Genomic DNA, 104,381 nt, shown 5'->3' on the forward strand with positions numbered 1-104,381 from the left:
GCTCCAGAAGAGACTTCAACTGCATGAGTTCTGCCAGTCAGAATAAAAGGGCAAAAGGAGAAGAAATAAACGCGTGAACACGTCCTTTGGGGAGCTGATATGAGAGGCAGCAACCTGCATTTCCTGGTCCATCTGCTCGCTTCCTTCCTTGGGCAGGTTGCTGGGCTGAATTTGATGTTGATGTTTAAAGATTAAACATACTTGAGATAATATGCCCTGCAGAGCAAGCCGTGATTAGGGCGGCTCAGGGGGGACAACCTGAGGCTCCATTCTGCTCTGGGATGAAAACCCCCAGAGTTGATTTTATTAAATGACACAGAGGGAAGAAGGCCACGTGACAACACAGGCAGAGACTGGAGTGCTGAAGTGCTAGGCCAAGGATCACTGGCAGCACCAGAAGCTGCAGAGAGGCCTGAAATAGATGCTCCCTCAGAACATCTGCTTGTCACAGCAGCCTTAGGAAGCTCATACAGCTACTAGGCAGGTTGTTTCTTGCCTAGAACAGGAGAATGAGATTACTCAGATGCACAAATTTGGTTCAAGGGCTTTTACCTGACCCTTCCCCATCCCCACTCCTGCCCAGGGGACAGCCCTGCCAGGCACCCGTCCAACTCTCTACCCGCTGCCCCCAGCCCCTTCCCATTTTCCCTCTCGCTTCTCAGAGAACCTGATGAGATACTCTCATCTCTTAGATTCAACGGTTCTCAAGATTTCATCTTGTTTGCTTCACTTACTACTTTATCCTTCCTGTTGTTTTTTTCTTTTTTTTTTGGCCTTAAATATTTTTCAAGCAAATCCCATACATCCTGTCATTTCACCTGGATATATTTCAGCACATGTTAGTCGTTCACTAGTGCTCAAGTCTTTGTGACCCCATGGACTGCAGCCCAATGGGATCCTCTGTCCATGGAATTCTCCAGGCAGGAATACTGGAGTGGATAGCCATTCTGTGCTCCAGGGTATTTTCCCGACTCAGAGATCAAACTCAGGTCTTCTGCATTGCAGGCAGATTCTTTACCATCTGAGCCACCAGGGAAGCCCATATCTCAGCAACATCCCTTGAAACAAAAGTGGGGTTTTCTAGAACAGCCCCAGTTCCACTAGCACACCCAATATATTTGTTGGCAGTTAATTCCTTGGTCTCTAGGCCTTACGCACACTACTAGATTGTCTCAAAGATGTCTTTTTGTATGAAATAATTCCATTTTCAGCAACATGGATGGACCTAGAGATGATCACACTAAGGGAAGTTAGAAAGGGAAAGAAACATTATATAATACTGCTTTTATGTGGAATCTGAAATATGATACAAATCACCTTATCTACAAAACAGAAACAGACCCACAGACATAGAGAACAGGCTGTGGTTGCCAAGGGGCAGGGCAGTGGGGGAGGGGTAATTGGTGGTTTGGGATTAGGAGATACAAGCTAGTGTATAGAGAATTGATAAATAACGGGGTCCTATTATAGAGCACAGGGAGCTATATTCAGCATCCTGAATCAACCACAATGGGAAAGAATATGAAAAAGAATCTGCTATATGTATAGCTGAATCCCTCTGCTGTATAGCAGAAATTATCACAACATTTAAAATCAATTATACTTCAATAAAATAAATTTTTTTTTTATTTTATTTATTTATTTTTTCCAATTAGCAATAATCGCGCCTCGGATAAACCTCATTGGCTACGATACTGCCCCTGCGCAAAGCTAATTTTTTTTTTTAATAAAATTTTTAAAAAGAAAGAGAGAGAGGGGGAAAGAAAGGATTTCCCTGGTGGTCTAGTGGTCAACATTCCATACTTCTGCTGCAAGGGGCACAGATTCAATCCCTGGTCAGGGAAGTTCTGTGTGCCACATGGTGGGACCAAAAAAAAAAAAAAAAAAGTAAGAGTGTCTTTATGGTTTGACCCAATTTCCAAATCAGATCCCAAGCAGGCCTTTGGCAAACCTTAGTAGTGATTTGAAAAAAAAAAAAAAAGAAGAAGAAGTGGTGGTTTGGGCTTCCCTGGTGGTCCAGTGGTTAAGAATCTGCCTGCAAATGAAGAGGACATGGGTTCAATCCCTGGTCCAGGAAGATGTCATATGCCACAGAGCAACTAAGCTCATGTGACAACTACTGAGCCCAAAGGCTGTAGAGCTCTTTCACTGAAACGCAGAATAGCCCCTCTTGCCGCAACTAGAGAAAGTCTGCCTGTAGCAATGAAGACCCAGTGCCACCATAAATCAATCAATCTTAAAAAGCAAAACTATAGTTCTATCTTGTGAAACTGCTTAAAAAACAAAGTGATGGCTTGACTTCTTTCAGCTTTCAATACTGTAGTGGGTAGCCTATCCCTTCTCCAGTGGCTCTTCCTGACCCAGGAATCAAACTGGGGCCTCCTGCATTGCAGGTGGATTCCTTACAACTGAGCTATCAGGGAAGCCCCTCTTTCAGCTTCCTCAGCCCCCAAATGGGGAAACCAATAGTCTTCACCTCACTGGGCTTTCTGAGAATTAAAAATGGTCACTAGTTCATTCATTCATTCAAAAAAAATCTATTGAAAGGCTGCCAAATATCTGGAACAGTTCAGTTCAGTTCAGTTCAGTCACTCAGTCATGTCCAACTCTTTTCGACCCCATGGACTGCAGTACACCAAGCCTCCCTGTCCATCACCAACTCCCGCCGGAGTTTACTCAAACTCATGACCATCGAGTCGGTGATGCCATCCAGCCATCTCATCCTCTGTTATCCCCTTCTCCTCCTGCCTCCAATCCCTCCCAGCATCAGGGTCTTTTCAAATGAGTCAGCTCTTTGCATGAGGTGACCAAAGTATTGGAGTTTCAACTTCAGCATTAGTTCTTCCAATGAACACCCAGGAGTGATCTCTTTTAGGATGGACTAGTTGGATCTCCTTGCAGTCCAAGGGACTCTCAAGAGTCTTTTCCAACATCACAGTTCAAAAGCATCAATTCTTCGGCACTCAGCTTTCTTCACAGTCCAACTCTCACATCCATACATGACCACTGGAAAAACCATAGCCTTGAGTAGATGGACCTTTGTTGGCAAAGTCATGTCTCTGCTTGTTACAGGTGTGTAAAAATATCAGGGAATAAAGGTAAGCTTCCTGGAGCTTAGAGTCTAGTGGAGGAGATGGATAATCCACACTGAAAATAAATATTCTGCACACTGTCATTCAGTGAGAAGTGCTGTGGAGGGGAAAAACAAAAACAGAACAGGAGAGACCATGGTTGGGCAGAGAAGAGTTCCTTTGAGAAAAGTCCTTTTGGAGCTGGTGGCCATAAGAAACCAGAGATCTGAGGGAGTAAGGGGAAAAAGTTCCAGGCAGGCAGAGCGGCACATTCAAAGTGAAGTGGGGGACCTGCCTGGTGCCAAGGTGTCCTTCTCAAAATTCTTAGTGTTTGTTTTTTTCTGGCTGCATTGGTTCTTCACTGTTTTTTTGAGGGCTTTCTCTAGTTGTAGTGAGCAGGGGCTACTCTTTGTTGTGGTGTGAAGCCTTCTTACTGTGGTGACTTCTGTTGTGGAGCACGGGCTGTAGGTAATCGGGCTTCAGTAGTTGCAGCATGAGGCTCAGTAGCTTGGCTCATGGGTTCTAGAGCAGAGGCTGGATACTGTGATGCCTGGGCTTACTTTGCTCCAGATCATGTAGAATCTTCCCGAACCCAGGATTGAACCTGTGTTCCCCTGCATTGGCAGACAGATTCTTATCCCCCGTGCCATCAGGGAAGTCCTCAGATTTCTTTTCATTTTACAAAATTATTGCTGATCCCCAAAACTTTTGTTTTTGTGAATTCTATCTGATCACCATTTACCAGTTAGGAATGAAAACCAAAATATTCATAAAAATGTGTGACAATTTATTTCTCATAAATTCATTGTGTATCAGTGTAAAACATAAAATATTTTTAATGAAATATAACTTTTCAAAACAATGGCAAAATGGTGTTGAGAAGAGTAGCATTGTTTTATATTTTGCAGCTGCATTCTCTTATTGCTTGTGACTTTAGTTGCTTGTGATATGTCGCTTTGATTCAAGTGTGAAGAAAATCCAGCCTCACACAGGGCATGCAGCTGGGAAGGCAGAGAGGAGTATTTTCCTAAAAAGTATAGTTCTCAAAAAGGAATGGACTTTTTTTTTTAAGAAGAAAATTAGGAAGGGCCTTTTCCAGTAATTGTGTATATTTTTATTTGTTGCTTATGAAAAGCAGTTTTCTTAAAGGAAAACTGCAAAGTGGAATGTGAAATCATCTCAATGAATTTTTCAATCTCTGTTAGATTAAAATCCACTGGTCTATCTTAGTATTTTGAATGGATCTTTTATTCATGCATGATTTTATAACATCCTACATGGGTCATTTGGAAAACACTGATTCAGTGAATTATGCACACCTTCCAAATATGAAATATTCCATTAGCATTAAAAAACAACAACAACACTCATTTGTTACTATCACCATCAATCTCATCAGAAAAGTCTTTAAATGTTGGGAAGCTGCTCAGCTCACAATGGTGGATATGTCTCCCCAATTTCCAATTTTTCTTAGAAAACTTGAAATTTATTACTGGCAATATCCTGTCAAACACACCGTGCCCTTGCAAACATTATCTCCCTTTCCAAAAAATCTGGGAATCATAACAATAATTTCCATCATTTATGGAGCTCTTGCTCTATGCTGAACATCTTACTAAGTAATTTACATACATTTTCTTGTTATTGTATTCATTTCCACTACATTCCTGAAAGGTATCATTCCTCCCGTTTTACAGAGGAGGAAACTGAGGTCCAGAGAGGTAGGTACTTGCCCAAGGTCACATAGCTATCGGTACTCTTCTAGACTATCAGAGTTTCAGGAAAGAATTTTCCATGTAGGATAGGTCTAACTGAAAAAGTCTAAACCCTTGGACCCAAGAATTAACTCCTGCTTGTCAGACCATATAGCCATTGGTTTAGATGGGAAAATATGGGGCCCCTGTCAAGAGGTAGTTATCAAGGCTTAGCTCAGATGTTACCTCCTTGGAGAAAACTTATAGCTTCCCTGGGATATAATAAAAAGTCCCTTATCATTAATTGATTGGTAGTTAAAAAGTGCTAGGTACCATATTCCATGAGCTAGATATATTAGTTTCCTCCTGGCAACATGCTTGCAAAGTAGATTGTATTATTCCCCTGTGTTAATTTCCTGTTGCTGCTGTAACAAGTGGCCACAAATTTACTGGTTTACAAATAATTTTGCAGTTCTGTAGGTCAGAAGATTCACTGGGCTGAAGACAAGTCGTAGGCAAGGCTGTCTTCTTTCTGGAGGTTTTAGGAGAAAATCTGTGTCTTTTCTAGTTTCTAGAACGGCATTCCTCCATCTTCAAAGCCAGCAGCCTAGCATCTTGAAATCTCTCTCACTCTGTCTTCCCTCCCCACTTAGTTGTTAATTTCTCTGATTGTCTGATTCTCTGGCTTCTTCCCTCTTTCTTTTTTAAAGGATCTTCATGTTTACATGGGTCCCACCCATTTAATCCAGAATAATCTCTTTATCTCAAAGTCTTCAATTTAACCCCATCTGCAAAGTCCCTTTGCAATGTAAAGTCACATCTGTACAGGTTCTGGAGATTGGGAAGTGGACATTTTGGGGATGGGATGACTCTGCTTACCACACCTCCTTTTACAAAAAATTAACAGAAAGTTTAAGAAAGTTTACCTGCTGAAATTCATGCAGCCCAGTGAATGGGGGTGTTGGGATTTTATTTTAGGCTTCCTTTGGGGGGGGGGGGGCTGTGGTAGGAGTTTGTTCCAGTGTGCAGGCTTTCTGGCTCTCTAGTTGTGGGGTAGAGGCCCACAGCATGTGGAGGTCTTAGTTTCCCAACCAGGGATTGAACCTATGTCCCTGCATTGGAAGGTGGCTTCTTAACCACTGGACCACCAGGGAAGTCCCTTTCAGGTCTTTCTTGACTGTGCTTTCCTCCCCTGGTTCTCATTGCAAGTATAAGGGCCTGCTAAGGACTGTAGGGCCTACAAGGAAGTGTGTTAGTTAGTTAGTTGCTCAGTCATGTCTGACTCTGCAATCCCATGGACTGTAGCCCACCAGGCACCAATGTCCATGAAGTTCTCCAGGCAAGAATACTGGAGTGGGTTGCCATTTCCTACTCCACAGGATCTTCCCAACCCAGGGGTCGAATCTGGGTCTCTTGCATTGCAGGCAGATGCTTTACCATCTGAGCCACCAGGGAAGCCCGGCACCCCCAGTGCTTGCTCGTATTTCCCTTTTCACATGTATCTCCTTGTATTGAAATCAAGTGGTGCCACCATTAAAAAAAAACAAACAAAACATGCTGTTGAAATTCTCTGGCAGGCCAGTGGTAAATAAAAAGAAAAAAAAAAAAAGGAAGAAAATAACGTGTTATCCTGGTACTGTCTCTGCACTGATTTGAAAATTAGAACTGGGTCTCACTGATCATAATTTAGATTTTTTGTTCAAGCACCGTTACAATAAAAACCAGATGTAAACCACCATCAGTCATCAGTGGGTTTTCATATCCCTCCCTGCCTTTATATATAGGTAGGTTTTTTTCCTGTGGTTTTAATCACAGCATGGATACAATATTATTGTTTCCCTAGCTTTTAAAAGTTGTTTCTTTTTTTTTTTTTTTTTGCCAGTGTGTTCACACTCATTTAATCTGCTCCTCACAGAAATCTTATGAGTTAAGAAATTTTATTAACCTTATTCACGGGTGACGAACCCAAAGACTCAGCTGGAGGGGCCGAAGCAGGTGGTACCCTGCATGGTCAGGTGGGGCTCACTGTTTCTGGAACCAATGACCCGAAAACTGGTCTGTCCGCACACTTGCATGTAGGTGTGTGATAGGTAACACTTACTGGATGTTTACCATTTGCCAGGCCCCAATCCTAAACGCTTTACGGGTGCGTTTTTATTTTTTAAAAATATTCTCCGATGCCTAGTTAAAGGCGTGGCACAATGCAGGCGCTCAGTGTGTTTGTGGAATGAATGAAAAGTGAACAAATGAATGAATGGGTGGATGCGACATCCATAAACGCGACTGCTCTGAGATCTTCAGCCAAGGGTTCGGCGGAGCGGGACGACCTCAGGCCGCAGCTCCCGGCCCGTACTTCCCGAGTCTCGCCCAGCACCGCCCAGGTGACCTCCCAGAAGCCCAGGCCGAGTAGGCGCTCTGGCGTTATCACCTCTGTTCCCCGCGCTTTCCCCTCCGGGCCCGGGAGCTCTGGTCTGCTGCAGGCGGGCCCGCATCCGCCTAGGGGTGCGGGCTCAGGGTCCACCCCGGGCCGGCTCCCGCCGCGCACGCCCACCTGTCGGCCGCGCATGCGCAGCGCACGCCTGGCGCGCCCGGCCTCCCCGCGCCCCGCGGCGCGCGGCCAGCGCGCAGGCGCGGCGGCCGATGCGAGTGTGTATGTGCGGGCGAGAAGATGGCGGCGGCGGGGGAAGCAGCGTGAGGAGCCGGACGAGCGCCGAGGCTCATTGAAACGGGCCGCCATGGCCCTCCGCAGCCCGCAGGTAGCCGCCAGCCGGCGCCCTCGGCGGGAAGGGGCCCCAGGCCGCGAGCGGGCGGGCGCCGGGGCGGACGGGCGGGCGGGCGCACCCCGGCCCTGAGCGAGCGTGTGGGAGTGGGGGAGGGCGCCGGGACACGCTGCCCGGGACTAGGCCCCGAGCCTCCCGCCGCCTCCGCGCCTCGGCCGCCCTCAGCCCGGCCCGCCCCGCGCCCGAGCCCGCCGGGCCCCACCTCGTGGGGGCGGCGGAGAAGGGGCGCCCGGGCCGGCCTGGAGAGGGTATGGGGGGCCGCGAAGGGGTTAACCTCAGGGCTGGACCGCGGGGCGAGCCGGCGGTAAGGATGGGGCCCTGGCCGTCCCGGGAGGCTGCCGGGGGGCTTCGGGAGGCCCGGGAGCGGCAGAGCCTTCCACGCCCTCCGGTTGCCTCTCTGCCCGCAGCGAACCACGAAGATTTGGGGGTTCACCGTTTTCCCCTTGACACTAAAGGTTGCTTTCGCAGTTTGATTGACCCCGTGGCGGGGGTTTGGTGGGAGTGAGGGGGATTGCTGGTTTCCTGGCTTTTAGATTGAAGTGACTGAGGAGCAGCTTAAGGTTACTGTTGCAAAGGGGACTCGAAATAACTCGCCCGGACCGTACTTTTATTAATACCTGCCTTTGAGTGACATCCTTTGCATGAATCCGTCTCAGCCCGGCTGACACTATACTAACGCACACTGTCAGAGCGGTCTCTCAGGCTTAGGGGCCACTTAATCCCGTAGTGGAAAGAAAGAGGAACGAGCACGCTTTTAGGGAGATAGTGTAGAGTTGAACTCAGTCCTCCCCACTCCCCCAAATACAGTTGCTCGGTTTGAAAATCAGCATGTGGTCTTATTTGTCGGGCTTTCTGTGTAGACCACTAATTTGTCGACTTCCAATCCATAGAAGTTGTTGCACTTTTTTGTTTCAACTCAGTGTGTTGTAGTGTTAACTTTGTATTAAATATAGGGAAGTGGAACAAAGTAGCTATTGGAAAACTGGTGGCCGGTAAATCATAACCCTTTCTAAGCATTTGGTTTTTGTTGCCCTTTTGGGAATGGAGTAGGTTTTAATAATTTGTAATTAACGCGTGTCGCGGAATTTAAGAGGCGATAACTTAAAAATGAGATCTTACAGGAAGCTGCAATTTTTTAAAATTTTTGGCGCTTTGGTTTACTTTATAACTGTCCGCCTTTAACTTTTTGTTCACTAGTACCTCTGCTTTTGAAAGTAACTCAGTAAAGTTCTATGCACAAAAAAAAGGGCTTAGTGGTTGAGTAAGTTTTACAAGTGTGTAATTCAAAGATTTCTTTCCTTAAGAGATTTAGTATTTGCCTTTTTCTCAACTTAAATTTTAAGATAGATAGCTACAAAATAGGTACAAGGTTCATTGTGAACGAATGGGTCGTAGTTGTAGTGATTTTGAACAGAAAGAAGCATGTTTAGGCATAATTCACTTCATTATCATAAGCACCAGTCACAGGGCAAAATTGAAATGTTAATGAGCAGTGATAATATGTAAACATGATTGTAATTTCGTTTTCTTTCTTTGTCCTAGTATTTGTTTTATACAGCATTATTGCCTGCATGTTGTACATCTTTGGAAAATTAAGGTGGCAACAGTTGGCTGAACATAAATGTTAGCAACACTTTGGGTTTATTCTTTTAAAGTATGATTGAAATGCTTTTAAGTTCTAGCATAGACAAGGTAGGAAAGGAAATGGTATGATTTCTCATACTTTTCATAATTTTCTTTTTAGAAGTGTAGTATGAAAACAGGTAGTGAAATCATGTATGTGACAGGATTTAATGGTTGGATCCTGCTTAAGTCAGGCTGAACATTTTATTTTATTTTTTTTTAAATTTATTTATTTTTAAATTTTTTTTTTCAGGTTGAACATTTTAATAATTTAGTTTTATTCAGTTACCTCCTGTCCTAAGGGTACTGCCTTGGTCATTGCCATTCATTAATTCAACAAATACCGATTGAGCGATCAGCCTGTGCTAAGCACTATGATGCATATAACGTGTTTACCGTGGTGGTTCACAACTGCAGATTAGCAGTAAGGGCTCTATTTTGTTATGTTTTTTCCTTAGGTTTTCTTAAGGGTCCTATTTTAAAATTGGATTTTTAAGGTTACAGTTTAAAACATTTATAGATTATATCCTATTTCCATAGTATTGATTTGAACCCTTTTCCCTAGATTGATGTGAAACAGTGAAAAACTTGGAAACCTTTCTAATGTGGATAGCTTTCAACACATTTTAACAAACCCAAATAATGAACTTTGGCAATTGAGGTGAAAGTACATCTCTGATTAATATTTGTCCTCACGAGGGAACTGATGAAATGATTTGGGATAATTAATTTGAACTGACCAGTGCTGTCTTAAACCAGAAGAAGCGTTTGTGATCATTGCAGTTGTTCTTAGAGAAATCTCTACAGTAACGCTTCTTACACCCTGTTTGAATATCATGTGGTTGCTCCTGTTCTGGTCCTCTGCAGCGGGCTCACGCCAGTCTTTTCCTTACCTCTGATAAAATAATGTGGCCCCTGATTTTACACTGGGGTTTCTTGGATCCAGTTTACAGCAGATGTTGAGTGTTACGGACGCATTGAGTATCTTTGTAGCTGACAGCTGTTAGTAGTTCTCCGAAGAGAAGCATTTTTACTGGCGTTTCATAGTGAGCAGCTGAAGCAAATACAGTTATTTGAAATATAGGATATTTGGAGATACCAGTGTTCGCTTGTAGAGTGACAGCAAGATCTTGAAACAGGTCCTCACACTAGATACACTGTTTAAAGTTTGAGGTGATGGTCTCCTCAGGGGTTCCTGCAGACAGCAGTGGAGGTGAGCCCCACCCAGGGCCTCCCCTCACGCTCCGGAGCCCACCTTGTGGGGACCAAGTGATGAAGTGATGGCAAGTAATAAGTGAACCCGCCTCACTCTAAATTCCTCTCCAGAGCAAAAGTTAGGATGTTTATTTCAGATTTTTTTGAATATCGAACTGACACGACTTGAATAGTGGGTCACATAGGAAAACTTAAGGAAGAAAAAGATTCCAAAGTGTAATGATTATTTAATGCCAGGCCTAGTGGCACATTTACTTTCTGCTGTGCTCAGACTGTAATATTCAAGTAATTGAGAAAAGTTGTGTCATCTCAACCTGAAGTAGTTACATCAAGTTTTTTTGTTTGTTTGTTTGTGTTTTTACAAATTTCAGACATGCAAGTACTTGCTGTTACGAGATCTGGCTTTACAAGTGGCACATTGAAGGAGGTTGCTGAGGACACTCTTACTGACAATACACTAAGTATGAAAGCCAGTGGGAAGTGCTTGCTTTTGAATCTGTAACCACGCTGTCACCGTTCTCTTTCCTGCCACACAGGCAGGAATCACTGTGGCACAGAACAGATAGATCTGTCTGCAGTGGAATTCCCTGGCCTTGGGCCCCTGGATTACTGTCGTTTGTCGTTTCGGTGCTGCTTCAGCAGTGTAGATGTTCAGTTCCAAAGACTTGTGTGTGCTTGGACTGCAGTTTTCCTGTTTTTGACGTGATCTCCCAATAGGTCTTTCTGTGATCTTTTCTGTCAGTGCCGGCTGGACGGAGAACTGAGTGTAGGCAAAATAAAGATAGCCCTTGGGGTAGGTTTATAGTACTATTTGTTTCAAGGATCAGACATTGTAGAATCTGTCATAAACCTCAAAGTGGAGTCTTCAGAGTGCAGACTTTTCATGAGTGCCACTTTCTGACTATTTGAAAGCTCCTCAGCCATGACCCCATTTTCAACAGAGGACCCGAGAAACCAATAGCTCTGTGCTGCTCCCCGTCTGGAAAGTCCCTGTGCTCGGGTTGCCCTCTCCCGGGAGTAGGCTTGGTGAGGTGTAGAGGTGGAAGTGTGGTTTGGGGTGGGGAGGACACAGCTGGTCTTCCTGGACATGCTCTCTCTGGCTGCCTTGAACGCTGAGAGATGACCAGGTGCCCGGACCACGTGCTAGCCCAGGGCTGCTCCTTTGCTTGCCCCCCTCCTGGGCTTCATCTGAAGCTTTTTTTGGTTGTCATCTTTCAGGTCAGTTCTCACTATATTTTTTTGGTTATCAGCTCAAGGACCATTTCACCATCTCATAAGCCTACACTCTGTGATATAAGAGTCTCACAAGTAGTGCATTGGAAATAAAAATACCTCCTAGTAGAAAGACTGGTACTCCACTCTTGTGCCTTTGGTATCCAAGTTTTACACCTAGCTGCCTGCCTTTCTCTCTCTCTCTCTGATGATGGTACAGTTTTGTTTCCCCACTTGTACTGTTTTATGGAGAAATGCTTCTTTTTATCTGTGTGTACTACATGCACACAGTTGGCATGCCAGTGCTCTTTTCTAGCAAAGAGGTCTTTAAAGTTTCAAAAGATTCAACGTGATAGTTGCAAACTTATTGCCATTGGAGCTACTGTGAAAAAAAAATTAAATGTAACTTGAATAATATTAGAGATCTCAAGTATGCTCTGCTGTAAGACACTGAATGTAGGGAAAAAACCTAGCATTTAAGACTGAACAAAATAGAGGACTTCATGTTACAGACCTGTTATTGTGGATGAGCTGGCCGGGGAGGGAAGGGAGGAGTCCCGTGAATAGCCCCCCCACACCCCCATCCTCACCTGTCTCCTGGAGCTGTAGTTCCATGAGAGCTTCCATGAGGAAGTGGTGGGGACTGTTTTTTGGACCATTTTCTCAATTTCCTTTCCTCACTGTTCAGAAAAATAGACATTTATCATTATTGTGAGTACAAGTTCAAAGTATTCTTTGTTTTAAAATATGTTGAATAAAGCTGGATCTCTATAAATTGTCTGCTGCAAGCCATGGACCTTGTGAACTACAAGAACATTTAATACATGGCTTTGTGTGGGGAATTTTGATTTGGCTTCTGGGCTAATGAGTTAGTCTGCATTGTTTAATTATTCTCACATAAAGATAGTATCCTTTTCTCTGGATATAAGCAATGTGTTTTAAATTTTATTATGCTCATTTAAATTTAGTCAGGGCCAGTCAACTTGTGAATTTATTTGGTATTCTGGTAACCGTCAAGAGCATTTCTAGTTTTCCTCTTCTTATGTGTCTCTCCTATTTTAGACAGTTTATAACTCCAGAGGAGTGAAGCAATGCCTCTTGAGAGACTTTCATCATTAAAATATGTACTCTTTCTGTTTTTTTCTGAAAATATCAGTCTTTTTACTTTTGATAGCACTTAGGAGGAAATAAAAGAGAATTTGAAAATGACGTTTAATTCTCAAGTGCTTGGAGATTCCTGCCTGATGTTGTAGAAAACTCCTGTCTCTTGATGTTTAAGTGGTAATTCTCCTTGGATGGTTACCAAGATGTGGTGTTTATTTGAGACCTGGAGAGTAGGGCTTCGGGGTAGATCTGCTGGTTGGACAAAGAGGAGCATATTTATTATGAAATGAGCATTGCAACAATCAGCATGTGGACCGTCTGTGTAGTTTATAAGCTGCATGGTTTGTGAAGTGCTGTGGCTGGCATGATCCTTAACAGCAACCCTGTAATGTATTCCTGTTATCACCATTTTACAGATGGGTAAAGTGAGGCTCAGGAGGTTGTGATTGAAGTCATGTGGCCGTGAAAGGCACTATCGGGGACTTAAGAGCAGGTTTGGACTTCTAGCCTCTGCCATTTATACTTGGCCAGACTGATAAAGGCCTGCTGTTTCACAGTGCAATTTCCTCATGATAGTTCTCAGAGAAGGTTTATGGAATGACCGAATGAATGGAATAAAGGTTTACATGTTTAAAGTAATTATTTAGGGCTGGAAAAGGAAGTGGCAAGCCACTCCAGTATTCTTGCTTGGAAAACCCCGTGGACAGAAGAGCCTGGCAACCTACAGTCCATGGGGTCACGAAGAGTCGGGCACAACTTAGCGACTAAACAGCAACAACCAGTCCGTTACTAATTGCTAGAGTCTGTGTAGAGTGCATTTTGGCAAAACTTGTTCTTTGATTTTATTTTTGAATACAAAATAAAAACTTGAATTTCTTTTCTTTTTTTTTTTAAAACTTGAATTTCTGAAACAGACATTTTTAAAGTAAAAAGTCACTCTCTCCCTCCCTGATCCTTGGTCCCATTTGTCTGTCTTGTGTGCCTTTCCTATTCAGACACTGTTTTTGTCCCCTTGTCTCATAATGCAGTCTTCTAACCAGATGGTTGGGCTTCCCTTGTGGCTCAGCTGGTAAAGAATCCACCTGTACTGCCGGAGACCTGGGTTTGATCCCTAGGTTGGGAAGATCCCCCAGAGAAGGAACAGCTACCCACTCCAGGATTCTGGCCTGGAGAAGTCCATGGACTGGATATGGTCAGTCCATGGGTCGCAGAGAGTCAGACACTGAGTGACTTGCGCACACACACGACCAGATAGTCAGTGAGCTGGACTTTTTGGAGCACCTCTTGTTTCTTAAAATTATTGAAACTGTTTATTCAAGTAGAATAGAATTTTTCTTCTTTTTATTGGATTTTGCCAAGGGATGGAGCAGATGTTCTGGAGGTTAAAGTGGTTCTCTGTGACCCAGTGTACTGAGAACTGTGGAAGTGCTGTAGAAATTTGTGACTATTAAAATGCCTGAACAATTTTTTTTTTTTAAGAAATGGTATTTTGAAGACATTCAACCCCTTGATTATAGCAGTCATGGTGTCCAGTTTCTATATTGCAAAAAAAAAAAAAGGCCTGATTCAGATTCAAATTCTTATCTGTTGGTCAACTCTGCTTTAAAGAAGACCCCTGAGAGGACAAACCTTTGGTTAGTTTGAGAGGTTAGTAGGTCATCAACCTTGGTGACTAGTGGGGAATTGGGTAATGAACCTGAGCTTTCTCCTGTCTTATTCAAAATCAGACTTTCCTCACTTCCCCCCTTTGTTTATTTCTTTCTTTATTTTTGGCCACTCCGCAATCTTAGTTCCCTGACCAGGGAGTAAACCTGTGCCCCCTGCAGTGACCTATGGAGTCCTAACCACTGGAGCACCAGGAAATTCTCTAAAAGATGAGCTTCTTTAATTCATTAGTTATTCGGAGGCAGAGTGGGAGATACATTTTGCTTAGTAACATTAAGAAAATAATTAGTGATAAATTAAAACATGAAGTTTTTTTTAATGCTAAAAAAACTAAAAACTTAAAACTACATACTAATTTGATCAAAAAGCAAATTAGACTGTGAAATATTTGAAAAAGATTGAGAAAGACTTTTTCATAAAATATTTGTCAATAAGCAGGTTCATGTTTGGTCTCCTCCCCTTGTATTTATTGAAATACTGCAGTGGCAAGAAAAGAAAAGCAAATCCTAAAGAACTGTCCCACTCCTCATGTCTGCTTCCTCTCCCCAGAAATCATATTCCATCACTTCTAATAAAATGCAAAGTCAGGTATTCCAAGGGTAGTATTCTGTGCCTTTGGAATTAATTTGTAGTATACCAGGCACTTTTATTCAGAACTGCATATAAAGGACTTTTTATCTTTTGTGATTGCTCAAAGAATTTTGGTGGCCAGGCGTTAGCAGGATAGAGCGGAAGAGAGATCTGTACTTTGGGGGTTGACAGGGTAGTAGGAGAGGGAAACCTGCTAATTGGTGAATCCCTTTTTTAGGGTGGTAATTACTGTAACAGAAGTGTGAACAATATAGTCAGAAACTTTCATTCATTCGTTCAGTAGGTAGTTATTGAGTGGCTACTGTGTACCAGGCACTGAGGATGGAATGATAAGCAGAGATGGGCATTGTCCCTCTTACCAGGGAGCTTACTGTCTAGAGAGAGCGACTAATCAGATAGTCACAGGAATGCAGAGGGCCATTCCACACTGAAGACCACGTCTGGAGGGAGGGCAGGGGAGGCAGGGGACCAGCTCCCAGAAGCAGGGCTTTGGCCGATACCCAGTCTGAGATGGCTCTGTGGCTGCAGGGCCTGGGGAGCCCCTGAGAACTCAGAACTGGGTGCCAAGGCGGTGGAGGGGTGGGGAGGCGGCCAGTCTTACCCTGGGGAGAGCGTGGAAGAGGGTGACGCACTCACACGCTGCCTGCCCCACAGAACCATCCTGCAGGCTCAAGGTGGCCTCGAGCTTGAGCTTGGGGAGGGTGCGGTGGAGGTGGGAGGAGTGGCAGCGCCATGTGGGTTGGAAAGCGAGCGTCAGGGGAAGCTGAGAAGAAGCATCAGGAGAAGCTGACTCTCCTAGAAAGATGACATTTGAGCAGAGAAGCTCAGGGATGGGGTGTGGGGGGAGCGCGTGCGGAAGAGCAGAGTCTTTAGGCCTGCTGCCTGTTTGGGCACCTGTGCCTGGTGTGTAGGGTGGGGTGCTGGGACGCTGTGGGGGGTTGGGGGATGAAGGACCTTGGTAGTCCAGCCTTGGTGGTGGTGTCTGTGGGAAAGCGCAGGCTCTGTGTGGGTTGCTGATGGAGGTGGTTGTTCTAGGCCCGGTTGGGATCCTCCCCAGGGTGGCAAGGGTGTCCTCTGCCGGCTCTCCTCTAGATCCCAGAATGTTCTCTCTGCTCACCTCAGCACCTTAAACCCTAAAACTTTGAGGGGGGAAAATGTAGGACATTTGTTTGGGAATATCTGAGGCAGATTAGTGCAAGGCAAATAGCCCTTGAGTGTCCTCAGTGATAATTGGATAGAGTCGTTAGGAAAGGTCATTTAGGGGCATCAGTTAGTTCAGTTCAGTCGCTCAGTCATATCTGACTTTATGACCCCAAGGACTGCAGCACCCCAGGCTTTCCTGTCCATCACCAACTTCTCAGAACTTGCTCAAACTCATGTCAATCGAGTCGGTGATGCCATCCAGCCATCTCATCCTCTGTTGTCCCCTTCTCCTCTTGCCTTCAGTCTTCTCCAGCATCAGAGTCTCTTCCAGTGAGTCTGTTCTTTGCATCAGGTGGCCAAAGTATTGGGGTTTCAGCTTCAGCATCAGTCCTTCCAATGAATTTTCAGGACTGATTTCCTTTAGAATGGACTGGTTGGATCTCCTTGCAGTCCAAGGGACTCTTCAAGAGTCTTCTCCAACACCACAGTTCAAAAGCATCAATTCTTCAGCCTTCAGCTTTCTTTATAGTCCAACTCTCACATCCATACATGACCACTGGAAAAACCATAGCTTTGACTAGATGGACCTTTATTGGCAAAGTTATGTCTCTGCTTTTTAATATGCTATAGGTTGGTCATAGCTTTTCTTCCAAGGAGCAAGCGTCTTTTAATTTCATGACTGCAGTCACCATCTGCAGTGATTTTGGAACCCAAGAAGATAACTTTTCTCACTGTTTCCATTGTTTTTCCATCTGTTTGCCATGGAGTGATGGGACCGGATGCCACAGTCTTAGTTTTTTGGATATTGAGTTTTAAGCCAACTTTTTCACTCTCTTCTTTCACCTTCATCAGGAAGCTCTTTAGTTCCTCGTCACTTTCTGCCCGTATTCTCTTTAATTTTTGGAGAGGGGGGCAAATTTAAAAACCAGCATTTATTCCTTGATTGTAAAGAAAATATATCACCCATATATCATGACTCTGAGATGACTTCTGTTAATATTTTCAAATGCTTCCCTTGAAATTTTAGACATTTGGGTTCATCTTACATAATGTGCTGTGCTGTGTTGCTTAGTTGTTCAGTTGTGTCCGACTCTTTGCGACCCCATGGACTATACAGTCCATGGAATTCTCCAGGCCAGGATTCTTTACCAGCTGAGCCACAAAGGAAGCCCAAGAATGCTGGAGTGGGTAGCCTATCCCTTCTCCAGCAGATCTTCCCAACCTAGGAATCAAACCAGGGTCTCCTGAGTTGCAGGCGGATTCTTTACCAACTGTGCTATCAGGGAAGCCCTATTTTATATAATAGTATTTCTTAAGTCACGGTCCTTGGTCATTGTCTTCTCAGTCGAACCACCTGGCATCCTGGTGGCCATCCAGACACACTGAATAGGGACCCCTAATTAGGCCCCCACTGTTTCCCTCAGCCCCCCAGGGCCTCAGCCTCACACGGGTGTCAGAGCCTCTGCATGCTTTTGTTTACCGCCTTTCCCCTTAACCTGCCGAGCCCTTTCCCATGAATAGAATTAACTGAGTCCTATTTTGGGCATTTAAAAACGTTTTCAGTCGAGGTTAGGTATGAACAACAACAAAAGACGCCAGCTGTGGCCCTCTGAGAGGTAATGTTAGTAATTTTAGCCCTGAATCGAGTGACTTGTGGAAACAGAACCGACTGAGGAGCCTGACATGTTGCCGCTTTGAAGACCTGCCACCCTGGGTCTTGAGCATGAGAGTTCAGTTTTGTTTGAAGTTCAGCAGCTAACTGACAAATTCCTTTCTGAAAACATTTATTCAACTGTTGCTCTATATTGTATTATATTCGCCAAAGCCATAAGAAACTGCTGGGTGCCATGTGATGAGATAGGACTCTCGTGTGAGGGGCAGCTCGGGCTCTGCCCCAGCTCCGTTTAACTGTGACTGTCTGCCGTCTTTGAGGATTGGGGCATAGCATTGAGCCAATTTGCCACTGGAAATTCTTGCAGCCTTTTTTGTTGTTGTTGCTGGTCATGGATTTGTCAGTTTAGTTCTTGTCTCCAGTTTTTCATAAATTGTTGCTAAAATAACACTCTTGATTCCATCTTGGTTCTTACTGAATTCTTGGCTTTTCCGTGCCATACTACACAGTGTGAGTTAGGTGCCAGGAGCACAAACTTTCTTTTTTATGTGTGACTGGTGTTCTGTTCCATGAAAAAGAGATAGAGATTGCTTTGGAAAAAAATCTTGAGCAGTCTCTTTAGTTTTGGCTGGAAGCTTCTCTGGCTGTAACTGAACTTCACTCCCAGTGACATTGTAGCAATATCCTAGCCATGACTGGGCTTGGATACAGAGTTGCTGCAGCTCGGTTTGGAAAGACTTGGCCTCTCACCCCCTGACACATGTTGAGCAAATGAGTCTCTTTTCTTTTTAAGATGGACAGAAAGTAAAATATGTTGCCATTTTGTTTCTTTGCCATTGATTTCTTTTTGTTGAAAGCATAGATCTGAGTTAGCTTCCTCTGTTCCCTGTGAAGAAGGGAAGGACTCCCAAGCGTGTCCTGCACGGGGAGCCTGGAGGGCCCTGTGGACTTTGGTGCTGGGGATGCCCTGCCCTTCCTCCTGGTCAGTCAGCTCTTCCCGGAGGCCTGCAGGCTGCTGGCCCCGGATGGGCCGAGTGCCTGAGCAGTGGAAGGAAGGCATGGCCCTGCCTGGCGGAGGGCACAGCACACAGACGTCGTCTGGCAGAGCCTACTTCCAGTCCTAGGAGTGAAGGTCAGGACCACAGGGTGCGGGAACCACAAGGCACAGATTTGCCCTCCCTAGACATACCTTTATAGTAACGAGAGCTGCTGCAGAAGAGGTGGGCTGCTCCTCAGGTTTTCAGATGGATTGCAGTTCTTGCGTTAAGAATGCATGTGACCTCTAGGCTTTCTTTAAGGGTTTCATGACTCTCATTATTCCTGTTGTGTAGTTTTTTGAATCCAGGCGACTCATCTGTATATCAGCTAATCTGTTTTGTTTCATTCTTTAGGCTGTTTCTCAGCAGGTTTAGCTGAGATCAGAGGACCGTTACTGATACAATAAATACCTTCATGATAGCTTTCCCCATGGTGGTCCAGAGCATTGATCCTTTGTTGACCTGGTCTGAGCAAATGCCATTATCTCCAAATTCCAGAGCCACAAAGCTGTCTACCTTCCCAGGTGGAGAGCCTGAGTATGTCACTGGTGAGTGTGGAAAGAGAGCTTTTCCATTGGCTTGCCGCCTCAGTTATGTTTGTGTTTCCTACCTTTGTCATCTTAGATATCTCAGCCAGTGTCATTGTTCGTCCACTGGTTATTTTTTGAACTCAGCTATTGCCAACAAAAATGAGCACAGATAAGTTGTCTCTGCTGCAGCACGCTACCTGCTCTGTCCACGCACTTGCTCCCTGGCCCTGGGCCACTTGGAGTGCACGAGTCTTCTCAGGCAGGCCTGCCTCCTTGCCCTCTTTATTTATTTTAGTTTTTCAAAGTGGACAGGTTGGTTTATTTTGCGTTTTTCCTAGGACCAGACCTTAGAGATGGCATTGTTGTTGTGTACTTGCTAAGTTGTGCCCAACTCTTTTGTGACCTTTGGACTGATGGGGTGCAAATGGTAATATTTTCAAGTTATTGTCTCTTTTCGATTGTGTATTATTTTTCAGTTGGCAGGATCATAATTGAAACTGAGAATATGCTCTAAAATGCCATACTTAGAAGTAACCTTAAAGTCGTTGTTCATTCACTAAAGTTAATGTTTGACTTTTTTCTTACCCCCACAGACTGCAGAACACCAGGCTCCCCCTGTCCTTCACTGTCTCCAGGAGTTGGCTAGAATTCAGGTCCATTGAGTCAGTGAAGTTAAATTGTTTTATGTCTGGCAATAGCAGATGATGTTCCACCATTTAATTCTGTTTATGTTCAGGGAAAAAGACTTTCTGACCTAATTGGAGATTTCCAGCTCTAATGCCTCCGTGGGTTAAGCTTCAGCTAATATAGTGAAAGAATGAAATGTTGGCTTCATTTTTTAATTTCTTTTCTGCCCTCTTTAAAATCGCAGCCTCCTGCATCCCCACTACCTTCTTGTCTTGCTTTCTCTTCAGAGCACTTAACACCTTCTGATCCCCTTCATCTGGTATCCTAACAGTTATTTGGTTCATTCTCTCTCTCCCTTTACTAGAGTGGAAGATTAGTGAGGGGAAGGAGTTCTCTTGTTCACTGTTACATTCCCTGAGCCTGGAATGTAATAAGTGCTCAAGATATATTTATTGATGAATAATTAATGGAAGATATAACACAGTCTGTACATTTAGGAAATCCCTGGTTGACTGTGGGAATGAGGCTAATCACCTGTTAAAATCCAGAGTAACTCAGGTTTGTTAGGAAAGCAGTTTGCAAAGAGGATACTCGAACTGAGTTCTGTGTGTCAGAAGCCAGCCGGGACAGGCGTGTTAGCTGCTGCTTGTAGCGGCTCTAGAAGGTGTCTAGTGTTCTTACCCTGTGTAGGGAGTGGGTGACTCAGTAGGTGACTGAGGCATAGGAAACCATTGGGGCAGGTTCTGAGATGTGCAGTGTGTTGAGCTCTGCAGACATGGCAGGTTCTGCAGGGGGAATTCAGGCAGTGAAGGAGGTGGGTAATGACTGGCCTTGAGAATGAATGGGATTTGGGCACATGGAGAGAAAGGAGGAGAGCATTTGATGTGGGCTGGTGCCTCCAGCGTGGGTGGTAAATGGTCACCCAGCCTGAGAGAGGAGTTGGGAGCCCTGCAGTGGTGTCCAGGATACAAGGCTCAGCTTGCCGTAAGGAGGACCCTGGGATGCTGTGCTACATCCCCTGTTTCTCAGGCTGATGCTACATTAAAAGTCAGTGGGGGATCCTGTTAATGGCATGTTTGGCTTCTGTAGGTCTGGACTGGGTGGGGGGTGGGGGGGGCGTCTGAGAGCTGCATAAACTCCCAGGTTGTGTCTCTGCTGCTGGGCTGGGAACCACACTGTGAGTAACAGGGTGGTATAAGACGTGAGGAGCGTGAGAGCGTCTGCATGTCCTGAAATCACGTGCCGAAATGTGTGCATGTGCATTCTTGAGGTGGTGGGCCTCATTTGCTTGCATCACTTCCTCACCACCGCCAAAAAGGTTAGGGGAATCAGTGTCTCACAGAAGTAATGTGCCAATTAAACAGGATCCTAGCTCCCTGACTGGGGATCACTTAATTGGCATGCTTATTTTAATTCATGCAGTTGCTGCTGTTTTTACCAAATGAAATCTTTTGAGCATTTTGATGTTTTGATGAGATTGTCCAGGAACTGGGGTATATATATAATTCAAGATAATCTTCCAAGTTTCTCATCCAAGAGTTTGGAAGAACAGTGAAGTTTGCTGTTGGCATAAGTGCAGGACCTGGTTTTGAGGAAATAGTGGACCTTTTGATTTTAAGGTTAAGCCAGAACATAACAGTGAATGAATCTGGGGGTTGGCAGCTTGAACTGTGGAACTGGAGTATAACTGAGCAGTCCAAGTTGAAAGTGTGAGTTTGGAATTCATCTGCTTAGTTGAAGCTGTGAGAGTAGGTGGACTGCTTAATGGGAGAATGAATATCCAGGTGTCAGCCCAGAGGAGAGAGAATGGTTAAGAGCCAGAACCAAGTCCTGAAAAAGGTACAGAGTTCCCTCCAGGAAAGATTATTATGAAAAGTGTGTGTGAGAGAGGTCTTATTACTAATCAAGTGCTTGATAGATTGATGAGCTTAAGGATGTAAAATGATTTGGTTTGAATCAGGTTATTTTTGGAAAACCAGAATGTTGGAGGCGAAATATTTCATTGAGTCAAAAGAGCAAATGGAAAATGAGTTCCATTACAAAGCAATGTCTCTGTCAAAAAGACATTTCTGAAAAGTTGCATTGGAGTGGAATGTTTCTATCAAATTATTTCTAGTTTAGTTGTGTTACAGTTTTTCTTCTGATTGTTGGGCTTTAACTTGTTAATGACCAATAAACCCTTAAAAGCACTAAGAGTTCCCATTTTACAAACATCTGCTCTAGAGAAAGTAAAAAGCATCTTCTCTGGATGTCCGTCGAGCAGTGGGTGCTCTTACGGAGTGAGCATTCGCCTCAGATTGTGTTATAGTTTCTTATGTCTGGTTTAGGGCTCCCCCTGAGTGTGGGGATAGTTACGCTACCCTCACCCCAGTTTCTGCTTCGTTTCTTCCACACCTCACTCCTTGGGTCTTGGCCGTGCCCCTGTGTTCAGTGATTCTGAACCCTGACTGCACATCACATTCACATAGGAGGCATTTGAAATGCTAAGTGAAGCCTTGCCTCCCACCATGGAACCCAGAATTGTGGCCTGAGGATGCTCAGTTGGTCCTCAGGTGTCTCAGGGCTGAGAAGCACCACCTGATGGCTTTGTCCTGTGCAGCTGACCCTGTTCCCCAGCTTGGTGAGCTCCACCTTTGTAGGAAAAACAGTATTGTGAGCTGACTGGGGTAAAATTTCTTTTCCAGAATTCTGAGCTCCACATGTTTACCGTACAAGAGACTTTCTGAAGTCTTGAGTTTCATTTTTCTAATAAAATACTTCTAATCATAACATAATTTACATATGTAATTCAAGAATGGAGTTCAGTCTATTGTTTTGGCTGGTCAGGTAAACTATATGTCCATAATTACAATCTTTGGAGGCTGTTTTTCAGCAGGTCATTAGGTGAAGGTTAAATTGAGAAAATAAAAAGTGGACTACTTCCTGAGTAGGTTGGCAGATCCTTAAGCTCTCAGTACCTGTTCTTGCATTCTTTTATTTTCAGCAGATAGTAACTTTGCAGCTTTTACTGTCTTGACCAACTCTTCTAACTTTGGTCTTCATTAACAACCAAAGCAGTTCATAAGAGGAAACATTCTATATACTTTCTCCTTAAAATTGGAAGGAGAGGAGTGTGTGTACCAGCTAAGACGAGTCCTGTTTCTTAGGCACCTCTCTGTTTTTCAGGGTGTTTGAAGACACCATTGGCAGTGACCAACAGAGGAAGATAATCTATGTAGTCACACCTCTTTTGTTCCAAAATGTCTTTTAACATGGAGCTCTGATTTAGTGATGCACTTTCCTTTCTGGCAGGTGGCCTTCAGTAGTCAGGCTTTCGTTGGTTTGGTTCCAGCATATTTCATTAAGTGAAAAATCCTGTAGAACAGATGGATTTACAAGTTTCTGCTCATGTAGCATTTTGTTTAATGCAGTCCTAGTTTTGATTCAGCGTTGTTGGCACTGATTGTCTGTGTGTAGTGTGGGGTTGGGTATGTCAGGGGATCTAGGCAGTTGTAAAGGCCAAGCCAGGCATGAACAGTCTGAGGTTGGAGGCTTAGAGAGGCCGGTTATAGTGATAACAGGCAGCGGAATACGGATGCATGCACTATAGTTTAGGTCGTGTTGTGTACCACTAGTTAGGGTCTTTGAGTTAAGGAACATGAAAATCTTAAAGAGCCCTCGTGTGTGAGTATTTATCAAGTGCTTAAGAATTCTACTTATGTAAACAGAAAATCAGTATCGTGGTCCTTGATCTTCAAGAGCTGTTTTTATAATACAACTGCCTCATCTATTTATTGATAGATGTGTGTCTAGTTAAAAACGTCAACCATATTGAGGTATAATTTAATACAATAAATGTGCCAATTATAAGCTAGCACTTTGAGTTTTGATAAATGTATATACCAGGGTAACTGCTCCCACAATCAAAATAGAGAACATTTTCATTGCCTGTAAGTTTCCCTCATGACCCTTCACCACGAATCCTCATCCCTCTCCCAGGCAATTACTGATCTGTTTTCTGTCACTATTATAGGCTAAGTTCCCGTTTGCTAGAATTTTCTTTATGTGGAATTTTATAGAGTACTCTGTGTGTTGCCTCCTTTCACTCAGCATAGCATTTTTGACATTTGCCTATGTGGTATAAGATTCCTTCCTTTTCAGTGCTGGGTACTAGTCCATTGTAGGGATGGACCACAGTTATCTCTTCACCTCTTGATGGGCATCTTGGTGATGCCCTAGATGGGCACCTCTTGTTCTAGCATTTGGCTGTTATGAATGAAGCTGTTGACCACATTCACGTGCAGGTCTTTGTGTGAATATACATTTTCATTTCTCATGGTTAAAATACCTAGAAGTAGAATTTTTCTATGTTATATGGTGGGTGTATGTTTGATTTTGTAAGAGGCTGCAAAGTTTTTAGAAAGCAGCGGTCACCTTTCACATCTGCAGCAGCAGTACCTCGTTCCCCTCTGTGTCCTCACCCACCCTTGATAGGGTTCCCAGGAACATGAGCCATATTTGTGACAGAAAAGTGAATCTGCCTGCGAGCAGGGGTTTCTTAAGGAAATAGGCTTTAATAAGGAAGTTTAAGTAGAAAAGAGCGAGGGGAAGAAAAACTGGGCAAATGCCCCCAACATGCTAGACACAGGGGACTTACATGGTGGTCAACGATGGAGGGCTGGGGAGAAAAAAATGTACTTTTACAGTTGATCTGACCTGATGCACATCCACGGTTTGTTTTGCCACTGCCCCCCATTTTTCCCCTTTAAGGTTTAACACTTTGGAGGTTGATTTTTCTCTAGTTCGGGAAACCATGTGATTATTGTGAATGATTTTCCTCTAGGTCAGAATATATTCTCTTATTAAAGTTTTCTATAAAGCTTTAATTCACTTTTCTTGATTATGGTTAAATGTTATGTTTAAAAATTGCATGTTATATCTTGACTATGTTAAAAGTTTATATTTAGAAGTGAAAATTGTGCCCCTGCTCGTCCACCTCTGGTGATAGTAAAAACAGGAGCATAAGAAACAATGAGAGCAGTTGAGTTGGAGTTCTTCAGCCTACCGGCCTCTGGAGTGGAACTGCTGCTGTAGAGAGGGCGTTGGTCCTCAGCCCTGGAACTTGGATTGGTTGTGGGCTTTGCTTTTCTTCCTCCTCTTCCTGAACTCATTTGTTCAGCAGAGCTCTTGAGCACCTGCTATATGCCAAGTACTGATGCACGCGATGGAAAAGATGAATTGACTTGGTGTCTGTTCCTTTTTAAAAAACAACTTTATGGAGATATAATATACATGCAGTGAATTTAATTCATTTAATGTATATAGTTTGATGAATTTTGACAGAAATGGTTCTTTTTCATTGGTGTTCACTTTCCTCTTCCCATCCCTTCCCTTTCCTTCCTAGATTAGCACCAAGGTGATTGAAATGAAAATAGGTGGAATTTTGAACTTCTTTCTCCTAGGAGTATCCCAGATAACAAGTACCAAATTGACTCCCTAATTTATCAGCTCTTTTCCATGTGATAAAAAGTCTATATAGCAAGTTACTGTATAATGAGGGCTGTTTAGTAATAGTTTAGAGCAAAGCAAGTTAAAATTTAACTGACATTGAGTAATGTACAATAGGCCTGAAAAGTTGGTAAAACTGGATTTCTGTTAAGTGAATCATGTTTTCTGATTTGGAGAGTACAGTCTGTGGAAACAAGTTTCAACTTAGACTCCCCATGAAAGCACTTAAGTAAATCCAGTCTATTAAAAATCTTGGAAAAGTGAAGGGATAACTTTTTAAAAATTATTATTTTTTTGCCACGCCTTGTGGAATCTTAGTTTTTGGCCATGCCACGCAGCATTCGAGATCTAGTTCCCTGGACAGGGATCAATCCCATGCCTCCTGCTTTGGGAGTGAGGAGTCTTAACCACTGGACTACCAGGGAAATTGCTGAGAGGATAGCTTTTGATAGGACTTTAATAGTCAGAACAAAATACACAAACCACATGAAACCAACACTTGACATTTGAATCTTAAGGAGGGAGTGGCTTTGTCACACTTTTTTGTCTATATTTTTCCTTCTTGGGACTCCTTAGCCCCAAGAAAGTGAGGAGAATCCTGCTGCAACCCTGGGTAGTCAGTTGAGGCATAAACCTTCTTCTGCCCACCTCTTCCTCTGTCTGCTTCTGCCGTTTGTTGTACTGTCTGCAGTGCGCAGTTCACGCACACGGTGACAAAATTATAAATATCATCGTGTCCCAAACTTTGTCTGTCTTGTTCAGAATTTGTTCTCATAATCAAGCACAGTTCAGCGTGGATAGTTGGTTCTCAATACATGCTGTTAAATCAATGAAATTCCTGCTGTGCATTGAACATTGTCACCTTCAGGTGTCCCCTAGGCCACCCACACCAATTTCCAAAGTTAAGGCTGAGCAGTGACTGTTCAGTAGATGTCACCATCCATCAGGTACTGGGTCCTGATTTAAAAAAATTAAAGAAATTTAAAAAAAGAAAGAAATTTAAATGATACTTTTTATGCAAGTACTGATCTCTCTTTTTTTTTAACTTGTTAATAGTTCTCCCATTTAAATAGCTGTACATTTTGGCGGTTTTTAGTATATTCACAGAGTTGTGCAGCTACCCCCACAGTCCACTTTAGAACACCTCATCTTTCCAGAAAGAGGCTCCATACCCATAATGATGACTCCCTGACCCCTTCCCACCCAACCTCTGGCAGCCACCCTCTTTTTTCTTTCTGTCTCTGGGGATTTGCCTCTTCTGGACATCACACAATTCATGTGATGGATTCTTGGAGCACATGGCCCTTGAATCTGACTCTTTCACTCAGCATGATGTGTTCAGGTGCCAGCCACCTGGTAGTCATGTCAGTCTGAGAACATTCCCAAAGCTGTGTCTCTCCGGGTTAGATCCAGAGGATCCTTTTGGAGCTAGGAAGAACTGTGGAGATGGATTTAGTCTGGCATACCCTGATTTTAGAGATGAAGTTAAAGCATTCATCACTCGGAACAGTGGTTTTTTTTTTTTTTTTTTTTTTTTTTTTTTTTACCGCCCCCCGCCCCCCCGTTCGGAACAGTGTTTTTTTAGTCATTAAGTGTTGCCAGACTCTTTAAACCCCACGGACTGTGGCCCACCAGGCTCCTCTGTCCATGGGATTCTCCAGGCAGGAACACTGGAGTGGGTAGCCATTGCCTTCTCCAGAAGGTCTTCTTGACCCAGGGATCAAACCTGCATCTCCTGTGATGCAGGAGGATTCTTTACTGCTGAGCCACCAGTGTATTAGTCCTTAACGTTTCCTCCTACCTCCAGAATTCACTTTTGTGTTGGGAAAGAGGGAGGGGGGAGGGAGAAGACTCTACTTCCTGTTTGGTTCTGGCATTTGATCCTGCGGGGCTGGGCTTCGAGTGTTCTTGGGACACTGTGCCTGGGTCTGACTCACAGGTGTCCGACTGCTGCAGAATCTGTGAAGTACAGTGCACACGCAGCAGTGTTTATTGATCATGCCTTTGTAGCCTAAGTTTTTACCTCAGAGGCTCACCTCCCATTTCTCCCAATCCTTTTGAGGGCGGAGGACACTGATTTGGTGGCAGCCAGCACAATGACTTATGTTTCTGGAGCTCATACCTTGGAAGCTGTGTTCCGGCGCCCCCTAGTGCCTGTTCTGGGGGTCGTCCTCCGGGTCCGTGCTTCGTTCAGGAGGTACTGTTTCCCGTGGCTGCGTCGGATCCTTGGAGAGCCAGCAGCGGGCCACGCAGGCGACTGGCAAACGCCTTTCCTTCTCCTCACCTCTCCTGGGCTGAGGCTGTCTTTGCTTTTCCTTTAGTAGGAATACTGGTATTTCCAGTTTGGCCTGTGCCTTTCGCAGGCTATACAGCCCTAGGCCCTAGAGGGCCTTCTGGAGTCTTCTGGCAACCCAGAGTGGCCACACCCTGGCGCTGGGCTGCAGTGACGTGTCTTGCTTCCATCCTAGCTGTGCCAAGGGCTTGCCCCTTTTCCTGATGTGAGTTTGCGCGTATATTTTTCATGTCCTCTATAGAAAGGATCAGAAAATAATCAGACAGGAACAGTAGGAGTTCTGAAGGCCTGAGCTGGGGCCAGTGGAAGGGAGGGGAAGTGGAGCTTTATTCTGGTTGAGAGGACCCCTCCACCCCCAGGCCCCTTCCCAGGGGGGACGGGGCAGCTCAGCACCCTGTGCTGTGTCCCAACCCCCGTGGCCTCCCCCCCCCCCCCCCACCACAGCTGGGAGCAGAGCATCTGTGGTTGCTTTCTTGTTCCTCCTCTTGACTTCACTATTCATTCAACTCTGGTGGGCCTGACTTAAACCTCAGGGATCTGCCTCACTTGACAGTGCCAACGTTTCTGTAGTGCTCTGTGGTCCAGCGAGGGCTCGCAGTGCCCGTTGCCTGGGTGCCTGGGCGTGCAGGGCCCCCACAGGCTTGGCAGGGATGGGGAAAGTGGGGTTGCACTTCCTCCCTCACCAGCCTCACTGTCGTGAGTTTCAGCTCTCGCTGCTCCCACGGGACAAATGAATGCATGTGGCCAGTGCCATTTTCTTCCCCACAAGATTGTAAATCCTGTGAAATCAGGCACTGACTCATTTTCATCTTGTATTTTTTAAACCAAAACTTACCATATTTTTCTTTAAAAACAGACTTTTAAAATATATTTATTCTCCAGAGGAAGGAAAATGTTTCACACATGTATAAGAAGAGGGTAGGTAAAAATTTTCTTAACAGCTGAGTGTTTTCAGTTTTAGTTTAAAAACAACCCCAGCAAGCTCTTTATTTGGAAAAATTTTAAATTTATAAAAATTGCAGAAGTATAAAGGGCCCCCATTTGATTTTTTATTCATATTGACTGGTTAGGGTTGAACCTCACTTAATCATCGGGGTGTGTTTAATTTCTCTCCCTCTTTACACAGATACCTGTACAAACTCACAAACACATGAAAATACAGACACCTTTTCTCTTACCCTTTGAGGTTTGAGGGTGGGTTACATGCACTGGGACCCTTTAGCCTTCTTGTCTGCTTGAATGTATATTTCCCATGAATATTCTCTTAAAGTAACCACAGTTGGACAGCTATCACTTCCATGTGTTGACATGGACGCGGTATCTTTTCCTAACCCACTGTTCGTATTCTGGATTTGTTAGTTGACCCTATGTTCTCCTTTTATATCATTTCCCCTCCAGGGGAGGATATGGCATAGGGTCAGATGTTGCATTTAGTTGCCCTGTCTCTTTAGCTTCCTGTCATCTGGAACTTTTCCACAGCCTTTTGTGACATTGAGTTTTTGGAAGAGCACAATCCTGCCCCTGCTTTTTGGTAACATTCTTCATTTTGCCAGGCATCTAAAACAGTTTGTGATTGAAAATTGGGAAGACTTTTGGGGGTGGTGAGACTGGAACAATTGCACAATTGCACTCATCTCACACGCTAGTAAATTAATGCTCAAAATTCTCCAAGCCAGGCTTCAGCAATACGTGAACCGTGAACTTTCAGATGTTCAAGCTGGTTTTAGAAAAGGCAGAGGAACCAGAGATCAAATTGCCAGCATCCGCTGGATCATCGAAAAAGCAAGAGAGTTCCAGAAAAACATCTATTTCTGCTTTATTGACTACGCCAAAGCCTTTGACTGTGTGGATCACAATAAACTATGGAAAATTCTGAAAGAGATGGGAATACCAGACCACCTGACCCACCTCTTGAGAAACCTATATGCAGGTCAGGAAGCAACAGTTAGAACTGGACATGGACCAACAGACTGGTTCCAAACAGGAAAAGGAGTATGTCAAGGCTGTATATTGTCACCCTGCTTATTTAACTTATATGCAGAGTACATCATGAGAAACGCTGGACTGGAAGAAGCACAAGCTGGAATGAAGAATGCCGGGAGAAATATCAATAACCTCAGATATGCAGATGACACCACCCTTATGGCAGAAAGTGAAGAGGAACTAAAAAGCCTCTTGATGAAAGTGAAAGAGGAGAGTAAAAAAATTGGCTTAAAGCTCAACATTCAGAAAACTAAGATCATGGCATCTGGTCCCATCACTTCATGGGAAATAGATGGGGAAACAGTGGAAGCAGTGTCAGACTTTATTTTTTTGGGCTCCAAAATCACTGCAGATGGTGATTGCAGCCATGAAATAAAAAGACGCTTACTCCTTGGAAGGAAAGTTATGACCAACCTAGACAGTATATTAAAAAGCAGAGACATTATTTTGCCAACAAAGGTCCATCTAGTCAAGGCTCTGGTTTTTCCAGTGGTCGTGTATGGATGTGAGAGTTGAACTGTGAAGAAAGCTGAGCGCCGAAAAATTAATGCTTTTGAGCTGTGGTGTTGGAGAAGACTCTTGCGAGTCCCTTGGACTGCAAGGAGATCCAACCAATCCATCCTAAAGGAGATCAGTCCTGGGTGTTCATTGGAAGGACTGATTTTGAAGCTGAAACTCCAATACTTTGGCCACCTCATGCAAATAATTGACTTATTGGAAAAGACCCTGATGCTGGGAGGGATTGGGGGCAGGAGGAGAAGGGGACGACAGAGGATGAGATGGCTGGATGGCATCATTGACTGGATGGGCATGAGTTTGAGTAAACTCCGGGAGTTGGTGATGGACAGGGAGGCCTGGCGTGCTGCGATTCATAGGGTCGCAAAGAGTCGGACACGACTGAGAGATTGAACTGAACTGAGACTGGAACATTTTAATGGAAGTTGGCTGCCCTGAATTTCTGTGATAAATTCTTTGGTGTCCCAAGACTTGTGATGCTTCAGCTTTTAGTCAGATACGGTTTTAGTTAAACAATTGTCACTAAAATTCAGGGCAGTGTAATTTATGTCTGCTCACTGGGGTTTGCAGTTGAATAAATACTTGGGTTTTTCTATGCTTTTGTAGTTTTAACTTCATAATTTAACTTTTCTTCCTAATTTTTTTAAGCTAAATTCTACTTTACAGCGATACTTCTATTTGGCTTTTTGGAACAGTGTGGATAAAAAACACTTCTTCATAGTGATGCTTCCTGTGATTATTTGTAACTGATGTAGATGATTTTGAAAAACACTGAAATGATAGCCTCCAAATTTATGTGGGATAGTATATTTTATTATATTACTTCTCTTCGGTGTTTGAGTGGTTACAAAAGAGACATTAGTTTCTTTGCCCATGAAAATACATGTTTTTTCACATGTATTGTGATGGCAGGAAATTGTCTTTTATTTGAAGTCTCCCTTACTTGATACTTGAGTGACTTTGTGCAACTCAGATTGAGACTTGGCGCTAGTCTCTTAGCAGCCCCTTCTGTAAGCTCAGTCTCAAAACTGACATGACTGTTCTTTAGATTGTTGCAAGTGTTACTTACTTTCAAAAACTCATGCATTTTAAGGATTGAAAATAGATGCGATTAGGGCAGAGAATGTGATTCATGTGCATTTTTATGGAGCTGTTTATTGATATATATGAGCTGGTGTTAAGAGAATTATGTTAAAAGTTCAGAGCAGCTCTGGCTAGCCATTTGTCAGGTGTTAAATGATACTTTAGCATTGCATAGTTGATAGTTAGCAGTTGCTTATGGTGTCATTTTTGGATTAAATGTTTTCATCAAGTCCTAATCTGTTGTCAAGGAGATCATGAAACATAGGTGCAAACACAGCTTCTGGAAAATGGGTATATGATAGTTGTAGAGTGATTTGATAACATTGACTTTACAGTTAATCTTTTGAATAAAGTATTTTTGCATGGTTCAGAACTAAGAACTCTGAAAAGATATATCCTAAAACATCTCACTCTCCATTCCACAACCTCCACTGACTTTCCCTCCTTCCAATATCTGTTGCTTTTTAGAAATCAGTTTTTGGCTGTGCTGGGTCTTTGTTGCTGTGTGAGGACTTTTCTCTAGTTGCAGCAAGCAGACTCTAGAGTGCTGGCTCAGTATTTGTGATGTCTGGGCTTAGATGCTTCTTGGCATGTGGAATCTGCCTGGGCCAGGGATTGGACTTGTGTCCCCTGCATTGGTGGGTGGACTTCTCACCACCAAGCCACCAGGTTAGTCCTGATATTGATCTGTCTATGGTGGTTTAGTCATGAAATCATATCTGACTCTGCGACCCCATGAACTGTAGCCTGCCAGGCTCCTCTGTCCATGAAATTTTTCTGACAAGAACATTTACTTCTCCAGGGGATCTTCCTGATCCAGGGATTGAACCGGAGTCTCCTGCATCACTGATGAATTCTTTACCACCGAGCCACCAGGGAAGCCCCTACCTTTATGCAAATACAAATCAGTGTTTCTATTTTCCTGCCTCCCCCCCCGCCCCCCCCCCTTTTTTTAACCCAAAGAATGTTTTCTTAATTTAACAGTGTTGGAGATTTCTCCCTGTACATGCTCCTTCCATTTGGAAGGCTGCACCAGGAGCTTTTAGTCTCTAGTGGAGGTGCAGAGTTCTAACCCTGGACTGCCAGGGAGTCTTCCTACCCTTCCTGGCGCCCTCACCAGTGAGGTTTGTGATCACGCTAACGGTGTGGATCTGTGGAGAGATTATTGACATGAAGTTGTAATGAGAAGGCAAACTTAAAATCTGTAGCAGATTTTTTCAAATAATACTTTAAAAACAAAGAATTGAGTAAAATCGAAAATAATAGGAGAAAAAGTCTTTCCCTGGAGCCTGAGCATTTACTTGCCTTCTGCGATGGCCCACACTCTGTGGAGTGTGCTTCTCTCTGCATCTGAATAAATCTACTTCTTACCTATCACTTTGTCTCTATGAATTCTTTCTGTGATGAGACATCAAGAACATGAGCTTCATTAGATCCTGAAACCAGCTAGACCATCCCCGCTTGTCATCAACACTGTTGCAGACGTCTTCCTGGTGTTCCTTTGCGACAACTTTTGGGCATTAACAACCGGTTGGGAAACTCCCTTGGGAGGGATAGAATCTGAAATCAAGGACGTGTGCTCATCCTCTCCTGTGAGAAATCCAAAATTGCAACTCGCTGCTGAACAGCCATCAACAGGAGAATATTATATCCCACCAAAAAAAGATACCCCACGTCCAAGGGCAAAGGAGAAGCCCTGGCAAGACGGTAGGAGGGGCGAAATCGTGTTTAGAATCAAACTCCATACCCGCCAGAGACGCTCGGAGGGCCCAAACAAAACCTTGTGCGCTCCAGGAGACCCCACAGAGACTGAGCCAGACCTGCCTTTGAGTGTTTGAGTGTCTCCTGAGGAGGTATGGGTCAGCGGTGGCCTGCTGCAGGGGGAGGGGCTCTGGTGCGGCAGTCCTGGGTGTGGCATAAGCCCTCTTGGAGGAGGTTGCCATTAACCCTACCTTAGAGCCCTTGAGCAGACGACCCACCGACTGCAGAACAGTTATACCAAATAAATTCTCATACTGTTAAGAAGTTCTGGGACCCACAACAGATTTCCCAACCTGGGGATTTGGCAAAGGGATTGAGAGCCCCCAGGGAATTTGACTTTGGAGGCCAGTGGGATTTGACTACAGAACTTAGGACAGGACTGGGAAACAGACTCTTGAAGGGCACAGACAAAACCTTGTGTGCAGCAGGGCCCAGGAGAAAGGAGCAGTGACCCCATAAGAAACTGACCCAGACTTGCCTGTGAGTATCCAGCAGTCTCCAAAGGTGATGTGTTGGTTGGGGACAAACAACAGGAAGGGAACACAGCCGCCGCCCCCCCCCCCCCCCGGCCCCCCATCAACACAAAATTGTATTAAAGATTTACTGAGCATGGCCCCGCCCATCAGAACAAGACCCAGTTTCCCCCACAGTTAGTCTCTCCTCCCATCAGGAAGTTTCCATAAACCTCTTATCCTTTACCCTCAGAGGGCAGACAGAATGAAAGCTACAATCACAGAAAACTAACCAAACATCACATGGACCACAGCCTTGTCTAACTCTATGAAACTATGAGCCATGCTGTGTAGTGCCTCCCAAAATGGATGGATCATGGTGGACAGTTCTGATAAAACATGGTCCACTGGGGAAGGGAATGGCAAACCACTTCAGGATTCTTGCCTTGAGAACCCCATGAACAGTATGAAAAGGCAAAATGATATGACACTGAAAGATGTCTCCAGATCGGTAAGATGCCCAATATGCTACTAGAGAATAGTGGAGAAATAACACCAGAAAGAATGAAGAGACAGAGCCAAATTGAAAACAGTGCCCTATTGTGGATGTGACTGGTGATGGAAATGAAGTCCTATAATGTGAAGAACAATGTTGCATAGGAATCTGGAATGTTAGATATATGAATCAAGGTAAATTGGAAGTGGTCAAACAGGAGATGGCAAGAGTGAACATTAACATTTTAGGAATCAGAGAACTAAAATGGACTGGAATGGGCAAATTCAACTCAGATGACCATGTCTACTACTGTGTGCAGTAATCCCTTAGAAGAAAGGGAGTAGCCATTATAATCAACAAGAGGGTCCGAAATGCAGTCAGTACTTGGGCACAATCTCAAAAATGGCAGAATGATCTCTCTTTGTTTCCAAGGCAAACCATTCAATATCACAGTAATCCAAGTAATCCCCAATAATGCTGAAGAAGCTGAAGTTGAATGGTTCTGTGAAGACCTACAAGACCTCCTAGAACTGACACTCAAAAAAGATGTCCTTTTCATTGTAGGGGACTGGAATGCCAAAGTAGGAGTCAAGAGATACCTGAAGTAACAGGCAAATTTGACCTTGGAGTACAAAATGAAGCAGGGCAAAAGGCTAACAGAGAGCCACAATCACAGAAAACTAACCAAACATCACATGGACCACAGCCTTGTCTAACTCTATGAAACTATGAGCCGTGCCCCGTGCCGTGTGGGGCCACCCAAGATGGATGGATCATGGTGGAGAGTTCTGTTAAAACATGGTCCACTGGAGAAGGGAATGGAAAACCACTTCAGTATTCTTGCCTTGAGAACCCCATGAACAGTATGAAAAGGCAAAAAGATATGACACTGAAAGATACACATGGACATCATCAGATGGTCAATACCAAAATCATATTGATTATATTCTTTGCAGCCAAAGATGTAGACGCTCTATACAGTCAGCAAAAACAAGACCGGGAGCTGACTGTGGCTCAGATCATGAACTCCTTATTGCAAAATTCAGAATTAAATTGAAGAAAGTAGGGAAAACTGCTAGACCATTCAGGTATGACCTAAGTCAAATCCCTTACCATTATACAGGAAGTGACAAATAGATTCAAGGGATTAGACATGATAGACAGAGTGCCTGAAGAACTATGGACGCTTTGTGAAACTGTACAGGAGGCAGTGATCAAGACCATCCCCAAGAAAAGAAATGCAGAAAGGCAAAATGGCTGTCTGAGGAGGCCTTACAAATAGCTGTGAAAAGAAGAGACGCGAAAGGCAAAGGAGAAAAGGAAACATATACCCATTTGAATGCAGAGTTCCAAAGAATAGCAAGGAGAGATAAGAAAGCCTTCCTCAGTGATCAGTGCAAAGAAATAGAGGGAAGCAATAGAATGGGAAAGACTGGAGAACTCATTAAAAAAATGAATGATAGCAAGGGAACATTTCAGGAAAGATGGGCACAATAAAGGACAGAAATGGTATGGACCTAACAGAAGCAGAAAGTGTTAAGAGGAGGGGGTAAGAACACACAGAAGAACTATACAAAAAAGATCTTCATGACCCAGATAACCATGATGGTGTGATCACTCACCTAGAGCCAGACATCCTGGAATGTGAAGTCAAGTGGGCCTTAGGAAGCATCACTACAAAACTCGTGGAGATTGTAATGGAATTCCAGTTGAGCTATTTCAAATCCTAAAAGATGATGCTGTGAAAGTGCTGCACTCAATATGCCAGCAAATTTGGAAAACTCATCAGTGGCTACAGGACTGGAAAAGGTCAGTTTTCATTCCAATCCCAAAGAAAGGCAATCCCAAAGAATGCTCAAACTACTGCACAATTGTACTCATCTCACATGCTAGCAAAGTAATGCTCACAATTCTCCAAGCCAGGCTTCAACATTATGTGAACCGTGAACTTCCAGATGTTCAAGCTGGTTTTAGAAAAGGCAGAGGAACCAGAGATCAAATTGCCAACATCTTCTGGACCATTGAAAAAGCAAGAGAGTTCCAGAAAAACATCTCCCTCTGCTTTATTGACTACACCAAAGTCTTTGACTGTGTGGATCACAACAAACTGTGGAAAATTTTGAAAGAGATGGGAATACCAGACCACCTTAACTGCCTCCTGAGAAATCTGTATGCAGGTCAAGAAGCAACAGTTAGAACTGGACATGGACCAACAAATTGGTTCCAAATAGGGAAAGGAGTATGTCAGGGTTGTATATTGTCACCCTGCTTGTTTAACTGACATGCAGAGTACATCATGCGAAATGCCAGGCTGGATGAAGCACAAGTTGGATCAAGATTGCTGGGAGAAATATCAATAACCTCAGATATGCAGATGACACCACCTTTATGGCAGAAAGCGAAGAAAAACTAAAGCCGCTTGAGAGTGAAAAAGTTGGCTTAAAACTCAACATTCAGAAAACTAAGATCATGCCATCTGGTCCCATCACTTCATGGCAAATAGATGGGGAAACAGTGGGAACAGTGAGAGACATTATTTCCTTGGGCTCCAAAATCACTGCAGATGGAGACTGCAGCCATGAAATTAAAAGACACTTGCTCCTTGGAAGAAAAGCTATGACCAAACTGATAGCATTTTAAAAAGCAGAGACATTACTTTGCCAACAAAGGTCCGTCTAGTCAAAGCTGTGGTTCTTCCAGTAGTCATGTATGGTTGTGAGAGTTGGACTATAAAGAAAGCTGAGTGCTGAAGTATTGATTCTTTTGACCTGTGGTGTTGGAGAAGACTCTTGGGAATCCCTTGAACTGCAAGGAGATCCAACCAGTCCATCCTAAAGGAAATCAATCCTGAATATTCATTGGAAGGACTGATGTTGAAGCTGAAACTCCAATACTTTGGCCACCTGATGGGAAGAAATGACTCATTGGAAAAGACCCTGATACTGAGAAAGGTTGAAGATGGGAAGAGAAGGGGATGACAGAGGATGAGATGGTTAGATAGCATCACGGACTCGATTGACATGAGTTTGAGCAAGCTCTGGGAGTTGGTGATTGACGGGGAAGCCTGGCGTGCTTGGGTTGCAAAGAGTCAGATGTGACTGAGCAACTGAACTGAAGCATTCTGATGGTTGACCATGAGGTTTGTTCCTGCAGACTGGTAGAAGGCTTGCTGGGTCATGGTTCCTCCCCTTCCTCTTCATTGACATGATTTTATTGAATCATTTGAAATTTTAGTTCTCTTACTGGATTGACCAATTTCTGTTTTTTTAAAAAGACTTTAGATTGTATGGAAACTCAAATAAGAAAGTGTACATAGAAGTGTGATTTCAATGAGTATTTCATTTATTTTTATCTTTCCAAGAGAAATCCAGCCTGAAGAGAAAAGCTTAGCAATTCTGTAAGAACATTCACTTCTTATCCTAATGTGTCTTCCCCACATTGTGAATTAAATAGCCGCTCAGAAGGTAGAGTGGATCTCTTTTACGTGGACAACATTCCTGTTGTTGGTATTAAATAAAGCAGCATGAGTCTTCCTTCATGTTTGCGTTGGGCTTCACGTCTACAGTATCGATCATCTTTTGGATCCTGCTTGTTTGTTACTGCTTTTGTATCCCTTGAATGCATTTTCTGGAATTCTTAAGCAGCCCACCTCCACCCATCCCAAGTGTGTATGAGAGTCAGAATTATTTTGCCTTTTGCACTTGAGTAGTAAACTATAGAATAGAATTCTATGAAAAAAAATACTTTTTTTCTTGGAACTTTTGTATCATTGCTGTCTTACAGCATTGATCTTGGTTCTTTAAGATCTTCTGTTGAGTTTGTAAATTTAGTAATTTAAATTTAATAATCCTTTGATTTCTTTGAATACTTCCTTGTTCTCGCTTCCTTTTTTTCCTTGACAGTCTGCTTATTTTACCTGTTAGAATTTCTTTCATGATACAGATTAGAATTTTAACTTCTTTTCTGTTTCCTATGTTTTGTTTACACAGATTCATTTTCCCCTGTTTTAATAGTAACCCTCTTTATTGCTGTTTATTGCCCCCTCTCATGTCTTTTGATTTTTTGTTGTCCATTCATATTCAAGAACTGAAATCATTAATTTTTGGTGGATGTGTTTCCTAGGCACATGGGAAGTTTACTATTTCTCTAACAGGCTTTACCTGTGAAGCTCTGCCCCGCGCCCCCTGCAAAGTTCCCTTGTTCCTTTTTGTAATGATTCCTTCCTCCGACCTTGAAGCCACGGATCTATTTTCTGTCCTTAGCTTGTGGCCTTGTAAGTCTGATGCTTCACTTAGTGTGATGCTTTAGAGAGTCATTGATTAGTAGTTCATAATGTTCATGTATCATGTCAACCTCTTGATATAGATTTGGCTTCTTTTCAGTTTCTGGTGGTTATGAGTACAGTTGCTGTAAACTTCAGCACACAGGGGTTTTTTTGTTTTTTTGTTTTTGTGTGTGTGTGTGTGTGTGTGTGTGTGTGGACATTGTTCTTCATTTCTCTTTGGTAAGTGCTTAGGAGTAGCTTGCTGGGTTGTGTGGTAAGTAAACTTTATAAGGAACTGCCAACCTTTTTTTTCCCCTGAGTTGCTATGCCTTTCTGCATCCCTAGTTGCTTCACATCCTTGCTGGTAGTTGGTATTGTCTGGAACATTTTCCCCCATCATAAGGCCCATCAATTTGATTTTCTTCCATAAAATTGTAAGGTTTTTATCTAGACTTAAAGATCTCTCTGCAGTGGGACTATAAAGGAGCACCCAACAGCATTGTCTGTTTACTGGAGAAAGGGTCTTGGGGGTTCTGGCTAATTATTTATAGGATTGATGTAACACTTTTTTCTGAAACTGTATGATTTGTGTATGTTATGGGATCTGTGATTCTTTTTTTTTTTTCCCCAGTATATTTTTGGAGATTTTAGCCCTGATGAATTCAATCAGTTCTTTGTGACTCCTCGCGCTTCAGTTGAGGTAAGACAAAATTTTGTTTTATTGAGTGCATGCATAGATTTAATTCATGATTATGTTTAGATCTGTTGTTGTTGTTGTTGTTTTATTTATGCCTTTTAATTAGGAATTCCAATGTACAGAAAAGTGTGGAGGCTAACATGAAAAAAATGACTGGACCCACCCATTGGATTTGACTACTGCTATACTTGTAAATAGCAAAACATTACAGAGACAGTTGAAGCTTCCGTTGTTTACTCTCATTCCCCTTATTCCCCAGAAATACTGAAACTCTGCCAAAAATGCACAGTATGTTTTGTTTTCTGGCTGTGATTTTCACCTCTTACTGTGCATGTACTGTGCACTGTTGATTGTTTTGTGTGGTTAAAAATGCCTCATCAGGGGCTTCCCCAGGGGCTCAGTAGTAAAGAATCTGCCTGCAATGCAGGAGATGTGGGTTTGATCCCTGGGTCAGGAAGATTCCCCTAGAGAAGGAAATGGCAATCCACTCTAGCATTCTTACCTGAGAAATCCCATGGACAGAGGAGCCTGGTGGGCTACAGCCCATGGGGTTGCAGAAGAGTCCTGACTTGAGACTAAGCAACAGCAACAAAGTGGTTTCATACTGTATTCATCATTTTGTAGTTCGTTTATTTTGAGCTAAATATTCTTTAGATTTGTTTGGACATTTTGTTCTTGTTCTTTGATTTTAATTGTTAAATTTTATTTTTTTGCCTGTTCCCTGTGAATCTTAGTTCCCTGAGCAGGGAATGAACTTGGGTGCCCACAGTAGTGAAAGCGCAGAGTCCTAACCACTGAATTGCCAGGAAATTCCCCATTAATTGTTAAATATTGAACTTACCTGTTTTCATGTTGAGGGGGACTATCTAGGTCTTCAGTTCTTCCATTATTATAGAAATGTGGCAGTAATCATATTTTGTTATGTCTCCTCATGCTCGTCTGTGGGTTTCTCCAAGAAATACTCCTAGGAATGGAATTTTGGTGCCCTGCAAGGAATAAGCATCTTCAGCGCGTCTGCTTTCTAAGTGGTTTTCACAGTCTGCATTCCCATCACTCGTGCATGAGAGTTTTTGTTGTTGTTCAGTCACTCAGTCACGTCATACTGTTTGCGACCCCATGGACTGCAGCACACCAGGCCTCCCTGTCCCTTACCATCTCCCGAAGTTTGCCCGAGTTCATGTCCATTGCATCGGTGATGCCATCCAGCCACTCATCCTCTGATGCCCTCTTCTCCTCCTGCCCTCGATCTTTCCCAGCATCAGGGACTTTTCCACTTTTCTATTGAGTCAGCTGTTTTCATCAGATGACCAAAATACTGGAGCTTCAACTTCAGCATCAGTCCTTCTAACCAGTATTCAGGATTGATTTTCCTTAAGATTGACTGGTTTGATCTCCTTGCTGTCCAAGGGACTTTCAGGATCCTCTCTTTTCCAGCACCACAGTTTGAAGGGATCAGTTCTTTGGTGTTCTGCCTTCTTTATGGTCCGGCTCTCACAATGCTGCATGACCTTAACTATATGGGATCCTTTAGATCCCATTAAAAAGGAAAATGTTTGAGAATTCCCAGTATGCTGTGCTCACATGTTCTGATTGTGTCCAGCTTTTTTTTTGACCCCATGGGCTGTAGCCTGCTAGGCTCCTCTGTCCATGAGATTTCCCAGGCAAGAACACTGGAGTGGGCTGCCTTTTCCCTCTCCAGGGAATCTTCTCAACCCAGGGATCGAACCCACGTCTCTTATGTAAGTCCCTTGTGTTGACACTTGGATTCTTTACCACTAGTGTCTCCTGGGAAGCCCCATTCTCAGTATAGACATACTTAAAATTTTTGTTAATCTGATGGAGTAAGTGGATTTTTGTTGTTTTAATTTACATCTCCCAGATTACAATCCATTTGAGCACCATTACATTACTTTCATATGTCCATTGGCAGTGTAGATTTCTGCTTCTGTTAATTACCTGTTCTATATCTTTTGTCCATATTTTTATCAAATGGCTTGTCTTTCTTATTGATTTATAGGGTTAATAATCTTTGGGAGTACATTTTAAAGTTTTAATGTCATGTATTTTTTTCCTCATAGTTTGTGGATTTTTTAAAAATACCTTTTAAGAAGTTTTTTCCTTCCCTGAGGTCATAAAGACATTTAAAAAGTTTTTAAAGTTTTTGTTTTCACTTTGGTATGTAATTAAACTTGAGATTGTGGTGTTGAGTGTGTGTGTGTATGGTATTGGTGGTGGGGATCTAACCTCTCATCCCATTGCAGTAGCAAAAAGATTTAAAAATATTACCTTCTTATTGAAGGTCCTGAGTATTGACCTCACAATATGGTAGCACTCTTTTCAGAGTAAGTTGGTTTGGTTTTGTATCTAATACAAATAAATTTCAGCTTTTTCTGTTGCTCAGTTTCCTTTGTGAGATTTTGTATTTTTGCTTAAAAAATTCTCTATTCTTATAAGTAACTATATAATTAAAGAGAGAACTTTGAACAATTCTTGAAGTTTTATTCTGCTGCATTTCTATTATACCCAGTTACCACAAAGTGGTATCTTAGAGGGTGATGGAGGTTTGCTGTCTTACAGGCACCATATGCAGTGTATAGAGTAAAAGAAAAAAAAAACAACACATGTTTTCTGTGCCTGAACTCATTCTGGCATTCAGTAATTCCCAGTTATGCACTTACTAGGTTAGCAAACCAAAGTAAGTGTTTTAAGCACACTGAACAGAAAACAGCAGTATGGCCCTGGGGCATGCCAGGGGCTCTGTTTTCAGATCCTGGCTCTCCTACTCCCTAGATTGTTTGTGAGTACAGTGTGATTTCAAAAAATAAGACTTTGAGTGCCTTACAACTTAGATTTTTATCACCAGGGGGCACCCTAGTGTCATCAGTGAAATAAAGGCTGTGTCTGGGAGTTTGCTGTCTTCTGTAACTGCAGAGGGACGTCATCTTGATTTGTGGCTTTCCCAGACACACTGTTTGGCTCCGTGTGTCCACGCCAGTGGTAAAGGCTGGGGTACCGGATGGGAGCATTGGAGTGGTGTGTGGAATGGTCTACAGGCTCAAGTGCAGCCCACCTGGGCACAAAGTGCTTTGCCATGATGAATGCTGGAATGCCCCTGTGTGGTGAAAATATGCACTACTCTCAAGTCCAGAAAGTGGTCAGCCCTGTTTGTTTTCTTGGGCTTCCCTGGTGGCTCAGACCATGAAGAATCTGCTGGCAGTGCAGGAGACCGGGGTTCGATCCCTTGGTCGGGAAGATCCCCTGGAGAAGCCCCATGGACAGAGGAGCCTAGCAGGCTACCGTCTATGGGGTCACTAAGAGTGGGACACGACTGAGTGACTAGCAGTTTTGTTTTTTTAGCTTCTTATTTGTCATTAATTCTCTCAGGAGAGTACTTGGAGGGATAAGCTTTTATCTCTGAGACTGTTGCATTGACTCACTGAGTCAATAGGAAGTCAGCTGAAGCAGTAGTTCTGAGACAGCTGTGGGCCTGAGCATCTCCTGGGGGCCTCTGAACATGCCGACCCTGGGGCCCCATCCCGGCGCCCAGGCTGTGGTACTGTTTGTGCTTTAGCGTGCAGGCTTTGAGAAGTGCTGTGGTAGAAGCCGTGTTAGGCTGTAATCCTTCTGTTCTTTTGCTCTGCTTTCAGATAGCAATTATCTGTCCACTTTCTTACCCCTTTCCATTCTAAACTTTCTCATTTCAAACATAGCCATTTGAAACATTCCAGCTCCTAAGTATTATGGAATAGCCAGGAGGGGCAAAAAATGGGCATATTCATGATACCTTCCTACATTTTACAGAGAGCCCAGGCACTGGCCATTTCGCTGTCTCTCTCGCAAACAAGGAGTGCAATTGCCAGCTGTCAATCCAGTTATTTAAGATATCCTGTCAAAAAGAGAGCTGTGATTCTCAGGCTTCTCTTTCCCAGCTGCTTTGTTCACTCTCCCCAGGCTTGGTTCCTGCCTGTGGCTGAGTGGACGTGTAGTGATGGTGAACAACGTGTGCAGATGGTCACTGGTCAGTGGACAAAGACAAGCGTTTATAGTATTTGATGTGCACTCTGCAACTCCTGTGAAACAGAGGGTGTGTCGTGAGCCCTTTGTAGCTGGTTGACATGACCATTGGAGCCCGTTTTTTATTTTTTACCTCATTTTCAGATCTGTTTAATAGCAATCAGTATTGGAAAGCATTCTGATGGTGTTTTAAAATGAAGATGTTTAATCTTACTGTCTCCCCATCTATGTTATTTTGTTAAAAATAGTGTTATGAGAAGTTGCATGGATAAATAGCCTTTTAATGAGGGTTGCTTTAATGAAATAGCATGTGTTGAACTTTAACAATTTGTTGAGTTAAACTCTTTTCCCCTTCCCTGGGCAGCTTCCTCCTTATGGCGGGACAGTTCTGTGTGGCGCACAGGCTGCTGGTGACCTCCCCGACGGTAAGCCCTGCCCTCTGCTCCCCAGCGCACGCGCTGTGGGTGCAGGCTTCCTTCTTTTCCTTTCCTGCTTGATGTTTTTGCTGTAAACTCTAGTAGCTTTAATCACCAAACCACTTTGGCTAATGAATTAAAGTTTATTCTGTGCTTCAGAGTGTCAGACTTCCAAGGTGAGTTTTGGAAATAATTGCTCATTTCTGTTTGTTTTGTAAGAATCCTCTGGCACAGGTGTACCCTTCACAGCCAAGGCTGTCTGTGCGGGTTCTGGAGTGGGCTCTCTGTTGAGTGCACCGGCTGTTGGGCCCAGAGCTGGCAAGTCTCTGAGTACGTACCTTCCACCTGGCTCAGTGGCAGCTCGTTTCTCTTGTCCTGAGTTTGCGGCTATGTCCACGCCTGTCATCAAGGCTCTTGGGAATTCAGGTGACCTCTTCACCTCCTGTCCTGTTATGACTGAGTAGCTGTCTGTCTCTGTCCCAGACACTGAGCTGATCACTGGGGGTGATGCTTACTGAGTTGCAGCCTTGTCGTGTATGTTACAGTATCACTAACAGTAGGGTCCTCTCGTCTTCCTGGCTGCCACTGCACGTGTCAAACCTGTCTGGACCGCCTTTCAGTTTGCGTTGTGCTCAAGGTCCTCAGTGGCCTTGGAGAAGCTGGAAGCTGAACCTTTTCTTTGAGAGCAGTGATTTGGTTCCCTGTTTCTATAGCATTGTCAGAAAGGGTTTTATTATAATTTAGATTTAAATATAAACCTTGCAGAGACCATGTAAACTTTTTATCTACAGACAAATGAGAAAGTGATTTTTTTTTCCATTTATTTTTATTCGTTGGAGAAAAATATTGAACGCTTCACGAATTTGCGTGTCATCCTTGGGCAGGGGCCATGCTAATCTTCTCTGTATCGTTCCAATTTTAGTATATGTGCTGCCGAAGCGAGCACGAAAAAGTGCTAAAATTATTAGCAGCTTTATAAGAAGCATAAGGTAGAACAGTTCTAATGATGACTTAGGACGAGGATAAAATAAGAGATGCCAGACGGACCCAGGCACCCTTGCTGGGCCTCCCAGCCTCTGGGGCCCCCTTGTTAATCTGTGGGTTGAGGTGCTCCCTGACTTCCAGTACTTGGCACACAGCTGCTGTGCTGCCAGTGTTTGCTTGGGCTCACAGATGTCTCGCTGTCTTCCCTGTTGTCAGAGCCCTGGTTCAGGTTGTGCCTTACCATCCTCCCAGGGGCTTCGGCTGCAGACGAAGGCCCCCCCTCCCTCTCAGACCCCCAGTGTCGCAGTGCCTCTCCCCTCTGCTCCACTCTCTCCTCCTTGCTCCCACCACGTCCCCCACCCACCCCTGGCTGGCATCCCTGCTCAGTTACGCTTCCTGGCTGTTTCTCTCTGTTCTCCCCTCTCTCCTCTCAAGTCCATCTTTTAATCTGCCAAAAACACAGCTGCTCACACTGAGAGAAGCCAGCTTAAAGGCCCCCGTTCCCCAAGGCCTCTTCTGTCCTGTTGTGTAATTCTCATTTCTCCTATGGTGCCAACTTGCTGTCCAGTAGTCCGTGAGTCTGCCCCCCTGTTTTAGGCTGAGTTCAGCTGTGGGCGGCAGAGACCACAGTGCATCCGGTTCTGTGTGCACGGTGCAGTGTCTGCAGAGTTGTAAACCCTCGGGAGGGTTTGGATGAGCGCTTAAGAGTGATTTGTTCTGGCACTTCCCACCACGGCCTGCTCCGCACACTCTAGGTGGGGGCTCCTAATGTGGCCTTTTTAAGTTAGTCCCCAAAGCGGGAAGTAGCCTTACCCCCTCCCCTCCCCTCCCCTCCCCAATCTGGTTATCCTGCCAGCTCCTCTGACCTCTCTGTAGTTTCTGATACAAATAGATCTCTTTTTGTGTGTGTTGAGGAGCATTCTGTTTTTTAAATTTATTTATTTTTATTTGAAGGATCATTACAGTATTGTGTTGGTTTCTGCCATGTATCAACACGAACCTCCCTCCCACCTCTCACCCCACCCCACCCCTCTAGGTTGTCACAGGGCCCCAGTTTGAGCTCCCTGAGTCATACAACAAATTCTTGTAAAGCTGTAGAGGCTTTATCTCACCCACCCTCTGCTTCGTCATTTCCATCTTTGATGTCTGTCTCCCTATAGATGTAATCCCCTGAGGCAGGGACCTTGCCTTCCTTATCTCTGTACCCCTCCCCCTTGATAATAAACACTGCACATGGCTGAGAGCTCCTGACTCACTGTAAGCCGATTGGAGAAGTCAACTGAGGAAGCCACTTAAGTAGTGGTTCTCAGACAGACATGGGCATGAGCGTCTCCTGGGTGCCTCTGAGCATCTCGGACTTCAGGACCCCATCTGGGCACCCCAGGCTACTGTACTGTGAGTGCTGCAGGGCGCAGGCTTTGAGAGGGCCGTGTTAGAGTATGTTTGTTGTGTTTGAGCTAGTTTTCCTTCCCCCAACAAATCTCCTGCCTGATGATCCAAGTGCCCATGAGCTTGTAGGCCCTCCACCACTTTTCTAGCCCGACAGGTTGGACCTTGTCCAGACTTCTCTGCCCTGGAGTGCAGTGGATGTGTGTGTCCACAACCCGTGTTCCTGCATAAGAAAAGGAACTGAACTGTTCTGGGTAGGACTCAGCCTTGCAGGGATTTGGTCAGACTGTCCACAGTCTGGTAAATGTTTTGGTAACAACTGTAGCATATCAGAATGGTTCCATTAATATCACATCACATTCTGGAGTGTTGTATGTTACGGTAAGATTAATGATTACGATGTAGAACGCACTGTGTCTGTCAGGAATAACCAAACTCTGCACAGGCTGCGTGGTAAAGCACATACTAACTTCACTGTGACTCCTGATGTACGTCCCAGTCTCTGAACGGCGGCCTCCCTGCTTCAGCTATATCCGTCGTCCACAGAGCAGCTCTGCATCCTCGCAGCCTCAGTGGGTGGAGCTCCCTGGAAGCAAACTGGACAGCTCACTTTTAGGAATAATGGAGAAATATATTTCCTTTGGTGATTGTTTTCAAAATAAGGAAACCACGAATCAGTGCTCAGGGGCCAGAGGATTGAAATTGTCCTCTCGGTATCTCTATAGATGGTTAGCTGTAACCATCATCATGTTCTTTTTTCAGGAATGTTTTGCTGTCTGGCTGGTGTATTCTCCCCACTCGCAGGGTGTGTGATATCAAACCAAATGGAGAATTAGAAAACTATTTAGGGCCCTGGCCCCTCTGTGGGGCTGTTTTTTCTCCTCTAAAAATACTTCCAAAGTAAAATATATTCAGTTTTCTGAGTAGAATATGATTATTTTGGTACTGTGATTTTTTTTTTTTTCTTGAAATAAATGCCTTGAGAAAAAGTGGGCCTCTTGTGCTAGACTTGAGAAATCTTCAGTAGTGCATGAAAAATAAATTAAAAAACACATATCCTTTCCTAACTTCAAAATGTTTAACTATTTCATCAGATGACATTGGTGTTCAGTTTCTGTTGAGAAACTCAGTTGATTCTGAAACTCACCCTAATTTTCAAGATGTGATCTGTGAAAAAAATATCCATCTTAAATGGAAAGAACATGTGGATTGTTGTCAGTGGGGAAGAGGTATTAAAGGATTTCAAGGAGATTTTTAAAGGTTTGCAGTCCTAACTTTATCTTTTGGGATTTTTGGAAGCACCTTCCTTACTCATGGAGTTAATCCAATATGAATTAATTTAGGAGAAGTCACAGGCACTCATGCAAGGCCATTTTTGGGCTTCAGTTAAGGTTGTTAATAGAAGAGTCTGGGAAATGGATAATTTGAAAGAGTGCTTTTGTATAATTCATACTTTTTGAATTATTAAATTGGACAAATTAGAGAAACCATATATATATATATATAGAGAGAGAGAGAGAGTGTGAGCAAGCAGTGGTTTTCAAGTCCCCAAGTTGGTCATCTTGATTTTTAAAAATTAAGTTTTCCAAAATATGTATGCCCTAGTCTTAGGTATAAAATAAACTAATAAAATCAGATTGCATTGAGAGACATGTTCAGACAGGCAGAATAGCATTTGTTTCCTATTCGTAGTTTCATTTTAATTTCTACCTTTACTACCATGAGTACAAAATGGATACCAACTTCTGTATTTCATATCTTCAAACTAAATACAATTTTGTGGTTATTATTTATTTCAGCAGATTACTTATTTAGCACAAATTAAATGTTATAGCTTTGTTAATTACTCTAAGACTTTAAGGTTTCAGTTTCAAAAAGAAATAATTACTGAGACTTTTATAAGTTGTATAGCTGTGTTCTTAACTAGTGGGATATTTACTGATCATTTTCTTTCTAAACAGGGCACGACTATCAGAGAATTGAATTTGGTGTTAATGAAGTAATTGAACCCAGTGACACTTTGCCGAGAACTCCCAGCTACAGTATTTCAAGCACATTGAATCCTCAGGCCCCTGAATTTATCCTTAGCTGCACAACTTCCAAAAAGCTCCCTGATGACATTGGTAAAGAAGTGAACTACAGCTCCGCCAACTGCCAGTACCCAGGCCCTGCCCTTGCCCTGGATGGCGGCTCTCATGCCGAGGCGGAAGCTTTAGAGAACGATGGTGTTTCGGGTGGTCTTGGACAAAGGGAGCGTAAAAAGAAGAAAAAACGTCCCCCTGGATATTACAGTTACTTGAAAGACGGTGGCGAGGGTGGACCTTCGGCAGAAGCCCTGGTCAATGGCCACGCCGGCCCAGCAGTCCCCAACAGTATAGGCGCCGAGGATGCAGACTTGATGGGGGATGTGCCCATGGCAGGAACCCCCCGGACTTGGGGCAGCCCTCAGGATGCCACGGACTTTGTCAACGACGCCGGGCCTGCTGGGGCTTTCCCCGGAGCCCTGGACAGCGGGGCCAGGACTGCAGGGCAGCCCGAGGTCTGCCCCGGGGCCAACTCAGAGGCCTCCTGCCTCCCTGCCGAGGCCGGCAGGGACACCCTGTTGAGGACAGCTGTGGCTCAGCCCTCCGTGGGGACTGATACTACTGAGAACCTTGGAGTCACTAATGGACAAATACTTGAATCCTTGGGTGAGGGCACAGCTGCCAATGGGGTGGAGTTGCACACTGTGGAGAGCTCGGACTCGGACCCCGCCAAGGCCGAGAGCGCCCCACCTCCTGCGGATGCCCCGGCCTCTGTAGCGGGCACTGTGCCTGCCAGTCAGCCCGCCAAGTCGTGGGCCAGTCTTTTTCATGATTCTAAGCCCTCTTCCTCTTCCTCACCTGTGGTTTCTGTGGAAACTAAGTATTCCCCTCCCGCCACGTCTCCCCTGGTCTCTGAAAAGCAGGCGGAAGTCAAGGAAGGGCTGGTTCCAGTTTCAGAGGATCCTGTAGCCATAAAGATTGCAGGTATAGTTCAAAAGATACAGGTCTGAGGCCAAGATGGGAGCAGACAGACTGTGTTCAAACGAATTTCTGAACAATACCTGTGCCTTATGTGTCACTAAAAGTAAAATGACGTATGAGCAGAATGGGGTGGGGAGGGATATCTTACTTTTACATTAAGTGGAAAATCCATGTCCGTTATCAGTCATTTTCTGTTGACATTTACATTTCCACGTCTTGCCTTCTGACCAAGTAATTGTGCTCCCTTGTGTGACTAATGGATAGTCCTATCTGTGTTCCAGTTATTACAACCTCGGGGTCATAATCCCTGAGGATTCTACTCACTTTGGAGTTATTTCTTAGGATATAAGAAAGTATTGATTTTTTTTCTTTTTAATGCGTGTTTTGTATTGAGTAAATGGATTTTATTCAGTTTTAGCACAGCAAGGCTGACTCCGCTGGAAAAGAGAAACTGCAACAGTTTGGCCTGCAGTTAATGTTTCATTTGCTATGCTAAGGCTCAGAAAGTAGGGCCAGTTCACAATAAAACTGTAAAGCCTCATGGCTTCTGTTTCTAAAGTTAAAGTGGGAAGTCAGAGGCAGGAGCGTGTATGTTTTTACACATGACTAAGAAGCTGGGGCTGTTTCTCAGGATTCATTATCCAAAGAGTACCAGTAGCCAGCACTTCAGGTTCTTACCCTATTAGCCCAGTTAAAATGAACTGTCTTTTTTTTTTTTAGTTTATTGGCTGCATTGGGTGTGTGTTGCTGCTTGAGGTTTTTCTAGTTCGGAGAGCAGGGGCTACTGTCTGGATGTGATTGTGCTTCTTATTTTGGTGGCTTCTCTTGTTGCAGAGCACAGGCTCTATAGTGAGGGCTTAGTGACTCAGACGGTAAAGCATCTGCCTGCAATGAGGGAGACCCAGGTTCGATCCCTGGTTTGGGATGATCCCCTGGAGAAGGAAATGGCAACCTGCTCCAGTACACTTGCCTGGAAAATTCCATGGATGGGGGAGCCTGATAGGCTACAGTCCATGGGGTCACAGAGTCGGACACGACTGAGCAACTTCACTTTCTTCCTTCATTTCTTTCTTTTAGTTGTTGTGATGCATGAACTTAGTTGCCCCGAGGCGTGTGGAACCTTCCTGGATCAGGGATCAAACCTGTGTCCCTTGCATTGGCAGGCAGATTCTTAACCACTGGATCACCAGGGAAGTTCTGAACTGTTTTTATTTAGGCTTTAATGTTTGCTGGTTTAACAATTTGGCATATCTGACAGCATTTGGTACCAGGATGACGGTGAAAGCAGTAGAGAGGTGCACAATGTGTACTCTTTTACGAATGGTCAGAATTCCATCAAATATAAAACACATCCTTTTGTTGGTAGAAAAGGATGACAGAAGCAATACTTGAAAAAGTTTTTAAGTGAGCATTTTATTCCTATACAAAATACATTATTTTGAGTAATCTAGGTGTCTGGATTTCTCTTAAAATGAGAAGTTAATTGATAGATGCATCAGCATTTTGGACTTTTAGGTTATTTAGGTGAATTTTTTATTGTAACTTTTTAAAACCTGTTCACTGCAAGGGAAAGCTGTAAGAGTCAAGGGAGAACAGTAATAGCCTTTGTGCAGATCATTAAGTTAAACATCATTCTTTTTTTTTTTTTTTTTTTTTAATATTTATTCATTTATTTGGCTGCACCAGGTCTTGGTTGCAGCATGTGGGATCTAGTTCCCTGACCAGGGATCAAACCTGGGCCCCCTGCATTGGGAGCTCAGAGTCTTAACCACTGGGCCAGCAGGGAAGTCCCTAAACATCATTCTTAACCTGTAGTGGGGAGGTGCATGGTGTGATGCTTTTAAAAGTGGACATTCTAATTTTAAAGTCAGAGTGAAAGTGAAAGTCGTTCAGTTGTGTCCGACTCTTTGCGACCCCATGGACAATACGGTTCATGGAATTCTCCAGGCCAGAATCCTGGAGTGGGTAGTCGTTCCCTTCTCTAGGGGATCTTCCCAACCCAGGGATCGAACCCAGGCCTCCCACACTGCAGGCGGATTCCTTACCAGCTGAGCCACCAGGGAAGCCCTTAAAGTCAGAAGGCATTGCCATTATGTTTATATTCCTAAAATTGCTTCACAATGGATGGTGGTGATTTAGTTGCTAAGTTGCGTCTGACTCTTTTGTGACCCCGTGGACCTTAGCGCGCTAGGCTCTCCTGTCCATGGGATTTCCCAGACAAGAATACTGAAGTTGGTTGCTATTTCCTTCTCCAGTGTACTTTCCCAACCCAGAGATCGAACAAGGGAGTCCTGCATTGTAGGTGGTCTCCTGCATTGCAGGCAGATGCTTTATTGCCCAGCCACCAGGGAAGCCCACTTCACAAGGAAAACCTCCATTCCTGGAAAATTTCCTCAATCTTTATTTAAAAGGAGAAAGAAAAGATTCATTTTAAATGTTTTAAAGTATTCTAGTCAAATAACTTTAAATGTGGTTTGATACATAGTTTGCTGTGTATGTTAAAATCTGATGGTAAACTACTCTCTAGAACATTGTGAGGAAAGTCCCTGGTGGTCCAGTGGTTAGGACTCGGCACTTTCACTGGGCCAGGGCCTAGGTTCAAGTCCTGGTTGGGAAACTAAGATCCTGCAAGCGATGCAGCTCCTCCAAAAGAAATAAAATAGAGCAACACTGGGTGCTCTTAGTTATTTGTATTTGTGTAGAGTATTGCTACAGTCTAATCACTTTTGAATTGATGGTCCCCCATTACCTCCCCCCAAGATTTATTTTTGTTAACCCTGTTTTTGATTAGGTCAGATAATGTTTTCATTATCTGAGCAAAAGCATGGTTCCTTTTAAAATGTTTCATTCTTTTGAGCCTGGTTATTGAACCTTAGAAATACAGAATGTAGTTGCTGACAGTTTTCAACTGAGTAACTGTTGGAGTCACACTGAGCTTAGGTAAAGTAGATTGTTTAGAATTTTTCCCCCTTTGTCATATTCCCCTCCTGGGAGGTTTACTTGATAAAAATGAAAGGCATATTGAGGTTGTAGTAGGTCAGATCACTACCGCAGACGTAACTTTAATGGTAGGCCCACTTACCTTAAGCAGCACTTAACTGTGAAATTCTAGCTCCTTAGTTAAAAAATCTGTTGATGTTGGCTGTCATGGAATTGGACTTGCATTAACATCTAAGCGATTCTGCTGAGAGTAATTTTTATGTGTATCATTTTTATTTATTAAATTTGGAAGGAAACAGGAGGAAACAGCAGTTTGAATAAGTTTATTCTCTTTTGAGTTCTTAGAAGGATATCAGTATCCACAGGCCAATTTTTGACCCCAGGGTCATTTATTTTGGGTGTCCGCATTTCTGGATCATCTATCTGCCCTGTCATTATGTCTGTGCTTAATGAATGCTGGGTAGTTTTGTATAACCACAGTGAAATGTAACTCAGATCAACTGCACACAGAAAATAATAGTCATACACAGCATTTTGGAGTGAAATATAGCCAGATTTCAGTTACTCATGGTCTGTTTATCCATTACTGCATTGCATTCTGCTTTTACGTTCTTTGGTGGCAAGGCCATCTTCATGGTGTCATTTGTCAACATTTTGTTCCATTCGCTGTTTTTCTTAAGTGTAAACTCTGATTTAAGCAGGTGATGGAAAGGAAAAGCACTTCCCCAACCTGGTGGGAAGCATGAACCTGCACAGGAGGCCTGCAGAGGCTTGGGGAGGCTTCCATGTTTCAGGAAGTGGTTTATGTCAGTCTGAGAGGGAGTATATGCCATTTTTCAGTAGGAATGACTGAGCCAGGAGATGAGCAAAAGGAACATGAAAATCTTAATTCTTATAGCTTGTTTTGAAACTAAGTGCAAAACCTGAGGCACAGACCCATGTTGAAATTAAGTGTGACAGATACAAGCAGAGGGGGCAGCCTCAGCTGGTGCTCCCTCCAGAGCCTGGAATGGAACATAGCCTGGTGAATGATGAACATTAAACTCCTCCTAGGCTTTTACTGGGGATCACTTGTCCTCTCCCAAACCTGAATTATATAAAATGCTTTCAGATCACAAACAGAGTTATTTCGTTCTTTATGTTTTGCTTTCAAAACTGTGCACCAGTGTATTCTGTTTTAAAGGTGTGTAAATAATGGTGGCAAGGAGAGAGACCAGGCTGAATGCCTGAATAGGAACAAGAATTCTAGTTTCAGAGAACTCTGTAAACTGAGGACTTAGCTGAAAAACATTCTGTTCTGTGGGGTATTGAGGCTCTAGTCATGCCATTTATTATGAATTTTAGTAAAACACACTTAATAGATGATTTTATCCTGTTTTAGACCTTAAAATTGTCACTGGAGAGAGCCATGAAATCACTACAAATTGGATCTGCTCAGAAAAATGAATTCTTGGATCTGTATTTATTTTAAACAATATACCCCGATTGAGCTTTGCTTTGGTGGTTTATAAATCATATCTATTTTTCTCCTGTCCTTGGGAAATAATTTCTCCAGTGTTTTTCATTCTCTTCAAATTCTCCCAAGTAGCCCAGGTGGTGACCATGAGTGGGGGAGGTCCAGCCCCTGTGTGCAGACTCACATGGGTGAGAGTTCAGTTCACATCTGACTTGACAGGTGTATGTCCTTGCAGGTGTTTCTGTTCTGTATCCTTTATAGACCTCCCTATATGGGACTCCCTCTTCCCCTATGACAAAATGTAAGTTAATTTGTCGCCAATGGGTAATGGCACATTCTGGTCACTTAACTGTCCTCCACCTGATAAGATAACCAGGATAGTGTGTGTTCTTGCACAGTGATGCAATGAGGAAGAAAACACTTGGAGAATATTCTAAACAGGAAGATGACAGAAAGGCAGGTCAACAGCATCAGAATGTCACTGACAAGCCAACTGTTGAGCCTGAAATATCAGTGAAAGTTCTGTGCTTTGCGTTTTCATGGATTTTAAATGGTAATATGACCTCTAGGTGTTGACTTTAGGAAAACAAAATTTGATGCATAAAATATGTAAGAATAATCATGGCTTATGGACTTACACATTTCACAGTGTTAGTATTGCCATTGAGTTTATAAATCATTTCATTTGAGTGATTTGTGGTAAGGTATGTGATTTACTGTATATGTCTTGAATTGTAAGAAAGGCTCTTAACCACTCAATGTTTTTGCCTGTCAGCAGATTTCATAAGGTTGCACTTTAATTCAGCCATTTAATGTTTGAGCTATTACAGAGGTGAGAATAACGATTTTAATTTTGTATCTTCTGTGTGATATGGAGTCAGTGCTGGCATTTTATGCCATTCCTGTAACACCATTCCTCCGCAGACCTGTCAACTCCTGTGGAAAAGATGGCTTGAAGAGAGCACCCTCCTAAAGTTACTGTCTAAACAGATCCAAGTAGTAAATTATACATACCAACAATGATTGATTGAAGAGAAGGCTTTTCAGGGGGAAACTTGTTACTATAGTCAACTTCTGATAATTTGCCCTGAAAGAAGGTAAAATAGATAACCAACAGTGATGACTTGGGACCATAAGTCAGATTTAAAGTTTCAACCCTAAGAAATATCCCACTCTCTCTCTCCCCTTTGGCTGCCCTTCCTGGTTTTGACTTTTTGACCTCGATAATTACAGTGCTTATTGGACTTTAGCAAAATAGTAAATGAAAACAGTGATGTTGTTATAAAAGGAACTTAATTAAATAGTGGTTATAACAAAAAATTGAAAGCGGTGTTCATACTGGCTTGTCTGTACATCGTGAATATTGACTTCTGAATCAGAGCAGTACCATTCATTCATTCTAGGAGGATTCACTGAACAGGATGGGGACTGTTAGGATTACCTTTGTCTTCACACCTGTATTGTTGGGGCGGGAGGAGAGGAGCTGCACTCCGTGGGCCGTCAGGTGTTAGCGTCTGGATGAGTGTGTAGCCGTTGGCGCTATGCCGGGGAAGAGATGCTCAGTGCACAGTGTTGTAAGACTGAACATTAAGAGAAGAATCTCAGACAGTAAGATACTTAATCTTCATTTTTTCTACAACCTTTCTTTCCTTTCAAAATATACACACTCACAAAGTATTCAAAACTTAACTTTAAGGAATTGAAGCAAACATTTCCATTTGAAGCACTGAAAAATGTTGGTCTTCTCAGACTTCCATCCTGTAGTCCCCTTCCTTCTCTCTCACTTGTATCAGCTCTTTATTTTCTGATCAGGATTAGGACCCTCTGTGAGGCACTGACCCTGTGAGACATCATCCAGATCCTCCCCATTTCCCTGCAGGGGCGGCACTGTCTGCCCCAGGTTGCAGGGTGAATGAAGTGCTGGAATTGGGCAGCAGACTCTTGTTTCCTGGCTTGTCTTCCTGGACTCTGCCCTTAGTCCACTTCTCTGTTGGAATTCCCACTCCTGCAGGCTTTCTGAGAGGTGATGGAATGACGTAGGGGCTTCCCAGGTGGCTCAGTGGTAAAGAATCTACCTGCAGTTGCAGGAGCCACAGGAGACATGGGTTTGATCCCTGGATTGGGAAGATCCCCTGGAGGAGGAAACGGCACTCCACCGTTTTTGCCTGGAAAACGGTCAGAGGAGTCTGGTGGGCTACAATCCAGGGGGTCACAAAGAGTCAGGCGTGACTGAGTGACTAACACTTTTCACTTCAACTCCACAGGTTGTTCCACACAAACTTGCGTGGAGTCATTTGCCGTAGTCCACAGCTATTAGTCTCCAGTTTACTTCATCCTGTGTGGCTGGTGAACACTCACTGTGTGCTATCCATGGTCTAGGTCGGTGGGTCACGATCGGCCTTGCCTGGAGGACTCGCCACGGAACAGGATAGGAGAGGAGCAGCTGGAGCTCTTAGCAGAGAGAGAAGCAGGGGGAAGGAGGCGAGGAGACCTGATGGAGCCAATATGTGTCTGCTTGGAAGTTCTGTTCAGTCAAGTAGTTGTGTCTGACTCTGCGACCCCTTAGGAAGTTCTGTTACCTGCAGTTACTGAACAAACCACTAGGTGATGCTAAGAGACTTAGCATTGGGGATGAAAGAGTGAAACTTTTATTTCTGGTTTTTTTTTCTTTAACCTGCCTGCTCCTTGGGCAACCCTGGGACTGGTTCAGGGGAAGGGTTGATGTAGAACTAAAGGTTCTGTCCAATCAGCACACGCCATTTTCCAGATAAATGTTGGAAAGGAATCAGATAGTAGTCAGTTTTTGTTTTCTTTTTAAACTTTATTGCATCTAAGATATGTATATTCAGGTATATGGATTATATGTGACCCCATGGACTATAACAATCCATGGAATTCTCCAGGCCAAAATACTGGAGTGGGTAGCCATTCCCTCCCCTACGAGATTTTCCCAACCTGGGGATCAAACCCAGATCTCCCGCATTGTGGGCGGATTCCCCACCAACTGAGCTACCAGGGAAGCCCAGTAGTCAGTTTTAAATCGGCTGTGTTCACAGATTCCACAGGGCTGGGATGCTTCAACCTCCAGGTGTTCATTCAGATTATTCTGGGCAGGCAGCTCAGTGAAGAGCGTGAGAGGGGAGGTGTTTTCCAGCTAAGAGCAGTTAGTTCCTGGCCCTTTTTGCACCTCTTTCCCCTTTGAGAGTGGAGTTGGCCTTGTCATAAATTATTTTTTTTTTTAAATCTGACAAAATACACACCCAAAGCACCTTTAACCATCTGTACATGCATTTCTGAGGCCAGTAAAACGGTTGTGTGGAGGAGAAGTTTCAAATAGGATCTTGCACGCATGTCCTGGTCATTTGCTGTCTGTTTCCTTCATTGTCTGTATTGAGTAGGAATTGATGCTGTCAAGCCCCTTCCCCTCCTAGCCCACCCCCACCTTGGGACACTTTGCTTCCAGCATCATCAAGGAAGTTGTTGCTGCTATTTAGTAACCCCCCTACCCCCTAAACCGTGTTGAGTCTGCCCTTCCCCTGTTCCTCCCTCCTGCCATCCCAGGATCTCCTGAGCCCTTGCCGTCCCTGTGTGTGCTTCCTCTTGGTGGAAGGCACCACACTCAGTTGGAGAAATTTCCTCTGGTGCCATTTGCTGTTGCACGCCTCCTGTCTCCCTCCTCAGCCAGGCTTCCCGCCCCCAGTGCCCTCCACTCTGGCTTTCCCCTCCTGAGGCCCTCCAACCTGTGTCTGCCTCCACTGCTGGGTCCAGCTGCCCTGTCCTCTATCACCGTGACAGTTTCTCCTCAGCCTGTCGCTTGGATGGGGGTGGTCCAGGGGCTCCATTCCCCACCCATTGCTCTCAGGATGTACGGCCCTGAGCTGCAGCGTCCCATGTGCATGTGTGAATGGAGATGTGTCACTGGCTGGTCTGTGAGGGTCAGTGTACTATTCACTGGTATCGTCCGGGCACCCTTATTCGAGCTTCTGAAACTCTCAAACTGAGCCCCTCATCTCGTCATAGTCCTCCAGAGCCAGCAGAGAACCTGCTTGTCCACATGCATGTCTCCTCTGGGCGGAAGGCAACCCGCTAAGCTAGAAACACTTCCAAATTTCTGGTGCCGTTTGCTGTCGCAAGCCCCAGCTGCCTCCGGTTTCTCCAGTCCTTGGATCTGGTGGAGCGTCCCCTCCCCTGCCCCCGCCCCCCCACCCCCCAGCAGAGCCTGCACGTGTTGGCCCCCCCTACCCCCCGGTCTTCAGGCTCTGACCGGCAGGGCCACCCCTCAGTCATGTCTGCCTGCAGGTCCTGGCACCCAGGCAAGGCTTAACCAACAGCAGCGTGGCATTTATCAGAGGTCCTTGTGTTAGGAAGTTTGTTTTGAGCTTTATGACTGTGTGCCCCATATGGACAGCAGAGTGGGAGGAGAGGACCTTGGCAAACTTAACTGAACAGATTCCATGGCCTCTCTTTTGAGTTGGTCATGTTTCACTTTTTAATAAATGGGAAAATGATTCTCTATGCTTCCTCAGTTAGAGGACAGAGGGCATTTTATCCTCACAGGAGAGAGGGAGGAAGTGGGTGTGTTTGACATTAGAACCTTGCGAATTAATTTCTTCATTTAACGCTTAAGTCTGGGACCTGCCAGTGCAGCTATGTATTTAGAAAAGAAAGGCTTCTTTTGTTTTGAGTGTTGCCTTGGGCTGGGTGCTGATACCAAATTCGTGCTCCCTTGTTGCACTGTTCACAAGTCACGGGAGGCAGTGTCGTGTGACTGCAGGTCGTGAGTTTCGGGTACTGACTGCGCCTCCTGGTTCCTGTGAGGTCACAGGCAGGCAAGTTAACCTGGAGCCTCGGTTTCCTTTTAGTGAAAGGGGGTGGTAGGGCTACCCCGGGATCTCTGAGGATGAAGCACAGTGAGTTAACACTGTGAGCTGGAACGCACTTGCCGAGAAAAACTGTGGCTGTCACTGTTAAAAGATTCATAAGGGGACACAGGGGACCTTGTAATAAAACAGTTCAATTTAAAGCGTAAAACATTATTTTATTGCTATTTTAAGACTGGGGAAAAGTGATGTCAAAGATGAATCTGAGGATAACAAAGCTTGTTCCTAAGTCTGTTCCCTAATACTGTTAATACTGTTTTTTAAGCCTTTTCTGTTTCTCATTAAAACAGTTCTTGTGCTTCCTAGTTGATAAATGTCAGTGTTTGGTGGTGGGGGGCAAATATCTTTGAAAATTCTAATCATTCAATAATTACATGATAGTGAGCTGAACGAAGCCTTGATGGAGCCTGCCTTCCCTGTGGGTGTGACTGTGCTCTGTAGTAAGCAGTCAGCTCCCAGAGCAGAGCAGGAGAATTGCTCCTGAGATGCCGTTAACGCCTTCACTGTGCTCCCGTCTTTCAGAGTTACTGGAGAATGTCACCCTGATTCATAAACCGGTGTCATTGCAACCCCGCGGGCTGATCAACAAAGGAAACTGGTGCTACATCAATGCTGTATCCTTCTCAGATGCTGTCCCCAAAGCTGGCTTTCTGCAGCATCCTCTTCCCAGGGCACGTTTGACTTAGTTCAGCTTCTGTGGGGCGTCCACAGAACTTTGGATTCAAAGTTTTGAATCCAAAACTTTGGTTCCTTATTGCTTTATCAACTGGGTTATTTCTGACCCCCCCACACACCCTCCCCCCCCAAAAAAAAAAAGATGATGACTGACAAAATCAAGCAAGTTTAGTTCTCATTAAAATGGTCCTGAAAAGAAAGGGTGGGGATTCCTGAATAGTAGGGTAGAGTGACCACTTAAACTGGAAATGTTGTGCTAATTGACTTAATCTTGGTTAAGTCAAGATCTTGTTTATAAATTCCTTGGATATCACAAGGCAGTTGTGGGGATTATTTGGTTTGGTCCCTTTTGTGTTTACATATCTCAGTTGTTCAGTGTTCTTGGCTTATTGAGTTTTGTGTGCTCTTTCCACACTCTGGAGCGTCAATTTCGTTTCCTTTACGCTTCCTCACTGCTGTTGTTTAGACACTGCAAGCCTTGGTGGCTTGCCCGCCGATGTATCACCTGATGAAGTTCATTCCTCTGTATTCAAAAGTGCAAAGGCCTTGTACGTCCACACCCATGATAGACAGCTTGTAAGTAAGCTGCTGAGAGCATGTCAAGGAGTGGGCTTCCCCCTCTGATGATTAGATTCAGATAGCAAAGTTTTCGATTTCCTATAAATCAATCTTGTTAGTTTTTTTTTTTTAATTTACTATTCATGATTTTGTATGGAAGTTAACCAGAAGTGCAATTGTTTTATCTGTGTTCTTCAGTGTTAGTTGAATAAATTTTAATGTTTATTTATTTATTTTTTTAATGTTTAGCAATTTGTATCTCTTAAAAAGATTTAAGAACTCACTAGCCTTTACAGCATTGGTTACCTAAAGTTTGCTATCTTCATACAAGGTAATACTCTACTTAGCCATCAGGTCTTTTTAGTGATAGTATGTCTTTTTTTGAAAAACGTGCTGACTGAATTCATTCATGTCTTCTATTTTTGCTTTATATATCTAAACTGTCATTATTAACATGATATAAATTATGATATTGATGTTGACGTTGGAAAAAAGTGTACTAAACATTTTTTCCCCCATGTTTAGTGTTCGGCTAATGAATGAGTTTACTAATATGCCAGTACCTCCAAAACCCAGACAAGGTGAGTGGAAACAAGGGCTTCTGATATCATTACATATGGGGAGCTATGAAGTCAGATGACTAAGACTGAGAAATTCAGTCTTGCTGGGAAAAAAATGTCTTTTTACATGCAGGTTGCTATACCTAAGCTCTTAAGTTTGGGCGACAGTGGGGGGAATTTTGGTGATCATGCTTTTTGTCATTTCAAGACTTGATTGCGTTGTGAAAATCTGTGTCCTGTTTCCGTTGCAGCTCTTGGGGATAAAATCGTGAGGGATATCCGCCCTGGAGCTGCCTTTGAACCCACATATATTTATAGACTCCTGACAGTGATCAAGTCGAGCCTGTCTGAAAAGGTGGGAACTGACGCTCCGTAGTGGGCGTGAAGCTCGCGCCGTACCCATTGTGTGTTCGCTGCTTGCCCTCTGCTTTCAAGTGTGCGGTGAAGCGGGGGTTCAGTGGATCTGGGCTGGCTCTGGAGGCAGTTGCTAGGATGGGTTAGAGTATAGAATGACAGTCATGGGGGTCAGACAATGTGTGTATCATTTACTGTGACCACTATTGCTGTGTGTTCATTCCATATATTGACTTACTTCCCCCAGTGAAGGTAGTTAGTGTGTTAATTGTTTGCTTGTTACATTTGAGGAAAGTGAAGTCACTGTCCAGGGTCCCAGCTAGGAAGAGGCGGAGCCTGGCAGCCAAGCCAGCTCCTTGCCCTCTGAGGGACTGCCCTGCCGCTGCGGGGCCTGGGGCCCTGAACCACGCCAGCATTTGGGAGGGCTGCTGTCTTCCTCACGCTCCTGCTGCAGCAGCTCCTGGGCCTGTGACTTTCTGACGACCTACATTTTTAATCATGCACTGTGCTGCTGAAGGCGCGGGGCTCAAGGCCATGGAGGTCTTGTCCAGGGCCCTGATGCATGGCCTTGAAAGGAAATCAGGGCAACCTTAGCACAGTGAACTGGAACATTTCTTTCCTCCCCGATGGAGTTTATGATGAGTCAAGACGAGCAATGAAATGATGGTCAGGGAAATGCTTTAGGAAACAGTGAAGGAAATTCTGTTAAAACTGAGTGAAGTAATATTGTTTGAAACCCCGTGGTTTAACAGAAGAGTGGATACTCTGGACAGTCCATCAGGATACCACCAGGGGCTCTTCCTGTGCTCGCAGCAGAGCCTGGAGTGTTAAGTTTGGAATTTAGGGATGTTTCTGTGTTGGAAATGCACACGTGGAGTCATTGTGCTCTCTGCTTTCAAGGAGCTCATCCTCCAGTAAGGGAGTTAGATCGAGAATTTAAGAAAACAGGCAAGACAAGCTCTAAGGTAGATGCGTGTCCAGATGCTTTAGAAGACCTAGGACGCCCCCAGCTCAAGGGGAGCAGAGGTAAAGCTGGGGGCTTTCCCTCGCTGAGCGGCGCTGCGATCCTGTGGCTTTTTTTTTATCACTGTTGGCTTGTTGAGGTCCATGTGACACCCCCTCAGGATTAGTGCTTAGCTGGAAGATCTCACAGGACTCCGGAGCTGTTCCTTCAGTGGGTTTAGCAGAGCCTGAGGACTCGGGCAGCGTCTACAGTCTCAAGACTCCCGTTCAGGTGCAGCCACACAGTCCTCACTTAGGTCTTCCCACGCCACACTGGGACAGCGTGTGGGATGTGGTCCACCCGGTACGCTCCTAGGAGTCTCGGTGTTCAGGGGTTGTGTTAGGGGCCGGCTGCCTCGCACAAACCCAAATTCCAGACCCCCAGAAGAAAAGCCAGCGCTCAGCAGAAACCACACTGTGTGCACGATTTGGGCATGCTCCCTTCCTGGTTCCCGGAATGGGGGGAGCCCTCCTGAAACCCAAGTTCCCAGATGCCAGCTGAGACCCAGCCCCGCAAGCAACTCTTTCCCAGCCCTGTGAGCTCTTTGTGTCTCGGGCTTTGCCAGCCTCTGCCGTTTCCCACAGACACACACCAGAAGCCCCCGTCCACAGCTCTAGTTACACGAGAGTAAGCAGATCTGCTCAGAGACCTCAAGCAGAAGAGCTTGCAGATCCTTGAAACATGCCCATGGTTATGCTCCAAAGAGTGGAGTGTGAAGTGATCATGATAAATTACACAGTCAGACGAACCCATGTGAGATGACACGTCTCTGTGTGATGGTCTTGTGTGATTCATCTACCAGTGATTGTGCTGATGTGTGAAACAGGCAGCTGAACCTTTAAAGGAGTAGTCTTTCACATGTAACATCTTTTCTCCCTTGGTTGCCCATTGTCAAAAATGGAAGGAGACATACAGAGGTTGCTAATTTTACAGCTTACAGTGTGCATGGGGACCCCTGGGGTTGTGCAGTGGGGTGGCCTAGCATTGAGTTCATGTTCTTATTTCATTTTAATAAAAAAGCAACTTTTAAAATAACTTATCATAAAGGTAGTGTCTATTTATTGTAGGAAATTTCAGAAGTATAGAAAAGCAAATTTGAAAAAAAACAAAACACCCTTTTTATTGCTTAGAGATAAATGTTTAATTTCCCTCCCTCTCCTCTTCTTCACCATCTTAATTGTCAAGAAAAAGTCCATATGATTTTGGGGAAACTCTTTATGTTACGTCTTATTGAACATTCAGGAGAAGGCTAGTTTGTATATGCAGATAATATACTCTGTGCAGGCCTTGGAGAGTAATCTGTTAAAATTAACACGATCCTATTGCACCTTCTCAGGGTCGACAAGAAGATGCTGAAGAGTACTTAGGCTTCATTCTAAATGGACTCCACGAGGAAATGCTGAACCTAAAGAAACTTCTCTCACCAAATAATGAAAGTAGGTTACAGTGTGCTTACTACAGAAGTGTGTAGAACATTTTTTTAAGAATCTTTCTTAAACAAATGCTATATATAATCCTCATAGAATAAGTTGCCTTCTCCACAACAGTCATTCACCCTTCAAGAATCACTTGTTTGATAACTAGTTACTTTTATATTACCTATTATGTACCACTGAGAATGTTATATTTTGTATATGTAAAAATTTGTCCAGAACCTTTGCTTTTTTCCCTACAACTTGTAATTAAGAAAATGATTAAACATAGAGAAAAGCTGGAAGAATAATTTGGTGATTACCTGTATGACTGATGGATTCTACAGTTGTTACCACACTGTCCTTACTGATCTGTTTCTATCCCCCTTGCCCCACCAGAGGAGTTTGTACTCTGAAAGTGATTCAAAATCAAGTTACAGATGGTGGTTTAGTTCACTTCTCCTGGTAAAGCGTGCGTCCCCTGAGGTAGGGGTGACTTTCCTGGTACCCTGAGTCCCCTCGCAAGTGAAGGAGCCTGACTGCGATTACGCGGCAGAATCTGCATCCCCATCCCACCCGCGTGCCCCAGGTGTCCCCTGGTGTCATCCATCCCTGGTCAGACCAGCAGGGACATGGGGGCATCGTGCCGTTGCGTTTGTCCCCAGTGTACCACTCACCCTGAGTTCACTCTGACACTGCAGTTGACAGATCTGTGTAGGTGGCTCGTGTAGAACCTTCTTTTACTTTTGTTCTTTGTGTTAATGTGTATATAGTAGCCTAAGCAGATGGTCTGCTTTTCAGAACTTACTATTTCCAATGGACCCAAAAGCCACTCAGTGAATGAAGATGAGCAGGAAGAACCAGGAGAAGGAAGTGAGGACGAATGGGAGCAAGTGGGCCCCCGAAACAAGACCTCAGTCACTCGCCAGGCGGACTTTGTTCAGACCCCCATCACGGGCATTTTTGGTGGACACATCAGGTTTTACGCTTTTCTTTTTCAAAAATACTTGTTTATTTGGCTGAGCTGGGTCTTAGTTGTGGCATGCAGGAACTTCCATCTATAGTAGCAGCATGTGGGATCTAGTCCCTGACCAAGGACCAAATGCAGGCTCCCCGCATTGGGAGTGTGGAGTTTTAGCCACTGGACTGCGGCGGAAATCCCGGTTTAACTTTTTCTGGAATAATTTAGCATGTGCATTTTTTTTAGTGTTTTGCCATTTTGCTGGAGGGCGTGATGTAAGATTTGTCCTAAGACATTTTGGGCGGGATGGTTTGCCTCTGTGCTGTGTGCCTGCTCTGTTCTCGGGCCTCCTGACACTCGCCTTGCCGGCCCCACAGGACCCATGGTGGGAGTCCTGTGGAAGGCAACACCCCACCGGTCCGCCAGTGGCTCCTGGCCCCCTCAGCCCTGAGCACACTGACATTCCCCCCGTCAGCCGCTCACAGCCTGGAAGGAGGAGAAAGACAAGTTAATGGGAATACATGTTTTGTTAAGATATCTGTGTATCTGGTTAGAGGGGTTTCAGGCCCTGGAGCCAGCTGAGCTGGGAAGTTGAGGGAGAAGCTTTTACATTGAGGAAGACATGTGGCACCTCCTTGCCCCAGCACCCTCAGCCCAGCTGCCCTTTGCTCATTCACGAAGTCCTTCTAGAAAGTTTTTGCTTATTTAGTTACGTTGGAGCTGTTCAGTACCACGTGATGTGGAGTACAGTAGAACTGTGCTGACTCCAAGGACCTCCTTGCTCCTCCAGAGTCCTCAGGGACCTCATTACAGCTCAGTCTTCTTCTGAAGGCCTTAGCTTCACCTCCAGGAGTGTTTGGTTTTTTTTAAAGTGAGACTCTTAGTTTTCCATTGTTCTAAAAGAAGTAATGCCCTTTTCAAGGCATTCGGAAGTTCGGTCTCTCTGCTAAAACAGCTTAGGTTGAGTGCCTTTCAGCAGGCTGATGAGAACCTCATCAGCTGATGATCAGGCCTCCCAGGCTGGTCCCTCGACCTTGAACATGTGGTTCCTGTGCCCTCACTGTGGACTGGACTCTGCGGGCCCCTTCCTGTTTTGGAGTCTGTTGCGTCAGTCTCCAACTGAAAGGTTTTCTCCTAAAATCCACCCCCTTCTGGGAACTTTTCAGTTTCCCAAGGAGACCAGCACCTTTCTCCACGTTTCCCACCCTCTTGGTAAAGTCCAGACCCATCACTGACTGCTGTCACCCCCCCGTTAACAGTTTGGGACCAAGGGAACAGCTGCTGCTCTCTGGGCTGCCTCCTCATGAGGGCCTGGAGGTGCTGCCATGCTGTGTGTCGGGGAAGCGGCGGGAGAGAAGAAAACCCTGGCAGGAAGCTGCTCACCTGCCCTTCACAGCAATTCCTCATGAAGTCTAACCACTGTCCACCCCTTTATTTGTGTGTAAATTAGGGAACTTGTGATGCAGTCAGAGTTCTGTGTTGAGTTCCTTGCTGAGGCTTGATGAGACATAGCCCCAGCATATACTTTTACTCAGAAAAACTTAGACACAGGAAAATGAATTGGAAAACCAGCTAAGGAAGCAAGGCTGAGCTGCGTCCGCCTCCCTGTCTCACACACCCTGCTCTCCTTCCTTTGTGGAGTTGTTTTCAGGGGTGAAGGCTACCCAAGACATTCTGTGTACCTTGGAGTTCACTCTTATTAAAACAGCCTGCGGGGACTTCCTTGCCGGTGCCGTGGATAAGAATCCGCCTGCCAGTGCAGGGGACACCAGTTCAATCCCTAATCTGGGAAGATTCCACACGTCATGGAGCAACTAAGGCCGAGCGCCACACTACTGAGCTCTAGAGCCTGTGCTCAGCAACGAAGCGTAGCCCCTGCTTGCTCCAACTAGAGAAAGCCCGTGTAGAGCAACGAGGACCCAGCACAGCCAAAAATAAAATAAGAAAAATTTAAAAATCAGTCAATCAGTCAATAAAACAGCCTGCGAGACTTTGAGAGGATACAAAGAGAGCCAGCATTTTGACTGTGGCAGGATTGTCACCTTTGCTAACTGGTGCATTAAATAAAACGGAGAAGGCCTTTGGGAGCCTTCCAAATTTCCAGCTGGTGGATTGAGTTGCTAGAAATTCTTTCAAGGTGGTATTGAGCAGAGTTACATTAAAATTCAGCATAGTTTTGGCATTTCTGTCCTCTCCTGTCACCTGACAGAGATGCTGAATTATCTTGCTTGTGGCACTATAATCTTGTTTGTTTTTCCTGTCCTGCTGCATAACCTCACGGGGAGCGGGAAGGCGGGCTCTTAGATGTGCTGTGCTCTCCACCCCCAGGTCTGTGGTTTACCAGCAGAGTTCAAAAGAGTCTGCCACCCTGCAGCCGTTCTTCACCCTGCAGCTGGACATCCAGTCCGACAAGATACGCACCGTGCAGGACGCGCTGGAGAGCCTGGTGGCCAGAGAGTCTGTCCAGGGTTACACCACCAAAACCAAACAAGAGGTACGTTCGCTGTCTGTCTGGGATGTTTGTCCTAGGGCCCTCCATGGGGCGGGGGGTGGGGGGGTGCAGGGGACACGGATCTGGAATGAGGAAAAGTGGGTTTCAGCTCTGCTCCTCAGATCAATTGTTTAACAATTTTTGGACTGAAAGCGTCTACGTTTGAGAATGAAATGGCTGAAACATCACCGTCTCTGGTTCTGACTGTGGAACTGTAGTCACATTTTCATTCATTCATCGTTCGTGTAGTGTGTGAGACACTCGACTGTAGACACTCCATGGGAATATAGAGATGACAGGGCCATGTCCACCCTTGGGATCTCAGTCTGAATGGAAAGACAGGTGAGAAAGCGTCTGGAAACCAAAAAAAACCCAGGTGGTGGTGGCCACTAGGCTTGCTTCCCCAAAGCCTGACACCCTTCAGACACCTTCAGCCAGACAGGCGGGCACTTCTCCGAAAGTTTACTGGGTGTTTTTTCTGTGCTGCTGTCTTTTGGATTGTGACTTGAGCAAGTATTTTCTACCGAAAGTATTCTCCATAGAAACACAGGAAGCATCACCATGTTTGAAGGTACAGAGAACAGTACATAAAGAGGTTAAATTTGCTTCTGAAGACACATTTAAATAAAAAGCAGCATTCAGTAGACTTTTGAAAGAAGTGCTTAAGGGGCATTTCAAATGGATAAAACTGGAACTGTTATAAAACCAATGGTTAGACCAAACATCTTTAAGGTCATTTAGAGCGTCTAATGCAAGAAACAAATTGGCCTCAGCTTTCTCTGTATTGTGAGAGTCACTAAAAAATGAGTCAGTAACGTATGTAATTTAAGGTATTACTAAGTAAGCCTTTGAATTTGTATGCCAGTTTAATGCCCTAGGACAAGAGTTCTTAACTTGGTCTAGGGCCCCGAGCTGCGTCTGTAGGGATGTCAGCATGTGCTAAAGGAGGTCAGTGGCACTCAGAACGAGCCCGCGGGCCTCTGTAGGGACCGGTGCCGCAGGAGGCGCGAGGCGCCGGCCCGGGAGGCTGAGGCGGCCGCCCGCAGTGAGACGGCGCGCCCGCTGTGCTCTGTCTCAGGTGGAGGTCAGTCGCAGAGTGACTCTGGAGAAGCTCCCCCCTGTGCTCGTGCTGCACCTCAAGCGGTTCGTGTATGAGAAGACTGGCGGCTGCCAGAAGCTCGTCAAAAGCATCGAATATCCTGTGGACTTGGAAATCAGTAAAGGTAACAGCGGTGGAAGGCAGGAGCGTTCATGGCGACACTGGTGATGCTAGAAACCAGCCAGTTGCTTGAAGCTTACGCTTTTCCGTCCCCTGTCAGGATTCAGAAGCACTCTCTCCTGATTTTTTTGTTCTCCATTTCTTGACTCCTTAATAGAGTTTTAGGTTAAAATTCTCACTAAAATGGCTTTTTAAAGACAAAGTAAAAAAAAATGAATAAGCCATATGAACATATGAGAAAAATATTAAAAAATATAAAAACTTTATGGATCAGTGGTAATAAGTACTTTTCCTTACACTGAAGATTAGCAGCTGTGGGAGCAGCCTGCTTAATTGGGCTTTCTAGAGGATGGGAATGTTGCCTCTGGTGCCAGTGGCCCTGCTCAGAGCTGCGGCCCAGCCCCAGGTCTCTGCCAGGTCACTGGGGCTCCAGCATGGGCACTTTGTGGTCCAAGCACCCCGTTGTCCTGCTAAGAGTGAACTTGAAGGAAAACTTCCTTGGAAAGCTTCAGAATTTATGAGAGATGTTATGTGTGAAACGACAGTTCCCTCAGGAGCATAACAAGCTAAAGGTGATGCTCAGAGTGTCCAGGTGCCTGGAGACAGAGGACATGGATGTGGTCCTTGGGCTCTTGGAGGACCAGGCCTGCCATCCTCCTCCTCCCCACACCACTCAGCCCTGTGACCTCCTGGGCAGCAGGACCTGCCTGGCATCGGACCTGGGATCACCTGCTCCCCAGGGGCCTTGTACTTCCTCTTCCTACAGTGGGCTCTGACTTTCAGCCCTGTTCTCAGGAGTGGCTGTCTTCTGCCTATAGGTGTGCTTCCAGTGCCAGTTCATGGTCTGCTTGAGGACCAGAGAGGGGAAGAAATGCCCACCAAAAGTCATCTATCTCCCTGTTTACTGGAGTTTTGTGATCTGGCTCACATGGATAAAGTTTCACATCTTAGACTTTCCAGGGCTGCTTTGTTTTTATCTTGCTTTTCCATTTTTTAGAACCCCCGCTTGTAAGGAATTTCTAGCATGAGCTTGAGGCTCACTGTCCATCCTCTGATGGGTGGGTTCTAGTGATGTGGTTACTGCCTCGCTGCTCAGTTGCCTGCAGACGAAGGGCTGGAGTGCTGGCGGGTCTCCCTGGTCCACGGGGTGGTGACTTTAATGGAGGCCACTGTCTGCCCCTTTCTGACACCCTAATATGCCAGCACTTTTATAGATTAAAATTGTTGATATTTTGTTTTTCAGAACTGCTCTCTCCAGGGGTTAAAAATAAGAACTTTAAATGCCACAGAACCTATAGGCTGTTTGCAGGTAAGTAAACTTTGATATTTCCCTATTAAAACAATGATTAAAAGATTTTATACGCAGGTACAATTTTGTACTTTGTAATACCATTTAACGTAGAGAAAAATTGTTGGTGTCCCTGTGGACTTTATTAGTCTGGGAATCATTTGAAAATGTGTGTTTTACCTAAAATTTGGTGTGTTTGCAATTTGACAGAATGTCCTCTTGGCTCTAAAGCTCAGCCCAGTGTATGACCTCGTTTCACACGATGTTTCTTTCTGGGAGCCAGAGGAGTGAGGTTGTCGGGCTGGGAACCCTCCCTACTGGGTCTGGGGTGCCCATGGCCAATTGTGTTTGCTTTTCTGGCCATTTTTATTAGAATTTTTTAGCTTCTCTCCCACTCTCCTTTTGTGTTGCCTTCCATGAGCCTGTTTGTAATGACTGCTGTTTATTGGCCCTCCCCAGTTCATTGACCTTTCCACCAGATACTTCCTATGTAGAAGCCCATTTAGTCTTTGACAGTTTGCTGAGAGGAACGCGGTGCTGTCCGCATTCTGTAGAAGAACTCACTGAAGCTGTGGAGGAGCACTGACAGCTCCATGCCCTTCTGTGGCAGAGTAGAGCCTCGCACTCTTGCCCTGGGTCCACCCCCAGTGCTCAGAATGTGGATGTGGGCCCTGGTCTGTAGGTGGTTCAGAGGCCCTGTGAGGAGGTGTAGGGCCCAGTCAGCCTTTTCTTCCCACTGGGTCCTGCTCCCTTTGACTTGTTCTTTTCCTCAAGGTGGCTCATCACAGCCTGGCCCCAGCCTGCTGGAAGCTGGTGGGCACTGCATTCCCCCGGCCTGCTGTGGGCTGGATGCTTGGAGGCCTCTCTGCGGCCTGCCTGTGAGGCCAGGGGCCCCCAGGGTGCAGCCTGGCCCCTGAGATTTGTCACTGAGGTCCCAGGGCACTAACATGTTTCCCTGAATCCCCTGCAGCTCTCCCCTGGGGTCCTTGCAGTGGGGGTGATGTCACAGTCAGGATTAGGAGTCTCGTCTCCTGGTCAAGGGGACCATGGTGAGAACATGGACTCCACCTGCCTGCACCCCTGAGTCCCCATTGTGAGCTTCTGACCTCAGAAATAAAGTCACTGGATGGGTTGCAATTTTCTGTACAATGGGAGTAAAGAGGTACTTATTTAAAAATGGTTTTAAACTGTGGGACAAAGAAAACGAGTTAGTACAGTGCATAAGCTTTTGAAAATACCTGATTCTCAGCTCTGCTTCTGTGACAATGAGCTTGCTGGGTATCCATGACACGTCACCACATTAGCTATGGGGTTACTGTTTAAGAAGCCCAAATACAGGTAGAGGCTTCTCTTCTGAATATTTAGAATGAAGTGTCTCAAAGGAAATGCAAATCAGTTAAATCCACAGGTCCTTTCAGTTCCAGTGACCTGGTCACTTTAAAAAAAAAAAAAAAAAGCCCAAAACTCTTTCCCACGTCACGTAGGCCTTAGAGGGGAAGTGTGGCAACCTCGCCGCTGGGGACCTACAGGACAAGATGAAGCCGCCTCCTGGTGTTGGTCCCTTGGCTGGTTTCCCACCCAATGGCCCTACAGTCTTGCTCTCCTCATGTGACCAGTCACGTTCATCACTGGTGGGCCAGGGCCCCGTGCCCTTTGAGCCCCAGCAGGGCCCAGCTCTAACCAGCCCAGGTCCCTGGCTCAGGGTAGGTTCAGGTCTCCTTTACAAGGGGAGAGTGTGCTGATGTTCAGGTGTATTTGTTGCTGAAATTTCATTTCAGATTGTGCCTCTCTGCCCTTGAGACTCCTTCATGCCACTCACGGTAGCACATAGCTCCCCCTGGCTGCACGGCCGTCTCCTTCCCCGAATGTCACCAGAGGCTGCTTCCTTCACCAGCAGGCTCAGTCTGCTGCTTGGGCAGGCCATCCCTGGGTCCTCCTCTTCATGGAAGGGGGAATGCCTTTCCGAAGAAAATCAGAGCAGTGACCAGTGTGCCGTGTCTACATGGTGGCTTCACAGGTGCCCACCCAGCCCAGCTAACTGCCCAGGCGACCCTCCTGGGGCAGTGCTGTCCTTGTCACGGGTGACAGTCCTCAGCAAATCTCAGATTCTGGTTTTTTTCATGTAATGTAAGCCTATTTCTAAACCACCAAACAGTCCTAATCTGTACTATGAAAAAATTCATCTTATTGTAATGTACTTGGCATTCCTCCTAGTGGGTTAGGCTTTTCCATGGTTCCACGCTGTCCCGGATTCAGACACTCTGCTGAGAACAGTCTGGAAGTGGGGATGGCTGGATCAGGGCCTGGGGTTTGGGTCTCAGTGTGTGGTCCCCCAGGGCGCCTAGCTGACGGCTCTGCAGGCAGTGTCTCCTGTGTGTCCTGCTTCCCAGGGGACTCTCTCCAGCCCCAAGTCTTCACAGGACTCACAGATGGGACGACCCCATTATAAACTGGCATTTCTTTTATGGTTTGGGAGGTTTTGAACATGTTATTAGAGTATAGATGTGTGACTTTGTGTTGTAACTTGTCGGAGGGTTTTGAGTTTAGACAGCCTCGCTGTGTGTGTCATGTTTCTCTGTCCCACCTGCCTTGATGTTGGGTTTCGCGGGACTGGGGGGTGCCATAGGCACTGGTGTGTGAAGCCGCTCTCACGGCGCCCGGCCCTCTCTTGCAGTGGTCTACCACCACGGCAGCAGCGCCACGGGCGGCCACTACACCACGGACGTCTTCCAGATCGGGCTCAACGGCTGGCTGCGCATCGACGACCAGACGGTCAAGGTGGTCAGCCAGCAGCAGGTGGTGAGGCCCGCCGCCGAGCGCACAGCCTACCTCCTGTACTACCGTCGTGTGGACCTGCTGTAGCTGCGCCCGCGCCGCCGCCCCGCTTCTCTTTAGTGGCTCTTTAGAGAGAAGCTCTTTCTCCCTGTCGCAAAAATGGGCTAGAATGAAAGGAGACGCCTTGGGGTTTGTGCACAACATAGCTTCTGTTGACTTCTAACTTCCAAATCAAAATCATCTGGTGAAAGAGACTGTCGCTTAATTCAAGAAAATACACGAGAAACACATTTCTGAAATAATGCTGATTCCTGAGTAAGAAGGGGAACTTGCGTTTGATTCCCGCTCTAATTGCATAGTAGAGTTAAGTCCTGCACCAGCAACAACACTTGTAAATTTGTGAAAATGAATTTTATCTTTCCTTAAAAAAGATAAATTTTTTAATCCATCACACTTTCGTCCCTCACCCTTTAGTTTTTGATAAATGATAAAAAACGAGCCAGTTACCAGAGAAGAAATAGTTCTTCAAAAGATAAACACAAAAAAAGTTGCTGGTTCCTAACAGGAAAAATGCATTTTAATGATTGTGCGCTGAGAAGATGCTTCCGTACACACTGCAGATCAGATATTTGGAGTTACGACGCCCGTCACATAGAAGGGCGATTGTAACTTTATTGCCATCAAAAGATTTCAAAACACACTCATGCTCCTGTGTACACATAATGAAAAAGGAGCAAAATGATGAAGATTGCTGTTTCCCTCCATCTGCTGTCTAATTCTGCTGTCTGCTCTTCTACGATGCCGCGTCTCTAATTGTACACAGTTAGTGATAGCTAGGAGTATACAGTTGTCGCCCATCAATAAAAATCACAAAGTTGGTTTAAAACTGAATGTGTGTTGTTTCTTTGACGGCGAGTGCCTTATCCAGTAACCAGTGTTCAAGCAGGTAGGACTGCGCTGCCGGAATTAGAGTAAGCCCTTGGTACAGCCTGCCATGTTTGTGAACGCCAACCCAACCCTTAGATGGTCGTTGTTCACTGTTCCAGAGTTGCTAATGCTAGTGATTTGGATAGGTGGATTTTCTTAAGATCTTCAAATAGCAGAAGTGGGGGGTGGTGAGTGCTGTCCCCATTGTGTTGTCCCCTGCGTTGCTCAGTTCACAGGGGGCGGGGGGTGGGTCTTGCGCAAGCACCCCCATCGTTGCTGCCACCAAGCCTTCTGACCATGCCATGGACACCGCCTCTGCATGTGGAAAGGAAGCCTTTCGAGATGGAAGAGATGGAGAGACGTCATGCATGTCCTGACGCCCTGGCCCATGGCGCCCTGCACAGGCCCCTCACAGCAGTGAGCTGGGGTCCCCAGAGAAGCCGACTTACGTGGTCCAAGCTCTTCCTTTTAGCGTCTGCTGCTCATAGCCATGTGTCACTGTGAGCTTACTTTAGAACTACAGTGCTGTGAGAGCACGGGGAGTCACACCCAGTGCTGCGTACAGGACAGCAGCGTGTACATGGATACAGCCGAGTCACCATGCTGTGCCCCGGGAGCACGACATTGTAAATCAGCTGCACTTCAGTAAAATATGTGCACATTAAAAAATCGCAGCACTAATGTCGTCCCCTGGGCCGACTTGCTGTGTCGTTGCTCTGCTCTGAGTTGTTTAGGTTCTTAACGAGTCATAATCAGCCTCTCATTAAAATGATGTACGATTGTTATGGAACATGTGGAGTCTAGAGTAAGTTTGGGGAAAGCAGTCTGCACAGCAGTAGCCCCACCACACGGGTAGGAGTCTGTTTCAGAGCCTGGCACTGTGTTCTACACTCAGGTCTGCGCACTGGGACAGGACGTCCTATATGAGTGGCTTGCCTATCCTGAGGTTTAGCCTCTGTAACTGATGTTACAGTGTCCCTGTGAGTCAGCAAGCGTCCTGTCCAGAACGAGGCCTCCCAGTTGGGAGGCGCCATTCCCAGGAATCTGAAACCGGCCAGGACAGAACAGTGCTGTTGGTATACTGCCTGTTTCCAGATCTTAGCACCCACCCTGTGTATTTCGGTATTTGCCCTCAGATGTCATTCAGGGATCTCTACATGGTCTTTAAATTGCTAAGTCACCTATTTTGTCAAGCCCAAAGTATGTTGGAAATGACTGAAATATTAAAAAAGCTTTCTTCAAAAGATCTTGTCTCTCTCAGAAGTGATTGGAGATGAATTCAGTCCAGCGGGCCATCGGGCGTCTCGGTCACCCTGTCCCGTGTGGAAGTGCTGCATTCACTCCTGAGCGCTGCTGTCCCTTTTGGCATGTCAGACTTGCAGATTCCATGTCTGGCAGCCAGTAAAGGGCTCCTCTGTTAACCTGTATACGAGTGTGTTGTCTGAAAGACCACCCATGGCTTGCCACTCCCTGACAGGTCGTGTTTATGACAGAGACACAGCTTCCCAGTTTTCTTGTGCTTACGCAGGATCAGCACGCCTGGCTGCAGAGGAGCAAAGCTCAGGAAGGGGCCGACCGTATAACGAGGAGATGCCAGCCTGGAATTCACAACTGTCTGCCTTTGGTCCCTGGAGGGACTGATTGGCCCTTGGGAAAATGAGATCTAGCAAGTCCAGTGCTTTCTAGGGTCCCAGGTGAACTGTGGGCCTTTCCATGTCCTTGAGATTTTGAACTCAATGTTCAGTATTCTGTGCTGCAGATTTTAGTATTTTTTTAGAAGTATCATAGACTGTTTCCTTGGCTTTAAGGTTATTTACACTCGGATCTTGGCCCATGAACCTTGTTGTTAGGGTTGTGAATTGAGTGATTTGACACGTCTTAGTCACTGGCTTTTAAAGCATTGTGAATGCTAGGCTGATGTTGGAAGCGTTTCATTGGGGTTTTTTTCCTTACTGTGTGAAATATGGTGAGCAAGACCCGGAAGTCCTCCTCCAGGAAGAATAAAACCGGGTTTATCTGGTTGGTATGTTGTGTGCCCAAAGCCAAGAAAGCGCATGTGCTGCTTTTCACAGTGGAAGATGGGTTCCATTCCGAATGGAACAATGGTAGTTCTTCCTTTCTCCTGTTTGTACAGCCACGTTCAGCTGCCCGGCCCAGTGGCTCAGAGCAGCCGTCTCTCTAAGTTCTCAGGTAGTAGTCAGTAGTCATGGTCTACTGTGTGTAGTCAGGTAGTCACAAGCAGTAACTTTGTAGTCAGCAGATGCATCATTGTCTGTCTTTCCCTTTGTGGAAATTTCTGGTGATTGCTCTCATAGGCTACTTGTACTTGACTGGACCAACTAGTGAGAGAGCCAAGATGGCAGTCAGAGGCCGTTACTTCGAGTTCACCAAGGAAGCCAGTGAGCTCGGTGCTGCCCAGCTCTCGGCTCACCAGCAGGAGTCGGTGCCTTCCCAGTGTGGCTCCTTCAGGCTCGTGGTTTGTGACGCTTCCCTTAGGAAGTGCTTCCTGCACCAGGAGAGACCGGAGGCTTTTCTGTACTTCTCTGTCTCAGGAAGGAAAGATACCTTGTTGACTAGCCCCAGCGAAGGCAATAGCTCTTACCACAATTTCCTGAGGGTCATTGGCTTAAAAAACATTTTGAGAAAAGTCTTAGTGTTTAAAAAATCGTCCACATCTAGAGTAAGGCCATGTGTGAACAGCCTTTCTGTACGCATAATGCTGGTTCTTTCTTTCAGTCATAACAGATTGCCAAGCAGGCGTGCTTTTTCCTCATTAAACTTTTGCTCTTGCTTCCTAACATTTTTAAAAAACCTGTTTTTATTCATCCTTTGAACTGATCGTTGCTATCTTATTTATATACCTTTTGGAGATGAATGTATTTCAAGATGAATGCTTGAAAAATGAGATTTACTGCATAGCTTGACTTTACCCTGTGGTGATATTTGTTTTGTTTTGTTTTTTTAATTTTTTTTATTAGTTGGAAGCTAATTACTTCACAACATTTCAGTGGGTTTTGTCATACATTGACATGAATCAGCCATAGAGTTACACGTATTCCCCATCCCAATCCCCCCTCCCGTGATATTTGTTTTATATGGATAAGCAAACGAACCATTGAACAATTTCTTGGTCCCCGAACCACTTTGCTGTACACCTGAAACTGATACGATGTTGTAAATCAGCTACACCCCAATATAAAATAAAAATTTAAAAAAATCTGAGTTTTGGTTTCTTTCTCCTCAAGGGGAATGTACCTAGCTGCTGTGTGATTCAGGAAGTGTTGTTTGACTCTAGGACTTAACGTGCATCGAGTGATACCGTTCAAGATGTTTTCATCTTTCATGAACTCTGTTTCCTCCTGGATTCCATTTCAGTGTCTGCTTTAATCTGACATGTGTAATGTATTTACTGTTGGTTTCCTAGCAAATCAGTATGAGGGTAGCTTTGTTTATTCTGTGGCATCTAAGCACTCAGACCCGAGTGTGTTTGAAGCACTCCTGGAGCTCTTGCCGAGAAACCCCGTGTCCATGTCGGTACAGTTGGGAGTTAGGTGGACCTCGGCCCAAGGTTTGTCTTGTCCTATTTTGAAATCGTAGCTGGCTTCTGTTTCTTTAGACACCTTAATGCACTGAGAGTGTTTCTGGTCTCAGCTGTCAGGCCCTCCATGAGCCTTCACCGAGCTCAGGGCAGCTCTGGGACTTTGGGGTGGGGTCAGGTGAGCCTGACCTTGAGCTCTCACCTGTACTCCAAAGAAAGTCGATTTCCTCACGGATTTGCTGAGCATTGGAGAGAGTCTGTACGTGACTGAAGAAAACAATTTTTCCTCTGCTGTAAAAAATAAAAGACTGCAGGTCTTTTACATGAGCGTGGATTTCCTGACCAATCTGCGAACGGACTCACTCCCTGTGGTCAGCAGCGGGCCGGGCTCTGGGCTGTGATGCCTGGCGGGTGGATTGCTTTCTGCTCATCTTATCACCTACAGCTGAAAGCAGTGTCCTCCTGTGCTGGGCGGAGAGTTCAGTGGGTCGGCTCCGCCCTGTGGCTTCACCCTCCTGACTTTGCAGCTGAACATCCACCCTTCTCATCCCAGGCCAGCGAGGACCTCCTGGGGGGCATGCGGACCTCCTGGGGGGCATGCGGTGATGTGAAATCTGTTTGTTTTTGTCAAGGTGTGAATTAACTTTGCAGTAGTAACACTCCCTTTCTGGGAGGATCTCTTCTGTTTCTTAGGGCTTCAGACCCTCCAGCTGCGCTGAGGCCACACCTCCCGGTGCCAGATGGCCGCCTTCGGTGGAGCCCTCTCCTGGGGCTCATGACCTGGAGCAGGTTCGGGGGTGTTGGGGCCTGTGGTCACTCTTGGGGCGCTCTTGTTTGCTGCCCTCCCTCCCCCAGAACCTCCCTCCAATTGCCCCCCTCCCTTCCCCTCTCTGCGCAGCCTTTCTCCTTTGGCACATTTTCTTAGGATGCTCATAATAGCCAAGAGGATGTGGGACTTCCTAGGGACCAGGCCCAGCTATGGGGTCTTCCGGGCACTTGGCCCTCTGACAACTGGGAGGATTTCGTACCTGTGCTGTGCGGCGGGGGGGTTGGCCCCAGCCTGAGTCTGCTCGGAGCCTCTGTGCTGTGCCGTGTGCCAGCGCTCGCCCCTCCATCCCCAAGGCTTGCCCAGCTCTGTCCTGGCCCTTGGGAGTGAACTGGAGTGGCCAGCGGAGCCTGGTGATACAGCGGAGAAGCAGAAGGGCAATCTGGAGGTGTGCTCCATGCTTATGGTACTAAAAGTAATGAAGGGATTAGAAATTGGGGTGCAGAAGCACCCAGCCTGTGCTCCGAACTCCCCCTGCGCTAACCAGCTGTGACCTTGGGGAGGTGGCCTGGTGTCTGAAGTGGCCGGGGATGGCACTGGCACATGGGGTCAGGGACAGGGTTAGGCCAGGTGACAGGTGGCATCTGTAAGCAGAACCTCGGGGCTCAGCAAGCCTTGGTCACCTGCGTCCCTTCTGGTATCACAGGGTCAGGTCTCATTTCTCATAACTCGCCTTTCAAATTTTCTGCCTTCTCCCTGCCTCGACCTTTGACCCTGCTTGCCTGTCCCCCTCAATTGAGTTCTGCTGTCCTGTCAGTTCTGGATGCTTCTGTTGAAGCCAGGCTTTAATTTTTTGTTAAATTCACCACCAAACAGAAAGAGGAAGCCAAAGATTGGTCCCATGTAAGATTTGCATCTAACCTAAGTATTTTGGTCCTATTAGTCCTAATGGTGACAATATGTAATATGATTCAAAAGTCAGAAAAGTAAAATTGAAGTTCACTGCAAAAAACAGTACACAAACAGCGGCAGCCCCAGCAGGACGTCCTCGCAGGGTCTGCCAAGGTCCATCCTTCAGCCTGTCCTTGCTGTGGGCAAGACCTGTGACCTAATGGCTCATCCCAGCCCTGGGGTCTGACCCCCTGGCCCACTGAGCAGCTGACTCGCTGGGTCTTTGCAGGCCCCTGGTGCTGACACCACCGGCAGGTTTGTGGCTTATGGAGCAGGAAGGGCTGGGCCAGGTCCTACCACCTCTTCACGGAAATGACAATATAACCTGGAGCGGGGGCAGGGGTAGAGGGGAGGGAGACGTTTGTTCTCTGCTGGCGTCGGTGGTGGTGGTTTGGAAAATCTTGTGAAAGGGAACCAAGTGGCTACCATGAGTCTGCATATTCATATGGTTTGTGTTTAACTTGGAACGCCCGCAGCCAAACCCTTTAATTTCACTCAAGTAAAAGTGAGTGAAACTTGACTAAACCATCCTGTCCTACTGAAGTTGGTGCTGAGGGGAGGGTGGTGGTGTCACATGGGGGTGGCAGGGCTGGCCTAGAGGTGTGACTTGCACACAGCCCAGGGCACATAGCATATTCACACTCCTGTGCAAATGTGTTGAGTGTTTCTAGCACCTGGGACCTCCACCTCTGTCTCACCAGTGCCTGAAGTCTGTCCGTCATACAGCACTTCTCACCCTTGGCGCTGTGGCCATCTATGTGTGGGTGGCTGCCCTGTGCATGGTGGGGTGTTAGCAGCTTCCTGGCCTCACAGTGGATACCAGCTGCACTCCCCCTCCAGTTGTGACAACCAGAAACCTCACCATACATGGCTGAATGTCCCCTGGGGGCCCACATCACCCCTGGGTGGGAACCACTGCCATAGGGAGTTTGTTTAGGATCCCGTAGAAACAACATCACACAGCCTGTATCCTGTGTCTGCTTTTACCCAAGGTTATCTGCAGTTGTAATCATCCTGGTGTAGCAGGGTCAGTGCAATCTCTTCCTGTCGAAATCCCCAGGGGGGTGGGAGGAGGACTTAAGCTCACAGAAACCTTGTATGCAGAACACGCCAGTTTTAGTAACAGGGTGTCCACTGATAAGTGATTCTCAAAATGATAAACTCTTCATAGTCCAGATAGAAAACCGTTTTCGTCCCGATTACCACTGGTTGAATGCTCAGTTCAGTTCAGTCACTCAGTTGTATCCGACTCTTTGTGACCCCATGGACTGCAGCATGCCAGGCCTCCGTATCACCATCACCAACTCCCGGACTCCACCCAAACCCATGCCCATCGAGTTGATGATGCCATCCAACCATCTCATCCTCTGTCATCCCTTTCTCCTCCTGCCCTCAATCTTTCCCAGCATCAGGGTCTTTTCCAGTGAGTCAGCTCTTCGCATCAGGTGGCCAAAGTATTGGAGTTTCAGCTTCAACATCAGTCCTTCCAATGAGCACCCAGGACTGATCTCCTTTAGGATGGACTGGTTGGATCTCCTTGCAGTCCAAGGGACTCTCAAGAATCTTCTCCAACATCACAGCTCAAAAGCATCAATTCTTTGGCACTCAGCTTTCTTTATAGTCCTACTCTCACATCCATTCATGACCACTGGAAAAACCATAGCCTTGACTAGGCGGACCTTTGTTGGCAAAGTAATGTCTCTGCTTTTTAATATGCTGTCTAGGTTGGTCTTAACTTTCCTTCCAAGGAGAAAGCGTCTTTTAATTTCATGACTGGAATCACCATCTGCAGTGATTTTGGAGTCCAGAAAAATAAAGTCAGCCACTGTTCCCCCATCTATCTGCCGTGAAGTGATGGGACCGGATACCATGATCTTAGTTTTCTGAATGTTGAATGCTCACCTGATAGCAAATGCCAGGCTAACCAGGTGCCATGGATTCTTTGCACAATATCTTCCTTATCTTCGCCGAAATCTCAAGAAGGGGGCCAGACCAGTCTGTCGATAAACGAGGGAGCAAGTTTAACTGGTTGGCGGTTTGCAGAGTCACCTCGTTTCGTCCACCATGAATATTTCCCTCCCACTCAGCCTCGGAGAGGGGCAGAAACCAGCGGCCCTGTTTTTTGGAGGAAGTTTGTGTGAGTGACAGATGCAGCCAATGTCTGGATCTTGCTTCCTGGTCCCAGGCCGGCTCCCCCTTTTGCCCACAGGAGGGCAACCAGGGCCGATGGCTGGTTAATCACACAGTTCTGCCCCTTTCATCTCAGCCATGCATTTGCCACCTTGAAAGCCAACTTCCACAACCCAGTGCAAAACCAAAGCAGGACAACTCCCCCACAAAAAAACTGAAAGCAAATACCCTCATCCAAACATCGCCAGTGCTTGTCTCTGTGTGTTCTCCCCCACCCCTGCAGTCTGTTTGTGTATTCCAGTTTCTCTACAGTGGGTATTTTTTTCCTTTGTAAGTTTTAGAAATGTTTTTTCCTCTGTGTCCCCAAGCCAGTCCAGGTAGCTACTGGAGGTGCCTCTCCCATCCCCCACCTCTCTAAGGGTTCTAAGGTCTGAAGTTTGGCCGTGTTGCAACCCCAGAGGCTTATCTTGATGCCAACTATTGGGGGAGCACGTGTGTCCAGTCCGTACCCTCTTGGAATTGAAGCACTGGTTTGAGAATTCACGTGAAACTCAGTAGCGTGCCCTGGAATGCAAGCATCTAACTCCACATTTAAATAAAGAGAGCACAGGCCATCTGGACACCGTGGGCCGTTCCACTGGGATGAGCTCAGCACAAACAAACCTTCAACATAAGGGTTAAACTCTTACTTAAATACTTACTGGTTTCCAACTTCTGGGGAAATATGCCTCAGAAGAATGTCTTTGGGGTTTCATCAAACACTTGGAAGATAATCTGAAAACATATTTCCAAACCCTAGATGGTTCCAGCCCTAATTGATCCTTAATAACTATGTCTACACGGGTTTCTTCCATTCTCGTCTGCATTCTTAACACTGGAAATGCCAAGGGGACCTCTGTGCTGAGTATGGGACTGGTGCCAGTAGGCTCTGCGGATCATGGTGCTCTGGTCAGTCTCTCCACCGTCACAAAGGAGCCTCCTCCACCCCAGAAACACCCGGCCAAGCCTGCTGTTAACTGTTAAGAGAATCAGAGCTTGGGGCAATTTCAAGTGAATTTAATTCACCCATCAGACCGTTACTGAGTACCGACTCGATGCCATGTTTTTCTTGTAGATGCAGGGAGATAAAAAATGAAAGGAGGTGGGAAGTTTGACAGCTCCCATCTTGAAGGGTTCACAGTCCAAGGGAGAAAGCGGGACCCAGGCTCTGGGGTGGATGAAGTGATGAGTGTTGGTCACAGAACAGGAGTCAGGCCTGGGAGAGCCCAGATGAGGGGCTGTCTGGGCAGGGTGAGTTCAATTCTAGTCTTTATCTATTCTAGGTCCTTTGCCTTCCTACATTGATTTTAGCATCTGCTTGTCTCTGTCTACAAAAACTCATGCTGGAATTTTGATTGGAAATACCTTAAGCCCTAGAGATCCATTTGGGGAGAATTTACAACTGAATTATGTCGTGTCTTCCAACCCCCCAACACGGTATGTCTCTCCATTTATTTAGGTCTTCTCTGATTTCCTTTTTAAGGATTTCTTTGATTTCTTTCATCAACATTTAGATGAAACATATAAATCACAGACAAGTTTTTTTAGATTTACACTTAATTATTTCATTCTGGGGGAGCAATTGTAAATGCTATTATTTTAAAATTTTCAGTTACCATTTGTTTATTGCTGATGAGTGGAAATAGGGTTGATTTTTGTATGTTGACCTTGTATCCTATGATCTTGCTAAACTCACAGAAGCTTTTACACATGCTTTAAAATTTTCTTCATAGACAAAGATATATGCATGTGGGGATAGTTCTGTTTCTTTCTTTCCAGTCTGTATGCCTATGATTTCTTTTTTCTTGCCATATTTCATTGGCTAGACCTTCCAGCAAAATGAGGCATAAGAATGTTAAGAATGTATATACTTGTTTTATTCCTGGTCCTAAGAAAAGGCAGTTCTTTCACCATTAAATATGCTAGCTATGGGATTTTTGTAGATATATCTTTTACTGAATTAAGAAAGTTACTTTCTACTCTCAGTTTTTCAGGAGTTTTTTTTTTTAAATATATGTATCATGAATGGATGTTGAATCTTGTCAAATGTTTTTCTTTCATGCACTAATTAACATGATACTGTTTTTTCTTCTTTAGTCTATTAATATGATGGGCTGTGTTGATTGTTTCTTTCTTTTCTTTTTTTAAATACTCCACAGCCTGCATTCCTGGGATAAGCACCATTTTGTCATAGGGTAGCATATTTTTTCACACGTTGCTGTATTCAGTTTACTAATATTCATAAAAAACTTTTGGGTCTGCATCCATGATGCACACTGGTCCATGCATATTTCTTGCATTGTCTATGTGTGATTGGGTGTCAGAATAACACTGGCCTCTTGGACGTCCCTCGTGGTCCAGGGGTTAAGACTCTGAGCTTCCACTGTGGGCTGTGCAGGTTCAGCCCCTGGTTGGGGAAGTTCCACATGCATCATAGTGCAGAAAAAACAAAAACCACAAAGCAAAAAGCTGGTGTCTTAAAATGAACTGATAAGTTTGGTAAGTATTCCTTACTTGTGTGGGACTGGTGTTACTTCTACTGTAAACATTTGGTAGTTTTCACTAGTAAAACCATCTGGGCCTAGAGATTGTTTTTGAAAAGTTTTAAACAAGTTTAATTAATAGATATAGGGATCCTGAGTAATAATCTATTTCATCTTGGGTGAGTTTTGGTCATCTGTGGCTACTCAGAAATAGTTTGAATTCATCTAAATTATTCAGTTCAAGTGCAGAGAGATGTTCAAGGTATTCTCTCATTGCCCTTCTAGTGTCTCTGGGGTCTGTGGTGTTAACTCCTTTTTATTCCACATGTTGGCTATTTGTGTCTGTCTATCTGTTGTCAGCCTTGTTAAGAGATTTGTTAAATTTTATTGGCCTTTTAAAAGTACCAACTTTTGATTTCATTGATTTGTCTCTATTGGTTTTCTGTCACTGATATTTCAGTGTCATTGACTTTTGATTTTCATCTTGATTCTTTTCTTTTGCTTGCTTTGAGTTTATTTTGCTTTTGTTTTCCTGGTTTCTTAGTGTAGGAGCTTAAATTACGGATTTGAGATCTTTATTTTTTCTAATATTTTCTTATGCTATAAATTTCCCTCTAAAGATGGCTTTAGCTGCATCCAACCAATTTGGATACTTTACATTTTTAATTTTCAATTCAAAACATTTTCTACTGTCTCTTGAGACTTCGATGCATGTGTGGCCCAGAGGTGAGCCCAAGAGTTCCTCTCCCACTGCATGGGGTCGCTTTCTTGGGTTCCCTCCTTTTTCCGTCTCCCCTTACCAAGGTCTTCCTTCCCCCTCCTGTTGCCAGAGAGCCTGAACCTTAGTTCCTGGCTCTGCCATGCTCTTCCTGCCCTGCCTGTCTCCAGGACCAAGTGACAGGAGGTCAGAGTGAGGGAGAAGCTAGTGGGGAGGGGGCTTGGGACTTTCCTGGTTGGTTCAGTGGTCTGGGGACATTCCCATGCTATGGGGCAACTAAGCCCACGTGCCACAATTACTGAGCCCTTGTGCTAAAACCACTGAAGCCCACGCACCCTTAGAGCCCATGCTCTGCAGCCGGAGAAGCCCCCTTAATGAGAAGCCAGAGCTCCCCAACTAGGAGTACCCCCTATCACTGCAACCAGAGAAACCCTGCGCACAATAAGGAAGACCCAGCGCAGCCAGAAGTAAATGTAAAAAAAGTTCTAGGGTTGACCCCACGTTGTTGGGACCACAGCTTTTCTGACTAGACACTTTTCAGACTCAGAGGTTCTGGGTGCCTACCCGACCACATCTCCGCTGCAGACTCCCTGGGGGCTGGGATAAACAATGGGAAAAGCAGAATAGAGGGAAAACAACTCGGGGTGTGCCCCCACATTCTCTGACTCTTCCGAGACTCCCTTTGGTGTTGCTCAGTCCAGGAACGGCTTCTCTCTGCTCTGTCTCTGCCCCACCTGGTGTACAGTTCCCTTCCCGCTGCCTGTGAGCTCAGGCCAGGCTGTTCCAGGAGAAGGGTGGCAGCTCACCACCGCCCCAGGGTGCTTTGCATCCCGGCTCCTTCCCCAGTGTGTGCCTCCATTTACTTCTGAGTCAATCCCAGTGAGACAGCCAGCAAGGACAGTGCTGGTCCATCTTGATGGGCTCAAAGCTCCTTGATTTTATTTTTAATAACGGTAATCACAGTGGGAGCCCATGACAGCTGAGGGTGTCGAGGAACTCAGTGCGTCCTGGCATCGCAGGGACCGACCCAGGAAGTCAGTCGGGTTTAAGCTTAAAAGCTGTTTTCCTCTACAATAGCATAAGGTCCAGCCTGAACTCAACTTGCCTGGGCGTGTGTGTCCACTTCCATCCCAGTTGTGTGTGTTGAGCTGATTTTCATTGGAAAACTGGAGAAGGTCAGAGTGGACATGGTCCTGAGGGAGCTGGCCGAGGCCTGTCATGTCACAGAGGGAGAAACTGAGGCAGGAGGAGGACCAGCGTGGGGGGTCCACCTGGTCTCTGTCTCCAGGGCCCGGCTGTAACGCCACTGGAGGGCGCTCAGGGTCTCAGTTAACAGAGCACAGCTTGTCTCTGGAGTGAAAGCACTTGGGTCAAGTCTACATCTTAAATACTAATCATAAGCGCTACTAGTTACTAAATACTTAATGCATCCTGACCATTACTCATTTATAATCCTGTCATTCATCTCCACAGCTGCCCCAGGAGGTAGATTGTGCTTACGACCCTCATTTACAGTGGGGCGTGAAGCCCAGAGAAGGCAACTGGCTTTCCCAAGGGCACACAGCAAGGGAGAGCTATGGCAGGGATTCAAACCCAGGCCCATTTGGATGGTGCCTCTTCGTCAGGATAAACTGAAAAATCAAATCCTGAAGACATGTCCTCCCAGTGAACACTGGGGGCTGGCCAGCTTATCTTTCAAGGATGGACTTCCGGAATTTCAGCGTTCTTTCTGCTGATCAAAGCCTTTCTGATGCATAACCAGGGAACCAGCCCATGTCTCAGAGACGTCGTAAAGCGGCTAGGTCGTTAACCTCTCAGATGATTTCCATTTACTGGCAGGAAATATTAGTAAAAGAAGAGTTACCCTTGAAACGTTTGTACGCTGATGGTATTTTGTTTGGATTAAGAATTCTGGGAAGCCCGAGAGGCCTTCCTGCGCACAGAGTCGCTGTTTCCCCGCCAGGGTTGGCGCCTTCTGCAGATGGAGCAAGACCCCGTCACTCATGGGAACTTTAGAACCTTCCCTTCTGCTGACACATCCCTGTCCCGGTCAGCAAGACTGCCTCAGAACGGGCCAGGCCCCCGCCCTCCCCTAGGGCTTGTGAGGAGGTGGGACCGGCGATTTCCTCCCAACTCCCAATCATTTTGATCAATCTCAGAGAGGCCACGAGGGCCGGGGGACGGCCCCGGGATCCCATCCAGGCACCAGAAGTGCTTCACAGAGGCAGGACGTGGATTTGGTTGCCGTCCCCAGTTAATAGAAAGCTAGTTCCAGCTGCCTTCGGTCCATAGTGAGCACAGACAGGGCGGCTCCAGTGTGGACTGCTTCACAGGCACACGCCTCCTCCAGGGTCACAGGATGCCCCGCTCTAGCAGGTACCCAGCAGGTCATGCTCCTACATGTGACGGTGCAGTGGAGGGTGGGCCCTCCTCCATCTCTCCTCCAGGATTTCCTGCAGAGTTGTCCTGTTGCTGCCTCTGTTGCCCACTGTCTCCCTTCTTGTATTCTTTCTTTCTTTCTCTTCCTTCCCTCCTCATATTTCTTTCATCATCCTAATTTGCACATTCCCCCTAAGGTAACACATGCTCACTGGAAACATCTTTGTTAGACATTCAACAGTAGGGAAGTAACCCCAGACCTCTATAATCTCATCATTCATGGTATGCATAATTCTCTTTGGCCTTTCTATATTCATATATGTGTGTATATGTATGAATATAGCTTGTACCCTTGACACAATGCTCTTTTCCTCTATTTTGCTTAATATGTTTTAGAAGCATTCCCCCACACCGTGGAAAACACCATTTTTAATGGTTAGTCTAGGGATTTCAGTATGCATCTTTGACCACAACTTAACTTGAGTTAATCTTGAATTACTCCAGGAGAATGAATACAGGACCCTTCTTCAGACAGTATATTTTCATGTACCCCTCCCCATACTAAATGCTTTTATAACCACATTATCATTTCTATACACATTGTAAACCAACAACTCAGGGTCATAACATTTGCTTTAAACAGTCCCATTTACTAACTTTTTCTTTTACAGGGGGTGCTTTTGATATTGTATCTGAGAAATCAGTGCCTAGCTGAGAGTTTCTCCTGTCTTTTTCTTCTAGGAGTTGTATAATTTTAGGTTCTACATGTAGGTCTATTATCACTGTAGTAAGTTCTCTTTATCCCCAGAAATATCCTTGTTCTAAAGTCCACTGTGCTGCAGTATCACCCCCGCAGCTTTCCTTTCATGAGCATAAGCGTGTTGATTGGTGTACATTTCTCCCTCTCTTTGTTGTTAACCTCTCTGTATGTCTGTATATAAAGTTCGTTTTTTATAGACAGCATATAATTGTGTCCTTTTTGTACAGTATGACAATCTCTGCATTTTAATTGGAGTGTTGAGATCATTTACATTTAATATAAATAACATTGTTGAGTTAAATTGTTTTACCTCCTCTTTGTTACTTTTTTCTCATCTTTCAGATTAGTTGCATAGCTTGTCTGATTCTAATTCATCTCTGTCATTGTAGATAGTTTAAAAGTTGAAGTTTTATTAGAGATGTATAGAAAGTAATGACTTTTTTAGTTAGGAATACCTACTTTAATCAGTTTTTACAATTAAAAAATCTTCTTTTGAAAAAAAAAAAATGAGCTACGACACACATACACACAAAGAGAGTAGCCGTTTTCCCTAAAATAATGAGCCCAATCATGAGATAATTGGGTAAGGAAAAAGTCAGTAATAATAAAAATGCATATTTGGGATTTGCCTCTGGTTACCAGTTAGGAAACAGAATAATCCCACGTCGGAAGCCAAGAGCATTTTATTCCTTCAGCTCACAAGTGTGGTGTCTATGGTTCTAATTCTCAGAGGGGCAGAATGGAGAGTTCTGGAAATTTGGGAGAAATGAGTTGACTGCTGAAAGCCCAGTCCCCAGGAACGACGAGCCCCCCTTGGCTCACCTTGCTCCCCCTCCTCGTGCTACGCTTCTCTCCAGAGCTGTGTGTTCCATGCTCCAAAACTTTCTCAGCCAAAGCACACTTCTAACTAGTGTTTTCCAGTTCTTATCATTGTTAAGTCTAGCTCTTGGGTTAGCTGGCCTCTCTCCAATGTACAAATTTTAGGGCATATTTTGGTGGGGGACGTGAAGGACAAGGCTCCAATCACTACACTCAGAACTTTACCTGCATTGGTTCATCTGCTCCTTTCAGATGAGGAGGTCCCCTGTGAGGTCCCCGCTGTTATCAGCCCCACTTTGTAGCTAGTGAACTGAGGCTCCAGCCCTTCCAGCAGCGGTGGAAACATTCTACTTGTGATTGTAGTCTTTCAGTGTAGACGTTTGTTGGAACCTGGTCAGCTGTGTGCTTTATCAGATTTGAAGTTGACCTCCTGTGATGTTGATTTCAAAACGCCTCTGCAGCCCCCTGCTGGTGAGGTTTGGTCAGTGCAGGCCTTGCTAGTCAGTGGAAGGGGATGAAATGGGAACTTGGTGATGAACCTTCCTCTTTTGTGTTTCGGGTGCCTGACACTTCTCTTTCTCAGCTGAGGCTCCTGTCTGTCTCTGGGGGACCAGGAATGCTTCAGGAGATCAGCGGGAGAGAGGAGTCTGAGTCTGGCCTGAAATCAGAGATCAGAGGCCTGAAAGTGGACTCCGATAAAGACAAAGGGTCTTCTAATTCCCTTTAGCTCCCACTTATGCATTAAGAGCCAGGCCTGTTATCATCAGAAGGTCTACAAACAGTGAATGCTGAAGACGCTGTGGCAATGTGGAGAGAAGGGAACACTCCTCCACCGTTCATGGGAATGTGAGCTGATGCAGCCACTATGGAGACCAGTCTGGAGGTCCCTTAAAAATAGAAAAACAGAACTGCCATATGACCCTGCAATTCCACTCCTGGGCACATATCCAGAAAAGATGAAAACTAATTCAAAAAGATCCACGCACCCCTATATTCAGAGCAGCACTGTTGACAACAGCCAGGACGTGGAAACAACCTAAATATCTGTCGACAGTTGAGTGGAGAAATATATAATATACAATGGAATATTATTCACCCATAAAAGAGGAACGAAATAGTACCACTTGCAGTCACACAGGTAGGTGTAGAGATTATCGTACTAAGTGAAGAAAGCCAGACAAAGACAGACAGCATGTGGTATCACTTATATGTGGAATCTGTGAAAAATGGTACAAATGAGCTCATTTACAAAATGGAAACAGACTCACAGAGATAGAAAACAAACTTACTGTTACCAAACGGGAAAGGGCGGGGGGGTTATAAATTAGGGGTTAGGGTTAACAGACATCCACTGCTGTATATGAACCAGATAAACAAGCAGGGCCTACTGTATAGCACAAGAAACTATTCAGTTCAGTCGCTCAGTCGTGTCCAACTCTTTGCGACCCCATGGACTGTAGCACTCCAGGCTTCCCTGTCCATCACCAACTCCCAGAGTCCACTCAAACTCATGCCCATCAAGTCAGTGATGCCATAAAGCCATCTCATCCTCTGTTGTCCCCTTCTCCTCCTGCCCCCAATCCCTCCCAGCATCAGGGTCTTTTCAAATGAGTCAGTTCTTCACATAGGTGGCCAAAATTTTGGAGTTTCAGCTTCAGTATCAGTCCTTCCAATGAATATTCAGGACTGATTTCCTTTAGGATGGACTGGTTGGATCTCCTTGCAGTCCAAGGGACTCGCAAGAGTCTTCTCCAACACCACAGTTCAAAAGCATCAATTCTTTGACATTCCTTTCTAGTCCAACTCTAGCTTCCTTTATAGTCCAACTCTCACATTCATACATGACTACTGGAAAAACCATAGCCTTGACTAGACGGATCTTTGTTGGCAAAGTAATGTCTCTGCTATTTAATATGCTGTCTAGGTTGGTCATAACTTTTCTTCCAAAGAGCAAGTGTCTTTTAATTTCATGGCTGCAGTCACCATCTGCAGTGATTTTGGAGCCCAGAAAAATAAAGTCTGCCACTGTTTCCACTGTTTCCCCATCTATTTCCCATGAAGTGATGGGCCCAGACGCCATGATCTTAGTTTTCTGAATGTTGAGCTTTAAGCCAACTTTTTCACTCTCCTTTTTTACTCTCATAAAGAAGCTCTTTAGTTCTTCTTCGCTTTCTGCCATAAGGGTGGTATCATCTGCATATCTGAGGTTATTGATATTCCTCCCAGAAATCTTGATTCCAGCTTGTGCTTCATCAAGCCCAGCATTTCTCATGATGTACTCTTCATATAAGTTAAATAAGCAGGGTGACAATATACAGCCTTGACATACTCCTTTTTCTATTTGGAACCAGTCTGTTGTTCCATGTCCAGTTCTAACTGTTACTTCCTGATCTGCATACAGATTTCTCAGGAGGCAGGTCAGGTGGTCTGGTATTTGCATCTCTTTCAGAATTTTCCACAGTTAGTGGTGATCCACACAATCAAAGGCTTTGGCATAGTCAATAAAGCAGAAATAGATGTTTTTCTGGAACTTTCTTGCTTTTTTGATGATCCAGTAGATTTTGGCAATTTGATCTCTGGTTCCTCTGCCTTTTCTAAAACCAGTTTGAACATCTGGAAGTTCACGGCTCACGTATTGCTGAAGCCTGGCTTGGAGAATTTTGAGCATTACTAGTGTGTGAGATAAGTGCAATTGTGCAGTAGTTGGAGCATTCTTTTGGATTTCCTTTCTTTGGGATTGGAATGAAAACTGACCTTTTCCAGTCCTGTGGCCACTGCTGGGTTTTCCAAATTTGCTGGCATATTGAGTGCAGCACTTTCACAGCATCATCTTTTAGGATTTGAAATAGCTCAGCTGGAATTCCATCACCTCCACTAGCTTTGTTCGTAGTGATGCTTCTTAAGGCCCACTTGACTTCACATTCCAGGATGTCTGGCTCTAGGTGAGTGACCACACCATCGTGAATATCTGAGTCTTGAAGATCTTTTTTGTACAGTTTTTCTGTTTATTATTGCCGCCTCTTAATATCTTCTGCTTCTGTTAGGCCCATACCATTTCTGTCCTTTATTGAGAAACTATACTCAGTATTTTTTAATAACCTATAATGGAAAAGAATCTGAAAAGCAGTATATCCATATGTATAACTGAGTCACTTTGCCGTGCACCTGAAACTAACACAATGTTGAAAATCAGCCATACTTCAGTTAACTACCACCACCACAACAAAAGAGTGTACTGTAGTGTTGATGGGGGGCTGGTAAAAAGCTGTGTCCATGTGCCGACCTCCAGCCTGGCAAATGTGACCTTGTTTGGAAAAAGAGTCTGTAGATGTGATCAAGTGGCCCATCTCAAGAGGAGATCACGGAGGTGGGCCCTAAATGCAGTGACCAGTGTCCCTCTGAGAAGAGGAGGAGCCAGGTGAGGACTGAGGCAGAGGCTGGGGAGAAGCAACCACGGGAACGCCTGAGCCACCGGAGACTGGAAAGGGCAGGAGAGGTTTCCTCAGAACCTTAGGAGGGAGCCGCACCTCATCCACACCTTGTTTTCAGACTCCTGGCCACCAGAACTGTGAGGACATAAATTCCTGTTGTCTTAAGCGTCCCCACCCCGCCGCCCCAGTCTGTGGTCATTTGTTCTGGTAGCCACAGGACCCTAATCTTGGCTCCACTGTCTTGTAAAAGGATCTGGAGAGTGAGTGGATTCCCCCTACTCCAGCAAAACCACCAAGATCTGAAACAGCTCCCACCCCATGAAGCATCATCATGGGAAGGAGAGAGTGGAGGAAGATGCACCCATGAGAAGCTCCTGATGGCATGTCTCAAACAAGCGACCTGAGACTCTGCAAGCGAGCAGAGATGCTGTCAAGGGACAGAGACTGGGACACTGCTTATTGTCAAATTTAAACTAGTCACCACTGCCCACACCACCCCGCCCACCCTGTTCCAGAAGATAAGCACACATCTCTGAGCGGAAGTGGAGTGAGCGGAAGTGGAGTGAGCGGAAGTGGGGTGAGCGTAGCTACCCGTCCCACAGGGATGAGAAGCACGTGGAGGAGGAGGATAGCACGAAGATGCCTTGGCCATGGTCACGTCCATTCTGGTCCCAGCTTCTGCAGGCTGTCCAGGGCTTCCCCGACAGTGGAAGGTGACTGCTGCCCACCAGGACAAAGCTTAAGGCTGGCCCCCATCCAGTTCCTGCATCTGGAATGTGTTACTTGATTGCTAGAAAAATAACCAGACGAACCCAGGGCATTTCTGGTAAAGAGGCTCTGAGGAAGCAGCTCTTGGAGCAGATGACTCAGGCTGTGCTGAGGGCTGTGTGGTCTGCAAGCCACACTGCCTGGAAGCCATTCCCTGCGCCCTGGCTGATTCACCCTGCAAGGGGCATCACAGAAAGCTGTGGCCTAACTCCGTGGCTGCCCAGATGCCCTTTTTCAATCACAGTGAATCATGGGATCTGCGTTAGTGTCCTATGGCTGCTGTAGTGACCCCAACCTTAGAGACTTAAAACAGCATGTGAAATGAAACGTGCATGCTCAGTTGTGTCCAACTCTTGTGACCCCATGGACTCCAGGCTGCTCTGTCCATGATGTTCTCCAGGCAGGAGTGCTGGAGTAGGTTGCCATACCTTCCTCCAGGGGATCTTGCTGACCCAGGGATCAAGCCCACATCTGTTGCATCTCCTGCATTGGCAGGCAGGTTCTTTACCACTGAGCCACATAAATCAGCATAACCCTACTGTCCTGCTGGCCTGGAGGTCAGAAGCCAGAAAGGGTCTCACTGGACTAGTCAGGGTTCCGTCTGGAGACTCGGAGGGAATCTGTTTCCTGAACCCCTTGGCTCGTGGCCCCCGCCTCCATCCTCAGAGTGCATCCCTCAGCTTCTGCCTCATACCTCCTTCTCCTTCACCTCTGACCTCCACTTCCCTGCCTCTCAAAAGGACTCTTGTGATCACACTGCACCCACGGGATAATTCAGGTTAGTTCTTCATTCCCAAATCCTAATCACCTTAACAAAGCCCCTCCTACAACGTGTGGTGACTGGACTAGTGTTTCCCCAAATTTCATCTCCACTCAGTCCTCAGAACGTGACGTTATTTGGAAATGGGGTCTTTGCAGATGTAATCAAGTCAGGGTCCTACTTGAGTGGGGTAGCCCCCATCCAGTCACTGGTGTCTTGTAAAAAGAGGGAAATTTGGACACAGACACCCAAGGAAGACAGCCTTGTGACATCAGAGTCAGGGATGGGAGGGATGTAGAACCCAGGAAGCCCAAGGATTGCCAAGACTGGTGGAAGCTGAAGAGGCATGGAACCCATCCTCCCCGAGGTCTTTTGGAGCAAGCATGGCCCTGCTAACGCCTGGATTTTGAACTTCTGGCCTCCAGAGCTTTGAGAGCATAAGTTTCTGTTGTTTTACACCCCACCCCCGTTTTTGGTTGTTTGTAGCAGCCCTAGGAGACTGATGCCTCAGTTGTTTTTCGCTCATTTATGTCCAACTCTTTGCAATCGAATTTACTGCAGCACGCCAGGCCTCCCTGTCCTTCACCGTCTCCTGGAGTTTGCTCAGACTCAACGTGCATCAAGTCGGTGATGCCACCCAACCATCTCATCTGTCAGATGTGGCAGCATTCCAGGCTTCAGTGATCAGGCTGTGCTCCTCTTGGAAGTGTTACTCAGCTCATCACAGAGCCTTCGAGGGGAAGGGAATGTCCATGCCAGGGAGGAGCCAGGGACGGCAGTCAAGCCAGATGTGAAGTCTAGGTTTGGGACTTCCCTGGTGGTGCAGTGGTTAAGAATCTGTCTTCCCGTACAGGGGACATGGGTTGGATCCCTGGTCTGGAAGGTCCCACGTGCCGCGAGGCAACTAAGCCCGTGCACCTGAGCTACCGAGCCCACACTCAAGCCTGTGCCTCACAGCAGGAGAAGCGCAGGCACCGCGGCGAGGCACCAACCTGCGCCGCAGTCAGAGAACAGTCCGCGCGTCACAACAACACCCAGCACAGCCGAAACTTAAAAGTGACGTCTGGGTTTGCTGCCACAGGCTTTAGCACACGTGATGCCATTTTGGGCCTGTGGTTTTCTTTTTAACCGATTTCAACGTACAGTTTTTGGGAGAGGACCCTGTTCAGCCCATACGAGAAGTACAAAATACTGCCTGGGATTTTTCACCAGACAGCTGGCTGTTTGGAGGGGGAGTGTGGCTTTCCGTTCATTCTCTCCTTGGCCAGGTTTGTCATCACATGGTGTGCTCTGCTTCGGCCAGCCTTTGCCAGAGCATCCCAGTTTATCAGTGCGTTCTGACAGACAACGCAGTGCGTTCTCATGCTCTGGTGGGGTGGTCCTTCTGTGCTGTCACTGCAGATGACTGACAACTTGGCTAGGGCTGGGGGTCCCAGGCCACTTGCCCAGGTGCCTGGCAGTTGGGGCTGGCTGGCAGCTCAGGCACAGTCTGGGGTCCTCTGCCACCCCCGCCCCATCCTCTCATCCTCTCATGGGCTACACCAGGCTTCCCCATAGCATAGCAGTCTCTGGGTCTGAAAGACCAAGAGCAGAAACTGCAGACCCGTGGGTCCCAGGCTTGGAGCGGGTGCCCCATCTCTTCCCCCATAGCCTATTGCCCAGAGTAAAACCACACGGCCAGGCCAGGTCCAAGGGAGGAGCAATAAACTCCACCTGGTGATGAGCTGAGGGCTGGAGACAGAGGGGTGAAGACACGGGGTCCCCGAGCGCCACCACCATAGTGACTGACCACATGGCCGTGACTCCCTGGAGGAGACCTCCAGCTTTGGCTTGAGTGGAAAGCGGGACCCAGTCAGCAACAGACCCGAGTCATCCCGCTGACCATACTGACGTGGAACACGTGTGTGCAGGGTGAGGCCGTCCTCCTAGTTGTTCCTGGGTCAGAGACCCGCCGGGACTTGCACATCTGCAGGTCTCACTGACTCACCAGCCACGGCCTGCCATCCTCCTAGTTGTTCCTGGGTCAGAGACCCGCCGGGACTTGCGCATCTGCAGGTCTCACTGACTCACCAGCCACGGCCTGCCAGGGGCTCCGGAAGTCTGTCTTCCACAAGGGCCATTATTTAACAGGAACCCAGAAGCCACCCCATCATTTGGAAGTAATCTCAATTTGTCTTGGTTTAGGCAAGAAGGAGCACAGAACCTGGGCATGTTTTGTATAATAATAGATCACAGGGTGTGAATGCATTCAGTTGCTGCCATTGTTGCATAGTTTCTTGGGAGTCAGAGATGATTGTACTTCAGCCCATGAACATTTGATGCGTGCCCACTGTGTGCCCAGCCCCATGCTGTAACAGGGAGGAGTGGATCATCCCTCCCTGTTCCTGTCACCTACTGCGGAACAAGAAAGCACCCCCAAACTTAATGACTCAGAGCATCACCAGTCAGTCATCTTGCTGGGTCTGGAGGACCTGCATTCATGGCTGCACGTTGGTGCTGCCTGCCAGCTCCCCTCCCTGGGGGCAGCTTGGGCTTCCTCCTGACATGTGGTGAGCTCCCAAGAACAAGTGCCCCATAAGGAAGAAGTGGAAGCTGCTGGATCCTTAAGGCCTGGCCCAGCATCACTTCTGCCATATTCTTGGTCTTGCAGTTTAGAGTCAAGGGAATAGCATCCTTCCAAGACTCATGGGCAAAGGGGATTTGTAGACGTAATAAGGTGAAGCCCTTACTGGATAGTGTGGCCCTAACACATTGAGATGGCTGGATGGCATCACTGACTTGATGGACATGAGTTTGAGTAAACCCCAGGAGTTGGTGATGGACAGGGAGGCCTGGCATGCTGCGATTCACGGGGTCGCAAAGAGTCGGACACGACTGAGCAACTGAACTGAACTGAACTGAATACGCTGTGTCTGTGTGGTGTCTGTGTACGGAGAGCAGGGGGCATAGTGGGGAGGTCAGAAGCTGGAGGGGAAGAGCAAGGATCCTCCCCTCGGGGCTCAGAGGGAGTCCAGCCCTGTCGACCCCTCGATTTCAGACTCTGGGCTCGGATACTCTGAGAGAACACATTTCTCTCACGGGGGTGATGCCAACAGTTACCTCGTTTACTGCAGCAGCTCTGGGGAATTCCCCGGCGGTCCAGCGGTTAAGGCTCCAAGCTTTCACTGCAGGGGACATGGGTTCAGTCCCTGATCAGGAAACTATGATCCTGTGTGCTGAACTGTGCAGCCAAAAAAAGAAAAAAACCACACTACAATGGCTTTGTCCAGAGGGTCTGTTACTATTCTCATCTCACAGATGGAGAGATGAGGGATGGGAAAATCAAGGCATTTGCCCAGGGTCTCAGGACAAGAAGGACAGAGCTTGGCTTCAGTGTCCATTAGGAGCTCTGGAGGCTCAGGCCCTCCCCAGCAGGAGGGGTTCCCTTGCTGGGGTCTGGAGGGGAGACAGGTTTCCATTCTTTTCATCCCTCAGTCCCCCGGGGCTGGCGTGGAGGGTATATAGCAAACACACTGGGGAATGCTGTTCATGAGCGAATAGGCAGCATCGGGATGCTTGGCTCCATCCACAGGCTGACAGGAAGGTTTAGAATCTTCCAGAAATGCCACACCCTGGGTGTGAAACCCAGGGCCCAGCCTGCTCTGGAAAAGCCTGATTGTCACCGGGGAGAAAGCAATCACCAATGCAGCAGTTGCCAGAAGAGCTGTGCTTCCGAGGCATTCTCAGCCACGGTCATTGGGGTTCCCTGGCTCTGCTCCTGGAATATCAGAGAGGAGAGAAGCAGGCAGGAACCTTGGTGACAGCGCGAGCCCAGGCGTATTTCGGATATGGGTTTGGCCTGTTCCAGGTTAATGATTTCAAAAACAGCATGAGCAATGAGTCTCCCAAAATTGTGAAACATAGTCTCCCCCTTTTTGTAAAGATATTATCATACTTCCATTTTGTTGTTTGCCTCCAAGGATGAAGAGGTTCCAGATGGATAAATCCCAAAAAGCAAAAACAAAGAAAGAATAACAAAAAATAAACTCCCCTGTTCTAATATTAGATCTGTTATCAGGTTTAAACTAAAGATGTTATCAGAAGTAGCTACTGGGGAGGAATAAAAATCCCACCCCTCCTCCTCACCTAAATCAGGATAAAAATTTATTTATCTTTTTATGTAAAAGAAATCTGAGATAGGTAGTGAGACTGATATAGAAACCCGTGTTAGTCATAGGTGGCCTGGTGCCACTACTTAAGGCTTCTGTTCCCACCATACCTTGTAGTCTAAAGTGGCTGCCGCACTCCAGCCATCATATGCATATTCCAGGCAGGAAGAAAGAAGGAGAACAGTGAAGTCTCCCTTGAGGGAGATTTCCTTGAAGCCACACTTAGATGTAGTTTTACAGACAAGAGAAGGTGCGAGGCTGGCTGGGAAGAATCATCCTTTACCTGAGCGACAATCAAAAATCTTCCTGTTTTTAAGGAAGAAGAGAGATGAGCTATCTGGAGGCAACTTGAGCATTCCATCGCTACTAGGCAAGGGATCTAGCATTGAGACTGAGCCTCAGGAAGCTGGCATTATGGCCCCAGGATGGCCACACACTGTCATCTGGGCAGTGATGGTTTGGCGACCTTATCACTTCTTATAAACTTTTCCTTGGTTGAGGAGGAACAGTTCATGAGCGTTCCAAGGTAGTTGTTTATACTTCAAGACCATGAAAACATTTCCATCCCAAATCCTGTAACAAAAAGCTCCCCGAAGGTTCCAGCACTTTCTAACCAAAGAATTTCATGGGCTACTCTTGTCCATCCTAGAGGAAATCAGTCCTGAATATTCATTGGAAGGACTGATGCTGAAGCTGAAACTCCAATACTTTGGCCACCTGATGCGAAGAACGGACTCTTTTCCAATAAGACCCTGATGCTGGGAAAGATTGAAGGTGGGAAGAGAAGGGGATGACAGAGGATGAGATGGTTGGATGGGATCACCGGCTCAATGGACATGAGTTTGAGTAAACTCCGGGAGTTGGTGATGGACAGGGAGGCTTAGTGTGCTGCAGTCCATGGGGTTGCAAAGAGTTGGACATGACTGAGTGACTGAACTGACTAAACTGACTCTTGTCTGACTACCTCCTTGCTTCAGCAGGTAGCCCTTGCTAGCAGAAAGCTCACAGCTGGGACTCAGGACCTGAATAGATTCAGGAAGAGACAGAAAGGGAGGGAGGGAGATGGAGAGAGAGATATGCTGCTATTAATGATAAATTACCACATCACTGATTTGTTAAACGGTCAGGTTTTTGAATCCACTGGCTCCCAGCCTCTGTATCTCTTACTGTGTGATCCTGGGCCACTTATTTATGTGTATGACTCTCAGTTTTCCTCTCATTTGTCGGAGATGCCCCAGGTCCCACCTCAGAGCACTGGCATGAGGGATGGGAGACAGGACTCATGGAGAGCACTCAATAGACAATGAGCTTGGGTTCCTAGTTCCCTCCTGTGAGCTCAGGGCTCACCCAGCACCCAGGCACCTAGAGTGGAAGGGAGCTGTGGGGGGGCTGTGGCCCACCATCCTCTTTGGTGCCATGAGTTCCCCTAAAACCTCCATCCCAGCTCTCCTTGCCCCAGGATGTGCCCCAAATGTGAGCCTTGCCCTTTGGGGTCTCCTCATTCTCTCCCCCTAGGTTCCAGCCTACACTGCTCAGAAGGCTCACTCAGGTCCCCACCCCCCAGCCTCGCCTCTCCGCCATGGTGTGTCTCCTGTTCATCCTTCCAGACCCATCTGTCTTGCCCATCTCTCTGCTTCTTTGGGGCAGCTGTTCCTCCCCTGCATGGATCACTGACTCTGGCTGCCCTGGCCACTGGGTGAACACACAAACCAGGTCCTGGCCCTTGGCCACAGGGTTGCGGTGATGTCTGGGTGTCCTGGTTTGCATTCCCCCTAAAAAGACCCCAAAACAGGATGTGAGTGCAAGTAGTTTGTTGAGGAGATGATCCCAGGAAATACCAGGAGGAGGGAGAGGAGGGAAAGGGCCAACAGAGGGTGGGCATCACACCAGCTATCGCTTTAGCATCTGGAGTCTCTGGGACCCCGGGGATCTCTGGGAGCCACTGTCATCGCCCTGAGGGGTGCAGGAGCTCGGGTATTTATACTCCATTTCTTATTAAGTTATTGGTGTGATTCCATGCCAATATTGTGCCTTGCCCAGGGCAAAGGAATGTCTGTGCCGGCAGCTGACAGGACAGGGCATGGCAGCATCTGCCAAGGTGGACGTGTGGCCTGAGCCCAGCCAATCATGTCTTTCCCTGGGATTTTGCTTCTCAGTTTGAAGCCAGGTGGGAGGTGTGGCCTGTTGAACTTTAGCTACCAGTGGCCACCTACTCTGCCTCATGGAGTGACCAGAGGTGCCAGGCAGAGCCCAGAGAGGAGGGGGAGGTCAGGGGAGTGGAGGGAGGGGTTGTGACCATCTTCTCTGAGGTCCTGGTCCCAGGTGTGTCTGAACCTGTCTCCTCCTGGGCCTGCCACTCATAGGAGCTGACACATCACCTCATTTTCTTCCTCAGTCTGTCCTAGTTACCTTTCCATAACCTGCAGCTGGCCCTGCATCATGTCTGTTTGTGAAGCCTCCGTTCACTTCTCGGTCCAGACACCCGCCCCCTCTGGGCTCCTTGGAAACCTCTAGATCCCTGTTACTGCCCTCAGCACAGAGGATGCATTGACCATCCACCCGGGGTCCCTCCGTCAAAAGGCTTGTCTCATGTCTGCCTTATTCATCTCTCTTTTTTTTTTTTTTTTTCCAGGATGCCTGGTCCAAAGAAAGTCCTCAGTAAATGTCATCAAATAGAATGAAAAATGAACTCCAGCATTCATTTATTTTTAAAAACCTATTTACATTTTCTGCTTGTATTACTTCTTGTGGGGTAACTCAAGGTGGATAAATTTGCTCTTCACTGTTGGCTGAAGAATTCCTTTCATTTGCTCAAAACTACCTCTCTCGAACTTTAAGGGGGTGCCCATCGTATTCTGGGACTTGATGTTCACTTTTCCTACGTGAGTCATCATTTTTATATAGTTAAATAATACCACAGCACAGCCTTTGGCTTCCCAATTTCTTCTTGTAAAAAGTCCTCCTCTCTTTATATGGCTAGACTTTCTCGGTTCTCTCCTGGTTTTCTCCTGTACCTGCCCACATGTTGGCATGTAGTAGGTGCTCAACTAATATTCAGTGGCTAGAAGAATGAGTGCACAGATATCCTCAGTGAACAGAGAGATTCCTGGGCTCGCCTTCCTAAACTTCAGGTCCTTGTCATAGTTTGGGTTCCCAGAAGCAGATGCTGAGCTGAAGATTTGAGGGCAGGCAGCTTATTTGAGATGTGCAAGGAATACAGGGGCTTCCCAGGTGGTGCAGTTGGTAAAGGATCTACCTGCCAGTGCAGGAAAACCTGGGTTTGATCCCTGGGTTGGGAAGATCCCCTGGATGAGGAAATGGCTAACCCACTCCAGTATTCTTACCTGGAAAATCCCATGGACAGAGGAGCCTGGAGTCCTGCAGTCCATGGGATCGCAAGGAGTCAGACACGGCTGAGTGTGCACCCTCACGAGGAATACAAGAAGGAGGTAAGTCTAGTGATGCAGCAAGGGCAGGAATGTAATGTGTATAGCATTAAGCTGATGACTACTGGGTGACCAGCTAGAGAATCTTCTGGGAAACATCCACCTCTGAGTCATCCCAGCTGAGAGTGCAGGGTCTGGGGTATTTACACCCCCAGCCCTGTTAACCACGGTTGGCCGATGTCTCAGGGGCATTAAATCCCAGGCCCTTTGGGGCCTTGACTGTGGAGTGACATCTCCTCCCAACAGGGAGACGACTGCGTACACCCTGAGCTGGTCCCTGGAACAAGGGAGATGTGAGCTCCCGTGCTGGTGGGGTGGTCATGTCCATAGGCAATGAGCAAGGCCAGGCTGCAGAGGGAGAAGGCAGGGACCCCTATGGTGAGAGGTGAGAACTTCGCAGAAAGTACTGACAGCACGCTTGGTGCTCTTCCGGGACTGACTCTTGTTCTTTGAGGGTCTTGACTGTCCTTGAATCCCACAGTAACCCAGTATCCTTCCAGGAAACCCTCTTCTGTGCTCAAGCTACCTCAAGTGGGTTTCTGTCACATGCCTCTTCAGTTGCTCGAGATCTTCCCCTAGATTCACAACCCCGCCAAGAGTCACCTGCGAACATAAGATGTGGAAATCACCCTTGGGCCCTTCCTCTCCAACAAGTCAAGCAAACCCACCCCACCGAGATCCCAGAGGACCACACGACTGGCACCTGTCAACACAGAGGGGTCACCATCTTTCCCACTTTTTTGGTTCTTCTTTCTAAACTAATGCCCATCACAAAATGGTACCCCCATGTCTCCTTGACTCAAGTTGTTAGAGGTCTTTGATGCTGAATTGAGGCTCAGTGGCTTTGTGCAGCTGCTAAATGGGTGTGGCAGGAACAAATGAGAAGCTGGAACTCCCCAACCCTGGCGCTTGGTGTCCAGCTCAAGGAGACTCCAATGAAAACAACTGGTAAGAAGACATTGGTGTGAGTTCAAGACCCATCAGTTCTATGGCAGCCACCTCGAGAGACAGGAAAGAGAGACTTTGATCTTTGCTGTGGGTGATTAAACGTTCATGGCCATCTGCAAACCCTTCCATTCTGCAGACATGTGTGATCCTCGCATCAGCCCACCTTGGTTCTGAGAGAGTGAACAGACAAGAGGATGGAACCTCTCCAGGCCCAAGCGTTCCTTTTTCCAACCTGGGCTTCATTATGACCAGACGGCCTTTTCCTTGGTCTCAAAGTCTCCATGACTTAACTCCTGCCTGGGTGACACATAGGCTCCTTTGCTGGGATTCCCACGGATGTATGTGACAAGTCCCTTCTCGAGAGGACCCTTGGGTGCCTCTCAATTTTTTCTCATCCAGGACCTCCCAGGAGTCCACATTGCTCATGACATTTTATTTAAATGCTGACCATTTTATTCAAATTGAAATGTAATTTTTTGGAAATCAAAGTCTAAGATTGCACAATGATGGAAAATTTGATGGAAATCAAACCTCTCCCTCTGTACTCTATTGACCCTAATAGCAGTAATATTAACTAATACTTGCTAAGCGCCAGACCCTGTCTGACTCGTTTCCGTATATTAACCATTTAATGCTCATGGCAGCCTTGGCAGAGAAAGATGCTGTTGTGATCACCCCATGTTACAGACGGGAAGCTGAACAAAGGCCAGGCCTGGAGGTGGAGGAGCCAGGATTTGAACTCAGCCCTGCTGGTTCTGGAGAGCTACAGACCTGGGCTCAAACTGCCCCTTGGGTGAGCCAGCCTGGGAGGCGACTGCAGCTCAGAGAGGTCAGGTGACATGAGCAAAGACGCAGAGCAGGTGGAGCCAGGATTCAAACTCGTCCATCTAGACCCTCCTTCCCCCAAGAAGGATCAGTTATCTTTCACTGAATGTCTGCTTGGTGCCAGGCACTGTTTATGTGCTTTCACATATTGTGTCTGTTCTTTTAATTAATTGATTTGGCCACACCTCATGGCCTTTGGGATCTTTGTTCCCCAACCAGGGATCGAACTGGGGCCTAACATAGTGAGAGCAGAGTCTTAATCTCTGGACCACCAGGGAATTCCCTGTCATATCTGTTTTAAAACCTGGGGAGGATTTAAAACAAGCCTGCAGATTCTCTGATCTGTACCTGTTGAAAAGTGTGGCCTGTGCCCTCTCTTCTGTGCTTTGACCAAAGGTGCGGGAGCAGTGACGCTCTGTGACTTCCACCGCCAGGCCATCAAAGGTCCTGCATCTTTTGCCTAGTTCTCTTGGGAGGCTTGCTCTGGGGGAAATAAAAAGTCTGACTGCCTGGAAAGGCCGCATAGAGCTCCTACCACAAAACTGACTCAGCTTGGGTATCCAGCCAGGTGGGACCTTCCAGTGTCTGCAGCCCAGCCAGCATCTGACTGCAGACACTCGATGAGGCAAGGAAGAACCATCCAGCAGAGCCTATCCCACATTCCTGACCTGCAAAACTATGAGCACAGTGATGTTTCTTTCTTTTTTCTTTATGTTTAACTTTTTTTTTTAACTTTTAATTCTGTATTGGAGCATAGCTGATTAACAATGTTGTGATAGTTTCAGGTGAACAGTGAAGGGACTCAGGCATACATATACAAGCATACATTCTCCTCCAAGCTCCCCTCGCACTCAGACTGCCATATAACATTAAGCAGAGTTCCCTGTGCTGTATAGTAGGTCCTTGTTGGTTATCCATTTTAAATATAGCAGTGTGTACATGTCAGCCGCAAACTCCCTAAGTATCGCTTCTCTCCATCCTTCCCCCTGGCAATCATAAGCCTGTTCTCTTAAGTCTGTGAGTCTGTTTTTGTTTTGTAAGTAAGTTCATTTGTATCAAGGAAAATGGTTGTTTTAAGCCAGTACCTTTTGGGATGGCTTGTTACAGAGCAGCAGCAACCCTAACATCCTGTTGGAGAAATGTTAGCCCCACTGAGATGTTAAAGAGAAATGAAGCTGCTGAGAAATGTCTAGTGGGTTCACACTGTGGCGCATCCAGCTCCCTGTTCCCCTCAGGCCACTTGGTTTAGGGGCCAAGGTCTTGGGCGTGAGTGCTTGCCGAAAGTCAGCAGGCAGCTCTAGGCAGACAAGAAGCAGGTGCACAAATGCAGAGGAGCCCACAGAGGGAGAGGAAAGGAGAAGCAGGGAGTGGAGGAGGTGGGTGTTGGCAGTTCCTTGGTGCAGGGGGCGGGGCAGTGGCAGCCAGTCTGGACAGGAGTTGGCACCTCGGTTTGGGGGTGACATTGTAGAGAGATGCCCTCAGGTTGCAGGTCTGCCAACGGCACCCCTAGAACACCTGAGCTGGGGATGGTGTCCCCAGAGCCATCCAGAACTAGTGAGGAGCCCACAGAGCAGCTGCTAGAGGAGTGGGAGGCCCGAGTCAGCCAAACTAGATGTTTTGTTGTTGACCACCCCCATCCACACCCCCACCCGAATGCTGGGCCCATGAGAAATCAGTCTGAGCTGCTTCTCTTCCCCTCTGCTGAGGCAGGGGCCGCTTCGTCCCACTCCCCCTGAGCCCCAGGGTTAATGGTGCACCAGGCGGCAGCAGGTGATGGTGCAAGCGTGAGTTGAAATCCCAGTTCCTTGTGGTAGGTGGGAGCGGGCCGGTGAGCAGGGAACCAGCGTGGGAGGGGAGTAGTGAGGCTTTTAGAAAGCTGCCCTGTGTTCCCGAGGCTCAGGTACAGTGTCGCTGTTCAACCAAAGTTTAATCGAAATTGTAAATGTAAAATAAAATTTCTCCTCCAGTGAAAAAGCGAACAAAAGAACAAATCCTAGTACCTCCACTGGGGAGCTGTTCAACCTTGGGAAAGCTCCTTACACTCTCTGTACTCAGTTTCTTGATGGTGGTAGCACCAGCTTCAGAGGGCTGTTGGGAGCAGGGGGATTTGCCAGGATGATGGGTATGAGGCTGGGTACACTGAGAGGCATCTGTCAGAAATATAGCCTCTCTTCCCCTTGGATCTGCCCTTTGTCACACCAAGGACGCTCGTTATGAAGCAGTCTGTTTTGCTTACCACTAAATGCCCAGTGCTTGGGACACAGCTTGACACATAGTAGGGGCTTAATAAGTATTGAATGAATAAGTGTTGAGGTGAGAATGGTGCTTTAAAAACTGAGAAAAGGAAGAAAAGTAAAAGATGAAAATAAAATGAGTTAAATAACTTCTTTTTCTATTGCATTTGAGCTGCACCTAAATCTTCAAGAGTTTCCAGCTTTCTGAATCCTAGTCACACATGCCTGGCAAATCACTAAAGTTCTTCCCTTATATTTACCCCATCCTCTCGCCCCCACCCCCCACCCCCAACAGCCAAGTGCTCTGAACCATTGACACTCCAGATTCAGATCCCAGTCCCAGAGGGGCATGTCTGTGCCTGCTCACTTCTGTATAGCGCAGGGGCGGGTGTAGAGTGACTGGATGGGGCTGTTGGGGAAAAGTTGATACTGAGTGATTCGGTGTCTTCACGCAGGAATAAGCAGCGTGGTGAGGACAGGCTCCTTTGGTGTGCAGCACCGCCTGCACACAGTAGGTCCACATTAAGAGTGGGGAGCACCAGGGAGTCCTTTAGCTCCTGTGGCCTTGCTTTCTTCCCCTGCTGACCAGGATCTTGGCCACATCTCCCAAAGGTGATTTCTTCTGGCTCTAAATTCACTGAAGTGTTTATCTGCACTGCTAGCTAGGGACTTGGGGGCACTCTCTTCTCCAAGCCTCAGTTGCATGATCTGTGAAATGGGATCATTTCCATCTCAATGGATTCCTGTGAACGTATACTGAAATAATGACGATTAAGGATTAGCCTGGGCCTAAGCTTTACTGCATTCATCCAGTAACATCTTCCTGTCTTCATTTGCACATTGGGAACGTGTGTGTCTATGTGTATATGTGTGTCTGGATGGCAAGAGTCAAGTTTTCTATCCAGGTGTAGAGGATGGGGATAAATTTAGCAAGTGTATTCTACACCCTAGTTGATGGGACCTACACCAGTCCCCAGGAGGTAGCTTCTCTTTTC

At 45.9% G+C, this 104,381-nt stretch overlaps 1 protein-coding gene, 1 non-coding gene and 1 pseudogene across 2 annotated transcripts; 1 reads left to right on the forward strand and 2 right to left on the reverse strand.

Moving 5' to 3' along the window:
- Window positions 1-1,589: 1,589 nt before the first annotated feature.
- On the reverse strand, window positions 1,590-1,712 carry LOC136161958 (U4 spliceosomal RNA; annotated as a pseudogene).
- Window positions 1,713-7,397: 5,685 nt separating this feature from the next.
- On the forward strand, window positions 7,398-72,202 carry USP10 (ubiquitin specific peptidase 10). The gene is made up of 14 exons (XM_065925121.1): window positions 7,398-7,521; window positions 38,871-38,939; window positions 43,315-43,375; window positions 47,701-48,747; window positions 58,543-58,634; window positions 59,162-59,271; window positions 59,779-59,834; window positions 60,065-60,168; window positions 62,507-62,606; window positions 63,384-63,561; window positions 65,872-66,037; window positions 67,113-67,257; window positions 68,497-68,562; window positions 71,216-72,202. Exons 1-14 carry the CDS (start codon window positions 7,501-7,503, stop codon window positions 71,401-71,403), a joined length of 2,403 nt encoding a protein of 800 aa, XP_065781193.1. The 5' UTR covers window positions 7,398-7,500; the 3' UTR covers window positions 71,404-72,202.
- LOC136162000 (U6 spliceosomal RNA) lies at window positions 44,206-44,312 on the reverse strand. Its single transcript, XR_010661853.1, has one exon. It is a non-coding gene; the product is annotated as a U6 spliceosomal RNA (small nuclear RNA).
- Window positions 72,203-104,381: the final 32,179 nt, after the last annotated feature.

Source organism: Muntiacus reevesi, chromosome 2, assembly GCF_963930625.1.
Source record: "Muntiacus reevesi chromosome 2, mMunRee1.1, whole genome shotgun sequence".
NCBI classification, from domain to species: Eukaryota; Metazoa; Chordata; class Mammalia; order Artiodactyla; family Cervidae; genus Muntiacus; species Muntiacus reevesi.

What these genes read in the sequence shown, in the direction of transcription:
- USP10 (XM_065925121.1), top strand. Translation starts at nt 7,501, where the DNA reads ATGGCCCTCCGCAGCCCGCAG. An exon ending in ACACCCATGATAGACAGCTT is followed by an intron (nt 59,272 to 59,778) that starts GTAAGTAAGCTG and finishes CCCCATGTTTAG; the next exon opens with TGTTCGGCTAATGAATGAGT. An exon ending in TCTCTCACCAAATAATGAAA is followed by an intron (nt 62,607 to 63,383) that starts GTAGGTTACAGT and finishes TCTGCTTTTCAG; the next exon opens with AACTTACTATTTCCAATGGA.